Source organism: Opisthocomus hoazin, chromosome 9, assembly GCF_030867145.1.
Source record: "Opisthocomus hoazin isolate bOpiHoa1 chromosome 9, bOpiHoa1.hap1, whole genome shotgun sequence".
NCBI lineage: Eukaryota > Metazoa > Chordata > Aves > Opisthocomiformes > Opisthocomidae > Opisthocomus > Opisthocomus hoazin.
In genome coordinates, this window is record NC_134422.1 from 18704346 (window position 1) to 18818873 (window position 114528).

Sequence of the window (114528 nt, forward strand, 5' to 3'; positions counted from 1 at the left end):
CAACACTGGCAACCGTGCCAAGCCCTTTCCGCTCGGGGCTCACTCATCAACTCGGCAGACTTTGGAGAGCAAAGAGCGGTGGAGACCCTGCGCTCCCCACATTCCCAAGGACAGGGAACCTCCTCTCCCACTGCCTTCCCCAGGCACCAGACCCAATGTTCTCTCCTGTCCCTTGTCACCAGAGAGCCTGGTCCCTCCGGGGCTCACTCGCCAGCACTCAGGATCCACCTCACAGCCCGGCTCAGGGAGCACAGACAGCGGCAGCGACGGGGCCCTGCGCGGGGCGAGACATGCTGCCAGCACGGAGCGGCTCAGCGCGACAAACCAGGTGCACAGCAAGAACTACTTTTATTGGAAGAGATTTGCATCTACAAAAGAGTGAAAAAACAGGTGTAAAACCCACAGTAAAAAGAAGGGGCACAATGAGCCGGGCTGGTCAGCAAGACGAGGCGCCTTCTCCCCGCCCCGAGGAGCAGTCAGGCACTGTCTGCTCACAGCCATGGACAGCTGGGGTTTGGGACGGGGTCACAGAGCACCCCAGTTTCAAAGCACCCCACACAAGCAGGATAAGGAAGCTCAGCCTTAACGACACCTCACCACCTCCAAGCCCAGCAGGGCACAACCTTGCCCTGGGGCACAGCCACATCGAGGTCCCCTCTCGGTGTGACCCTCGCACCTCCCGAGAAGTGGCCTGGCAGTCCCCAAAAGGAATTGCTCCTATGGCCAGCCAGCTTGGGCTGCTCGCTCTCCCTTCCTTCTACCTCCTCTCCCCTCGCTCAGGCACCCCACCCCTGCACCAGGGTCACTGCCCCAGTCCCTCCACCCTGCACACACAGCCCCAGCATCCTACCCACCTCTGCCCACCACCACCACCACGGGCCACCCGCTCGCTGTAGGAAGAGGAACAACACTCCCCCTGCCCTAGCACCCCTGCCCAAGGGCACCCCATTTCTACCCTCCAGCTAGTAGGTTCCCACCCCAGCACCCCAAAGGCAAGCCAACTCTGCCCCAACGTGTCCCAGCAGCCCCCAAAGCGAAGAACACCCTTGCCCTGGGTGGGGGGACACAAATGCTGGTTTGGAAGTAATGCAGGGGCCTCCAGCCCCACGCAGCCCCAGGGATCAGGGGTCCCAGAAGTGCAAGGAAGTGAGCCGTGCCACACCAGGAGAGAAGGGGAAAAGGGGCTGTTGCCCCTTGCTCCTAGCTGGGAAAAATGAAGCTCTTGATTCTACTGAGATCCATGGCAGTGTGCAAGGAGCACTGCCTCAGCCCCAGGGGGTCCAGCCAGTCCTTGCGGTTGGGGGCTGCACCCCATGGGGGGCCCACACCAGCTAAGCAGGCATGGCAGTGGAGTGCCGGAGGAACCGGGAGCACGGCGAGTCCGAAGAGGCCAGGCTGGCTGGGGGGTGCGGCAGGGGCAGTACGGTTAGATCTCTCGCAGGCAGTGGGTATTCTCTGGAAGGGGCCTTGCAGGGGGCTCCTCCGTTGGGCCAGATCAGGCGCCTTCGGGTAGGAGAGAGCCGTCATCACGCTGCCCCACAGGTAGAGCGCGGTTGCGGTGACACCCCCGCAACGCAGCTCCTCGGTTGTCTCGTTCTCCCCCAAGCAACGGGTGCTGCTGGCCGCAGAGACGTCAGGCAGCTCGGGCTGCGGCTGGTCAGGGGCTGGCTGGGCATCCAGCGGGCAGCAACCCTCCTCGTGGAACAGCGCAGGCCGGGGGGCTGCAGGGCTGACGCTCCTCACGCACATGGACCGGTGCACCACAGCGACGGAGGCGAAGACAGCGGCGAAGCCGGTCAGGTACACCACACCCAGCAGGCAGGCCAGCTGCAGGAAGCCGGTGGTCAGCCCGGACCCCCCAGCAGCCTCCCACAGCCAGCTGTGACCCAGCACGGCCACCCATCGACCCAGCTGCCGTGACGGCAAACAGCAGGACCAGCACCGGGGCCAGACGCCAGGGAGCAGGCAGCCACGCTGCTCACAGCGGGTGGCACACAGCATGTTCAAACCACAAGCCAAAATGCCCCAGCTAAAACCTAACAGTCGCTGTTCAAATCCCCAGCCGGCACCGAGTTCCCTCCGCGCCACCACCATGACCTTGCACCATGGCTGGTGGGGCTGCGGTCCAGCACCGGGCATAGACTAACCCAGCACCAGGCTGCAGTGCCTCAGGCAGCACAGCTGCAAATCACCATCTCCCGGCTTCTGACAGCTTCCCTTCTGAAAAGGGAATAAAGCAAGCTGCTGCTCCCAATGGAAAAGAGGGTCCTGCTCCAAACTCGTGGCCTGTTGGGCCCCACGTTCTTGCAAGTAGCTGCTGCCCCGCGCCCTTACCTTCACCACTTGCTGGTAGAACTGGCCCAGCACGTGCTGCCACATGGACTGCTCCATGAGGACACACAGATCCGTGTAGGTGAACCAGCCACGCCACATGCCCTGCTTTTCTGCCACACTGCAGGAAAAAAAAGGGAATGGTGGATGTGAAATGGACCTTCTCCATCAAACAAGCTTCAGCCCAGGTAGGCTTGGAGAGAGAAGACCTTGCTCAAGGTCTGTGGAAGGGAGCTGCAGAGCCTAGTGATGGCTCACGGGTGCCCCAGCCTCTTACTTCAGGGCAGCAGGGCTGGCTCTGCTCAGGAGTGCACAGCAGATGAAAGGCTCACCCCCACCCCACACACCTACCGTCCTTCCAGCCAGCTCAGCACTTCAAACAGCTCTCGGGGGTCTGTGTAGAGACTCCAGTCCTGTGGGGACACAGTGAAAGGTCAGCACAGTCAGGGCAGACCACCCAGCACCTGCACACATCCTTCCCTATTCCTTCATGGGAGTACATGGGGGAAAAAGAAATCCAGATTCCCCTTCATGCCTCCTTTCCCCCGCCCTGTGAAATACTCGGCCACAGCGACTGCCCCACTTACAATGGCGCTCAGGAAGTTCATCTCCAGTGTGTTCATGGTCTGGACGTCCACCTTCCCTGCCGCTCCCCACTCGTCGTTGAACACCTCCTCCTCCTCACCCTCATCATACAGGTACTTACTAGCAACCATCTAGAAGCAGCACAAAGGACAGGACCTCAGTCCCCTCTGCACTCCTCCAGGCCTCCCTCCACCACAGTGACTCCCCAGCGCACACCCACTCACCATGGAGATCAGGAAGAGGTCTGAAGATGAGATCTGCTGGAGGTATTCAGGGTTCCGGTGCCGGAGTCTCTCAATGTATACCAGTGCCAGCATCATGGAGCAGGGCGAGATGCAAGCTTCCCTGTGGGTCACGGCAAGAGCCAACCCAAAGGTTATTTGTGTGCTACAAACATTCCAGTCACCACGGCACAACCTGGCTGCTCCCTCCCCACGCAGGCAGTGGGGAGGTTTAGTAAACAGACAGCTAGAAATGTCGCAGCCTTGCCAGCTCTGTGGCAGCTCTCCCGAGCTGCAGCAAGACAAAGGGCAGGGTATGCAGGACAGAGCAGAAAACCCTGGCTCCTGTCCCCAGGCACAGCCAGCTCCAAACTGGGCAGCCCTGCCCGCAGCCAGGCACACTACAAGGGCTTGGCCACCAACAGCAGGGCCAGGGTTCAGACCCGGCTGCCCAGGGAGCGGTAGATTCTCCCAGTACAGACTCCTGGTAACAAGAGCACCCCCGCACCCCAGAAAGAGCGACCAACCTGAAGCAGGCCCTGGCTGTGTCAGGAAGCCACTGTGCCTGCTGGCCTTGTCACCTGCCCCCAGCTCCTCTTCGGCACTAATCAGGCCTCAGCACAAAGCCAGGGCCAGCCCAGGGGACAGCAGTGAGTCACAGGTGAGACCAGAGCTCCCAGTTCTGACATGGGACATGAAGGAACAGGTTTTGCTTCTTACCGAGATACATGAGACACATATTTCTTCTGGAGTCTGCGGATAGGGCTGGGAGCCACTTTCTGCAACAACTCCACAGCAATATCTAGGACAGAAAAGCAGCAAAAGGGCTTAGCCCCATACGACACAGTCCACCCTCACCCTTCCCCTCCCCACAAGCCCACTGAGTTTCAATGTTTGCTCAGCCTCTCAAGTTTAAATTAAAGTATGAATGTAAGACAGGTCTTATCAGAAGTCAGGGATGAGGGAAGAACAAACAATACACAGGAGAGCCAGACCAAAGCAGGAAGAGGACGTGAGTGTCCAAGGCCCACCGACAGTGCCAGATCCAGATTAGCCCGTCTGTGTCATGGGAAGTTACCAGGAGCCAGCTGCACAGGGAGGCTAACACCCTCCCCTCACCCTGCAGGACCTCAGGCAGCCCTTTCAGAGGCTTTCTAGCACCTGATGTCAACACCAGGTCTTCCCAGTCCTCTGCTTCACTCCAACAAGCACCGTCCTCCTCCAGAGCTGGTGAGCACTGACCCAGCTTCCCCACCACCACAGCCCCAGTGCCCCCGAGGTGATGATGGACAGTGTATTCACGTGAGCAGGGGCCCAAAGGCACTAGCAGGGCACGGAAGCAGCAATTCGGTATAACCGCAGCTCCCCACCTCAGCCTGTCTCCCCCTCACCCGCAGACGTGCCTCAGCATTCAGGCACTGAAAAGGCCAGAGACTGACAGATGCTGGCAGATGGCTTCGGCAGCTCCCGCCTCGCTTCTCAGTGCGACAGGACCAGCTGGGAGCATCCCAAACAGCACTACAGTCTGATGCTTGGCAAGAAGTGTTTGACAGGCAACTCCAGCTCCATTTTGCTGCTGAGCCCTTGGCTGACAGAGTTGGAAGCCGAGCTCATCCCAGCAGCCTCGCATCTCCAGCCCTCAGAGGAATCATCAACACACAACCTCTTCTCTCCACATCCCTCATTTCCATGTCTCTCCAGCAACTAAGAGAATAGCTGCAATCCCACAGGAATTATTTGCCTGACAGCACCCACCAATCTCAGAAACACACTGCTCTACAGGACCTGCCCAGGTCCTTCAAGCCCTACCACTGCTGGGATCCACAGCCAGGCAGGCACAGCTCCAGCCACCACACCAGCAGCTCCCAGCCTCTTGCATGGCTGCTGCTCTCTCTGCCCTGCTTGGCCAGCCTTGTGCCACCACACAGGCAGCAGTGATGCCCCAAGGGATGGAAGGCACATGAAGCCCCCCCATGCTCTGTCCCTACATGATAACCTAGTTCTTCCACCCACAGACCCAACCCATGGCAACGTGTCCTGGCCTAGAGGACACAGAGAGCCTCTGATCACTGTCCCCATGCCACAGTCACGGCATGCTGAGGGTGGTTACGGTTCTTCCTTTCCAGAACGAACAAATTCACTTTTCAACCTCTCTTCTCCGCCAGCCCCACAATGCCCCCCGATACCAAAGACCTTTCCAGCTCCTTCTGCTGGAAGGACCCTGGACCCTCTCCACCCATCTGCCTCTATCTCAGCTGAAGAGCAGTGCCCTAAACTCACCATGTAGCAATGGCACAGCTGTACCAAGGCAGATGTCATAGCCCTAGGTCCTGTTTTTTGACAGCAGCTGATAAAGGAAGGCTGTAAGAGCAGATAAGCCTGCAGAGAGATTCTGTGTGCACCGCTCCCGCAGCAGCTGCTGGAGCCAAGGCATTTCCTGGGTGCAAGGCAGTCGTTATCGTTAATAGCCCTCAACAGAGTCTTCTTCCATGAATGTGCTCTTTGAACTTTTGACACCAACAGCGTCCTGTGGAACAGTCCCACCTCACGCGCGGGTGTGACGCCAGCCCCAACAACGAGCCACGTGGTCCCCTCGCACCGCCTATGTTGGAACACGTGACTCCCAGCAGTGCCCAGGCAGCTGGCCACCCTGCCCGGCCCTGCTCCGTCACCACACGTCCACCACCCCCTCCTCGCCAAGGTATGTCACACACAGCCTCTCAGCTACTTCCAACCGTTTCCCCAAAACTACCACAACAGTTTTGAATTCAAGCACACTTCCCCACTGCTCGATACCCTCTGCAAGCTGTGTAAGCACACAGCTAATGGAACTGCTAATGCAGCCCCGCTGTGAAGGCCCTCCAGCAAACCACTGCTTGCCCTTGACCACTCCTCTCCACCATCACCTGCACCAGCTCCTCAGCCTCCACCCAGCTGTGCCCTTTTGCTCCCCCAAACATCACCGAATCAACAAGAAAAAAGGGATGTGATCCAGACAAACACACAGCACGAACCTGTCCCCTTGGTACTCACACCTAGAAGTTAAACCAACTCCCCAGTACCTTGCAGAGCACAAGAAGTTGTCCGAGACACCTCTCATCAGGGACAGGGACACAGCCTTCACTGCCATAGAACTCGCAAGCAACCTAAAGGAATCTGCACACTTGCGAGGTGCCAAAAAATGCAGCAGAGGGCCAGACAGGGCAATAAAACAGTGAGCAGGAGCCATGAGGCTCTGGCACCCTGCCTGCTGCGTTGCGCAGAGCGAGGAAGGCTGGGCAGGGGTGGGATTTGGCGCTGGGGAGGGAGCGGGTGACTTGTCGGTCTCAGCCCCTGAGCTACTTCCAGCCCCCTTGACTCAGCATTCCCATCCGGGGACAACCAGCAACCCACCTGCCACGGGGCTGGAGAGATTATCCAGGCTGCAATCCTTGTCCAAGCCATAATAGAGCCGCTTCCGCACCCTCTCGCTCAGCTGCTGGTGCCTGGGCAGGAACTGCAGGCAGACAGGCGGAGCGTAAGCAAGACCCTGAGCGGTCCCCGTGCCGGGCTCTCCACCTCAACCCAGCCTAGGGGTGCGATGGGCCCGGCAGGGCCCCAAGAGCCCGGCCAGGGCGTGCGGTCACACGGGGCTCTTCGGGGCCGGGTTCAAGGCGGAAGCGGCCCAGGGGCCTGCGGAGGTACGGGGCTGGCGGGGCCTGGGCACCAGGCACCACCAGGGGTGCCCCGGGTGGGCACTCACCGTGAACTCCTGGAAGCCGCTGAGGGAGAAGGTGCCCTCCTCGTCCAGCAGCAGCCCGTCCAGCTCCATCCCGCCCGCCCCCGGGAAAGGGGCTGCCAGCTCCCCTCCGGCAGTACCCGCTCTGAAGGCGCAGGGTCGGTCCCCTCCGAGGCGCCGGGCCGCGCCGAGGCCGGTGACCGGAGCGCAGGCCGCGCAGCCGCTGCTAGGCCGCGCCCTGCCGCCCGCCTTCCTCTTCCGGCGCAGGGGCGTGGCCCGAGACGCACCCGCGCGCAGCCCCCCGCCTCTCCCGCTCTCCCACTGCGCATGCGCGGCCGCTCCGTCCCTGCCGCGGGGCGGGCTGCGCATGCGCGCGGCGCCAGCGGCCGCCGGTCCCCGTCAGGCGGTGCCGCCCGCCCGGCCCCCCCCCCCCCCCCGCTGGCGGTGACAGCGGCCCCCCCCCGCCCCCCTCCCGCAGCCATGGCGAGCGGCCGGGCCGAGGAGGCAGCGGCGGCGGCGGCGGCCGAGGAGGAGGAGGAGGAGGCGGCGGCGGCGGCGGCGGCGCGGCTGGCGGCGGCTCTGCGGCAGCGGCTGCGGGGCTGGGAGGCGGCGCTGGCGGCGGCGCAGCGGCTGCTGGTGTGGGAGAGGCCACTGCACAGCCTGGTGACCGCCGCCGCGCTCGGCGGGGCCCTCTGGTGAGCTGGGCCGGGGGTAGGCCGCGGCGGGGGGTGAGGCCGGAGCGGGGCCTGCCCCACCGAGGCCGCGCAGGCGGGGGCGGGCGGCCCGTGGCGGCGGCTTCTGGAGCCTGCGGGGTCGGCGGCGATGCCCGGCGCTTCCCCGGCCAAGCTGAGGGCGACTGCGGCCCGTGGCGCCGTAGGATGCGCTCAGCCGGGAGCAGCCGCGCTGTCTCCCTCCGACGAGCGCGACCGGGGCCCTCCCTGAGGGGAGAAGGTGCCGGGAGCTCGGGCAAGCTCTGCCCCGCGGTAAGGAAATGCGGCTGGGCCCGGCTGGAGGCTCGCCCGGGCGCGGCTCCTGTTAATTTTTTGCATCCGTGCTTGATCGGTTCGCCTCGCCCCGTGATCGCGGTCAGCCGGCCCCGTGGCCTCCTGCGGCGGTTTACTGAAGCCCTTCTGCTGGTTAATTTTCTGCTAGCGGGGGCCGATGTCTCACACGGAGGCCGAGGCCGCTCGGTTTGGGCGCGAGCATGTCCCCCGTGCCCAGCCTTCCCTTCCCTCCTCCTCTGCCTCTCGGGCAGCGCGAGGAGCCGGGACCGTGAGTGGCAGAGCCCAGCTGTGGATGGGAATGAAAAACATCCTGTTTGTTCGTATAAACAGTGAGTCAGTTTTGCTGGCAAAAGCACTCTCGGCCAGCAGCTTTGTCAGCAGAAAAGGTCAAAACTGTCTGGGGAAAGAGCTGAACCTCGGTGGCAGATGAAATAGGAAGGGACAGACTCTCAAGTCAGAGAAGGGGAAAGTATGTGACCAAGCAGCCTTTGAAGTCGCTCTGAGGAGGCCGCTTACCTTCTGCTCCCTCATCCATATGATTGTCAGAGGCGTACGTGGTAGCCAGTACTTAAATGGTTTCAGACTGCTCTGCCAGCTCGAAAGGTCTGAATGCAGAGCTTTAAAGTTAGTGGGAGGGGGAGAGGCCTGTCGTGAGATGGCAGGGGTAGTAGACAATGATGGCTAAGGGACTGTCCATAAAAAGGTCAGGAGGAACAAAGGGTGCCCACAATATGATATGGCAGAGAGAGATTTGATTATCACGGAGGGGGAGGAATTATTTACGGTTCCATGGAGGATTCAGCCAGCATTCTTCAACTGCAATCCATAAACGAGGTGGAAATCCTTGCAGAGCTGTCATGTTGAGCTACAGAATTGTTGTCCCGTGAGAACGGATAAAAACGTTTAGGTCGTTACAGGTCCTGTAAGCCCTTGGAAAGCGTGTGGCTTTCATTCTGTGCTGCCCAGTGAGACAGATCTCTCTTCCAAGCCCTCTGCCCCTGACTGTGGCTTGGAGGGGAGCGCAGCCCTTCCCTGCGCTGCAGGGCAAGATGCTCTCCAACTTCGATCAGTTTGGTGCATTTGAGATTAGTTATTGGCAAATACCTGCTGAAGAGAGCAAGGTAAAATAGCGGAGCGGCTCTTCCTTTCTGGAAAGGAGTTTTCATTAAAGGAGACAGGGTGAATGTGTTTTCCTGGCAGTTGTTTCTGGAGTGACTTAAAAGAGCTCCTCTGAGCTGGAGGGAAGGGCTGATGCTCTTGTTTGGAGGAAAGGAGGAATGCACACAGCCACTGCTGGCACAGGCGCTGCCCCGGGACCTTTGCTGTTGAACGTGTGGAGTGGGGAGATAAACTCGTTGATGGTGGGAGTGCACGTCTGTGTGTGAGTAGTGTTGTTTGAGCTGGTGCTTGGCTCAAGCCAATGTGTTGTTGAGGGACATGAAAGGGTTTACGATAGAGTCAAGTGAGCAACTGAACCATGTAAGTGCGAGGCTCTGATGAAACGGGGAGAGGTTCATGATAGAAAAATGGGCATCTAGAAGCAGGTGAAGAATGTGTTTTGGTGCTGCCTGCAGGTAGTGCTGGACCTTGTGATGACAAACAGGACGTGAGTTTTCAGCAAACAGGCCAATTCTCAGCCAGTCTTCTGCTAGAGCAATCTGTATTTATGTTATCTAGAGCCTCCACCTTGAGGATTCGGAGGGACTTGTACGAGGGACCATTAGCCTTGTTTAACAGCCGAAGGAGGAGCTCGGGGGCAGGGGAGCTGAGCGCTGAGAGGTGGCAGGTAGTCAGCTGTCTGGTGGTGGGCAAAGGCGCCTTGTGAGAATGTGCTGTGTGTGGTGGGTGTCTGCGGAGTACGGTGCTTACTGCAGTGGCTGGTAGCAGTCGGAAGTTTCTGCTCTGCCGTATGCTGAGCCGTATCTGTTTGCTCATTAAGAGCAGTAACTTGCTGCCTTTTGCCTGCCTAACAGTTTCTCGTTTGATTTCTAGGTTGTTTTCCTCCACCTCCCTGAGACCCCTGTTTCTCCTCAGCATGTCCCTTCTTGGCATCCTCTTGCTGGAGAGGTGGAAGCCCAGGTTCCTGTTTGATTTCTCAGGTATGTGATGAGTAGCACTGTAGCCAGTGACAGAGTTCTAGCGTTACCAGCTGTTGGGCTGTGGCTACAGCCGGTCCTTTTCTGGCTCTCTCGTAGGTCATATAAGCTCTGTTCCTACTGTAACTGCGGACTTTGATACTGGTGCTGCTCTTGCCTGTTTGTGTCAGAGTATTAGGATGTATCCTCATAGCAGCTTATTTTGAGAGTGACTAAGGGGGCCCAGCTAGCTTGTCAGGGAAGCTGGTGACAGGGAGAATGCAGTGTTTCTGCTGTGTGCCTTCTCTCCTGCAAATGTCATGGCAAAAAGATCATTCCAGAACTGAGCATATATGGCCAGCTGAGCTGGGGGAAGGAAATGGGGGGGTTGAAGTATATTGGTTTTGGTTACGTGTGGTATGGGCCTGTGCCCTGACAGAGGCAGAGCAGATGAGAGCCACTTCTCCTTGCGGCAGGTAGCAGAGTAGATGATGAGGTCTGACAGCGGGGACAGTTAGTGTATTGTACCTGTACTGAACAGCGTCTGGGTTCCAGCTAATCGGGGAGTCTGATCACTTGGCTTATCTTGCCCATTTCTTGAAGGGTCTTTGCCAACATTAGACACAAAAGCGAGAAGAGGAATGCCTCATAACGACGATAGGTGTGGATTGGCTGCTGTCTGCTTTGAGTGCCTCCTTCACTGGAGTTTATTAAAAGACTGGACCCAGACCTGCCTGCTGCATCTACTGCTGCTGTTGAAAGGCAGCTTGGGGCCCTCCATCCCTGCTCCCCTACTCTAGGGAGGGTTTCTGAATGAAAGCCCCTCTATATGTGTGTTTGTAAGGTGCCCTTTATTTGACCTAAAAGGGTACTGACTTAAAGGGTGCTTTCACAGAAGTCCTGATAAGATTAGATATGTTTCAGCTGTAGTCTTGAAACTGTTTACTTTGTGTGGTTCAGGTAACTAGGCAGCCAAACTGGACTGGCCAATTTAATTTCCTGCTTATTTGCATTGGTTTTTTAAGGGAATAGTTTAAAGCCAACCCAAAACATCTCACTTGAAACGTGTCCAGAAATGCAAAAGCCTGGTGTCCAATACAGAATGGTGTCATTGACGCAGGTGGGGGTAGAATTGCTCCAGCAGGTACCAGGCTTGCAAAAGCTGTGTTATCAGAGAAGAAATAGGAAATCCATACTGAAACCAATTTATATGATGCGGAGCAGTGAGGAATAAGAAAAAAAAAACCAAAACAAAACAACACACCAGGTGTTATGCTAATCCTGTGTCATCAGCTCTGCAGGAAGTCAGCACACATCTGACTGAGCCGCTCCTCCGTGGTGTTCTTCCCCATATTTCACTCCTTGCTGCTTTTCCACTGCTGACAGCAAAGAACAGGGACACCTTTCTGATGTGCCTGGCTAGGTCACAGCCCTGATTTCGACATGGTCCACTGGACCGCGTTTCCTCAGCCTCCGCAAGGAAGGAGCAGTGCTCTGCATTCCTGAGGGGCCTCCTGTTGAATTGGCACTGCTGAATACTTAGGGGTTCTTGTGTGGCTCTCGCTTCCCGCTGAAGCAGAGCTGCAGCTTTGTGGCTTTCCTCCTCAGTGCTTCCTGTAAGCCTTTCCTCGAGATTTTGGAAGTAGGTCAGTACCACACCTTCAAGAGTCGGCATGTATATACACAAACCTCAGCTTGTGGCAGTTCTGTATGTCTCGGGTGACTGCTTATAACATCACTTCTGAAGGAACGCTAAAACCTCAGCGTATATTTTGCAGTTACTCACACACTGTGATTGGGGACGCGCTAACAGCAGCGAGATGAACAACCTTTTTAGGTCGTGTCGGAAGGGACTGCTTATTTTCAACTCCCATGCAGGGTATTTTCTCCATATGTAACCTCTGTGTGGGGTTCCACGTAAATATTGTTTAAGGACTTGGGAAGCACCTCCATTTTCTCCTGAGATGGGTATCAAGTAGGGATGTTTTCTATACCATTGTTTGCCAGCTGTTTTTTGGTCAGTGTAGGAGAGTGTGACGTGGAGGAGCTTTCGCAAAGCCTGCATTGCAGTTGGATGCTGGTACTCCTTAAAAAGGGCCCCTGCTTTCTAGCTGAAGTTTACACACAGATGACAAATGCCTCTTGGGGAAGCGCTGAAAACCTGTAAGAGCCAAGGAATCCATCATCAATAATTTGTCAGTACCAAGACGTAACCTAAACTCTTGCGTGGCTGACTGGTCTCCCACATGAGTCTGGTGTGTGTCAAGTGGTTTGTATTAACCCACAGTCTGGTGCGAAATGCCGACAGCAAGATTTCAGCTGGTTATTGATGATCTGAGGCCAGCTGCAGATGTCCTGCTTGCTGGCTTGGTTGTACCAGTGCTGGACAGTATTGCAGCATGGGTTGGGGTTAAGCCTTACCTAAGTGAACATGTCCTGTCAGAAATGCTCTAGGTGTTTTGTGGTTGGGCTGTTCCTCCAACTGGTGTAAGACTCCAGTGCTTTGGGGTGGACAGCAGGCAGACTACTACAGGAAGCAAGATACTGTTGATTTTGAAGACAGCTTGTGTTTTGCCAGATAGTTGAAATCACGTGAACACTCTGCAGCCTGCTGAAATGTTCTGCCTCTCCCCAAAGTGTCTCTGAAACCTTCAGAAGCAATCGAGGAGAATTGTTTCACTCCCTCTGCTGGCATATTTTGGCTGTCTTGGATTACTGCAGCCAGTCGGCGGGGAGTGGGGGTCCTGCTTGCTGTGCTGCTGGCACGTCGGTCCGGGCGAGCGTCCCAGCGCCTCGTCTCATAGCTGGTACAACCAGTATAGCCAGCCATCGCAGACAGGGCAGTGCCAAATGTAGTTTATTTGGTGGTTTAGTGCAGGTAATAGATGAGGCTTTCAGATACAGCTGGATTTCTGTGTGCTGCGATTAAGCAGCTTTAGATTCCTGAGCACAATAACAAAATACAGCAACAGCGGTCGTGCGAGAGAAACAACTGCCCCATGGGGGTGGAGCTGCATCCACAATATTCACTTCGCACCCCGAGCTCCCTTTGTGAGCGGTGCTTACCAGCTGCCCCAGCCGCCGTGCCGAACAGTCGTGGGCCGAGGAGAGCGTGGGCGGCCCAGTCTGAGAGCGGTTGGCTGCTCTTGTCAGGCCCAGTTACTGGAAATCTGGGTCACGGTCTCAAAGAATGCCCGGGGTGGATGGCCTCCCGCTCCGCTGCGCTGGGCGAGCCGAGCCGGCTGGTGCAGTGCCTGCAGCGCGGGGAGGAGTCTGGCACGCTTGGCCCAGCGTCCTGTGCCTTGGGAGAGCGGCGGCGAGGCTGCTGCGAGCGCTCGCTCTCTTCAGTGGCTTGAGCTGGAGTCTCAAGCCTCACTGGGTGTTGGCAGTGACGGACGTTCACCTCTTCTGTGCGCTTCCCTGGGGGAGTCATTGCCGCTCTTGGGCTTTGCATCTGGCTGATGACTCTGGGGAGGATTCAGACCCCTTTTTGCTCATGTTTCACGAGCAAATGTCATGGTTTTTCTCGTGTTTTTAAGCCTGTTTCCAGCAAGTAGCCTGGACTTTGAACATAAACTCCCTACCTTTATTTTAGTCCTGTTTACGTGGTGACGTACAGTGTGGGGGATAGGGTCCAACTGATTTTTAGAACGTCTTGGGCAGCCTGAACCAAGTTTGCTGTCGGGCAGACAGTGTCAAAGATGTATCTGTCCCTACTACCTTTAGGACGTTAGGCTGACAGTTAAAGGAGGGTGGACGTCAAGGGGCCTTTGCAGCATGATCAGGGCATGTTAAACACAGGAGGTTTTTAAAGACCGTGTTGCTGCAGGTTGAGCCCTGTGCGTCCCCAGACACGAGTGGGCTAGCCAGGACACTGTCGTGGTTTAACCGGGCAGCGAAGCACCAGCTAGCCACTTGCCAGCAACTGGGATCACGCAGCTGCTTGCTCACTCTTCCAGCCCCAGTAGGACGGGCAGGAGGATGAACAAAAAGTAAAACTCACAGGTTGTGATAAAGACAGCTTAATAAGACAACAAATGCAGGAATAATAATAATAATAATAAAGAATATGCAAAGCAAGCGATACACACTATGATTTTTGCACTGCCTGATGACTGATTGCACAGCCTGTCCCCAGGCAGCGATCGCGGCACTCACGGATCCTTGCCCCCCTCCCCAGCCCCCATTTATATACTGCGCATGGCGTCTGTGGCATGGAGTATTTCCTTTGTCCAGCTTGGACTAGCTGCCTGGCTGTGCTCCCTCCCAGCTCTTGTGCACCTGCTCATTAGCCAAACATGGGAAACTGAAAAAAATGTCTTTGATTTCGTAGCAACAACTAAAAACATCAGTGTATTACCAACATTCTTTTCGTACTAAATCCAAAACACAGCAGCTACTGGGGAGAAAATTAACTCTGTCCCAGCCAGAACCAGGACAGACCTGAATTCATGGGGAGCCAGGCTCATGGGTTCCAGTTGCCATAGAATTATTTGGGGCTTTTTCCGCAATGTATCTAAAGGCAGAGCATGATCATCTGTGGCCTCTGCTGTTGAACTACTGCTCCTCCCTTCAGTACTGCATGGAGTAAGTCACTGTTTGATCATCACTGGGTTGGGTGAAAAGAGGAATGGGAGAAGCTTACCCCTGCTCTTATCTAGACTGCCAGACCTTAGGAGTGTAGTTGTGTCTGTATCTGGCACAAAGGATTGTCATGGGACATAAAAGAGCCCTAAAATTAGATAATTATACACAAGACTGCTATTTGTCAATGAATTCCATGGGAGAGGGTAGAGGCAGCAGGAGATCTCTGGCATTTGTACGCAGCATCCTGCCAGGGACTGTGGCCTGGGCTGGTCAGCGGGAAATGCCGCTTGGACCTCCTAGTGCCATGCTGGGCTCTGAGGTGGGAGCTGAAGCTTTGCCCAGCTCTGGGGCTGTGCTGGCAGCCCTCTGAATGATAAGGGCTAGGCAGCTGCACTGGGGATGGCACTGCCCGGACACGTGGGATGCTGGAGCAAGCTGTACCATCCTTGCAGTGCAGAGCCCATGTGCTAGCAGCAGGGTGCCCCTTGGGTACGAGTGTCATGGCACGTGTTTGTCAACACAGGTTGCAAGATGTGCTGGGGCACCCCGAGACCAGTGCTCTGGCTGCTCCGAGTCTCCAGGCACGCTTCACTGAAGCCTGCACAGCTCAAACTCCAAGCCAGTGGTTCCTGCTTGCATGAGAGCATGAAGAAGGTCCCCAGGGTGCCTCCCTAGCTAAGGGTGATACATCTCCAGCTCTGCTCTGTTCGAGTGGTAAAAATGTCGGGTCGTATTTTTCACTTGGCCGACTAATCTGCTGTGTTCTCTCTACAGCACAGCCATCGGAGGAGCCGGGAGGAGAAAGGTAAGCTCACTGATGTGTTGCTTGGTGAGAGGGGAGAGTGAGCAAGCCTTAATTTAGTGTGGTGATCTCACCTGCACTTTTTGCTGTTGTCGATAGACTGCATGGCTCCTGCTGTGAAACGTTGGTAGTGGTTTCTCCTACTACTTGTCAGCTCAAGAGCCACAGTTTGAGACTCTGGGGAAAGCTAATGTTCTTTCAGTAGCAATAAAGCTCAAGTGCTTCTGGTGCTAGGAACTGTTGAGTTTCTTCCCTGGATCCATCTCGGACTACTTTAAGAATCCTCCAGAGAGAAGGAAATCCCCAAGACTGACTTTTGCAGGCCATACGCGCTGTCTGTGGTGGTGTAGCTTGCATCCTGTGCTTGGCCATGGTTATAGCTCTGAGCACCACACTCTGGCTGCCTCAGACTTGGTGCCAGAGGAGGCCACGTAACTAGTTGCACCTCCACCGATTCTGTCTGCGTGGCTTTGAATAAACTGCTTTGCATCTTGGGCCTGTGGCATGGGGATGCTGTGGCATGGTGGCTGCTGCTGCTGCTTGGCTCAGGTGTCTGTTGGCTCTCCTCCTGATTAAAGGAAAAAAGTACCTCAAAATCAAGCATCTTCCATAATTCAGTTGAAGATGCAGTCAGTGTTGTCAAGCCTTTAGTAGGGATCTCTGCTTCCCAGTGCAGCTGTTCCCCCCCCCTCCCCAACAAAACAGACCGTGTTCAAAGATTGTCTTCTTGCTCTTGTCTGTCTCTAGTGAGGGGGTGACTTCAGGGGCACAACCTCACCTGCTCAGTGTCCCTGAGCTGTGCCACTGTCTGGCAGAGAGCTGGGTCACCTTCAGGCTGTACCTGCAGGAACTGCTACAGTACAAGAGGCAAAATCCTGCCAAGGTAAGCTGGAGATACCTACTCATCTGTGCAGGGGCTTTTCTTTCCTTTACTAGTGGCCTAGGAGATGGAAGAATATCCAAGCAATATTTTTACATTTGCTATCCCTGTTTAACATTTGCTGTTCGTTGCTTTCAGACTTTGTGCCATGCGAAGCTTAAATAATGAGTAATTTGCTTCCAGTATTTGTTAACTGGAGCTGAACTTAACCCCTTCTGTGAATGGCTAGCTATACTTAGTTTTATTTCTTAGCACGCAAAGGAAGCTCTTAGATGGGGAGTGGGGAGAAAAAAGGGGAGCCTGCAGTCTCTGCCCCTTTCACAGGCTCCATTCAACCCTTTAAGCTGGTCCCACCTGTTTTGCTAGCCAAGATTGTAGCTAGCCGAGTCCAAACGCAGCGGTGTTTCTGAGTGCGTGGAAACTTGTCATAAACCATGTTCTGATGGCTGTGACGTGTGTTGTTTGGAAAGGGCTTGCAGACGGGAGTTGCCTCAGCATCACAAAAAGCAGACCAGGCTAGCCAGTAGGATTGTATTAGGCTTGCTGGGGTCCAGTGTGCTGGAAGGAGTGGGTCTCTGTCACTGCTGATTATTCCTCTTCTGTTAAAAACAGTCCTGACTACAGGGAGTAGGTGACCGGGACCGAGATGCCCATAAAGTGTGAATTCTTTGGAAGCAAAGCCCTCAGAGGGCCCTAGCTTTTGTAGACCCTTTCCATTATGAATGAAACTCTTCATTGCTGGATTTAGTGGATGTCTGAACCATGCCCTGGCTTGCAGGGTGTATATTCTCACTTCTCCCCCTCCCCAGGAGAAATGCAAGACAAGCCCTGAGGGCTGCACCGTTGTACTTCCGCTTTTTCCAGAAGAGGAAGGTCCTGGTCCGGTGGGAGCTTGGGTTCTGCTGATGCTTCTGCCGGCTGCTTTATTGCGCAGCAGTGGCACAGCGTCTGGTGACTCTCTGACAGCTTCCTGTCTCTGCCGGGACAGCACAGGCTGCTCTTAAAGTGCTGAGCTCTGCAGGGCAGATGTACTCCACAATGACGATTTGCAATATCCCATCCTAGCCTCAGGGAACACCATTTACTTCATAAAGAACTGCCCAATAAAGTTTTGATTCATTTTATTGGGGTCTTGGGTTAGCTTGGTCTTCCTGTGCTTGAACTTCTAACGCTTACAGCTTAACCCAACCGAGCTGTCTGAGTTGTGATTGTCAGCGTCTGAACGGACTCAGTGCAAAGCTGGCGTACAGCCTGTGTTAGGAGCATCCCTCAGTTCGCTCTAACTGCGTTTCCTGCGCTGGTTGCATAGATGTATCTCTGCCTTTTGTCACTTCTGTTTGTTCCTCTCTCTTCCTTCAGTTCTGCATGAGTGTCTGTTCAGGCTGCCTGATTCTGGCTGTAGTTGGACACTATGTTCCAGGCATAATGATCTCCTACATCATTTGTGAGTATAAGCAGCTCTCTGACTTAAGCTGAAACATGACCGAACTGTGCTGTCGGTACGCTGTACAAGCATATTAGTGGTTTTCTTGAGGGGATCTATGCTAGATTGTTAATCAGTGCAGGCGATGTGCCCCGCGAAGCCTCTTGCTGCAAGGGTGTGCATGCAGTGCGACTGCAAAGTCAGGAGAGGGAGCCGTCGCTGCAGCATTGCTTTCCCCTGCTACCCACGGCTGGGGCTGTGCTGCTGAGGTCCCAGAGAGGCAGAAACCTGCAGTGTCTCGGTTCCTGGAGTGGGCAAATCCACGTCAAGAGAGTTGTTAAAGAAGCTGCATGTTTAGCAAATGAAGACCTTTTTCACTGCACCGTTGAGTCCCTGCTAACTCTGAAGACTGTTCAGGTGGTCTGCTGCTAGTGCATCTACGTAGGAGCCCTGTGCTGCTACCCTTATAAAAGTTTTGGTGATTTTTAGTTTTAATAACCTCATTTCTGGGACTCTGTTGCATGTTGGGGCTGGGATGCAGTGGCTGAAGAGGAGGGCTTATGCTTCATCTTAACACAAATCCATATCCTAACAGATCTGTTAGGAAAACTTGGTTAATCGAGCAGCTTTGGGATGAGTAAGAATAGCCATGGGTGAGGATTTTAGGCAGACTTGGGTGGGAAAGCAAATGCCATTCAACTGCACTTCCCTTGATGCACAGTTTTTTGCTGGTGCCCTGTAAAGGGCGGGGCTGTGCTTGTCCTGTCTCTCACACTCCCTGCATCCCATGTTCGCAGTGCTCAGCATTCTGCTCTGGCCTCTGGTGGTCTACCACGAGCTGATCCAGAGGATGTACACGCGTTTGGAGCCTGTCCTGATGAAACTGGACTACAGTATGAAGGCAGAGACACTGCACCACAAGCATGAGAAGAAGAGTAAGGATCCAGCTTCGCTCTGACTTTGACTGGTGCCGTACTCCCAGGCTGGAGCCCCAGCAAAGGGACAAGGGAGAGCAGGTCTGCCAGGCTGTGCGGTGAAAGGCTGCAGCAGAGCATGGGAAACCAGACTGAAACTTGAGAGTTATGGGGAGAGCAACTGGGGAGGCGATCCTGAGAGTAGCACAGAGCAACAGACTACAGTTGTCTCTGGGAACCCTGGGCTTCTGGGAAACCTGTGCAGTTTCACGGGGTAGTAGAAGTACTGGTAAAGTGATGTACAAAGGCATAAAATTCCTTCAGTCTCACGTCAAGCCTTTCTTCTCTTTCTCAGAGCGACAAGGGAAGAGTGAGCCTGCAGCAGGTGATGAGCCAACAGCAGAGACGGAGAGTGAGAGTGAGGCAGAGCTGTCAGGCTTCTCCCCGGTGGTAAGAGCACAGAGGGCTGCGCAGGAACCAGTCCCTCCTCTCTGATCTGAAGCAGCTTGAGAGCCAGGGGATGGTCTGAGTACAGCTGCGTTGATAATGAACAGCAGAGCAGCAAGTCACTTCTCTGCAGAATCCCAAGGGGAGAAGGGCGTTAGCTTGATGAAGGCCGTTGTCTCCAATCTGGGTATTGAGAGTTCAGTGCCACAGGGCTGGTGATGCGGTAGCAGGACGGGGCAGCCCTGCTGCAGCCTCCCGCTGACCTGCGGAATTGCTTTGATGCTTGCGCTTCATGCTCAAAGAATGTGAGTGCTGCCTAAAGAGATCAGCTCTCCTGGTGTAATGTGCAGAGGCTCCTCGCCGCTGGAAAAGGGAGATGAGCAGCACTGGTGTCTCTCACACAGTTCCCTGCTGTCACTCAGACTGGGTGGGACCTCTCTTTGTGTGCGCTGCAGAAACGCACCACATGCCTTCCATTACAGGAGCTCTGGCCGTGTAGCTGGGCTGTGAGATGGGAAGCTTCAGCTTCCAAAGGAATGTAGGTACTTGAACTGCTGCTACTTGTAGAAGGCTTCATCGGGCCCAGCGTGAATGCAGGGTAGTTTCGCTCCTTGATGATCCCAGGAGAGGAAGCAGGATCGAAGCCTTCTGAGACTCGTACAGGCTGACCCCATCTCATGCTGGCTCTTTTGGCTTCTTCGCTGGGGGCAGGCAAAGCTTCAGGCAGCGAATTGTTGCAGGAAAGTCAGTGAGCTGCGACTGTCGTTCCCTGGCAGTGCCACAAGCGCTTTGCCCAGCCCCCTCCTGCTTTCATCCTGCCCCTGTGCAGAGCGTCTCCAGCAAAGGCCTTCTGCCTGGACGCTCTGGTTTGTGCGGAGGCGCCTGCAGGCAGCACTGGTAGTCAGACACCCAGGAATTTGTCCCTCTGCCTTCATCCCATGCAGGTGGATGTAAAAAAGACTGCCCTGGCACTGTCAATCACAGATTCTGAGCTCTCTGATGAGGAGGCTTCCATCCTGGAAAGTGGGGGCTTTTCTGTCTCAAGGGCTACCACCCCACAGCTGACGGATGTTTCTGAAGGTACGTGGTGGGACACTTCACTGCCTTCGTGTCCCTGAGTGTTTTGTCCCAGAAAAACAGTCCCTCCAAACACCGGGAGAGAACCTAGCTATTTCAGGGGAAGGAGCATTAAAAGGAGGAAGCGGTAAGAGCAGCGCAGCATGCCCCAGCTGCGCGGCTGATGACGAGCTAGGCCTGAATGGGCTTCTGCCTCCAATTACTGCCCCACGAGACAGTGTTCTCTTGTCGCTCCAGCAAGGGAGCAAGGCCACCCACAGAGCCCCGCAGAAATAATTGCATGGTATAGTCACGTGCCCAATATACAATGCTGGGTGAAAGAGGTCGGGCACCCCAGGCTGTCAGACTTACAAGCTCGGAGAAGGACTGGTTAGCGGTGAGGAACGTGAAGGTGACTCCTCGGATGTGGTCACTGGAGTGTCTGGGGAGGCACAGGCAGGTGGTGTGCTGTAAGCACAATTTTCCTGACCTTGTGGGTTTTAGTTGAGGGCTCTGGATGCGGAGAGCGTGAGCTGGAGAAGGAAGTCCTATGTGAGCACAGAGCATATAGAACAGAATGAGAAAAGGGACATTCCGCGTGAGTCGTGCTGCTGGGAGAAGGGCGTGAGTGCAGACCCCTTCCTGCTATGCTCCCGGAGCTGGGAGGATGCCCAGAAGTGAGCCCTGGGGTGTCAGCTGGGGGGGGGTGGTGGGAGGTGTCGGTGCCCTGCGTCGAGGTGAGGGGGCCTGCGCCTTAATGCTGGTGCCTTTCAGACCTGGATCAGCAGAGCCTGCACAGCGAGCCGGAGGAGTCGTTTTCCAAGGACCTGGCAGAGTTTCCCTCCGTGGAAGAATATCATTCCAGAGACCTGGGACCACAGAGCGATGAAGATACGTTTGGTGTGCCTCTGGGTCCCGAGCTTGCCCACGCTGCCCGTGAGCTGGACTCGGCAGAGAAGGAGGCCGCGGACTCTGAGCTCTCCATCCTTCGCCTGGCGTCTCCTCTCCATTTTGTAAATACGCACTTCAACGGGGGTGGGCAAGCGGCAGGAGGCAACGCAGAGCCAAAGACTGTCCCTGCCCCAAGCCTGGGCGTCTGCATTGACACGCTGAGCGAGGAGATCGTCACCACTGCCATTACCACGGCGGTGCAGAACACCCTCTCCGCCCTGCTGCGCTCCTCCGAGGCCAGCGAGGGGCCCTCCCTCTCCGAGTTCCTGCCCACTGAGCCCGAAGAGAAACTGAGCTTCCAAGCACAGCTGTCAGAGACCGAAGCGGTGGAGGCAGAGGCAGCAGCTTCACCGGAGGATGAGGAGGAAGCAGATGACTTTGAGCTGCTGGATCAGGGGGAGCTGGAGCAAATGGATGTAGAGCTGGGGCTTGGAGAGGAGCAGGAGGAACAAGCGTCTCCTGCCGCTCCGGCTCCCCCCTCTCCCGCGCTTGCTGAGCTGCCAAAGCCAGGAGATGAGGAGGAGGCAGTGATGACAGCAGCATCCATGTCTTAGGTCTTCTTCGTGCACCCCCTTTTCCTCCATCATCGCTGGAAAGAAGGAAGGACTCGGGCGGTGAACGTGCAGTGGGTTTTTAGCTGTCTGTGTCGACTGGGATGGAAACGCGTCAGTGTTAATGTGCTGTGTCTGGAATAACGAATCCTCTCCACCCTTCTAGAGCCCGGCCTTCGCCGAGACGCCCCTGAGCGGGCGGCTGGGGAGGGGCCGGGGCCTAGAAGCCTCACGCCACGATCGAAACGCCAACCCCGGCAAACGCTTCCTAGTGATGGTGCAGTATTTCGGTCTGTCTGCTGTTTGTCTTTCGTTTTGCACGCGGAGTACCGAGCTAGCTGTAGCGGCTGCTAATGCCCCACGTCCCCAGTAGGACATACGCCGTCTTTATTTTATTGGGTTTTTAAATGGCTCAAAGTGTAAATAATTTTAACTTGGATTGGTTTCGTTTTGCGGGGAGGGATGGGGCGCGGAGCCAGACGTGGCTCTGGGGGCAGGGTGGGGTGTGGGGGGGGCGGGCAGCGGTACGGGGACAACGGCAGGCGGGCGAGCAGACCCCCCCTGCCAGCCGCTCCCTGGCCGGGCCGTCGGGCCGGGCCGGGTGTCTCCCCCGCCCCATCCGACTTCTGTGACGCGGTGCCCGCGGAGATCTCTGGCATCAGTAAAACACGGTCCTGAGCCCCGTCCCGCCCGCCGGTTCCTTCCCGCCGCCCCTCCGGGCACCGCTCGCCGTCCGCACCGCTGACCCTGCCCGAGCCCGGGCACCCTGGGCTGGCGGCTCGGAGGGGGCCGGGGAGGGCGCGCAGGGGAGCCCCCGCCCTCGGGCTGCCCCGCTCCCCGGGGTCCCGCCGGGCTGGGCCGTGCCGATGCGGCGGCCCCGGGCAGGCCGCGGGGTTGGGGGGCGGGGCTGAGGGTGGCTCCGCCCCTCGTGACGCCGGGCCGGAAGCGGGCGCGGCGCGCGCCGCCGGTGCGGGGACGCCATGGAGTTCCCGGAGCTGGGCGCGCACTGCTCGTGGGCCGCCTGCCAGCGGCTGGGTGAGGGCTGGCGGCGGCACCGGCGGGCGGGGGGCACGGGCGGCGGGGCCCTGGTCCCGGCCGGGCGCGGCAGGCGGGGGGCCGGGCCTGGGCGGCGCGGACCGGCGCGGCCAGGCCTCCGCCGAGCCGGGGGGGGCGGGAGGCGGGGCCGGGCGTCCTCCCGGTGTGGCGGCGGGGGGGGGGGGTTTCGTGCCGCCCGGCCTGCCCTTGGTGGAGGGGCGCGGCCGCGGTGTCCGTCGCTTCCCTCTGCCCGCCGGGGCGGGGCTGGGCGCCGGTAGCCCGGGGCTGCCGCCGACTGGCTCTGCCCGCCTACGCGGGGCTTCCCCGGGGGCCCGGCGGCCGCTGTCCCGGGGGGGTGACCCCCGCGGCGGGGGTGGCAGCCCCGCTCCCCTCCGGCTTGAGGCCTGCGGGAGCCGGGTGGGAGCTCAGGACGCTGCTCCGGAGCCCGGGGAGGGCAGGTACCGGGAGGGGGGAGCCCCGGGCCGTTCCGAGCCGGGGCCGTGCCGGTGGTGGGCAGTACCGGGCTCTCCCCGAGCTCTGCCCGCGGTTCTCCCGCTGCCAGATTTCCTCCCGCTGAAGTGCGACGCCTGCGAGCAGATCTTCTGCACCGACCACATCGCGTACGCCCAGCACGGCTGCACTTCGGCCTACAAGAAGGTGAGCGCGGAGAGGAGCCTTCTCAGCCAGCGGGCCCGGTCCTTCCTGCCCTCCCTGCTCGCTCGGGAGGTCCCCGTTGGGATGAGGCTGGAGGCGTCCCTCGAAGCCAGGGCCCGCGTCTCGGTGTCACCCCCCCGCCCGCTGGGTGAGGTGGTTTGGGCATCTCCCAGCCCCGCTGTCTTCCCTTCCTGGGGTCCGTGTCCGTGCCTGTCGCAGCCGCTGGGTTGGAAACGGGCTCTTCGGGGGGGGGTTGAGCGGGGTCTCAGACTGCTGGCGACGCTATGAAGCCGCAGCGGGCAGACCCCGAACGGCAGAGAGATGGCCGTACAGCACTCGAGGCTGCCCAGCTGCGTGCTCCCAGCCCCCCTTTTCTTGTCTCTGCAGGACGTGCAGGTCCCTGTGTGTCCCCTCTGCAACACCCCGGTCCCCGTGAGGCGGGGGGAGATGCCCGATGTCGTGGTGGGCGAGCACATCGACCGTGACTGCAAGTCCGACCCCGCGCAGCGCAAGCGCAAGGTGGGAACACAGCGCTCTCCATCTCTACTGCCCAGCTCCGCTGGGTCGCTGCCGGAGCCTGGGGCCGGGGCTGGACACACCATGCAGCTTGGCCCTGCCCGGTGCCGTCTCTACTTGCGCACACTGACGGCAGGAAGGGTCGGTGTGCGCATCCGCAGGGCTTGGTGGGGTGAGCCCGGGGCCAAGGTAGTGGTGGAGCGGGGCTGGGCAGCCACCTGGGACGAGAGGATGGGAAACTGCGTGCTGCCATTAGGAAAATGCAATCAGCAATTAGCTGCCCCTGCTTGCCGGGAGAGGAGGTTGCCGCAGGGAGCTGGCCCTGCGGAAACAAACCCAGCCGCAGCTGGAGGGCTCTGGGCTGTCCCCACGCTGCGGCAGGCCGGGCAGGGGGTCCCCTGGGCAGGGGTCCCTGGGCGAGGACATCTCTTCGGCTGTGCATTCCGTGGTCTTGGGGCCTGAAGCGCTAGTGAATTGCTAAGAAACTATCTACGGAAAACTAGTATTTGGAGACAAACTCCAGAGCCCCACAGAAGTGGCACTGGGAGAGAGAGGTGGTGGGGACCTGGCGTGGAGGGAGGGGACAGCCCTGGCCCTGCCAGGTGTGTTCCTTTTCACCACTTCCACATCGTCTTTCAGATCTTCACCAACAAGTGTCAGAAGCCCGGCTGCAAGCAGAAGGAGATGATGAAGGTGATCTGTGACCAGTGCCACAAGAACTACTGCCTCAAGCACCGGCACCCCCTGGACCACAACTGCAGCGGGGCAGGGCGTCCCCTCTCCAAAGCTGGGTGAGGGCCTGGGGACAAGAGGGCTGGCAGGGACGGCGCCACGCTTGCCACATGGGTGACAGGGAAGAAGCTGAGCTCCTCCCAGACCATTGCCTGGGACTGCTGCATCCTCACGCTCCCTGCCCTGTGTGCCCTCCTTGTAGAACCAGCACAGCTGCAGGCGCAGTCTCTCCCTCCTGCAGCCAAAGTCACCAGTACTGCCCGCTGGTGGTCTCTTGGTTCTCTGCCCAGCTCCTTATTCTGTAGGCAGTGTTTTCTGCCTGTCCTGGCACAGCGTTTCAAGGAGAGAAACGGGACTGGAGACTCTTGGGCATAGCTGAGCCATGACCCGGGTGCTGCTGGGGGGAAGAGAGGGAGCTGGTTGCCAGAGAGGTGGCTTGCTGACCCAGCGTCATCTCCCTGGGTGTTCAGTGCCCAGGGGTGGCCTGTGACGGCACAGCAGCTGCTCACGGGCATCCTGTCTGTCCTAGGCACGCTGCGGTCGCGAGAGCCCAGGCATCCTCCTCCAAACCAGTTGCTGCATCGAGCAGCGGAGCTGCTCGGCCAGCAGACAGCCCCTCTTCTCCAGCCTCTGCCAGGTATGGGGACAGCCTGACTCGTAATTCCGATGTGGGCATGACCAGGTCCAGCTTGGATCCCTGTGGGATGCAGGAGCGACAGCTCCCTACTTCTCATGCATCGGCAGGGCTGCGGACTCATGCCAGGGCTCCTGCCTCAGCAATAACCCGGCCTCTCTCGTGTTCGCAGAGGCAGCAGAGCAGCTGCGCCGCAGACTCGCAGCGCCTCCCCTCCGGCAGCCATGCTGCAGAACGGGCTGGTGAGTGGCCTGGCCTGGGCATCTGGGGTGGGCTTGGGTGGTTCCTGCGCCCTGGGGAGCAGCTGCTCTGTGACCCACACTCTGTCGGTGACCGCGACGCTCCCCAGCTCGGCCTCCCGTGGCAAACAGGGACCCCGGACGCTCGGTGGGACGTCAGAGTTTGCTCTGCTGCCTGTGAATGGTGGCTCTTGGCTGCGCTTAGTGCTCGGCCGTCCCCAAAGGGACAAAGTGCGCCGGCTGTTCTCCCTGGCTGTTGTCTTTCTGTTGTGCAAGCCAAGGGCAGAGGAGGGGGCTGGAAGCTGCTTCCCCCTGGTATTCTGAGCGTACTCCCTGCCCTGGCAGCAGGGCTGCACTCCCTTGGGCCGGGGGAGAGCCAGCTACGGGTCTGTCCTGAGCCCAGGGCTGTGGCCGGCCTTGGAGAGGGGAGATGCACCCACCCTCGTGCCTGCCACTCATCCCTCGGGGCTGCCCCCTGAGCCAAGCTGGTGACGAGACGCTGTGTTTCAGAGCGAGGAAGAGGCCCTGCAGCGAGCTCTGGAGATGTCCCTGGCAGAGTCGGCACGCAGCGCGGTGCAGCCGCCCAGGTACGGCCCGGGGACGCGTGGTGTCACGCCCCAAGCCTGCGTGCGAGCGGTGCCTGGGGCAGCGTCATATGGCACGGGGATGATGTTGACCTCAGCACGTGGCTCCGGATGGCGGCTCTGTGTGGCTGACGGGGGAGGGGGGAAAAAGGAAGAGTCCAGAGCCATCCCGGCGCTCTGTTCAGCGAGCAGGCGCTCCGCGGTGCTGGGAGGGGACAGGGGCTGACAGCACAGAGTAGGGCAAACCATTGTCTGACCGCTCGTCAGCGACTGTGCGTGACTAGAGCGTGATGGAGGGGGAGCAGGGGCGTTCAGAGGACACCTGGGAGCCTGCGTCCTCGGACACGCTGCCTGGTGCTGCTAAAAGCACCGTCTTGCAGACTCGGGTTAACGCGGTTCTCCTCGGCCCGGGGTGCTGGCCGCCAGCCCCAGCTGGATGCTCTGGTCGCCCCCCAACCCCTGGCTTGTTCAGGGCGATCCTCAGTTGCTCCCTGCCCTTAGCTGTGCTGGAGGGCTGCCGCAGGGGAGGATCCTGCCACCCTGGAGGGCTCTGGGTGCTCGGCCGGGGAGGCCGAGGCACACAGCGCGCCGCTGTCCCCAGCAGCACGCAGGAGGAGGAGGATCTGGCACTGGCCCGGGCGCTGTCGGCGAGCGAAGCCGAGTACCAGCAGTCGCAGCGGCAGGTGAGTGAGGCTGGCTGTAGGCTCTGCGCCATGGTGGGGTTGACACCAGCCTGGCTGTGTTGTGGTGGGGTCTTCCCTGGGTTCTGCTTCCGCTGGGCTCTGCCTAGGGTCAGTGTCCTCGCCAGGAGGGCAGCCCGGCCTGGGGCAGAAGCAGCTCGCTGCTGAGCACACAGCCCTGGGGACCTGAGCACTGGATGTGCCCTCCTGGAGGGCAGAGGAAGAAGCCCGTAGGATCATAGGATCGTTAAGGTTGGAAAAGACCTCTAAGATCAATTCCAGCCATCAACCCAACACCACCATGACTGCTAAAGTATCCTTAAGTGCCTTTTTTGAACACCTCCAGGGATGGTGACTCCACCGCTTCCCTGGGCAGCCTGTTCCAATGCCTGACCACTCTTTCAGTAAAGAAATTTTTCCTAATATCCAGTCTGAACCTCCCCTGGCACAACTTGAGGCCATTGCCTCTCATCCTATTGCTAGTTACCTGGGAGAAGAGACCAACACCTGCCTCACTACAACCACTTTTCAGGTAGCCGTAGAGAGTGATTAAGGTCTCCCCTCAGCCTCCTCTTCTCCACACTAAACAGCCCCAGTTCCCTCAGCTACTCCTTGTAAGACTTGTGCTCTAGACCCTTCACCAGCCTCATTGCCCTTCTCTGGACACGCTCCAGCACCTCAATGTCCTTCTTGTAGTGAGGGGCCCAAAACTGCACACAATATTCGAGGTGCGGCCTCACCAGAGTACGGGGGGATGATCACTGCCCTGCTCCTGCTGGGGACACTATTCCTGATACCCGCCAGGATGCCATTGGCCTTCTTGGCTGCCTGGGCACACTGCTGGCTCATGTTCAGCCGGCTGTCGACCAACACCCCCAGGTCCTTTTCCACTGGGCAGCTTTCCAGCTGCTCTTTCCCAAACCTGTAGCGTTGCAGAGGGTTGTGGTGACTGAAGTGTGGGACCCAGCACTTGGCCTTATTGAACCTCATCCAGCTAGCCTCGGCTCATTGATCCATCTTCCCTTGCTCACTGTGCTCTTCTTCCTGTTCCAGGCACATGGTTCAAAGCCATCAAACTGCAGCATGTCGTAAGCAGGCAAGGCATCATCGATCCCGCTTGAGACCAGAGGAGCAGCTCTGCCCTCCCGTGTGGATGCCGTGGACTTCTGGCCTGGACACTGATGACAAGAGCCCCTCACCAGAGACAACTCATCTCCCTGGGGTCTGTAAGCGAGCTACCAAACCCACGGTTACACCTCAGCCCTAGTACCTGTATAAAAGCGGTGCAGCAGACTGCTGATGCTCCTGGAGAGGGGAAGATGGTGTGGGACGAGGCTGAGCACACACTGACCAAAGCAAGCAGCTGCCGTGGCCGTGTCCCAGTGCTGCTGGGACTGTGGGGTGAGGGCAGAGCTGGCCTGGACGAGAAGTGCTGCGTGGGGACATCTCTGCATGCTTGGACATGGAGCCGGGCTGCGGCCGGGCAGCAAGAAGGCAGCCCCTGCCCCGCTCCCCTGCCCTCGGTGCCTCCCCTCCTGTTTGCATGCACAAGAGCGCGTCGGGCCTTACCCAGCTCGGCTGGGGCCCAGGACCCCTCTGAGGCTGAAGGGAGCTGTGTTTCCTTTCCGGTTTAACAAGGGCCATTAACTGAAAAGTGACCTCAGCAGTGACATGACTGTGCCGGCGTCGCTCGTGCGGGAGGGCTGCAGCTGCCTTCCTGCTGCTGGCTGCTCTCGGCTGCCCTAAACCATCCCAGGGCCCTGGTTTAATGCTGCTGGGGCAGGAATGCCTTCCTCCTTCCAGGAGGATTCCCCTCCTGGGTAGCAGGAGCACACAACCCCTTCTTGCTCACACAGCCCTGAGCCTGGAGCCAGCCCATGCTGGTGTTTGGAGGCAGGAGCTGATGCCTGGGTGGGGGAGACTGGTCCTGCTGGGCTCTTGCAGTGCAGAGCGGTGCTGCTCTGGAGCTTCCCTCCTGGATTCTGCCCCGCAGGGCTGTGCCTGGTTCTGCACAGGGCTGAGCTGCCCCACTCCGAGCAGCGTACAGCTGAGGGGGGGTTCTCTGCTGGCACTGCCTCCCTGGGGTGGGAGTGGGGTCAGGCTGGGCTGAGGGAATGCTGACACTTGTCGAAGAAGTGCTGACTGGGAGAAAATAAAAGGGCAGCACAAGGTGCAGAGGCGCTTTGAGGGAGCGTGTCCAGCCCAGAGCGGTGCATCTCTGCAGATGGGGTCACAGGGAGATGCAAGGGGGAGCACATGGGGGTGAAGCGGGCACCAGCTGCGCTGCTTCGCCCTTCCTTTGCCCTTGGAGTGCAGCCCCCTGCCTTGCTCAGCCCTGTGTGGGGATGGGACAGACACTGACAGCCTGCTCTGGCCCTCGCCCACCTGAGCCCAAGGAGCTTGACCCCGCGGCAGAGCTGCTGTCACCCCAAGGGCGCGGGCAGTGACCCTGCCTGCCCCTGCCCAGAGCATGGCCCCCGGCGGGGGGTCTGCAGGCATGTACCCTGCCCAGAGCACACAGGGACAGAGCTGGGAAGGACCTGGTTTAAGAAACTACACAACAGCAAAACAAACAGGTACAAACGTAGTGGAGTGTCCAACCCAGCCCCTGCAGCTCCCGGGGTGTGCGGGGCCCCAGCCCGCAGCCGGCAAAGGGCTTCATGGCAGCACGGGGGCCTGGGCCCCGGGTCAGCAGCACAGCAGAGCCCCCGGCCGTGCTCATGGCCCCTTCTTGCTGCCCGGGGGCTTCTCGGTGCGGCGCTCCTTGCTCTCGCCCTCGTCCCCGGCCTGCTGCTGCAGCCACATGCCGGCATACACGCCACCCTTCTGCAGCAGCTCCTCGTGCCTGCGGGAGAGCAGAGGGGTGCAGGGTCCCAGGCTGGCCCTGGAGCCAGGGAGGGGGTCCCCAGGGGCAGGCAGCACCCAGCCCTCCCCCCGTGCTCACCTCCCTCGCTCCACAATGCGCCCGTCCTTGAGCACCAGGATCTGGTCTGCGCCCACCACGGTGGAGAGCCTGCAGGGAACGGCAGGGTGTTAGCCTGGCGCAGAGGGGCGAGGGCCCACAGGGTCTGCACAGTGCAAGGAGCCGTGGTCGCAGGGGCTGTCACCTCCCGGGCAGGAGGACAGGTCTGTGAGTCCCTCTGCGGGGGGCTGGCCAGCCTGGACAGCTCAGCACCTCCTGGATCAGCCCTTTCCCGCTCCCCCCCCATCCCTACCTATGTGCAACAACGATGGTGGTGCGGTGGGCGCAGACCTTGGCCAGGGAGGCCTGGATGTTCCTCTCGGTCTCCGTGTCGAGTGCGGACGTGGCCTGTGGGAGAGGCAGGGCGTGGGGAAGGGACGCAGGCTGGGGCAGGGGCTGCTGCAGAGCTGGGCTGGGGGCCGCTGCCGTTACCTCATCCAGCAGGATGATGCGGGGACCCTTCAGGATGGTGCGTGCGATGGCGACGCGCTGCTTCTCCCCCCCGCTCAGCTTCAGCCCCCTCTCCCCCACCTGGGTGTTGTACCCTGCAGGCAGAAGGGCAGGAACGTGCTGTGCTGATGCCCTGTGAGACGGGGACCGGGGCTCTGCTGCACTGGGGGTCCTGCCGGGACCACACAGCCACCTGGCACAGCCTCAGCCCATCCCTGCCGAGGGTCGATTTAGCCCTGGAGAGATGGCAGGGAGAGGCAAAGCAAGGCACAGGGTTGTGCAGGTGTCCCCATGGGGGATGTCACCCAAGGACAGCCCCGAGGGCAGCTACGAGGTGATGGGGGACCCCGGGGACAGCAGGGGAAGGCAAGGCGGGGACCGTGGGGGATCTCACCGTCGGGGAAGGAAAGGATGCGGCTGTGGATGTCAGCAGCCTGGGCTGCCTCCTGCACCTCCTGGTCAGTGGCCAGGATCCGTCCGTAGCGGATGTTGTTGGCGATGGTGTCGTTGAAGAGCACCGTGTCCTGGGGCACCACGCCGATGTGGGCACGCAGCGATGCCTGCTTCACCTGGGGAGGCGGGGGATGAGGGCTCAGCCAGACCCCTCCCCACCCCCCCAAAACCCAGTCCTACCCCTCAGCCGTGACCCCAACGTGCCGCTCGTCCGTAGGGTGCCCGCCCCAGCATTCCCCCCGGATGCTCAGCTGCATCCCTGCCCTGCGGTGGGGGGACCCCAGCCCTGCCCGGGTAGCCCTGGCCAGTCACCAGCATTTCATCCCGGGGTCCCACAGTTGCCCCGCTCGCTCCACCCCCAGCACAGACGTCAGCCATCAAAGGGCCTGTGGGGGCTGCTGCTCACCCCTGCCCCGGGGAGACGCCAGTGCCTGCAGCGAGTGATGCTGCGAGGCCCACAGGAGCCTGCATGTGGTCCCGGTCCCCAGAGGCCTCCCACCCTCACCTGGGTGATGTCCTGCCCGTCGATGCGGATGCAGCCGCCCCGCACGTCGTAGAAGCGGAAGAGCAGGCGGATGATGGTGCTCTTCCCCGAGCCCGAAGGTCCCACCTGCACGCAGAGGTAGAATCATAGAATGGTTTGGGTTGGAAGGGACCTTGAAGATCATCTGGTTCCAACCCCCCTGCCATGAGCAGGGACATCTTCCACTAGACCAGGCTGCTCAGAGCTCCATCCAACCTGGCCTTGAACACTTCCAGGGAGGGGGCAGCCACAGCTTCTCTGGGCAACCTGTTCCAGTGCCTCACCACCCTCACGGTGAAAAATTTCTTGCTAAAATCTAATCTAAATCTGCCCTCTTTTAGTTTAGAGCCATTCTCCCTTGTCCTATCAAGGACAGGTAAAGGGACTTGGAGATGCCCGAGACCCCACAGCTGCTGGAGGCCAGGGGCTGGGCAGGGAAGGTCCAGTCCCGTTGGGGGTCTGTCCTTCCCACCCCTGTACTTCCCAGCCCCTCTTCCCCCAGCCCACCCTCCAGCAGTGAACCCACCCCCAAGGTCCCGCTCTCACCAGGGCCAGGGTCTGCCCAGGCATCACAGAGAAGGAGACGTCCTGCAGGATTTCCTTCCTGGGAAGGGGAGATGGAGAGGGGCTCAGGGGGAGATGGACAGGGGCTCAGGGCCACCTCCGCTGCCCCACGTCCCTGTGCCTGGCCTCATAGCTCGACTCGTCCCACCCTGCTGCCCCATGTCCGCCGCCCCATACCCATCCACGTAGCTGAAGTGCACGTTCTCAAACTCGATCCGCCCGGCCTCCAAGCGCAGGTCACCAGCGTTCACTGCGTCCTTCACCTATGGAGGGTGAGACGTGTCCTCACAGCCAGCCCATCCCCAGAGCAGGACCACAGGGCCAGGGAAGATGGCACCTACCTCCTGCTCCTCGTTGAAGAGCTCAAACATGTTCTCCATGTCCACAAAGCAGTTCTGGATCATCCTGGTAGGGAGCGAAGACCAGAGGGAAGGGTTTGGGGAGCACATCCTGACCCAGGCGCCCATGGGGAGGGGTACCCCCGGCACCCCCACAGCTCCCAGCGTTACCTGTAGTAAGTCCCGAACCAGTTGAGCGGCGTGTAGAGCTGGATGATGTAGGTGCCAAAGAGGACAAAGTCCCCCACCTGGAAGGGACGGGGGAGAGGTGCCCACCACTGCCAGCCCCGGGGCCCCACCTCAGGCAGGGGCTGCCCAGGCTGACACCAGCCTTACCTGCAGCTTGTCTTCGGTGACAAAGTAGGCGCAGAGCAGGGACCCCGCCAGCAGCCCCAGGCCGATGACCAGGTTCTGGGTCTGGTTGAGGAGGCCCAGTGAGGCATTGGCCTTCCACTCCGAGACCTGGAAGAGGCAAAGTCCTCTGGGATGCTGCCACCTTCGAACCAGACCCATGGTGAGCTCCATCCTCCCTGCAGGTGGTCAGGAGGCTCGGCTCCTTTTTCCCCAACCACCCCACTGGTGCCGAACAACCTGTACCTGGTACTTGACGATGGCATCGTTAAAGCGGTTCACCTCGTAGCTCTCCGCGTTGTAGTACTTCACCTGCAGGACACGGAGCTGGGGTCAGTGCCCAGACTGGCTCCCCAGTGCCGAGCAGTGCCCAGCTCCCCCCACCACCCACGGTACCGTCTCGAAGTTGAGGAGCGAGTCCACAGCCCGGGACTTGGCCTCGTTGTCCCGTGTGTTCATGTCCCGCCGGAACCTGGACCTCCACTCGGTGATGAAGATGGTCAGAGCTGCGGGCAGGAGGGGGCTGCGTCGGCAGGCGCCCGCTGCCCCACAGCCCAGCAGGGCCCCCCTGCACCCCAACTCACTCAGGTAGAGGCTCATACACACAAAGATGATGAGGCCGAACCAGGCGCTGAAGACCGAGGTGAAGTAAACGATGCCGATGATGATGTCTGCGATGGTGGGGATGATGCTGAAGACGATGTAGCTGGGGGGGGCGGGAAGGGGGATGGCGCATCAGCCCGGCCCGGTGGGGCTGCCCAGCCGCCCCTCGCCCGCTGCGGGCACGCTCTGACCTGAGCAGGCTGTTGATGCTGCTGGTGCCCCGGTCCACGCTGCGCAGGACCTCGCCGGTGCGACGCCCCAGGTGCCAGCGCAGGGACAGCCCGTGCAGGTGGGCGAAGAGCTGCACCTGGACCTGCCGGTTGGTGAACTGCTGCACCCACACCCACAGGAAGGTGCGCAGGTTGCTGACGAAGCCGGTGGAGCCTGCAGGGTGCCACGGGAACGGTCAGCGGGGACCCGGCGCCATCGGGGCACGCAGCCAGCTCAGAACGCCCAGCTGGGAAAGGGGGATTTGGGATGGGGCCCCCACGCTGTCCCCAGCCCAGAGACCAGCCCTGGTTGCTGCTCCCAAGAGAGAGCAGCAGCGATGGGGACATAAGGATGTCCCTGGCCACCCCAGCCCCAGGACAGTGTGCCTCGCACTGTCTCTCCCCAGTGCCCTGTCCTTCCCGGCGTTCCTTACCAGCACCTCCGCCCTGCAGGAACTTCAGCCCCACGTAGACGCAAACAGTCCAGGCCAGGGTGTGCCAGGGAGCGCCCTCCGTCAGCTCGTTCACTGCGGGGATGGTGGCAAGGGGCAGGGAGCATCGCCAGGTGCCCCGTGGGAACCAGCCCCAGCACCCAGCGCTGGTCCCTGACCCCCTGGACCCTGCTCCTGCCAGGTCCCTGCAGCCCCCCAGGCCATTCACGACACCCCCCAGCACTTGGTGAAGCCGTGGGCAGCCTCACGCGCCGAGCTCCAGGCGCCTCACCTATGTTCTTGTAGTAGATGGGGACGAAGACGTTGATGGCCCGCTCCAGCCCCATGAGCGCTGTGCAGAAGAGCACCAGCCCCTGCAGCAGGTGGTTGCCCCTCGGCCACACGTACGGCACCAGCAGCCGCAGCTTCCTCCGGAAATCCTTCCAGGTGGAGGTGGTCCTGCCGGCGTCGGGCAGGAGCGGCTGGGGGAGAGCAGAGCGAGGGGTCACTGCCCCGGCACCCCAGCCCAGCCAGCGACGGCCCCGGGGAGCACCCCAACACAAAAATCAGCCGAGTCCTCCCAGGGTCCCCACTCCATCCTCCCGGCAGGGCCGCGTCCTGCTGACAGCGGCAGGGAGCGTGGGCAGCCCTAAACCTCGCTCCTCCCTGGTCTCCTGAAGACGCTGATCCCAGGGCAGCTGTATTTCCATTTTGTCCCCAGCCCCTCCCTAGCCACGTCCCCAGACTGCTCCGGCCCCAGGACTCGCCTGGCTGTTCTCCACGTCCCGCTCCTCCTCGTTGATCAGCAGCATGTAGGGCTTGTGGGGCAGCCCCGGGGCCTTCATGCCCAGGATGAAGAGCATGAATGTGCAGACATAACGCAGCAGCCAGAAGCCAAACTGCACCTGGGTGGAGAGCAGGGGTTCAGCGCCGCAGCCAGCCCGTGGCACAGCCCGGCCGGGTGTGGGATAGGTATGAGCTGCGAGACCCAAGGAGCGGGCCACGGGGATGGGGTGCAGTGCAGCCAGGGAAGAGGGGACCTTATAAATGCTTATAAATATCTCAAGGGTGGGTGTCAGGAGGATGAGGCCAGACTCTTTTCAGTGGTGCCCAGCGACAGGACAAGGGACAATGGGCACAAACTGAAGCAGAGGAAGTTCTGTCTGAACATGAGGAAGAATTTCTTCCCTCTGAGGGTGACGGAGCCCTGGAACAGGCTGCCCAGGGAGGCTGTGGAATCTCCTTCTCTGGAGATATTCAGGACCCGCCTGGACAAGGTCCTGTGCAGCCTGCTGTAGGTGACCCTCCTTTGGTGGGGGCGTTGGACTAGATGACCCATAGAGGTCCCTTCCAACCCCGATCATTCTGATTCTGTGAAGAGGGGACACCCCACGCAGCTAAGTGGGCCCCCCCGGCTGAGCACAGCACCTCAGGCAGCACCCAGACCCCTTCCCTCCTCCCTGCCGCATATGGCTCTGCGCCCTCCGGCTTGGGGTGCCCCTGCCCCGGGGGGAGCAGCAGGGTACAGGGATGTGGGGAGCAGGCGGACACTCCCCACCTCTGCGCCTGGGGCTGGGCTAGGCAGCAGCAGGAGCTGAGCCGGACGGGGGCATGGAGAGACACGCAGCAGATGTGTGGGTGCAACCTGGGAGCGTGCACACCCTGGGCATGGCGGGGCACAGCGGGCACACCCCCCCCCCGCCGCCCAGCACCGTGATGCAGCAGACCCCCCTGCAAAGCGCCCTGACCCCCTCCCCTGCCCGCCAGCCCCCCAAGCCCACCTTCTGGTTGGTGTCTTCCAGCGCCCACCACCACAGCGGGCTCCTCCAGCACACCAGGGTCAGGTTCTCGGCGGCGAAGGCCAGCGCCCAGAAGAGCAGGAGGACGGTGCCGTGGCCCCGCGTCCGGTCGTGTGCCAGCACCCGCGTGTGCTCCAGCTGCAGCAGGGCGACGGAGCAGCCCCAGCCGAGGGCCCAGAGGCAGGCGTGCAGCACCATGTAGCCGTAGAGCCGCCCCGGCCCCGCCGCCTGCCACAGCAGCCCGCCGCAGGGCTGCAGGGCCAGCAGCAGGGACAGCAGGACCTGGCCGCGGTAGAGGCGGGAGCGGGGGACGTACTTGGGTTCCATGGCGCGACCGAAGCGGGCGTAGCAGGCGTACTGCAGGGCGCCCAGCAGCAGGCAGACGCTCAGCAGCACGGCCGGCACCAGCGTGAAGAAGAAGCAGGGCTGGAAGCCCTGACGGACCCAGGCCTGGGCGACGGAGCCGTTGCCCTCGCAGTAGCCCCCCAGCACGGCCATGGTGGCTGCGGAGAGGAGAGGGGCCGGAGGGAGGCCTGGGGTGGGCTGTTGGGGTACGGCTGCGAGGAGGGGACCGCGGCGGGGGACGGGGGACACGGGCAGCGGGGACGACGGACGTGAGCCCCCCACGCCGGGACCTGCCTGCGGGCCTGACGCTGCCCCGGCCGGGTGGGACGGGGAGTGACACCGCAGGGGTCCCCAGAGCCACCCGCGCCCTTGGGGACGGACTCGGACTCGGGGGGCGGTGGGGGGCGGTGGGGTGCTGGGACCGGTCGGGGGTGGGGGGGGAGCAGAGGCTGCAGGGGAGACGCAAGGGCAAAGGCAGGGGACGCGCGGGGACACGCACGCGCATGGGGCGGGACACGCGGGGCCGCGCGGGGGCAATGCCCGCCCGGTGCCCCGCCCCCCGCAGCCCCCCCCCCCCGCAATCCCCCCCCCGCTCACCTGCCCCAGGCCCGCCGGCCCGCTCCGGGCCCCCCCCCAGCGCCGCCGCCGCCGCCAGCCGGGCCGGGCCCCGCCGCTCCGCCCCGCTCCCCGCCCCCTCCACGGCGCCGGGACCGCGCCTCCCGCTGCCCCCCCGCAGGCCGCACCGCCCTGTGCCTGGGGGGGGGGGTGTCCCCCGCTTATCGCCGCCGCCGGCTCGGCCCTGCGGTGCCCAGATAGCCCCCCCGCCGCAGAGGTCAGGCGGGACGGGCCGCTGCCCGCCCTCCCCGGGGATAAATATAGCCCGGGCCTCCCCCCCCACCCCCGGGGCCCCGGCACCGAGCTGCGGCTCCCGCTGCCCCAGGGAGACTCGGACGCGGGCAGGATGATGCAGCCCCATCTTTATTGGGTGGCCGTGCAGCCGTACAGCGAGGGCGCGGGGTGCGCGCCCCGGGGGGAGGTGGGGGGGAGCGGCCGGCCATGCACATGGGACACCGGCGACAGAAGCACAACATGCGGCAGGGACCGGGGGCCTGCTCCTGCCAGCCCAGGGACTCTGCCCGCTGCCCCCGGCCGCCCGGCTCCGAGACCGGCAGCAGCTCCGGGGGCCCGGGAAGCCGCGGGAAAGCTTGGCTTCCCGGGAAATCGGCTTTTGGGTTTCCTTTCACCATGCCGCGGCAGCCCCAAGCCGGAGCGGCTGCGGGGCGACCGCGGGGCGACCGCAGCCGCCCCTCGGTGGAAGGACCCCCGCAGCACCGAGGTCCGCGGACCCCCCCCGCCCAGCTCAGCCCCGACCCCATACCGAGCTCCGCTTCGGCGTGCTCCGTTTGGCCTCTCGCGGAGCCCAGTGCAGTCACAGCTCGGGCCCGACCCTCGCCCACCACCCCCAAAGAGCTGGCCCCTGCGCACGGACCCCGGCCCTGCTCGCACCCCGGCTACCCCAGTGCGTGCACCCCTGGGGCGCGGGGAGCAGCCGGCTCCTCGGCACGGCCCAGCCCCGGCTCAAAGGGCAGAGGGCAACAACCGGGGCAGGGACGATCACGGGGACGGGGGACAGCAGAGGAGGGCCCGCGGTGCTGGCACAGGGCACGGCCAAAACAAGCAGCACCTGCCAGGGGCAAGGGGAGGGAGGGAGCAGGAAAGCAAAGCCTGGCAGGGGTGAGTCGGGATGCGGCTCCTCACAAGCCGCCACTGCAAGAGAAGAGAGTGACGCCAGAGCAATGGTGGGAAGGCCCTGTCCGAGGCCACGCAGCACAGCTGGGGTCCTGCTGGGGTCTGCCTCTCCCTTCTGGGCTCAGGGCACCCTTCCCTGCCCGCCCAGGCACGAGCCAGCTGCTTGGCACATGGTGTCCACAGCAGCCGAAGCCACGTTGCAAGCACAGGGATTGGTTTCAGGAGGGAAGCAGGAGCTGGGAGCCCCCAGGTGAGACGTCAGATGTGCCAAAGCCTTTGCCTGGGGAAGGGGAAAGGCCCGACACCACAGAAATGGCCCCATCAGGACAGACCTGACACACCACAGCCTGGGCACTGGGAAAAGGCGTTTATCATGCCTGGGGGAAGGGAACCGATACACAGAGCACAAGACCTTCAGGGTGGGCTCCGAGGCGGCTGCGAGCGCTCCCGGGAGACGCCGGGCTGCCCCATGCCGGGGTCTCTTTGGCACTGCAGGAGGGCCCGCTGGCATCCCACGGGTGCTGCGCAGGGCAGAGGACGCTGCCCTAGCCCAGAAGCATGGCACAGAGGCCGCCAGCTGGGAAGGGACATCAAGGACCCCAGCGACCCTTCCTTGCGTGCAGGGGATGGGGCAGCTGCCATGGGAGTCAGGGAAGAGCTGCAGCATCCCCAGACCCCGGCCAGCTCTAGATCCCACCCCTACCCACGCCAGCAGCAGCTGGGGCCTGTCCCCCTTGCAGGGTGCTGGGGCAGAGTGGTGGGCGACTGCCCCACTGCTGTCCTGCTCTGGGCTGAAGGCCACAACGCTGGTCCTCTCCACGAGGACAAACGCGGTCCTGGGCACCTCCCCAGGGCTGCAGGCAGGGCAGGCATGGAGCTACAGGCTGAGCTACAACCCCCCCAAACAGCTCCTGCCTTCGTGCTGGAGGCAGGTTCCAGCTCCGGGCGGACGTCTGGAGCTGGTGCCATCTCACATCCCTTCCGAGAGCAGCTGCTGCTGCCGCCTCCAAGCCAGTCCACAGCTCTGCACTGCCAGTCCCGTCACGTCAGCTTCCGCAGGCTCTGCAGCGATCCTCCGACACGGACGACACAGACGTGAACACAGACACATGTATGTACTCACACACGCATTCACCCCACAAGAGTCAGAGTGGCGTTGACTTGACACGCGGCTGGACACAAAGTGCCACCGCAAAGCCGCCGGCCTGGCAGTCCTGTCTCTTCGGCGATTGATGGCAACAAAACAGAGCCCGGGACTATCCTGCCCACTTGGGACAGAAGAAGAAACAGGCTGACGCCACATCCTGCTGCCCAGGCGGCTCCCAGTCTGCAACCCCCACGAGATCCCCCGTCTACAAGGCTATACCTGCAAGACAGAGAGGGGATGTGGCACCCATTGGGACCACCCTAAGTACACGCTTCCCCTCTCAGCCACAGCCCTCGCCCCTACCTTGTGGATCTGCGGTGGAAGCTCATCCTCTGAGCTCTCCTCCGGCACGGGCTCCGGGTGTCTCGCCGACTGCCCGTCCTCAGCCCAGCCTCCCAGCGGGAGGCGGGAGAAGTGCGATGGGGCTCTGTGCACCGTGCCCGGGTCTGCAGGAGGGGCAAGGAGGCAGATCAGCTACGTGGGGGGCTGTCAGTCCTCAGGGGCAGGCAGGCTGCTCCTGCCGCTCTGTACAGGGCATCGTCTGTGGGGTTCTGCCCCAGAGCTCGGATCACCGCCCTGGCTCACGTACCTGTGATGCCACCGTAGCGCCGTTGGAAGCCGGTCTGCAGCGTGGCCGTCTCCTCGGCAGGCTGCCGCGGCGAGGAGAAGGGATAGCTGGCAGAGCGAGGGATGGGGACGGGGGCATCCCGCTGAGCATCCAGCTCCTCATGGGCGCTCTCCCCGCTCTCGTCGCTCTCTCGCCGGTGCCAAGTGTGCCGCTCGGGCTCCAGCTGGGCGTGCTGCTTGTGCAACTGCAGGCCAAAGCACGAGTGAGTCAGCTGCGTGGGAAGAGCCTGGATGCCTGAACACACCCTCTCCCCAACACTGCACACGCACCACTGGCATCCCAGTCACTCCAGACAGGGCACCGCAGCCCTGCCCCACGCCCCTCCGGCTGGCCCAGCTCCAGGCTGCTCACCTCGTGCATGTAGAGCGCATGGAGACTCATCTCGGTGGAGGCGTACTCCGACAGGATCATGCTCTGTAGCTGGCCCTCCCAGGCGCTGCTCCCCGAGCTCACGGTCCTCGCATCGGCGCTGCCACGGGACACACAGGTGGTGTTTGCTGCCCAGCTGCCCCCGATGCCGCCCAGCCCCTCTCCACTGTAACGTCAGGATCCACCCCCGAGCTGGGCAGGAACAGGGCCTCCGCAGCATCTCCTCAGATGCACAGTGACCAGCCCTGCGACAGAGCTGCCTCTTCCCTGCAAGGGATTTCTCACCACTGTGGCAGCTACAAGACACCAGAACCCCAACGCTGCCCTTTGGGGCCAATCTAAGCCCTTGGGCCTAATTCTGCTTATGAACATGCCCCTTGCTGTCCCAGGCTGCAGAAGCAAATGCCACGGTGCACCTAGGACAACAGGACGGCAATTGGACTAGGGTTTAAGGAATCGGCAAGGTGTCCGGCCGCCCCTCTCCAGCCTGCAGCTTACCCAGAGGTTGTCATGGCACTGGTGCCGCGAGGCTGGGCTCCCTCTCCATCCCTTCCCGCCATCTGGAAGCCGCTGGAAGGCTGCTGGGCAGACTGGAGCGGGGAGAAGGAACGCAGGGCTGAGGCCACTTCGGAGAGATGGCGGGAGGCCTGTCCGTCCCGGCCCACGTGGAAGCCCAGTGCCGAGGAGCCCGCTATCACATTGGCAATCAGGCTGTGAGGCTGCAGAGTTGCAAGGCAGAGAATTACTGCCCTGTATAGACTTGGGAGGCCTGATCCCCGCCAGCGACAAAGAACTGAGGCACCCCAGCTCTCTCAGCCCCTCTCCCACCTCACAGGGCCCCAGGACAGCCTGCTGCCTTCTCCAGAAACCCAGCAGCAGTCCCAGCTAGCGCTGATCTATTGCATTTGGATCCCCAGATACAGCCCAGGCAAGGAAAAAATTGCCCAGGGGGCCTGCTAATCAGTTTGCCAGCACCCAGCAAGTACCCCGTGTTCCCCCCAGCCTGGGTACCTCCGACTCTGACTGCAGGGACTGGATGGAGCTGAAGAGCGCGTTTTCGGGGAGCACAGCCTGCTGAGCCAGCGCCACGCTGCTGTCCCGGTGCACCCGCTCCTTCAGGAAGCCGATGAAGGCCGTGCTCTCGCGGGGCGGCTGCCACTTGGGGTTGGTGATAGCAAAGTGCATGAGGGACAGCTCCGTCTTGCCGTCCTCGGCCTGCTGGTAAATGGAGGCCTCCGTCTTTCCTGCTGACATCCACTGTGGAGCACAGACAGGCAATGAGGGACAGGATCAGCTTTACACACCCACCAGGCCTGGGAATCCTGCAGTCAGTCTGGGCAAAGCACACAACACCCAGCACAAGCTGGGCCACGGCTCCACGCTGAAGCAGGCGCTACCCCAAAAGCCCCGAAATAGTTCAGCCCTCACAGCTTGGGGAAGAAGCAGCAAGCACAGCGTCTTCCACCTCCACCCCAGAACATGCGTCACTCCAAGGGAACCGGAGAGACGGCGACTACTCACAAAATACAGAGCTGAAAGCCTCCTCCTGCGCCCTCCAACCCGCAGCAGGAGCGACTACAGCCAGCAAACGACTGCTCTTAAAAGCCTCCTGCCACAGTGAGTCCACCCCCTCCCTACTTCATGGCCCTGTCACTAGGGAGTCTTTGTGACAAGCAGCCTAAATTCCAAGGCACAGGAATTAGATGGATCCCTTTTCCCTCCGCACTAGACTTTACATAATGGAAAATGCTCCCCATCTCCCCGAGGCTGCCTCTCTCCTGGGCACAAGCAGCCCAGCTTCTTTAAGTCAGTTCTCAGTGGTCATGCTCTCTCAGCGTCCAGGTATCTCCATTCCTTTCTCCTGATGACAGAGGACTCTCGGTTGTGAAGACAGGCAAGGAAATCAAATAAGAAATGACAAAGCCTGGTTCACAAAATATCAGGTTAATGATCACAGCCGGGCCACGAGAGCCTTCTAGGGCTGGTGACCTGTGTCGGCAGCCCCAGACAGCCAGCAGAGAGGCAGGTGGCTGGGCTGGGCTGCGGGCGGCCAGGAGCGGTAAGTTACAGCCTCTCTTGGGTCTAAAGGACCAGACATGCCGGTGGAAAGCCTGGGCTGCTCTCCTGCCACCCACGGGACCTACCGCCGGGTGGCCATGCTGGCGCACGTCCATCTGGGCAAAGGAGCAGGTGTCGCCCACACCCACCACCTCCACTGTGAAGTTGCGGAAGAAGTCAACGATGTCCAAGGACTTGGGCCGCAGGCAGACGATGAGAATCAGGGGGGTAATGATGGGACTCAGGAGCTCCTCAAGGATGAAGACCTGAGCACAGAGATGACAGGCTCAGCACAAGCTTGAGGATGTCAAAAAACCCACAGTCCTAAAGTCAGGCCCCCAGCTCCAGCCCTCCACCTTCTGGGGCAGGGCATCTCTGATAAAGCTGCCTCACTCCTCTGCCAGCCCAGGAGCTGCTGGGGTCTCTGGCAGCTTCCCTCTCCTGCAGGGATGGGGGCAAGTCCCCATCCCAGCACCACAGAAGCCAAGCTCACCGCTTTGTACTGGAAGAGCTGGGCAAACTCGTCCCTGGTCTCGTAGCGGTGAGCATTTCCCTGCCAGTGGTCAGGCATGTAGTGGATGTGTGCCAGGATGACTCGCAGCAGCTGCTCCGGGCAAAACACCAGGTGCTGGTCAGGGATGAAAGACCTGTAGGACAGGAAAGGGAACCATCACAGCATCTCACCTCACTTCCTGGGAGCTCCCATCCTGCAAAGGCAGGGTGACCGGCCCGTATCGCAGCTCCACCAACACCCCTTCTATCATTCAACCACTGCACCTAAGATCACCAGCACCCCCTTCCCCCGCCTGCCCCCAACTCTCCCCAGCTGTGCCCTCCACTGAGGCAGATTCACGTCCGCGTGCAGCCAAAGGGCACATCTGCACAGCTGGTTGTCAGCCCCACCGCTCCCCACAGCCCCACCTCACCTGCACACCGTGATGCCCACCCCGAGCAGGGTGACCGTGGTCAGGACGTGCTCGACCGCCAGCACATCCTCATCGTAGATGGTGAGAGCGATGAGCACAGCCAGGATGGAGCCAGCAAAGAAGGCCACGTTCTTGGCCACGATGGTGAGCAGCGGGGAGATAAAGCAGTTCATGTACTTGGAAGCTGGCTTGTACCCCTTGCTGAGGCGTGAGTGCAGTTCGTGGTCCAGCTCGTTGAAGTGACGCAGGTAACAGCGGCCGTAGAGGGACCAGCAGCGGGCACCCAGGCTGCCCGGCTCCCGCTTCAGGATCTCCGTGTAGCTGAAGAAGGCATAAAGGATCTGCCAGATGAGGATGAGGGGGCAGAGGAGGAAGTTAGCAATGCCAATCCAGAGGATGCGAGTGCTGAGCTTCTCAGCCAGCTCCAGGCGGTTCCCAGCCCGCTTGTACTCGGCCTTCAGGCTCCACTCGTTCTCAAAGAGGGAGCCGGGCCCCCAGAAGAAGATGAGCTCAAAGTTGTACTTGAGCCCACGTGTGTAGAAGACGGTGTCTCCCAGCAGGGGCAGGCGGAAGCGGATGGGCAGCAGCGACTTGTTCACCATGGCCACCATGTAGTTCTTGAAGCGGAGGATGCGGTGGTAGATGTCCAGCTCCGTTAGCTCCTTCTTGTGGATGCAGATCTGGTGCTCCTTCTGGATCTGCACGATGCGGGCCTGCACCTCCTGCCAGGTGTAGTACGGCAGGGTGGACTGGAAGTGGGCAAGGAGCAAGGTCAGGGGCAGGACGCGTCCAGGGATGGAGGCTGGGCTCAGCCCATGCAAAGAGCAGGACCCAGCCCAGGCCCCGGGGTGCTGACGAGGCACAGGCAACTCTGGGACACGAGGCACCTCCCCGCACCGCTTCAGCCTGCGGTGAGCAGACCCCACACCTTGCCCGGGCACCCTTCCCCCCTGGATTAGCGCAGGTGACTGTTTCCCAGGCCCTCGCACGCCAGCTGCCTCGGAGGCACGAGCACAGCTCCAGGCTCCCACGGGTCCTCCCAGAGCTGCTGCCACTTGGGAGTCAGCAGGGAGACACAAACAGCAGAAAGGACTTCAGCGCTGTCCCAGAGGGAGCCCGTGGAAAAGCCAGGGACACACCAAGCCTCTTGGCTCACCCCGCCTTTCTCCAGACAGTCTCTCCTCAAAGGATGCGCACGCATCTTTTGATGTCGTCCATCAGAGCAAGAACTCTGGACCAGGATATATGCGCAAGCCTCAAACCCAGTCTTTGACACACTGATCTCCAGTGTGGTCTTCACCAACGAGGTAGCTCCGTGCCTCAGTTCCCCCCCCCGCAGTAAACAAGGAAGATGACGTTTGTCCACAACCCAGGGAGCTACGAGGATATCCTCGCTTACGCCTTCTCCGTGGATAGGCGTTACAGCAGAAGACACATATTGGGTGGCAGATGGCAGAGGCATGTGCCAGCAGGCAGAGAGGCAGGCTGGGCAGAGAGGGGTTAACGCGAAATAAGTTGGCTGCCGGAGAAGAGGCTGAAAGGAGACCTGTGCAGTTACGGAGCAGAGGAAAGAGCGCTCGGTACAAGCCTCTCGGAGAAGCTGGCTCCGGAGCGGAGTGAAGGTGAGCTGCTTCTCACCACCCAGCAAACGCCTCCCGCAACCCTCAGCAGCTCCGCATGCGGCCCTGGGCCCAGCTACTTACCATGGGGATTTTGAGGGCATTGATGTAGAAAGAGTGAATCTCCCAATAGCAGCAAATGTTGTAGATAAATTTGACAAGTCGGTGGATCCAGAAAACCCCAGCTATCACCAGTATGCAGATGAGGAAGCTGTTTGCCTGGATTCTGCAAGCAAGAAGAGGCAAGTAGTGGGAGACAGGCCTGGGCAGGCGCCCTGAGTATCTGGCAAAGCAAGAGCAGTGGCTAACGTGCCCTCCGCCGCCCCTACCTTGCACTGCAGACGTTTGGAGGCAGGAAAGCATCTGGCAGAGTCACCTTAATGGGCTCACTGGGATGCTGGCTGTGATTTACCACTTTGTTGGCAAAAAGGATGTCGTAATCAACACAGCTGATCAGAAAGGTGGTGAACGCCACCACAAAGATGAACTGCCTGTGAAAAGAGGGAGCCGGCGTGAGGGAATCACCCTTCTTCCCCCCAGAATCCAAAGCAGGCAGGGTCACGGGTCATGGGGATGCATTCCCACAGCCATGGCGGCAGGAAAGCTCAAGGGCACTGGTTCCTCGAAGTGGAATGCAGGCTCGGGGCACGGAAAACCCTAATGAGGGGGGGACAGAACCATTGTAAAGGGAACCCTCCGGCCCACCCAGCTGCAGGAGCTCGGTAGATTCCTGTGGCTGTTTCCCAGCAGCTGTCACAGCCACAACAGAAGGGCAACCTGCACTTACATGAGCTCAAAAATCTCTCCAATGAGCATGCAGGTGAAGCCATTCTTCTGATGCAGGTTATAGATGTGGAAGCTACAGTCAAGGACAACAGTCTGGAGACTCCTGCCCTCTGACGAAGGATGGAGAGGCTTCAGGCCCACTGGCATCCGCAGCTCCTCAGCCAACTCTACCTTCACCACCAAAGGAAGCCCCCTCCCATCCCTGCTCATCAGCAAGCTGGTTCTCCACTGCAGGGAAACACACTCAGGCCAGGTAAAGCACAGCTGGGATAAGAGGACTTGGCTCCATCCAACCTCCTTTCCTCCCCCACCCAACACCCAGAGCGGGGGGTTTGTCCCAGCACAGGGCAAACTCAGCATGCCTTCAGGCCACACAAGTGTGGGCAGGGCAGGACAAGACAGAGACAGGCAAAAATGCATTTAATACCCCCAATACCTGTGACCGGTGCCCCCTGCTCCCAGCACCTGGTAATGTGGTTAGCATAACCAATGTCATTTTATATGGCAAACAGCCATTCCCTGTGACCAAGTGGGTCGTGTTAGTTCCCTTTCCCCTCACTGTGAGGGTCCTGTGAACCAAGCAGACAAGCCAAACAAATTTCTTCCTCCCCTCCCTGCTGGCCTCAAGATTCCAAGCTGTCAGGCTGATTACTCCCTTCCTTGCCGGCCTTGAAGGTCCCAGGCACCTGGCCAACCCAGCAGTGGTGATGACCCCACCACAGAACAGGGAAGTGTAACAGCACACAGAGCACTGTCCAAAAAATCAAGGAGCTACAAGTCCTAAGTGGGAACTTGGACCGGAACTGCTGCTGGACAGTGAGACCCGGGACTCCTCGGTGGCCAGTGACACCCCTGCCATCGTCTGCTTCCTCCGAGGACTGAGCGAGCGACTTGTATTCTTCTATATGATTTTAGAGTCTAGATTATGATTGTTACACTGATGCAGCAATCCACATATTAACATCTGACTGATCTGCAGAGAGTGCAGGTGATTAGAAACCACCAGCTAAGCGGTGCGATAAAATTCTATACTATGCCACTTATAAAATCGTACTACGCTGATTCTGCTCACAGAAATCCTGTGCTATTCTGACCATAAATTCTAGGCCATACTAATCATCAACTCCTGCCACGGAAATAAAGCTTTAATTGTAGCTACGACTCGGTGATGTCACTGAGGATCCCTAAAAGCACCTCTCTGTCCCCTCAGGGCCGGGTGACGGCACCCTGCAGGCATGGGGGCTCTGCCCCCCGCCCGGAGCCGTGCGGTGCCCCCCGGGAAGGGGCAGAGGCTGCCCCAGCTCCCAGCCACACCACACCCAGCGCTCCCACCAGTACCCAGAGCCCGGGGAGCGGCCCCCCCCGCCCCATGAAAGGATATGCGGGAGAAGAAGAGGTCCAGGTTCTCGATGTGGTGCCACGGGGCTGCGGGAAGAGAAGCACGGGGTGAGGGCCCCTCCGGCACACCGGGCCCGGCCGCTGCCACCGGCCCACCACCCCACCCCCCCCGGCCCGGCCCCCCCGAGGCCCCGAGCCCGGCCCCGCGGCCCCCCCCGTCCCCAGCCACTCGCACCAGGCTGGCTCTGCCCCCCGCAGCCCGGACACCGCCGCTCCTCGAGTCCTCCGCCGCCCGACGCTTCCCCGCCCCGCTCCGCAGCTCCCCTCGGGCTCGGGCCGCTGGCGGCCAGGCCCCAGCCCCCCGGTGCCGGTGCCGCCGCTCACACTTGGCGCCCTCGGGGACGTGGACGAGCAGGTCGCCGCCGCCGGGGGGGGACTCGGTGGAGGAGCTCTCCAGGCGCTGGTACTGCGTCTCGAAGTGGGCCATGGCGGGACCCACCACCGCCGCCACCACCACCACCGGCCGCCGTCACCGGCCCCGGGCCCGGGCCCGGCCCGCTCGGCCCCCGCCCCTCGACTGGCGGCCGCTCCGCCCAATGGCACCCGCGGGGCGGGACGGAGGGGCGACCAATGGGAAGAAGGGAGGGGCCGGAGGTCGGGCTGAACCTAGCGGCGGCCCGTAGGCGCGGAGGATGTGACGTCAGGCAGCTGAGCCGGTGCTTCCGGGCCGGTGTGGCCGCGGTCGCGCGCGAGTGACGAGCCGCGCGCCCCCGGTACTGGCAAGGTGGGGGGAGGGGATCGCGAGGACCCCGGGGGGAACCGGGGAGGGCCGTGGGCCCGCCCGCTCACCCGCGGGTGTTTCCCGCCGCCCCCGGGGCCAGGCCTCGTCGCTCAGGCGCCGTCCCCTCGGCTGGGAGCGATGGCGGCCCCCGAGAGCCGGTGGGTTTTCGAGGCCGCCCGGGACCCCGTCCTCCTGCGCGGGCTGACCCTCGTCACCGGAGCCGCTGCGGATGCGTGGGCCGCCGAGCCGGCGCCAGCGAGCCACGGTGCGTGGGGCAGCGGGGGGAGGCGACGCGGGGGAGCCGGTGGCCGAGCCTTTGGTCTCCGCCAGCCCCAAGCCCCGGAGGAAGGAGCTCTGTCCCTGGGGCTTGGCCGTGGGAGCTGCCTGGCCGGGGGGTAAACGGGCCCCCAAAGCTCCTTCCACAGCCGCAGGGCTCCGGGTGGCTGAGAAGAGGCCCTGGAGGCCCCGCTCCTGGGGAGCCGCCTGTGCATGGCACTTCCTTCTCCCTGCAGAGAACCCCGCGGGTGCCAGCAGTGAAGAGAAGGCTCGGGGGTGCCCCGAGGTGCCCGAGCGGGTGGGCTGCTCGACCTGCGGGCAGGCGTTCAGCAGCCGGGAGGAGCAGGTAAGCGGGGCCGAGCAGCCAGCGTCGGGCGGGAGCGGGGCTGGCGGGGTTCTGCTGTGGAGGCTTAGCCGCAGCACAATGCAGCCCAGTGCTGGCTGCTTCCTGGAGCTCCGCTGCCCACGTCCTGTTGGGACCTGGCACTCAAATCCTGTATTATATCGCTTTAAATGCCACTTACTGGAGGTAAACAGTACACGCAGTACAGGCCTGCGCCTGTTCAGGTTAACTGTCATGTGGCTCGCTCCATAAAGTACAATTGCCGAGGTCAATCGTATGAGGTTCAATGAGGCCAGGGGCCGGGTCCTGCACCTGGGTCACCACAACCCCATGCAATGCTGCAGGCTCGGGGAAGAGCAGCTGGAAAGCTGCCCAGCGGAAAAGGACCTCGGGGCGTTGGTCGACAGCCGGCTGAAGATGAGCCAGCAGTGTGCCCAGGTGGCCAAGAAGGCCAACGGCATCCTGGCTGGTATCAGGAATAGTGTGGCCAGCAGGAGCAGGGCAGTGATCATGTCCCTGTACTCAGCACTGGTGAGGCCACATCTCGAGTACTGTGCTCGGTTTTGGGCCCCTCACTACAAGAAGGACATTGAGGTGCTGGAGCGTGTCCAGAGAAGGGCAGCGAGGCTGGTGAGGGGTCTAGAGAACAAGTCTCGTGAGGAGCAGCTGAGGGAACTGGGGTTGTTTAGTGTGGAGAAGAGAAGTCTGAGGGGAGACCTTAATCGCTCTCTACAGCTCCCTGAAAGGAGGTTGTAGTGAGGCAGGTGTTGGTCTCTTCTCCCAGGTAACTAGCAATAGGATGAGAGGCAATGGCCTCAAGTTGTGCCAGGGGAGGTTCAGACTGGATATTAGGAAAAATTTCTTTACTGTTCTCGGGCATCAGAACAGGCTGCCCAGGGCAGTGGTGTAGTCACTGGAGATGTTCAAAAAAACTTGTAGATGTGGCACTTCAGGACACGATTTAGCAGGCATGGTGGTGTTTGGGTTGACGGTTGGACTTGATGATCTTGGAGGTCTTTTCCAACCTTAACGATTCTATGGTTCTGTGATCTTCCAGTCAGGATCAGCGCAGGGTCCTGGCATTGGTTTAGCCCTCGGAGTCTGTCACCTCAGGCCCTTGGTGGTGGGGGGTTTCTGTGGACGACCAAGACCCTGCTGGCCAATACCTCTTTCCTCCACAGACTGAACACTATCGCCTTGACTGGCACCGCTTCAACCTGAAGCAGCGACTCCTGGGGTGCCAGACGCTGCCGGTAGAAGTGTTTGAGGAGAAGACCCGCGTAGGTGAGGAATGGGGGTGTCCCCAGCGCAGCCCAGAGGCTGTCAGCAGCCTCGCTGGGGCTGTTCTGTGCAGAGATGAAGCCCCTGGCTACCCCTGCCACCTCAGGGTCTCTTTATTTTGTCCCTGTGGGGTCTCCTGGGTGGCCAGCGCTGCTCCTGAGCCCTGCTGACTTGTTATCGGGAGAAGGGTGTGTTCTGCCTTAGCCCGACCTACGCACGCCTGGGGGTGCAGAGCCCCAGATGCCTGTCTCCCCAGCCCACAGCCCTCGTGTGATACATGGAGTATTGGACAGGACAATTCTGGGGCCGTGGGCTGGCCCTTGGAGCCACCTGCAAAGTTTTGAGGTGGTTGTTGGTTAATCTTTGCGCTGCTCCATTTTCTTTCCCGTGCAGGTGATGTGTCCAGTATCTCAGGGTCTGATTCGGAGAGCTCCGATGCAAGCAGTGAGTCGGAGGTGCCGCCCTCTGCCAGCGACAGCACTGGGACCCCCCAGGTCCCACGCTCCCACAAGGTTCTGCTCCGCAATGCGACAGGCCAGCTCATCTCTGCCTACCGCTGCGTGCTGGGCACTGGCAAGGCAAGTTGCAGCCCAGTTCATTGGGAGAGGCACCCCAGAGAAGGCGGGTGGCACTCTGTGTGATGTCCCGTGGTGGGAAGGGTGGTCTCTGGTGCCAGGTCAGAGCCCCAGGCTTGCTGGTGGCCTGGTTTTTGGGTCTGGAGCACTCCCGGAAACCTGCTTCTGGTGGCAGCAGAGGGGCTGGTCCTGGAGGACAGCAAGAGGTGGCAAGGTGATCCCGTGGGTGCTAGCAGGGGTGTTTGTGTCTCAGGGGGCCAGCGAGGAGCCAGCAGAGCTGACGGCGTCACTGCAGAGCCTCTGCGCGAGCACGTGCTGGGTTGTGCTGATGATGGGCGGCGGGCATTTCGCAGGAGCTGTGTTCCGGGGGTGAGTGCAGGGGGACAGAGCTGGGGTGGTTGTCCCAAAATCCCATGTGTTGTCATCAGGGTTCCCCCTCTGGGCAGGGTCAGCTGGGGCTAGATGTTGGATAGCCGTCCCCTCCCTACTGCTCCATCGCAGTGCTTGCCACACCCTGGGCACCCGCAGTTCCTGGTCTTTGCTGGAGAGTTGGCCAAGCCCAGCTGTGCTGCAAGCGAAGTGTTAGTCTTTAGGGCCCCAGGGCAAGCCACAGGCCCTCTGGAGCCCCAGGAGGAGCAGCTCACCTGCTCCCCACGCGTGGGGCCCTGTGGCTCATGCCTGCCACTCTCTGCAGCCCCCAGGTGCAGGAGCACAAGACCTTCCACCGCTACACGGTGCGAGCCCGGCGGGGCACAGCCCAGGGCCTACGGGATGCCCAGACCCCTGGGTCGGCCCCCAGGTCGGCCGGAGCCTCCCTGCGGCGTTACAACGAAGCCGCGCTGCTCAAGGTGGGGCTGGACCTGGCTCTATGGGGTGGTACCGTGCTGCTGGAGGGCATGGGTGGGGTGTGAGCTCCGGGAGGGGGTCAGGGCTGCTCTGTCCTGGGTCTGTCCCTGCTCCAAAGCTGCCTGTGCCCACGCAGCGTTCTCGGGACCCCATAGTGTCTCCCCTTCCTCCCCAGGATATTCAGGACCTGCTGGCAGCCTGGGCACAGCACCTGAAGGAAGCTCAGCGCATCTTCCTCCGGGCCCCCCGCCACAACCGGGCGCTGCTCTTCGGTGGCAGGAACCCACCCCTCGCCCAAGGCGACCCTCGCGTCTGCCACATCCCCCTCAGCACCCGCAGGGCCACCCTGCGAGAGGTGCTGCGAGTCCACGCCACGCTGGCCAGCCTGCAGGTGTATGGTGAGTCAGCCCGGCCCTGGTGCCCCAGTGCCTGTGGGTCGGAGCGGGTGGGGTTGACATCGTCCCTCGTGCAATCCCATGTGTGTTAGGGGATGTTGCTCTGTGGGGTTGAGGTGCTAGCTCTCCAACCCTTAATCCCTGGAGACAGAGGGTGCTCTCTCTGCCCAGGGAATGACAGGAGCACCCTTGCTGCCCAGGGAAGGACACGCCGCTGGAGGACATCACTGGATCCCCCCAGAAGGCCTGGCAGAAGCAGCGGCGGAAAGCAGAGATGGATCCTGCGCAGGAGGACACAAGTGGTGAGTTGAGCCATGGAGGCAGACGTGGCCCTGAGCAAGAAGGGGGGGTCTGGTGTTATGGCATAGGACCAGATCTGAAGCCCTGTGACAGGGCCTGGCACTGCAGTGGGGATCTGCAGAGTGTGGCCTAGTGCTGGCCAAGAGAAGGGCAGGGTGTGCTTGGCTGAGAGCCCCCAGTGATTCGTCCTGTGTGTGGGGCCTCAGCCCCTGTCTTACCACCCCCCTCAGCCCCAGTGGAGGAGGAGGAAGAAGAGGAGGAGGAGGAAAGCCCTGCGGGAGAACTGGAGACTCTGGAAGTGACGCTGGGGACCTTGGACCTCCGGGAGTTTGAAGTTATGCCCAAGCGAAACCGCAAAAGGCGGAAGAAGAGGGACAAGAAGGTGGAGAGAGGTGAGGGGGAAGAATTGGCCGGGGGCAGTGTGGGAAGGCATTGGGGAAGGGACTGCCACGCCTGGGGTGCAGGCTGGCCCTGGCCCTCTTCCTCACCATGTGCTCCCTGCGCAGGGCGCTGTGCCGAAGATTCGGGGTGCTGTGGTACCCGCTGTGGGCAGCCCGGCCTGGAGCTGGCGATGGAGCTGCAGGGGGAGGCTGGGGCTGAGCCCCTTCCCTGGGGCAATGGAGGTGAGTGGGGTCAGGAGGTGGGCTGGGTGGATGCCTGCCCTGTTTGCTGGGGGCTTTGGAGTGGGGTGAAGAGCACGCTGTCACGCAGGTGCCGGGAGCAGCTGGGTACAGGGTGGCTGTAGTGCAGCCATGTGCCTTCGAAAGAGCCGTGTGTGCAGAGCAGTAGCTCTGAACCGGGGGGCAGGCAGCACTGGGCTAAGCCAGGCGTGTTATGGGGACCGGAGTGGGTCTCATCTCGGGAGAGGACTCGGCTGCTGCCAGCATTGCCCAGCAGTGCCATGGTACGTTGTCACAGACTCTGAAGGTGCTGGAGATCCTGCAGTGCCCAAATCCAGCTAGCAGGATGGTGCTTTAACTGTACCCTGTGGGTTTCCTGGTGAGACCAGAGCACCACTCTGCCCAGGGAGCCGTCAGACTCCCCTCCTGTTCTTCCCTCACAGGAGACCCTCAGACCCAGCTCCGCGATGCCCTGTTCACCGCCTGCAAAACGGGGGATGTGGGGATGCTGCGGCACCTCCTGAGCATGCCAGAGAGTGAGGGCCTGCCAGGGGACTGCCAGCATGGGGAGAGCGCCCAGCCCCAGGATATGCCCCGCTCCCTGCTCAACCAGCCTGTGGATGAGCGTGGCTGCACCCTGCTTCATGTGGCAGCACGTGCAGGGAAGGCTGAGGCTGTGTGCCTGCTGCTGGAGGCAGGGGCTGACCCTGCCCTCAGGTATGGCCACAGGGTGCCCAGCAGTCGACAAGCATAGCTTGTGCTGTGGGAGCCCAGCAACTCACTCCTGTCTCAGCCACAGGAGACCGGTGCCAGCTTTATCCTGGGACAGCCAGGGTTGGTCTCTCCCAGCTGGATCGTCTGGGTTTGTTTCGGGAAGCCTAGGAGCTGAACCGCTGTTCTCTGTGCCTGCCTGGATCTGGCACAGCAGCAGGCGGGCACTGCCCCGCAGCGCTCCCGGGTCTATTGGTGGGCAGGGATGAGACTGCCCTTGGCAGGGTGTTTGAGATGCAGGAAGGGGAGGATTTGGGGGATTCTGGTGTAGGGATGTGCAACTTTCCCCTTTTTGGCTGCGATACCCTGGCCTGCAGTAGCCATCGGACTTCCCTGGGAAGTCGCTGGGCTCACAGCCCCGTGGGACACGGGCAGTATGACGGCAGGGTGAGCTGGTCTTCCTTGTCTCACAGAGATGGGCAGGAGAGGACCCCATACTGCGTCTCCGCTGACAAACTGACCCGCAACGCCTTCCGCAAGTTCATGGTGGACCATCCGGACAAGTACGACTACAGCCGTGCCAAGGTGGGCACCTGCCCTCTGCCCTCACCTTCTGGGGGCTGGGGGACCCCAGAGCAAAGCGCCCCTTGCCTCCTCGTGCCGTTGCCCTCGGCTCAGTGGGAGATGCTGACTGCCCTCTGCCCCAGGTGCCAGGGCCCCTGACGCAGGAGATGGAGGCCAAGAAGCTGGAGAAGAAGCGGGCTCAGAAAGCCCAGCGGAAGCAGCGGGAGCAGGCGCAGCGGGAGGAGCGGCAGCGCTGGGAGCAGGAGCAGGGAGAGAAGCGGCGCTTTGCAGCCCTGTCCGACGGGGAGAAGGTGAGGCTGCGGTGGGGAAGGGGTCCCAGCCCGGCTGGGGCAGTGCCGGCACGGCAGGCTCTGGGCACAGCAGCTCCCAGGGGCTGCGGGCGCTGAGCTGTCTCTGCTCCGCAGAGGGCCCTGGCTGCCGAGCGGAGGCTGGCTGCGCAGCTGCAGGACGCCGGCGCGGCGCTTTCCAACCTCAGGTAACGGCCCCGGCAGCACGGCTCCGCAGACACTGTCCCCCGTCAGCGCAGCTCTGCCCCACCCTTCTCGCTCCAGTTCTCATTTCCAGTCCAAAGCTATTCCTGTCCACTCGATTCCCAGTAGTGCCTCTGTAAAAGCTTTCTCTTGCCCTGCCCCCCAAAATATTTTTGGAAGGACAACTTGGGCTGCTTGCAGCCAGATCTGTGGCAAGCCGATTCCCCAGCTGCTCCTGTGCCCCTGACCCTGTGTCCCGTGTCCCTTTCCCGTGCCACCCCACAGGCTTGCGGGCAGCCAGCCCTGCCCGTGCTGATCTGGGCAGGGCTTTACAACCCTGTATGGAGCCAGTTCCCCCACCTTCAGCTTGCCTCGAAGCGCCTCACATCACACAGCACGGCCTCCGGGGCCTGTGTCCTGGCGGGGCTGCTTGGTGAGCACGCCTCAGCCCCCTCGTGCCGTTGGTGTCTCATGTCACAGCCCTGGCAGCGAGCTGCCTTCTCTAACCCTCTTGCAAGTGTCCCCTTCACTCAAGGCCACCTCTGCTCTTCCATGCAGCCGCTGCTGGCAGTGTGGAGAGTCCCTGCTGGGCCGGATCCCCTTCCATTACCTCGACTTCTCCTTCTGCTCCACGGCCTGCCTCCAAACCCACCGCCAGGCCCGGGCCAGCCACACGTAAGGCTGGGGGCTGCCACCATCTGCCAAGGACCCCTGTGCTGGGGACACAGCAGCAAGGGAGAGCCTGTGGAGCAGTACTGGTCGGAGCGACTGAGCTGGCCGTGCCACTCTCCGGGGCAACTCTGTCAAGGTTCTGGGCACGAATGTCACTCTGGGTGGTGACTCTGGGTGCTCGTGTGAGGAGCCAGGACTGTTTTGTGGGGTCCTGCTTCCAGCTTTTCTCAGGGCTCCCTCATAGGCTGCTGCCTGTGGCGGTGGGACAGATCCTGACACATGGGGACCCCGCAGCCCTGAGCTACCTCCAGCCACGCCTGTGGGTACCCTCTGGGCTGGGCTCTGCCCTCTCCTGGATGCCCTCGGCATCTCAGCCGTATCGTGTCAGCAGCTGCCTCCTCTGCCTGCGTTGTCAATAAAGAGGTGCCTTTGGTGGGGGTGAGGTCACCATGAGCACTGGAACTGTTTGGGATTAACATGCAAAGCAAGCTCAATCCCGAGCCCCCTTCTCCTTAGCACGGGCGCTGCCTGGTCCCAGGGGAGGGCAGGAATGCAGGTCCATGCCAGGACCTGTGTCCCTTTCCTGGGGCCCTGCAGCTGCTCTGCTCGCCCCTGTGCCTCACTGGCCCGCTGCCATCTCTGCAGCCCAGCGAGAGGCGAGGCCGGTGCCCAGCTCCCCTCTGTTTATTCTGTGGCCGCGGAGCTGCGGCTGAGGGTCCTGTTGAAAAGGGGTCGGTCGAGGAAGAGCAAGAGGGGGGGGGCGGGTGCCCCCTCGAGCTCCAGCACCGTGATGTTGTTGGGGCGGCCAACACGCAGCACCGAGCCGGGCACGAAGAGGGTCTGCTGGGGCCCGCGGCGGGGCCAGTACCGGCCCAGGTTGAAGCCGTTTATCCACAGCTGGCCCTGGAAGATGACGAGGGAGCTGAGCGGTGCCCCTCCCCTCCCTCCCCCCCTCTCCTGGCTACGCCCTGCCTTACCTTGCTCCAACCTGGGAACGTCACGAAGGTGTCCCAGGCGATGCCGGGGGTCTCAAAGGTCCCGGTGTAGAAAGCTGGCCCTGCTCTGCCCCCGCCGCTTGGTTTCGGCGGGGCGGCGTGGGGCCAGCCGTGCTGCATGGCGGTGTCTATGGCCAGGGGGTAGATGAGCCAGTTGCTGAGACGGCTGGAGTCCAAGGAGAGGTTCCCCAGCAAGCCCTGAGATGGAGCGGGAGGGAAAATGAGGCAGCGGGGTCTGCCACGGGCAGGAGGACACTTGGCTTCCCCGGGACATGTCCCCCTCGCAGGTGTGGAGATGGTGTGGGATCCCCTCAGAGGGGCTGCATGGCCCCGGCTGCCGTGGCAGCGCAACTGGGAGACAGGGCTGCCAGTGTCACGGCCTTATGCTGGTCCTGGTGGGTTTGCCAGGACCGGGGGAGCAGACGGTGTGAGACTAACCAGGGAGCAGGTCTGGGGGTGGCCCTGCCGTGGCTGGGGTCTGTGGCAGGAGAGGGGGTGCTGGGCCATCCCGACCCACCCACGCAGGTGCTCAGGCCATCCCCTCCGGAGCCCCAGGGCCCTCTCCCCTCACCTTGAAGTCACTGAAGTTGGCCCCGAAGCTGATCCTGCCCATGTTCTCCAGGAGCACGTCCAGGGTGTCCCCTGCCCTGCCCGTCACACGCAGCGCCGCCTGCCCGTCCCGCTCCAGCGTCCCCTGGTACTCCTGCAGCCACAGGGCCCAGATCCCACCGCCCCGGTCGCTGCCTGCTGCCCGCTCCCCCGCAGCCAGCCCGGGGCTGCCCTCTGCCCCCAGAAGGGACAAGTCCGGGCCAGAGGGCTACCCCACAAGGGCTCGGTGTGGCTCTCAGCACCCCATCTGTCCCCAGGACCCTGGCGCAGCACGGCTGCTGGCAGGTCCCACCGCCCTCCTGAGCGCTGGGTCGGGGCCGGGGGGCTCCCGCAGCCTCACCTGCCGCAGCATCACGTAGCCGAGGTCGCAGACGCTGTGGGGAGGAGCGCCCAGCGTGGCCGGGTCCAGCACGTCCCGGGGCAGCCGTGTGCGGTACAGCACGAAGCCGTGGGCCTGCAGGACACAGCGGAGCGGCACAGAAAGGCGATGGGGCTGGACACGAGCCCTGCTCCTCCGCCCCGGAGCCAGGGCAGGGCAGACAAGCCTTGGAGCATCGCCCACCACACCCTCACCTGCTTTACGGCCTCAAAGGTGAGTGGGAACTGGCTCTGGATGGGCCCGGAGGGGCACAGCACATCCAAGACGTCCAGGAGGTCGGCATACTGCAAGGAGAGGGGTGGGCAGCCGGGCAGTGGCAGGCAGGGCAGCGCAGCCCTCGGGGCAGGCACCCACCTTCCGCAGGGTCACCCAGCCGTAGGCGTATTTGGGGGTGGCGGGTGGCATCGGACCGACTGGCAGGGGCTGGAACTGAAAAGCAAACTGTCAGCTGCCCCCCAAGGCAAGCAGGGAGATATCCCCCGCCCTGCCCGGTCCCCCTCTGTCCCCCTCTTCCCTGGCAGGGGCAGCGGTGCCCAGCGCTGTCCCCCTCCTCCTGCTGGGCTCAGCACCTTGCTGATGACCGTGCGGATGGCAAACAGCTTCTCAGTGGGGTCTCCCGCCTCCGAAAGGGGGGCATCATAGTCGTAGCTGGTGGTCACTGGTTTGTACTGGTCCTTGAAGTCAGCACCTGACCAGGGAAGCGATGGGAGCTGGAGGAAGGGGCTCTGGCAGAGTCCAGGGCACGGACCCCAGCCCCAGGCTGGCTGCAAGACAATGAGGGGGCATGACCCAGAACCGGGGGCCCCTGCCTGGGGACAAAAGGACTTCTCGGGGCGGGGAGACAAGCTTGGCTTCAGGGGCCCTTGGGTATGTGTCAGCCTGCCCCGCGGGACAGAATGGGAGCCTGAAGGAGGCTTCTCGGGGATGGCCAAGGAAAACCACCCCGGCCCCGCAGTGTGCCCCCTCCCCAGGGCAGGGCCCTACTCACCACTCCAGTAGGCGAAGTTGGTCCCCCCATGGAACATGTACCTGCGGGACACCCCAGAGAGCCTGTCAGCACCCCACCGGGCGCTGCCCCCTCCCTGCTGCACCAGACGAAGGCGAGCAGCGATGTCCGTTCTGATGCCAGCAGAGGGGAGGGACACCCCCCCCCCCCCCCCCCCCCCCCGGCTCTGTTGTCCCCCCCAGTTGGCTACTGACATGTTGATGCTGGCTCCCAGCCGCAGCATGTCCTCCAGCCCCCGGGCCACCCGCGCGGAGCTGGTGCTGGCATGTGCCTCCCCCCAGTAGTCCAGCCAGCCCGTGTAGTACTCGGAGTTCACCTAGGGAACAAGGGGCCGTCACCCACCTGGAGCTGGGGCTCCTGGCACCCCCCTATGACCCACAGCACCCCTCTTTGCCTCGCTCCCCCAGCCCCTCTGCCTCCCCAGAGCCACAGCGGGTCACTGTCCCCACACCAAGCTCACCAGGGGCCCCTTCGGCTCCACCCGGCGCTGGGCACCAAATGCCTCCGTCACGTTGGAGCCTGCGGAGGTGGAGGGAGGGCGGTTGGAGCGGGATGGAGCTGGGACCCCCATCCCCTCTCCTCCCCTCCCCGTAGGGGTACCTGGCCCAAAGTCAACGGTGGCGTAGAGCCCCTGCAGGGTCCCGCAGCGGAGCTCCTCTGCCCGCGTGCCGTCGGTGGTGAAGAGCAGCACCTCGCTCCCCAGCAGCGCCCGAAAAGAGCCCAGCAGGTGCCGCAGGTACCCGTAGTCGCAGGCGTAGTAGCTCCCGTATTCGTTCTCCACCTGCAAGCAGGGCAGGGGCCGGCACCCAGCGTGCACATGGCGGGGCTGCAGCCAGGTCCCACCGCCCACTGGGACAAGCACCCAGCTCCCCCCTTCCCTCCCGACACTGTCAGATGTTGTGACAGACCCCAGGTGGGTCCTGAGAATGACCTTCCAGCCCCAGCGTGACCCCCCAGCTCACCAGTGTCCCTCAAAACACAACCGGGGTGGTGGTGGGTACCCCAGAGTCCCAGCCCTTGAATTTAAACCCAGGCCCAGAGGTGGGGAGGGATTTATCGAGGAGCTGTGCTGGATGAGGTCGTGGTGTAGGGGGTGCAGGTGGCTCTCTGGGGCACACCCAAAGATGACCCAGAGCAGGACAGGGGCCCGGCTCCCACAGCAAGCTACCTGCACGCTGATGATGTTCCCCCCATGCTGGTACAGGCGTGGCTTGATCTTGGGTAGCAGGACATGGAGCCAGGAGTCCACGGCTGCCAGGTAGGCTGGGGGGACAGTGGGCAGCTCAGCCTGGCCGCAGCGTCCACCCCAGCCCACCCGCAGGCAGCTCTGCCAGGAGGAGGATGAAGCGCATCCGGCAGGGCTGAGCACCATGGGGAAGCGGAGGTCGAGGACGAGCTACAGGGCTCCCAAAAGATGGAGAAGAGGATGGGAGAGACCACACATGCAGGAACAGCAGGTGCATGGAGAGAGGCTGGCACGCCGGGGCTGGCACCAGGCCATAAGGACACGGTGGCCAGAGCCCCGTGCTGAGGCTCACCAGGGTCGGAGGAGCGCAGGACGATGTCTGGTTTCCACAGCAGCCAGGCGGGCAGGCCACCCTGGAGAGACACAGCAGAGAGCGAGGCAGAGAAACCGCTCAGCAGCCCGGGCTGGCACACAGCCGAAACCCAGCCAGCGCGATGCCAACGCTTGGCACCGCAGCAGCATGTGCCCCACGGGGCGGCAGCCTGGCTGTGGCCGGCATGGCACCGCGGTCGGTGCGCCAGCCAGAAGTACCAACCCTGCCATGCCCTTCTCAGATCCCCCGTCACCCCTCTGTGCCAGGCTGGGGGGCTGGGGCTCACCATCTCCCACTCTGCACAGATGTAGGGCCCCGGCCGCAGGATCACCAGAAGCCCCAGCTCGGCTGTCAGGTCCAGGAAGGCTTCCACGTCCCGGTCCCCAGCAAAGTCATACACCCCCGGCAGCGGCTCGTGGTAGTTCCAGGGGACATAGCTGGGGCGAGAGGGGAGATCAGCGCGCGGGGGACAAAGGCACCCCGGCACGATGGGAAACCATCCCATGGGCTGGTCCCTCTGCTCCTAGGAACTGGCCTCCAGCCGGGGCTGGGGATGGCAACTGGGCTGGACTGGGACTGGCAGGGAGGTCCCGGGGGTCCGGTCGGCCCAGTGCAAGGGCTGGTCCCAGCAACCAGACAACACCCTCGTCCCTGTCCCTACCCCAGGGACCCCGGAGCCCCCGCAGCACCGTGAGGGCTGCCCCGCCGCTTACACCTGCACGGCGCTGAGCCCGCTCAGGTACAGCTCGAGGAGCCGGTCCCTCCAGGCGGGACGCGGGACGCGGGCGTAGTGGACGCTGCCCGAGATGTAGCGGAAAGGGGCACCGTCCTTGCGGAAGCAGTCCTGCTCGTAGTCCACCTGGAAGGAGCGCGCCGGCGGGGAGGCCTGCGGGAGAGCGGCAGTGCTGGGGGCTGCAGACCCTCCCCGAGCCCAGCCGCCCCCTCCCACGCTCCCTGGGAGAGGGACTGACAGGGGCTGGCTCCTGGAGGGGACCCTCCACTCCCCGTCCTCGGTGCAGGGACGAGGCGGGTAACCACGCTGTCCCGGGAGAGCAGGAGGGACAAGCAGGGCGGCCATTTGCACCGCCTGACGGCCCCCCCCTGCTAACCAAACACCCTGCGGCTGAGCCGGTGGCGCTTTGGGGTCGGGTGCTGCTGGGGACGGGTGCTGAGAGGGCAGGCAGGGAGTCGGGAGCGCAGGCGGGACACCGGGGCAGGACCCGGGCTGCAGCAGAAGGCAGCCATAGCAGGAAGAGCAGGGACGGGGGGAGCAAAGCAAGGCAGATGCCGGACCCCTCGCAGCTGAGCCCCGCGCGCTGCTCCCAAACCTTCCGCCGGCGCCTGCTGACCTGCGCGGGCAGGAGCCCCGTCGCCAGCAGCAGGGCGAGAGCCGGCAGCCCCATCCTCGCCAGGCACTCACTGGGCCCAGGCTGGGGGACGCAGGGGGACGCGGACACCACCATCACATGATTCCTCTTCCTCCAGGTCCTGGCAGCGGGAACAGCAGCGTCGCTGGGAAGGAGCGTGGGAGGGGGGGTGAGCGGCTCCGGGCCGGGGCCAGCCGCGCATCGGCCCCCTCAAAGCCCACCCAGCACGACGTGCGGGCAGGCACAACCCAGCCCGAGCCAGCTCCAGCCGTCCCCGGTGCCCCTGGGGCAGTGGGTGACACGCACGGAGGGACAAGGAGCCTCGCAAAATGTCACCACCAGACAAAACGCCTTCGGGGGAGCCGAGCACGCTTCTTTCATCGGAGGTGGTGATGGGACACCCCGGGGGGGGTTGGGTGGGGGCGGGTGGAGGTGCTGCTGCCGTCGGAAGAAAAGCAAAACGTTCCCGGACCGAGGGCCAGGCCCGGTGACTGAGCCGGTGACGGGGGTCCCGGGGGGTGCCGCGGGGCAGGGCGAGGGGGTGATGCCCTCGGGGACCAGCCCTGCCGGGGGGGCCTGGCCGCCCCTCTCCGGGCGGGGGGCTCGGCTCACCGGGGCCAGCTCCGGGGGGCGGCGGGAGGAGGACACCGCGTTCCGCCCCGGTCACGATGCGGGGAGAACCCCCGGCCCCGCTCCGCTCCCCTCCACCTGCGGCGAGCGTCAGACCCCCGCCCCCCCCTCCCCCGGGAAGCGGGGAGGCGGCAGCGCCCCGCCCGGCGGGTGACGCCATCGGTGACGCCATGGGTGATGCGCGGCGGCGGGCGATGACGCGGGCGGGCGATGGGGCAGGCGCTGTGCGTCTGCTCCCGCGGCACCGTCAGCCTGGGGGGAGCGCGGTACCTCCTGCTGCACCGCCTGGCAGAGGGGTCCGCGGGGGGCCGGGCCGCGGGGGGCTCGGCCGGGGGGGCCGCGGGTGCGGGGGGGGCCGCGGGCGCGGGGGATGCTCGGGCGTGGGGGGATGCTCGGGCGTGGGGAGGATGCTGGGGCGTGGGGGGTGCTTGTGCCGGGAGGGGATGCTCGGGCGTGGAGGTGATGCTCGGGCACGGGGGGATGCTGGGGTATAGGGGTGCTTGGGGGTGGGAAGTGCTTGTGGCTGGAGGGGATGCTCAGGCATGGGGGGGGATTCCCTGGTCGGGGGAGGATGCTTGGGCACGGGGTGGTGCTGGGGCATGGGGGTGCTTGTGCACGCGGGGGATGCTGAGATGTGGGGGGAATGCTCAGGCATGGAGGTGATGCTCAGGTGCGGGGGGGATGCTGGGGCATGGGGGGGTGCTTGTGCCTGAAGGGGATGCGCAGGCATGGGGGGGGATGCTCGGGTGTGTGGGGATGATCCGGCATAGGGGTGCTTGGGTGTAGGGGTTGCTTGTGCCTGGAGGGATGCTCGCCCATGGAGGGGGGATGCTCAGGCACTGGGGTGCTCTGGCATGGGGTGATGCTGGGGCATGGGGGTGCTTGTGCGTGCGGGGGATGCTTGGGCATGGGGCTGATGCTCAGGCATAGGGAATGTTTGGGCATGGGGGTGGCTGCTCGGGTGGGGGGGATATACTTGTGGGTGTGTGGGATGCTCAGTCGTGGTGGAGAGATGCTTGAGCACAGGGGGTGTTTGGGCGTGGGGGAGGTGTTTGGGCACAGTAGGGGAAGGTGCTTGAGCATAGAGGGTGCTTGTGCGTGGCAGAGGATTCTCGTGCTGGGTGGCAGGAGTTGGTCATGCTCAGGAGTGGGTGCGCGGCCCCGTGGGAGTGGGGGTGATGGGGGCGGAGGGGAGACGCTTTCGGTGCCTGGCAGGTGCCCCCAAGGTTGGGGAACATGCATACCTGGGGGATTGCCATGGAGGGGTGTGCAGGCACCCACTGCCCTCTGCCCCCCTCCCCTGGATGCTCACAGCTGAGGCTGGGCACAAGGCCCTGATGCGGGCGCTGCAGCGATGCAACACCCAGCCCACACCGCGCTCGGCTCCTCACAGGGGCTTCAGCTACGTGGACCTGGTGGAGGGGCTGCGGGACGGGCGCTTCTATGCCCTGAAGCGCATCCTGTGCCACGACAAGGAGGACCGCCAGGCCGCCCTCCACGAGGTGGAGATGCACGGCCTCTTCGACCACCCCAACATCCTGCACCTGGTGGCCCACTGCATGGTGGAGAAGGGCACCAAGCATGAAGCCTGGCTCCTCCTGCCCTACGTGAAGGTGTGCGGGGACTCCCTTGGCCACCCCTAGCCCCTTGCCGCTGGGAGCAGCAGTGGCGACCAGCTGCTGGTGTTTGCCAGGGAGGAACGCTGTGGAGCGAGGTGGAAGCACTGCGAAAGAAAGGGACCTTCATGCCAGAGCAGCGGATCCTCCTCATCCTCCATGGCATCTGCTGTGGGCTGCAAGCCATCCACAGCAAGGGCTACGCACACAGGTGGGGAGTTGGCAGCCCCAGTTGGGGGTTGGTGGGGGGTGGCAGGGAGCCCAGCGGGTGTTCGGTGATGTCCATCCCCGCAGGGACCTCAAGCCCACCAACGTGCTGCTGGATGAGGATGACCGGCCCGTGCTGATGGACCTGGGCTCCATGAACCGAGCTCGCATTGAAGTCAGCAACTCTCGGGAGGCCATGGCCGTGCAGGTGGGTGTCCTGGCACATCACCCCACCACCCCATCTGTGCCCTGAGCCCTTCATCCCCACCCTCCCCCTCCTCTCCGCAGGACTGGGCTGCCCAGCGCTGCACCATCTCCTACCGTGCCCCCGAGCTCTTCACGGTGCCGAGCCAGTGCATCATAGACGAGCGCACAGATATCTGGGTAAGGACCTGGCCCCCGGCCCCCATCCCCCGCCGCGGGGCTGCCCTGACCCCGCCGCGCTCCAGTCCCTAGGCTGCGTGCTGTACTGCATGATGTTTGGGGAGGGTCCCTACGACGCCATCTTCCAGAAGGGCGACAGCGTGGCTCTGGCAGTGCAGAACCCCATCACCGTTCCCCCCACGACCAGGTGAGGGACTGGGGAGGGTGACCCGGCTCAGACACAGCCCCCAGCACCATGCACCCCGCAGAATCCCCTCACCACCTTCCCTCCATCCAGGTACTCGGCCGCCTTGCAGTGCCTGCTCTCCTCCATGATGACACTGAACCCCCAGGAGCGACCCAGCATAGATGAGGTCCTCCACCAGCTGGAGGGGCTGCAGCCAGCGCCGGCGGGCCAGGACACCACACAGATCTGAGCCCATCCCAGCCCGCAGCGGTGACGCACCCCGAGGCTGAGCCGGGGGAAGCACAGGTGCCCTCGTCCCTGCTCCCCCACGGAGCCGTTCAGAGGGGGTTGCTGCACAGGGGAGAGCTGCTGCTCTGTGCTGGCCGTGTGGTGGATTTGGAGTGGTCTGTGCCGTGCGTGCTGCTGCCTGGGACTTGGTCTGTGCCCCAGGACTGTGGACGCGTGACCTGCTGCTGAACACGGGGCCCTCGCCGGCCGCTGCCTCCCCCGGGGGTTGCAGAGGAAGGTGCTGGGGACCCCCTCCCCCGGGTGACAGCAGCCACAGCCCTGCAGCTCTGTGCCCTGGGAGGGTCGCTCCTGTCCCGGGGCAGAGCTGCGGTCTGGGTCCTGGTGCTGTGCTGGAGAGAGGCGGGGGGGACCCGGCACCCGCTCTGCCGCTGCTCTCGGCCACCGGTGTTGCCTTGTGTTTGGAGTAAAAGATGTTCTTGCGGAGGCGTGGGCATGTTGCTGTCTGCGGGGGTCCCACCGGGGCATGGGGGTGACGGGCGTGCTGTCTGGGTTGGGCAGCCAAGCATTGCTGGAGGGGAAGGGCAGCAGAGGACAGCCCCGGCGGGGCGGCACGGCCGGAGCATCAGCAGTAAGCAGGGAAAGTTAATCCCTGGCCCCAGCACACTGCTGAGGGCAGTGAACACGGCTCTGCAGCCGGACCGGGCGCCGCTGCTCAGAGCCTCCGGGGCTGGGCACTGCAGGAGGGGGCTCAGCACAGCGCAGGCGGGCAGTGGCAGGGGTACACGCAGAGCTGCTTGGCTGCCCAGGGAGGGAGAGGTGGGTGCCCAGGCAGAGGAGCTGGCAGAACGTGGGAGGCAGGGGCAGCAGCTCTGCTCGTGTGGGGATGAGCAGAGCCTGGGGACAGCACAGCCACCCTTGGCTGGAGAGGCTCACTGGGATGCGCAGCAGTTGGGCTGCCTGTGGGGAGAGGGTGAAAAAAGAGATGCAGACAAGCAGTTTCACAGGGAGCGTTCCCCTCCTTTAATCCTCTCACAACACAGCGGTAAAGCGGCCGCGGGGGTTCATGCCACGCTGGATGCCCTTGCGGGGTGCACCCGCTGCACCACAGACCTGGGCATGCCCCTTGCCCCGTGCTGCGGCCGCAGAAACGGGTGCCAGGCTGCTCCTGCTGCTTCAACCACTCCTTCCAGACGAGCCCACCTACCCTCAGGCTCCACGTAGGGAGAAGTCCCAGCAGCCGCAGATCTTTTCCTGCTTGGGCTAAATCTGCTCCCCTGGGCTCCAAGACGTAACATGGGACCACATACCACATGAGGAAGCGGTACCCACCCCTGGATGGAGCAGTGAGCGGGGTGGGATGTGCGCCACAGACCCAGGGAGCGGACCTGGGGGCCCTTACCTATGTGGGGAGCAAGCCGGAGCTGGAGCGGAGCGCTGGGAGGAAGCATAGCAGCACCAGCAGCAGAGCTGAAGCACTCACCACACACCTGACCTGGCAAGAAACCGAGAAGGCTGGGGGTGCAGTGGGAGACACGGAAGCTCTGAAATGGTTTATTGCAAAGGGTTTCTGCAGGTAATACGGAGAAGGAGCACGGTCCTTTCTGGCAGGGGCTTCTCTACTCCTCGCCCTCCTCTTCGTCCTCGTAGGAGTCCAGGCCCACCTCCTCGTAGTCCTTCTCCAGAGCGGCCATGTCTTCCCGCGCCTCGGAAAACTCCCCTTCCTCCATGCCCTCGCCCACATACCAGTGCACGAAGGCTCGCTTGGCGTACATCAGGTCGAACTTGTGGTCCAGGCGAGCCCAGGCCTCGGCGATGGCCGTGGTGTTGCTCAGCATGCAGACGGCGCGCTGCACCTTGGCCAGGTCCCCCCCCGGCACCACCGTGGGCGGCTGGTAGTTGATGCCCACCTTGAAGCCCGTGGGGCACCAGTCCACAAACTGGATGCTGCGCTTGGTCTTGATGGTGGCGATGGCGGCATTGACGTCCTTGGGCACCACGTCCCCACGGTACAGCAGGCAGCAGGCCATGTACTTGCCGTGCCGAGGGTCGCACTTCACCATCTGGTTGGTCGGCTCAAAGCAGGAGTTAGTGATCTCGGCCACTGACAGCTGCTCATGGTAGGCCTTCTCTGCGGAGATGACAGGGGCGTAGGTGGCCAGGGGGAAGTGGATGCGAGGGTAGGGCACCAGGTTGGTCTGGAACTCGGTCAGGTCAACGTTCAGGGCCCCGTCGAAACGCAGCGATGCTGTGATGGATGAGACAATCTGGCTGATGAGGCGGTTGAGGTTGGTGTAGGTCGGGCGCTCGATGTCCAGGTTCCTGCGGCAGATGTCATAGATGGCCTCGTTGTCCACCATGAAAGCACAGTCCGAGTGCTCCAGGGTAGTGTGGGTGGTGAGGATGGAGTTGTAGGGCTCCACCACAGCGGTGGAGACCTGTGGTGCGGGGTAGATGGAGAACTCCAACTTGGACTTCTTGCCATAGTCCACTGAGAGTCGCTCCATCAACAGGGAGGTGAATCCGGAGCCAGTTCCTCCTCCAAAGCTGTGAAACACGAGGAATCCCTGGAGTCCCGTGCACTGGTCAGCCTGCGGAGAGAGATGCATGAGATTGCTCTGAGATGGATTTCCTTGTGAACATGTGACTGTTCAGAGGGCCTTTGGGATCTGGTCCATCCCTGCCATTGGCAGCTGCAGAGCCCTCCCAGGGCGCAGCAGGGCTTGCGGCATGCTCTGAGCTCCTGCAGGATGCTGGAGCTCAGCCCAGGTGGGCACGTCCCCCCTCTGCGGTCACCTACCAGCTTCCGGATCCTGTCCAGTACTTGGTCGATGATCTCTTTGCCGATGGTGTAGTGCCCGCGGGCGTAGTTGTTGGCAGCATCTTCCTTGCCGGTGATCAGCTGCTCGGGGTGGAAGAGCTGGCGGTACATTCCAGCCCGAACCTCATCTAGGAGAGAGCAGGGGAGGGTTGGGCCTAACACGGGCTGTGTATTTGAGTGAGCACCCAACCCTCACCCTCCTCCCTGCTCCGCCTGCCGTGGGCACTGGCCAAGGACCCACATGTCAGCAGGGCCACCACAGGCATCAGGTTTCTCTGGCGGATGGAGGTGGCTGCCTCCTCCCTGCGCAGAAGCTCAGCTTCTCCCATCAGTCAGAGCTGCCTGTCCCCAGCTGCCGTGCCGGTTGGGCTGGTTTCTCTCCGTGCACACCTGGTAGCAGAGATTACCAGCACCGCTGCCTCTAGGACACTTCAGGGACAAAAGCTGGTGCTCAGGTTTGTGGCTTCTCCTGGGGAAAGGAGGGCCCTCAGGTTGAACACGGTGCGGGATACTGCCAGCAGACCACAAGCACCAGCCGCTTGCTCCAGTGCTGCGCCCCGGGCCATGCACACTCCAGCACTCACCGATCACGGTGGGCTCCAGGTCCACGAAGATGGCCCGTGGGACATGCTTCCCAGCCCCGGTCTCACAGAAGAAGGTGGTGAAGGAGTCGTCCCCTCCGCCGATGGTTTTGTCGCTGGGCATCTGCCCGTCGGGCTGGATGCCGTGCTCCAGGCAGTACAGCTCCCAGCAGGTGTTGCCCATCTGGACGCCGGCCTGGCCGACGTGGACTGAGATGCACTCGCGCTGGGGAGGGGGAGGCAGGGTCAGACCCTGGCACAGCTCTGTCTGGCCCATCCCAGGGAGGGCTCTGCCTGGTGCCAGCGCCCCATGGCCACCCGCACCCTACCTGCCCCAGCCAGCAGCCCCAGGGAGCACATTTTCCTTTGGGTGACCTCCCGTATGCCCCTGAGGGTCCCCACATGGCTGGCATTGCCTTCAGCCACGCACTGGCACCGTGCAGGGTCGGGAGCCGGCCCTGGCATCCCTCCCGCTCAGCCCGTGCTGGGACCCACCAGCCCCGTGGACTCTGGCCGGGGCTGTCCTCCAGCCATCCTGCCAGGCTCCCCGGCCGCCTCAGCACCTTCCCCGCACCACGGCAGCCCGGTGAGGTCCTGAGGCGACCCGGGCAGATACTTAACCCATGAGGTGCAGCCAGCACCGGGGACCCCCCTGCCTCCTGCTCCAGAGCCGGGCAAGCACTCAGCCTCCCGGGGCAAGAGGCCGTTGGGATGCCGGCACGGCGGGGGGCAGCCGGGGGAGGGCTGGTGGGGAACCCCAGCAACCTGCAGGGCAGCACAGAGACTCCCCGGGCTGCGCAGTTCCAACCCCGCGCTGCCAAACCCGTGCGGGCAGGAGTGCTGGGGAGCGGGTGGCGAGCCGGAGGTGGGCTTCTTGCGCTCGCATCCCACAGGTGCAGACCTGCCCTGCTCCCCCCAGCATCCCCGCTCCCCCCGGCAGGACCCCAAAACTCAGCCTGGGTGGGGAGAGGGGGTCCCCGGGGGTCTTTGCTCCCGCGTTCCCCAAACACGCAGGGGTCTGAGCCGCAGTGGGGACCGAGGACAAGGACTCCCGGCTGCTCCGGGAGGGCCGGGGCAGGGTCCCCGGCAGAGCCCGGTCAGTGCTGCGGCGAGGGGCGGGGGGGGAGCCGCGCTGCGCCTCCTGGCACGGCCCCGTCCCCCTCCCGAGCCGCTAAATATAGCCCCGGCTCCAGGCGAGGGCAGCGGCGGGCGCCCGGTTTGGACGGCGGCCCCGGCCCCCTCCCCCGCTGCCAGAGCCCCTCCGACGGGACGGACGGGACCCCCACACCCACCCCCCGCCCCGACGGGGGGACCCCCGCCGAGCGCCCAGCCCCGGCCCCCGGTCGGCGCCTACCCCCGCCGGCAGCTGTCCCCGTCCGTCCGCGCCGCCGTTCCCTACCGGAGGGGTCCCCGCCCCTCCCCGCTGCGGCGGCGGGGGGACCCAGGCGCCCCGGGACGGGTGGCAAGGGGGGAGGAGGGGGGGGGGCACGGCTGCCCCCGTGCAGGGGCCGGTGGGGCTGCCCAAGGTCACGGCGGGGAAGGAGAGGGCGCGTCGCGGCGGCTCCGCCGTGCCCGGTGCCCCAGAGCGGCACCCGCACCCCCCCGCACTTACCATGCTGCGGCGGGGGGGCTCTCCCGGCGGCTCGGTGCGGGGGGGCTCGGTGCGGCGGGGCTCGGCGCGGAGCTGCGACGGCTGCTGCTGCAATCCCCGCCGCAGCGCCCTCTTATATGTGGGCGGGGTCTGCTGCCGCCACGCCCCTTCATTTGGGTACATTTGCATGCGGGGTGGGAGTACCCGTTTCGGGGGGAGCGGGAGCGTGTGCGGGTCCTTCCCGGCTGCGGAAGGACCCCGAGGCGCAGGGGGCCGGGGCTGCTCGCCCTCCTCTGCTGGGGGAGAAGCGGGGGGCACCCAGCCAGGCTGCGGGCAGGGGGTCTGGACTCCAGCCCTCAGGGGTTGCAGCGGTGCTCAGCCACCAGGACGGGGGGGCCGGGGAGGGTACAGCAGCCCTGACGCTGCTCTGCCACCAGCTACCTCGCACTGCAGCCACCCTGGGACCTACGGACGCCCCGAGACCACCTTGGGCCTCTAGAGCAAGAGAAAGGAGGAGAAACAGGTCAGGCTCTGGAGACCAGGGTGCCTCCAAAGCCCCCTTTGTCATCAGCACTTGGGGAACCCGTGGCCAAGGGCTGCCCTTTGCTCCCGGTGGGACAGGCCGGCAGGGCCGCACCTCCACCAGACTGCAGACGGGCATGACCAGCCTGGGCTGGGGGGCTAGCCCAGCTGCCAAGAAAAGGGTCATTGGAGCCCCTTTGCCATTAAGGGCTAGTGACCACACTCAGAGGAGCAGCTCCATTTGACCCCCAGCTAGCACAGCCTTCCCTGCTGGGGCCAGGCTGGTCCTGCCGTCGAGGACACGTGGACCACCAGCCTGGCTGTTGGCGGGGAGAAAAGCAGAGCCCAGCGCCCCAGCCCCACATGCTGTGTGCGGCAGGGAGAGGGCCCCGTCCTCGCTGCCAGGGCAGGGGCTCACACAGCTATCCCTGCCCGTGGGGACGGGGGTCTGCCGCCCAGGAGCATGCCAGGAGGCACTGCTGTGTCCCCCCTGCAGTGGGATCACAGAATCACAGAATGGTAGGGGTTGGAAGGGACCTCTGTGGGTCATCTAGTCCAACCCCCCTGCCGAAGAAGGGCCACCTACGGTAGGCTGTAGAGGACCTTGTCCAGGCGGGTCTTGAATATCTCCAGAGAAGGAGATTCCACCACCTCCCTGGGCAGCCTGTTCCAGGGCTCTATCACCCTCAGAGGGAAGAAGTTCCTCCTCATGTTCAGACGGAACTTCCACTGCTTCAGTTTGTGCCCATTGCCCCTTGTCCTGTCGCTGCGCACCACTGAAAAGAGCTTGGCCCCATCCTCCTGACACCCACCCTTCAGATATTTGTAAGTATATGTTAGGGTCCAGATCAGAGATGCAGGATGATCTTTAAGAAAAAAGGAACAGGACACAATTCCAATTCCTACGTGCTTCTGGCAGCAGCCTCAGGTCTTTCTGAAGACACAGGGTGCAGGTAACACTCCGGTGGGATCAGAGCAGTGCCCAGCACGAGGGGCAGCGACTCCTGCCCTGGTGCAGCAGCGGGCACTGCTCAGTCTGAGCCCGGTGCTCTGGTCATGGGCGCAGGAATCGGCGCCAGGAGCCCTGCGCAGTGGGACGAGCGCCTGGCCACGCTCCAGGAATCGGTACAGCCCGGTGCTGGCTCACACTTTCCCCTCCAGCTGACACGGGTGCATGCTGGGAGGAGGAGGACAGGAGAGGACAGCCCCTGTGGGTCAATATAGCTGTAGCATTAGTGGTAAGTAGGGAAAATTAATCTCTGGAACCAGCATGCTGGATAATGGGTAACTGAAATCCCCCATTTGCAGATGGAGCCAGGAGCTCACGTTCAGACTCCTGACCACCAGGCAGGGCAGGGAGAGGGCTCAGCATGGGGCCAATGCAGCAGATGAACTGGGGAAAGCAGCATGGGGCCACGTGCCCCAGGGCGATGGCAGAGCACTGGCAGGGCCAGGCAGTGAGCGGGCAGAGGCGCTCCCAGACAGAGGACCCATGCCTGAGCTAGGTGCTTCTCCCACCACGTCATCAGGATTCTCCTGGATCCTTTTAATGGACATCTTTGGGCATGTCCCCAGAGCATGCTACGCCTTCTGGCCATATCCTGCTGCAACAGGGCCCTTACCTATGTGGGGAGCAAGCCGGAGCCAGAGCGGAGCGCTGGGAGGAAGCATAGCAGCACCAGCAGCAGAGCTGAAGCACTCACCACACACCTGACCTGGCAAGAAACCGAGAAGGCTGGGGGTGCAGTGGGAGACACGGAAGCTCTGAAATGGTTTATTGCAAAGGGTTTCTGCAGGTAACATGGAGAAGGAGCACGGTCCTTTCTGGCAGGGGCTTCTCTACTCCTCACCCTCCTCTTCGTCCTCGTAGGAGTCCAGGCCCACCTCCTCGTAGTCCTTCTCCAGAGCGGCCATGTCTTCCCGCGCCTCGGAAAACTCCCCTTCCTCCATGCCCTCGCCCACATACCAGTGTACGAAGGCTCGCTTGGCGTACATCAGGTCGAACTTGTGGTCCAGGCGAGCCCAGGCCTCGGCGATGGCCGTGGTGTTGCTCAGCATGCAGACGGCGCGCTGCACCTTGGCCAGGTCCCCCCCCGGCACCACCGTGGGCGGCTGGTAGTTGATGCCCACCTTGAAGCCCGTGGGGCACCAGTCCACAAACTGGATGCTGCGCTTGGTCTTGATGGTGGCGATGGCGGCGTTGACGTCCTTGGGCACCACGTCCCCACGGTACAGCAGGCAGCAGGCCATGTACTTGCCGTGCCGAGGGTCGCACTTCACCATCTGGTTGGCCGGCTCAAAGCAGGAGTTAGTGATCTCGGCCACCGACAGCTGCTCGTGATAAGCTCTCTCGGCTGAAACCACAGGAGCGTAGGTGGCCAGGGGGAAGTGGATGCGAGGGTAGGGCACCAGGTTGGTCTGGAACTCGGTCAGGTCAACGTTCAGGGCCCCGTCGAAACGCAGCGATGCTGTGATGGATGAGACAACCTGGCTGATGAGTCTGTTCAAGTTGGTGTAGGTCGGGCGCTCGATGTCCAGGTTCCTGCGGCAGATGTCATAGATGGCCTCGTTGTCCACCATGAAAGCACAGTCCGAATGCTCCAAGGTGCTGTGGGTGGTGAGGATGGAGTTGTAGGGCTCCACCACAGCGGTGGAGACCTGTGGTGCGGGGTAGATGGAGAACTCCAACTTGGACTTCTTGCCATAGTCCACTGAGAGTCGCTCCATCAACAGGGAGGTGAATCCGGAGCCAGTTCCTCCTCCGAAACTGCGAAACACGAGGAATCCCTGGAGTCCCGTGCACTGGTCAGCCTGTGGAGAGAGCCAAGTGAGATTTCTCCCAGCGCTAACTTTGCTGGAGGGAAGTTTCAAATTTTTGCATGGTCAGCTGCAGAGCCCTCCCAGGGCACAGCAGGGCTCACCCCATGCTCCCATCCCCAGCAGGATGCTGGAGCCCAGCCCAGGTGGGCAAGTCCTCCCTCTGCGGTCACCTACCAGCTTCCGGATCCTGTCCAGTACTTGGTCGATGATCTCTTTGCCGATGGTGTAGTGCCCGCGGGCGTAGTTGTTGGCAGCATCCTCCTTGCCGGTGATCATCTGTTCAGGGTGGAAGAGCTGGCGGTAGACTCCTCCCCGAACCTCATCTAGGAGAGGTTGGCACAATGTCAGAGATATTCTAACTGGCTCTGGGGAACGGTGGCAGGAGCAACCCTAGGGAGCATCCCACGGTTGGTTGTTCCCAGAGATAGTGACCACTGTCACTGCCCAACTGAGGTGCACTCACCGATCACGGTGGGCTCCAGGTCCACGAAGATGGCCCGTGGGACATGCTTCCCAGCCCCGGTCTCACAGAAGAAGGTGGTGAAGGAGTCGTCCCCTCCACCGATGGTTTTGTCGCTGGGCATCTGCCCGTCGGGCTGGATGCCGTGCTCCAGGCAGTACAGCTCCCAGCAGGTGTTGCCCATCTGGACGCCGGCCTGGCCGACGTGGACTGAGATGCACTCGCGCTGGGGAGGGGGAGGCAGGGTCAGATCCCAGCCGGGACCACAAACGCAATTGCCGCCCTATGGCCGGGGTGCCTTCTGTTCATCCCAACCTGCTGCCCTCTCCCAGATGTGGTGCTCTGCCTCCCATCACTGCACTGCCCATCTCAGGGGCCCAGGGAGATGGAGACACATCTGCTGGAGCCTGGGACACCAGGCCAACATGTTCCCTGGACTGCCCCCACCCACACCCCTCGGAAGCACGCAGTGAGCACCTTCTCCATCGCCCACACACCCACTTGGCGTAAGGGCTGGGGCCCTGCAGCAGCTACCATGGCCCCTGTTGCTGCTCCAACAACACGGCTGAGGTGACAGAGCAGATGCTGGGAGCTGAGGAGGTGACGGCACTGAGGATGGGTGCCCAGCAAAGGGGGGGGATTTGCAGCAGTGAGCGGTTGCCATGCTCTGAGTCTCGGCTTCCCTAAATTAGCTCTGGAGATGGAGTAAGCATTGGCTGCGCTTCTGAGCTGAACCAAAGGGCTGAGGTGGGAGGGTCCTGGAGCTCAGGGCTTCAAGGGCAGCCTCGGGTCCCTCAGCGGACACCAGGCTGAGGTGGGCTCTGCAGCCTCGCTCTCTCCAGGTAAGGCATCACAGAGGCTGCAGCCCTTTCGACGAGAACCAAAATATTCCCTGCCTCAGCCCCGCTGTTGCCAAGGACCTGGATGCGTCATCAGGCACAACCAAGGCAGAGGAGCATCCAAACCAAACCGGATTTCCAGAGCCATGGGTGCCCCGCTGTGAGTCAGCTGGCGGGAAGCCGGTGGAGCCAGCCATTTTGCGCTCAGGAGCACGGCAGCGATCGCCGTCTGAGGAAGTTGCACGGGTCGCAGCAAGTCCAGGCTCTGTGCAGCTAGGGTGCTTCTGGTGCTGCATTTCAGAGGCAGCAGCAACAGTGAGGGATGACAGAAAAATAAGCCCTTGATACCTGTGGTGAGAGCCAGAGGTCCATCTCCCCACCTTTCCCAAAGCTGAGGTTCAAGGAGCGGCAAGGTGACCCCCCCCTTATCCCTCCCAGCAGGTCCATAAAGGTTTTGTAACACAAGGAGCTGATGGCAAGTCCTGAGGAATCTCCAGGATCCTCAGCAGAAGTGTGCAGCAAACACTGACACAGCTTGCAAGCACCTCTGGGTGGCCACGAGAAAGAAGAAAGGTCTCCTCCCTGGTCAAGGACCTTGCAAATCGGGGCGGGGGGCAGAGGGTGATGCTGATCAGCGCACTTCATCCCGCCAACACGCAGCAGCCGGGACAGGCTCTGCGGGACCCGGCGCTGACAGCAGGCTGGGCAGAAACCAGCAGCGCCCGGGACGCAGCAGCGCTGGTCACCAGCCAGCAGACTCTGCCTTCTTCACGGCAAGGTCTGGCTCGGGAAGGGCAGGGAGCACGGCCCTGGCACCCTGGGGTTGGGGTGTTCTCCAGGGCAGCCGGACACCTCAGGAGCCAGAGCTGGCAGGAGGGTCACCCACAGCGATGCCCACCCACAGGCCAGCCCCTGGCACCCGAGGGGCAGCGGGTGAAGCCACGGCTTGCTCCCGGGGCTCAGCTGGGGATCTGCAGCTCGGGGGGTGCTCGCAGACCCGGCGCTCCCCCCACCCAGCGGGGGACGTGACCACGGGAGATGGGCAGGATCCGTGGCTGTTATGAGATGGAGAAGGGGAAGCGGTGAGGGGGTCAGCCCTGACGCTGACGGCGGGGTCTGGCTTGGTGGCCTCCTCGCCTCGGACGTGCCAGACGCCAGCAGCTCACACGGGTGCGGGGAGATGCTCGGAGGAGGAGGCTGCTGGGTGCCGGGGTGGGAGCGGCTCGGAGGAGGCTGCAGGCAGCTCCCCGCACCTCCGGGCTCCCAGTAGAGCCCCTCTGCGAAGCCGCCGGGGTCGCAGCCTGCCCCGGGGAGGGCCCCGCCGGGGTTTCCCCCCGCTCCCGGGAGCACCCGTGGGTCCGAGGGAGGGGGCAGCCCGGGGCCGGCACTCACCATGCTGCCGCGCCGCACGACCCCGCCTGTCCCCGGGCTGCCGCAGCTCCGCACGGCCAGGCGGGCGCGCCGCCCCCCCTTATACCGGGGGCGGCTCCGGGACGGGCCGCCCCGCCCGACAGGCCTCCGCCTCTGTGCCTAAATTTGCGTGCATCGCCCGTGTTTGCATACATTTGCATAGACGCGGCTGCACTGCCCGGCAGCCGGCAGGGTGCATTGACGGAGCCCCCCAGCTCCCTGCTTCGAGGGGACACGGGTGACCCGGGGGTCCCCTCGAGGGAAGAGCGGGTGGCCACAGAGGTTGGCTTTGCTACGCTTGCTGGTCTTGGCAGGGGGGCTTCTTGCTAGCTGTCCCGCCGGTGCGAGGCACCATCCAGGGATGAACTAGGATGGACTTCGGGAGCTGAGCAAGGAACAGCAGCAGAGAACCTGGCTCAGGTCTTCCCTCCTGGTGGGTGGAGGTGCTGATGTGATCCCCGGGTGAGCTCAGAGCTGGGTCTCTGCCAGACATCCAAGACCCCCAAGGAACACCCGGGAGAATTTCTGGAGAAAACACAGGCAGAGGAAACACTTCAGAGACAAGCACAAGCTTTCCCAGCCTCTTTTGAGATCAGCGAGGAAAAAGCAGGAAAACTCTGTCCTGTCCTTTGCTGCAAGCCCTTCAAGGACAGGAGTGCTCTGGAGCTGTGTCTGAACGCCCGGTCTGCTGACGGACTCCTCCTTCTCCAGCCTGGCTCTGATTTACCTCCGTGGTTTTGACCTGATTTCACAAAGCTTTATGAAATGAGCGGTGAGGGGAACGGGAGAGCTCGGAGCACCTCGAAAGGGGTCTCTCTTTGCGGTGACTTCACTGATGTCTGGCTTCACCGCAGTGAATAACGTGTCCGTCCTTCCCTCCCCCCTCCAAAATGCTCACAGTATCCGTTGCCATGCAGAACCAGCCCTGCCTCTGCCCGAGCCCTCCAACTTAATGAGTTTTCACTGAAAGGCTCTGTCATCTCTCGGCTTGCTCCAAAAGTTGAAAGCTGGGCCGAAATTATCCACCCACAATGGCTTTTCTTTGTGCCTGAGTCACCTGGAAAGTGTCACCTTCACTGACGAAGACGTGTAAAGTGACTGAAAGCAGCGGCACTGCTGTGAAGCCTGCGCCGGTGTCTAAGCAACACATTTTTGAGACCTGCAGAAACAGCTGAGCCAAACGATCTGAGTGGGTTTAATCAAGCTGGTGGGAAAAGGGTTTTTTTTTCCACAGAGATGCCCCAGGCTGTGAGTGCTGCTGAACCTGGACAGGATGCTGTGGCGGCTAGATGACTCTGGAAATGCCTAAACTCCTCCTCGTAGTATAAATGTCCTTTGAGTAACCTCAGAGATCACTAGATAACGCAGACCATGCTGATGCAGAGAGTCCATGAGAGTGAAAGAGTAATTGGTAGCACCGAGGCATCAAAATTTGAGCCCCAAAAGTTAACTGCTATGAAAAGGAGTGATGGGACCATCTTTCCACATGAAAATCTTTGCCAAGGCGCTCACTGAAACGTATGCTGGATGCCAAGGTGTCACTTCTGACTGAGTGTCTCCTAGCACCCTCCTTAATTCCACAGCACCACTTCATTCTGGGGTGTTTATAGCCTGAACACTTTGCAGCGGTGGCTGGAAGCACAAGCGTCAGAGCTAGGTGGTGAGCAGACTTTCGGGCGGCCACACGAGCCTTGTGTGGTTCACTCAACTTTGGAAGATTTATATGACAACCTGGTGGCACCTCGAGGTTTAAAATGGTGTGATACTTCCTCAAGAGATGCCTAGGTCTGTTTATATACCGTTCTGGTAGAGATTTGAGGGTGAAATGTCCCTGATTCACCATTGCTGCAAATGCACTCGCACAGGGAATGCAGCCATTCAGGTGCTGTTGTGTCGAACGAGCAGGGCAGCAACGACTGACAAGAGAGCCGTGAGTCATTCAGAGCTGTGCATCTCTGTGTACCTCTGATCTGAAAAGCCCGAACAGATGTCTAAGCTTTTCTGAAATGCTTAAGAACAGCTGGCTAAATCCAGGGACCACCAATGGGGTGTGTCTTGTCAGTGCCTAACTGCTCAGCAGCCTGCCAGATGCTGGCAGCAGCAGCCTGCGAGCACATGGTGGGGGCTGAGCTCACCCTGGCTGGAAGCAGATTCGTCCCGAGGCGACCCCTCTCTCAGAGATGTTACCCACATGTCTAAGAAGACCCTGCTAATGTTTTCAGACCAGATCAGAAATCACAAGGTTGCAAGAATTGCTCGGGAAACATTTTCATCATTGCTCAGAGTAAAGTTGGACCCTGCACCAGCACCCAGAGAGGTACAAAAAGTAAGCAAGGCAAATTTTTGGCTAGTGAGTTAGAATTCAACTATCTCTTGGTAGAAAAAATGGGAAAAAACAAACTGAAGATACCCCAGGGGCAGAGCCCTGCATGCTGCAGGGGAGACCCCCGCTTGCCGCTACCCACGGAGCCCAGGAGATCTGCCAGCTCTCGGACAGGTACCTGCTGGTCCAGGAACTGCGTCAGCAGAGCTTGCAGTTACCCAGACAAAGCCTCTCAGACAGCTTTCTTTCAGAAACACAGTCTGCCACACCTAAAAGCACCCAGAACTGAAACTGGGGAGGAGATGACCCGTTCAGAGTCCAGCCTGGTACGCCCCATCCACACCCCAGTCCCCTCATCTCTTCACAGCGGAAGGCCCAAACTGTTGTTCCCACTTTTCAGACCTCAGCTCCACCCAGACTGCTCCAGGCAGAGCACACGTGTCACAGGGCACTTGGGGGAAGGTAGAGAAGACCACAGCTGTGTGGTGGGCTCGGGCAGGAAGCCCAGTGCCCTCCACTTCAAGCCTAGCTTGGAGGGGCACAAGGCAAGCACCAGATGATGAGGGGTGCTTCAGGAACAGGGGTTCTGTCCACATCTTTAACCTCAGCCAGGAGCCTTCCAAAGAGATGGCCTCCATGCCTTCCCCGCTTAACCCTCCCTCCATCCTTGCACAGTTGCTCTGCCCATAACCCTCTCAGCAGCGTGGAGGAGCTGGGATATGCCTCCAGCCCGTCAGTGCCCTGTGTGGTTTGCTCTCCAGCAGCGGCTGCACTGGGTGACGTGGCAGCACCCCGAGCCCAGGAGCAACCAGGCAGGAGGGAGCTCCTGCAGCTCGCACGGCTCCCAGAGCCCCATATGGCCAAGTACTGCCTCCTGCTTGGCTGAGGGCTCAGCCAGCAAACCCAGCTGCTGGGCTGGTAAGCCCAGAGATCCAGTGACACTCTGCTGCGGGGTGAGTCGCGATGACAACCTTCTCAACGCAGAAAGGCAGCTCTGCGTTAACATAAGGCAGACAGCATTGACTGGTGAAACTAATGACTCTGTTGAAAGCATAGGGCTTGACAGCATCTTGCAGATGTTGGGAGTACAAGCAAGTCCTGTGAGATGCTAACTGCTCCAGCAATACCCCAGCAAGCCATTGTGCAGAGTCTCTCAAACACAGCTTGCTCCTGATGATGGCCCAGCATCGTATGTCTGATTGCTGCTGCAGTTCTAGCATGGCAGCCTTTGGGACATACTTTGCCACCCTGAAAAGTTCTAGCAAGCATGGGGGTGGGCAGAAAATGCTCCCTTTCGCATTGCTTAAGATATGCATGCCTCGTTAAGGCCGGAAAGGGGCCTCTGAGCACTTCATCCTTCATCTGGAGTAGATGGAGATGATCCAGAGATGAGAAAGAAGGGTGACTGGAAGGCTAGACGCCATGGGCTGCAGTGAAAGGCTGAAAGAATGGGGACTATCTAGAAGACCAAGCAGAGATTCAATAAAGGCCTTAAAATACTTTTAAGGCAGATGCAGATAGGACGGGGATTAACTCTGCTGCATTCTCAGGGCGAGAAGATGCAAGTTTAAGGCTTGCTAGCAGTAAGGGTGGTGAAGCACGATCGTCTCAGGGTGAAGTGATCTTCATCAGCGGACGTCTTCAATAACCCAAGTGTGGCATTTACTCCTGAAGACCTGCTGGGATGTAGAGCATGGTAGTGATCTGACAGAAGTTCTCTCTGCTGAACCTGAGCAACAGCAGCGTAATTGCTGTTTCAGATAAAATGAAGTCAGTTGTGCAATGCCTGCTGCATTGCCCGGAGCGTGCGCCGCGTTACAGGAACAATAAAGCTAATTCTAGATCTCACTACAGTCCTAAGCCCTGAATCACCGGGCAGGGGCAAGGGTAGGGAGGTACTCCCAGGGACGCAGGCAGCCCCACGCACACGCCGAGCCCCAACGTGCAAGGCTGAAAGGGCCCGGCAGACGAGTCGGGACTAGCTCGATTTCAGGCGCAGCAGCCCTGGGTGAGCAGCCCGCCTGGCTCAGAGTCAGCCACCCCGGCTGCCGGTGTCACCCGCCTTTCTTCGCGTCCTGGGAAAGGCAGCTACACACCCATGGGAGCAAAATAAAACCGCAGCTGCCTAATTGCAGCGACTTCACGTCAGGGCTCCGAGCGCGCCTGGCATGAACCAGCTGCCTCCAGGCAGGTGCTGGAGGGGCTGAGCCTGCTGAGGGGTCCCCACGCTCGCAGGGGATGCCGCTGCGCAGTGCTGGCAGCTGGTGCGGAGGGGCCAGCGCTGCTTTTCCTCTTCTCCAGCAGCTCTCGGAGCTGGCGGTGGCACAGGCGGTGTGGGAATAGCGGGAAGCAGCAGTGCAATGATTTCTGCAAGGCTGGGAGCTCCTGGAGGGGCGGGGGTCACCCTGCCAGACTGGAGGGGCTCTGCCCCCCCAGACAGGACTGGAGGCATGCTGACGAGTCAGTCTCCATCCGCGGCCGTTTAGGCCTCCCTGTCTTACAAGTTCTCAGGAACTGCAACAAAGCTGCGGTCAGCTCTGTTGCAATGCCGCTGAGCCTGCTTGTGTGAGCTGGCAGCGATGGGGCAAGAGGCAGCGATGGCTTCCCCCGCTCCCAGGGGTGCACGCCTCGTCCGCGGGGCTGTGGCTGAGCCCCCAGCCTCTGGGCAGCGGAGGGGACACGGCAGGTTCACGCCGGGTGGCTCCGCAGATGCACCCGCTCCTTCAAGGCACATAAACCACTGCCAGCTGGGCAAGTCCAGCATCCCCTGGGAAAGCGAACAATTCCTGGCGCAGGAGCATCTTGCCAACAGCTTTTCTCTGCCCTGGTCTTTGAGGAGCAGTTGGGCTTCCGATGGCTGGACATGGGGGTTTTTTTGCACGTGGAAGTGTGTTGTACATAATACAAACAACTTGCCAGCCTGAGGGCACGCTGAGAGCAGAGCTGGGCCTGGAGAAACTGGCCCAGAGTCTTGGGGATAGCTGTAGAGTTGTTAGAAGCGGAAAGGAGGTGCTGGCGGCTGGCCAAGCGCTGGTGGATGTCGGAGGGAAATGGTTTACGAGATAAAAGATGCATTTAATAACCCAGCCGTGCAACGGCTCCCAGAGTGCTCCCGCCTGGAGCGGTTTGTATACGGAGAGAGTGCGGTATGCGAAACCAGGGCTGTCCTCCCTGCTCCTCCCAGAGCCGCGGGTGCTGCAATCCGGTGGCCCCAGGTCACTGGGCTGAAAACTTGCGTTCCATGGCCGCCCAGAGGATGCCTGGCTCGAACACGTACATGAGAGCCTCCTAGCATAGTTAAGTCAGGTGATGACGGACTATGTAGGTAAAACAACAGCTATTCAGAAGGATTTCCCTGCTGTAAGGACTCAGGAGCCCTGCTTTGCTGAGCTCCCGTGCCTAACGCGGCCCTCCTCATTAGGACAAGCCATCCCTGGGTGCCCTGTGCACACCGGGGCTGTTGTAGCTGTCCCTAGGATGGCGTGGCGCTTACACTGCCATTTCACAGCCCTGCATCAGACACAGCCAGGAGGGCTTCACCACCTCCCAGGCAGCAGGACACAGAGCTTGGCAAGACCCAGGTACCAGCGGTTCCTGCACGTGTTGGGGACCCTCAGCACCCTTGCCAGGCATCGACTGACCATGGGAAACCCACCTCGCCAAAGAAGCCTGGTTTCAGTTCTTGAGACAGCGGGTTTGCTCAGGGGAACGCGGAGATGTAACTGGCTTGTAGCAGGGAGGGTGCCCTGGGGAGCGAGCAGCAGTGTCGGCGCGGTGCCTGGCGAGGCAGCCCGTGGCTGGTGATGGTGAACCATCAGCAAAGGGCTGCTGGGCTTCTGCAGGGATCTCTGCCAGGCACCACCGGCTTCAGCGCTTTGGTCAGCGGCCTTGAAATGAATCCCAGATTACTGCTGATACAGTTTGAGGGTGGCAAGCGGATGTGCGGAGCAGGGAGTGATAGGACTGCCCCTTCCTCCAAATTCCCAAATGAATTACTTTGCATTTCACTATATCACAGCAAATTTTGCTGCATTAAAGCAAATGTTGCTGCAACGTGGCCTTTTAACTGGGCAATTATAAACCATGCCTAATAGTTAATTGTCCCCTTCACTAGCTACTACCCCACCGAGCTTAGCGTTATCCCAGATTTTTCTTGGTAAACATTTATCATCACTGTGAGCTTTGCACCTACCCCCAGGGATCCCCACTACAAAGGCCCTCAGCGTATAGCTGCTGGCTAACAAGCACACTTTTGCTACTGATCTATCTGCTGTGTCCTTAGCAATGCAGGAGTATAAACTGGCTACGTTGGCATGCTGAGACAAATATCGTGGGACAACACAAATGTAGATCTGGAAAGACCTTTGGCAGCAGCTCTGAGCCTCCTTCTTCTGTGGACACGGAAAACACACTATTCCATCCCTCTCTGCGGCAACATCGTGACTTATGCAAATGCTGTTATCATTATCTCTTGCCAGTTTCCAAGTAAGGGTGTCATGCCAGCAGTGTTGATCTGAATCAGCCAGACATGTAATTGCGCTGAAAGGTGACAGCAAGTTTGCATAGCAATACCTGCCTTCCCTGAGACAAGGCTGATCAGTACTGAATGCACTTTCCAGTCTTTAATTCTATGCTGGCAGAATCAAAATGAACTCTTCTGGTTGTTTGTTTTTTTTTTTTCCTCTGGCATTACCAGTAATCAAGAGTTTTCTGGGTCAACCAGTTTGTTTTCTTAATGACTGGAGTGATTTCTGTCCTTTAGCCCTTTGGAATTACCCCAGTTTTCCTAGCTCTGTTTAAAATTACCACCAGCAGCTCAGCAAGACCCTCAATTAGACCAATTAATACTCTCAGTGTGGGCCTGATGAATTGAAAATATCAATTTTAGCAGGAGATGCTTTACACGGGGGTTTGTTACAGATTGCACCCAAATTACAGCCTTCTTTGCATCCACAGCATTGCACTGGTATTTAGGCACCAGCGGCTGTGGACCACAGCAGAAGGCTGCTTACCGGCATCCTTTTGTGCTTTTTCTTGGTTTTTTTTTTTCTAATGTAAGTGCATTTGCCCCATCTCCTTTTTCACTTCACCCTGCTTGGCTTGTTTTTGCCCCCTTGAGCCATGCCTAGCACAAAGGCAATGGGCCAAAGCTGGGCGTGTAGCTGGAGGGCATGGTGAGGATCAGACAGCCCGTGACCCCAGTCGTGCCAGGCACCGCAGAAAATCCTGGCCCAGCCAGATGGACACGAGGGTCTTGGTGCCTGGGAGTGTGCGGGGATCAGATGTGTGGTCAGATCCAGACCATGCAGCCCCCAGCCTCACCCGCGGCTGGGTGTGGGGTGCCCTGCTCCTGTGCATCGCGGGGTTATCCAGGCTCTGCAGCCCACTCTGTTCCCAACCACGTGCCAGGGACAGGGGTGAAACCCCTTGCTGCTGTGAAGATCAGCTGCTGCCTGGGCCTGTCCTTGTGCTCACGTGGATAAGCTATTCAGTCGGAGGCTTCTGCCACTTCTGCCAGCCTCTGACTCTGTTGATTTAAAATCTGCAAGCACCTCAGTTTTGCCTGGGTTTTGGCTGGGGCAGCAGCCCCGGCGTCAGCGCAGGCGAGCGCTCCTCTGGGGTGGTGCCCGGGATGCACTGCCTGCATCTATCGCATCGCTGAATCCGGCCCAAAGTCACTGCCCTGCTTGAATGAAAGTCACGCTGACTTTGCTGTTTCTCACTTCTCTTTCCTGCTACGCCAACCGAAAGCACCCAGATGACTTTGCCTCCCTGGATACTCTCCAGCTCCTAGAAGGCAGAGTTCTGGAAAAGCCAGCTGGGATGAGAACGGAGCGGATTAGGAAAGAGATGGCCAGGGGACTGAGACCGTGGCCATCAAGGCAAACATGAGAAGCATCAAAAACGCGAGGGTGTGGAGAAATTTGCTGTCCAGGGAAGTCAGGAAAGCCGGGCAGGGCCGTTCAGATGAGACAGCCGGACCGGGGGTAAAAGAGCAAATGTGGATTTTAAAAATGGGTGTCCTGCTCAGGTGATGTCCTCAGCTTCCACCAGCCCCCACCACTCCGGGGTCCCCACCCTGGTGCAGCCCTCCCAGGGGTGAGCAAACCCACTGGTCCCACTGGTCCCCTTTTTTGGGGGGCTGCACCAACCCTGTCGTCATGCCCAGAAATGGGGAGCTTGGCCACGGCCGTGGCTGTTGTGTCTCCTGGGAGTGGGCAGGCAGAGGAAGGTGGCATGGAAATGGCGCCCACGAGCCTGCCTGGCTGTGCTCAGGTGCTTCTCACCCCATCCCACCGGCTCGAGCTCCTGCTCCCTCCCTGCTGCATCTCCACAAGGCTGCCCTGGATCGGGGACCTTCCCTCTGGGCGCAGGGAGAAGGGGAGTGGAGGTGGCTGGCTGTGTCGAGGGGAGCAGAGGGCATGTGGCTCGCCGAGCACAGCACTCCACAGCTCAAATATAGCCAAGAACACGATTTTGCAGTATGTAATTGCCAGTTTTGAGGAGGCCGTTAAAGGGTTTGCATCCTCCTGAGGAAATCAAAAGCTGAAATGTTGCGCAGCCCTGAAAAAAAGACCTCTCTTAATATGAGGTTTGCATAATAATATAGCACGAGTTTATGATGCAATTCTATTGTCTTCCTAAGAGATCGGGTAACCAGGATAAAAAAACCTGGTCCATTGGGCTCCTTCGCTCACCCGAAAGCTCTTTTCTCAGAAAGCCTCGAGAGTATTTCAAGAACACGTTTGTGATGCTGGAAAGCTAAAAACAGCATCACAACACAGCGATCTCTGGAATTTATAAAGAAATAAGGGTCTTCTTGAGACACGCTCCAGGTGCCCGTGCTGGGTTTGAAGGTGGTGTGAGCCAGGCCGGCAGATGGGTGCACCAGGACTTGGGGCAGACCCAGGAGAGACGGGCAGGGAGAAGAGGGCAGGGTGCTGTGGCTGAAGGTGTGCGCCCTGTGAGGCAGCAGTGGGTGACAGGCTGCCCCTCTTCAGCTGCTGCCAGGCGGCCGGCTTCGCTGCTTTGAGTAGGGGAGTGATGGTGGCAGCGCTGGGACGAGGTGCGTCAGCACAGCATCCTCTCTGCTGCCAGCGCTGTGGTGGGCTGCTGCCCAGCTCTGCATGGCCTCCTGTAAGGGCGTTAGGGAGGTGTAAGTCCTTCTCACCGTGTATCCTGGTGTCACAGGTGAGGGACATACGTGCTGTGAAGACAGGAGCTGTGTTCCCCTGGCTCCAGAGTCCCGGCCAGCGTGCGGGTTCCTCTCCTTTCCCAGCACAGCGGCATCCCCATCCAGCGGTGGGCACAGAGCGGGCTGCGAGCTGGCAGCTCTGGGTGCTCCTTGTCCCCACGTCAGCTGCAAGAACCGGGGAAAGGAAACCAAGGCGCTGAGGCGCGGCTCGGTCCTGGTGGCATCTCCCCGGCTTCCCGGCCGGCGGGCTGCCGTCCCTGTGAGGCAGCCTGTGGCTCCATCTAGTGCCCACGCCAGCCGGGCTGGGCCAGCCCCGCACCCATCGCTGGGCAGAGGGGCCAAATGGGAGCCCCCCCGGCAGCTGCCCCCGGCATCCAGGGAGAAAAAAACCAACCCCAACAACGGGGAATACCCCAGGGATTCGCCCGAGGACATCACCAAGGGCTGCCCGACCGCAGCGGACGCTTCTCCCACCCCTTGGCAGGGAGATGCCCCTTGGCACAGGAGCTGCCCTTGGCGTTTCACCCGTCCTAGAGCTCACCCAGACCCGGCCCGGGAGGGAATGACCCGCTCTGGGGGGGGGAATGACCCGCTCTGGGGGGGGGGTCTTCTCGGGAAGGACCCACAGAGGTCCCTTCCAACCCCTTACGTTCTGTGAGGCTGGGAACGGCCCGTCTCCGCGCCCAGCCTCCCCAGCCTGCGGGGTAAGGAGCCACTGGGGAGGTCTGCCAGGCTTCCCGGCTGGGGGGTGCGGGAGGCGAGGAGGATCTCCCACGGCAGGGGGGGTCCGAAAGGCCCCGCGGAGGTTCCCCCTCCTCCTCCCGCACACACAGCGAGCGGGAACCGGACGGTGTCCGCGGCCAGGACGGGGACGTGGGTGCCCACCGCCCCGGGGGTGGGGGAGAGCACCCCCTCTTCCCCTCCTCGGGCAGAGCGCTGAGTCACCCCCGCTGTCCCCTCCCGCTGCCCCCCCGCCGGGCAGCTGTCTCGGCAGGGGGCCAGGGGCTGCCCCGGGCCGGGGCCGTGCTGGCGGCACCGAGAGGTCGCTGCCCCCCCCGCGGGCCGCGGGGACGTGGATGAGGGAGGGGGCTGGGCAGCGGCGAGGCCCCGCCTCCCCATGACCTCACCCGCCTGGGCAGTGAGCGCGTGACGTCAGGAGGCGGCGGCGCCGTGGATTGGCTGCAGCGGCCGCTCGTCGGGCAGCGGATCCCGCCCTCAGGCCCCGCGGCGGCCCGGGTCCGGGGGGGGGGTGGGGAGGAGGCGCGACTCCGGCCGCGGGCGGCCCGGGGCGGGCGGGGAGGGCTCGGCTGCGGCACTCAGGTGGGCACCGGGGCGAGGGGGGGCGGGGGGTGGGTGTGTGTGCGGGGGGAGCGGGGCCGGCGCGGTGCGGAGCGGTGCGGTCCCTTCCCGCGCTGCCGCCCCCGCCCCTCCCGGTGGTCCGGACCGGCTGGCCACAGCCCAGAGCCGCGCACCGTGGGGCGGCGGGGGGGGGGAACGGATGCGGAAACTTCCAGCAGCAGCGCCGGGGAGTGCCGTGTTTACGGCCCGGGGCTGCGCGGGGCGGTCCCCGGCGCCGCCCCGCCGCCGCGCTCCCAGTGCCGTACTGGTGCCAGCGCCGCCCTCCCCGTCAGCTGGTGCGACCGGGAAGCGCGGGGGGGGCGGGTGACAGGGGAGGGGGGTTCGGCACCCCGGGGTGGGGGGGGGCTGGATCGGCCGGTTGAAGTGCCCCGAGGTGCCCGGGGGCGGGGGAGGGGTCCCCACTGAGCCCGTAATCCGCTCCAGCCGCTAAGCACCTTAGCGGGCTGCTCTGTCTGCCCCCCACCCCGACCCCCGCCCAGGGGCAGAGCCCCCTCGGGGGAACGGAGGGAGAGCTGGGGGGCAGCGGGGATCCCCGTCCCCTTCGTGGGCAAGCCGGCGCAATGCAGGTGGGACAGCGGCGAGGGGTCCCGGGCTGGGGCTGTGCGTGCACCCGGGTGGCTGGGGAGCCAAGCGTGGGGGTTGCTGCTGAGCCCCCCTCGGGGGGGACCCGTGAGGTGCTCAGGGTGCTCGGGGAGGGGAGAGCAGCCCACCCAGTGCTGCCAGGCCGCGCCTGCGGACCCCCGACGTGGCCTTTCCCCCTCCGCAGTGACCCCGCGGGACAGCTGCGCGTCATGGTGGACTACTACGAAGCGCTGGGGGTGAGCCGCAATGCCACCGCCGACGACATCAAGAAGGCGTAAGTGCGTTGGCGGGCGTGCCCCCTGCCCACCAGGCAGGGGGAGCAGCCCCAGCCCCCCCAGCCCTGCCCTGGTGCCAGTGAGCCGCAGGCTGGGGCTCCCCGCGGGGCCGGTGGGGACAGGGCCCAGCTCCAGAGGTGACAATCCAGGCTTTGTTCCCTTTGTGCGGAGGCCAGCGCGGGGCCGGGCTTCGCTGCTGCGCAAAGGCATCTCTTGGTGGGGTTTGGTCCCTTTGTCCCCGGGCTGGGGACAGAGGTGGGCGGTGGGTCCCGCTGGTGTTTGGAGGTGTCCCCCCTGTCTGGCAGAGGGTGTGGGGGACGGCAGGGAGCTGGGGCGCGGGGGCTGGGACGGGGTCAGGGTCAGGAGGCTGGAGCTGGCTGGGCAAGGGGCAGCCTGTCCCCCAGCGCGGGGACCGGGCCCCGTTGGCAGGTCCCGTGCTGCACCCCAGGTGTTGTCGGGGAGCCCCGGGGGCGGAAGGGGCCTCCCGAAGCTCCTTCCCGGCACCCTGCCGAGGTCTCGCTGCGCTCATCGCCCAGGGAAGAGGTGCAGGCTGGTAGCTTGCCTGGAGGGGACGGAGGCGGGGGACAGAGGTCCCTGCTGGAGGGCTTCCTAAGAATGGGTGAGAGAAGCCGAGTGGCCTGGGCTAACCCCAGCTAGCTGCAGTGGGAGGAGAGGGCTGCTTCCTCTCGCCTGGCCCCAGTAGCTCCCCAGCAACCCCTGGTGCTTGCACAGGCACAGTGGAGCCCGGGGAGGCTCCGGAGCAAACCTGTGAGCATCGTCCGGAGATGCTGGTGATGGCAGCTGGGGCGGGCGCAGGCTGCACTGCTGGGGTCATGCTGCAGATGTTTTCTTGGGAGGCAGAACCAGTTGGGGAAGCTCCTGTTTCATGCCTGGGGCTGTAGGGTGCTGGGTGAAGGGGGTTTGGGGTGCCCCTGCCCACAGGGTGGGAGATGTGCGCTCGGAGGAGGGTCCCTGGGCGCAGGAGTCCCCGCCGGCCGAGGGCTGCTGCGTCCCCATCGCTGCCCGTCCGTGTAGGTACAGGAAGGCTGCGCTGAAATGGCACCCGGATAAAAACCCGGACAACAAGGAGTACGCCGAGCAGAGATTCAAGGAGATCGCCGAGGCGTATGAAGTGCTGTCAGACAGTAAGAGGCCACGGTGCTGTCTTGCGTGTCCCCCGTGCCCTTGGGGCTGCTGGGCCTATGCGGGTGGCATCCCTGGATGTCCTCGGGAGGCAGCAGGTCCCTCCAGGTTTACTGCCCAGCTTGTGGGGCTTGCTTACCTCCCCACGCATCCCCCAGAACGGCTCGTGGGAGAGATGCTGGGGAGCTGGCTTCTGGACTGAGGTCTCCCCAGCGAGGCTGAGGGTTGCGCATCCTTTCCTGGTGCCCTGACCTGGGTTTGGGAGCAGTGCCGGGGGGGGGGGGGGTGTGCTCTCGCCACCCCCCTTCTCCTGCTTCCTGCTGTTCTGCACCTCCCTTGGCCGGGGGAAGCATCGGTGCTCCTGCCCCTGCCTGGCAGCCAGCTTCACCGCAGCTCCCTCCCTTCTCCTTCCAGAGCAGAAGCGTGATGTCTATGACCGTTACGGCAAGGACGGACTCATGGGGGCAGGTGAGTGGGCAAGCGGGGCCATGGGGGGCTAGAGCGGCTCTGGATATGGCCTCATCCGAAGACCTGCTGTGGGTCTGTGCCCCCTGGGGCTCCACGCCTTTGGGGGGTTCCCACCCAGGGATCCACTTAACTCTGAGCCTCTTCCTTCCGGTAGGACCGGCGGGCTCCAGGGCTGATGCCGGGGCCCCCGAATTCACCTTCACCTTCCGCAGCGCTCACGATGTCTTCCGGGAGTTCTTCGGTGGGCGAGATCCCTTCGCCGACTTCTTTGGTGCGTGTGGGACAGGGGAGGTCGGCAGCCAGCTCTGGGGCACCTCTCTGGCCCTGGGGCAGCCGGTGGGCTCGGGGACGGGGTGTGCAGCCGGCCCCGGTGCAGGGTCTCCATGGCAGTGCCGTGCTCCTGGCTTGCCAAGCCGCAGGAGCAATGCTGAGGGGGGAACCCTGCCTTCCAGATGAGATGCTGCCCTTCTCTGAGCTGCGAGGACCTGGCCCCCGGCACCACAGGGGAGGCCACTTCTTTTCCCCCTTCCCAGGATCCTCAGGTAGGAGATGTTGGCAGTCCCTACCCGACAGGAGTCCCGGACACCGTGTCCCCCTGCGCAGGGTCCGTCCCCTGCCTTCCTCGCGCCCCTGGCACTGACCTTCTCGCTCCCTTCTCCAGATTTCTTCGCCTCATCGTTCAGCTCCGGCGCCGATGCAGGGCTGGGCTTCCGCTCCGTCTCCACCTCCACCACATTCGTTAATGGCAGGCGCATCACCACCAAGCGGTGAGGGCAATGCCGGCCCACCTCATCCCCTCGGACCCTGCAGCTTGTCTGGCTGCCCAGCCCTTGACCGTCCATCCGTCCGTCTGTCTGCAGGATTATCGAGAACGGCAGGGAGCGGGTGGAAGTGGAGGAGGACGGGGAGCTGAAGTCGATCCACATCGATGGTGAGAAGTGGCAACCGCAGACTGACTTGTTGGGGTCTGGCAGTGCCGCCTCCCAGCGCCCTTCCCGTCTGGGGACTCCTCTCCTCCTTTGGGGTGGCCCGGGGGGTGCTGCATCCAGGCCCGTGCCAGCTCCAGGGAGCTCGAGCAGATGTGACCGCCCTGTCCCTTGCCCCTGTCTCCGCAGGCGTCCCCGACGACATGGCGCTGGGGCTGGAGCTGAGCCGGCGTGAGCAGCAGGCCATCCCCAGCCAGCGGCCCCCCTCGCCCCCGCCGCCCGCCCCGCACCAGCCCCCGAGCTCCTCGCCCGTCTGCCTCTACACGGACAGCGAGGACGAGGACGAGGACTTGCAGCTGGCCATGGCCTACAGCCTCTCCGAGATGGAGGCAGCAGGGCACCACCGAGCAGGTGGGCATGGCCCCGGCGCCCCGGGGAGCAGCCCCGGCACCCCGTCATCCGCCCGCAGAGCCCGCGGTCCCCGGGGGCGGCCGGAGTGGGAGCCGCCGGGGGCCGGCAGCCCTGCGGCAGCGCGGCACGAGCCTGCCCCCAAAGCAAAGCAGTGGCACTGCCCCCTGCTCTGAGCGTGGGGCTGGGGTTGTGCCCCCCAAAGCGGGGCTGGGGGGGCTCGCTGCCTGTGGCTGGGCTCCTGCCTCCCCCAGCAAGGGAGGGGGTCTCTCCTGCCCTGCCTCCTGGCTGCTGCTCAGGGCGATGGGCGACTGGGGGGACACCGGTGCGGGGGGGTGGTGCCAGGGTTGGGGGTCGTGGCTGGAAGAGGGGCAGCTCCCTGCCCTGGCTCCGGGGAGCGCGGGGTGCCCACGGGCTCGGCCTGCTCCGCTCTCCCTGCCTACCCTGGAGCCTGGCGGGGCTCTGGCCACTGCCTGCGCCTGCCCAGGCTGGGGGTCCTGGGTCGGGCTCTCCCTCCTCACACAGAGGGGTGCGTGCATGGGATCTGCTTGGTGCCTCGTCTGTCTCTTCCCCTCTGGATGCTGTCGCTCCTGCCTGTGTACCCTCCTCCTCCTCCTCTGTGCCCCCCATCGCAGACCCTGCCTGGTCCCCCCTTCCCTGCGCCTTGGCGGGGGGGCACGGTCCCTCCCTGCCTCCGGCAGCAGCAGTGACCCTCAGTGATGCTCACAGGCGTTCCCACCCTTGCCATCACCCGTGGTCCTGCCTTGGCTCTGTTCCTCCTCCTGGGACCTCCCTCCCTGCCCCTCCCTAGCCCTGGGCCGAGGAGGGTTTCACGGGTGCCGTTGTGTCCCCCCCCACCCTCCGCTTGTCTCCCCAGGTGTGTTCTGAGGCTGCTGTGCCCGGGGACCGCGCACGCCCGCTCGCCCACGGAGGCTCTCCCAGCCAGGACTCCGCTTTGTCCCTGCACGGCCACCCCCTGCCACCCCCTTCCCCCAGCACCCTCTGGCTCCGTGGGACGTGTTGGGGGGGGCACGACAGGGCTTGTGGCCGAGCAGCACCTGGGGCTTGGGGGGTGCCCGGTGGGAGATGCCCTGGGCAGCACAAGGTGGTGGGGAGGGTGGTGGTGGGGCTGGAGGGAGGGGGCTGTAGATTAGGCTGCTGGGGGGTGCTGGCAGCGGGCAGTGAGGGGCAGCACAGCTGGGCTCGGCCAGTAGGGCTGAGCTCTGCCCCCCCCCCGCTCTCGCTTCCCCCCCAATTCCCTTTTGCTGACAGCTGTCAATAAATCAGTTTGCAGTAGCTGCAGGCTGCGGGGTGTCTCTGGGCTGGGGACAGGAGGGTAGAGGGGGCTCAGTCCCAGCTGTGCCTGTCTGGTGGTTGTAGGGTGCAGGCTGTGCAGCTGCAGGGACTGGGGGGGGATGCGCTGTGCCCCCCCCCCCATACACACAGTCAGAGGCCAGGCCTGGCTGCAGCTGCACGAACGCGACACGAGAACTTTATTCACATCAAGATACAAAATTATATTTCTCTAGAAATTTCTCTTCTGCTTGAGTGACGAGGCAGGGAGCACACGGAGGGGACCTGGGGCTCGGCCAGGCCCCCCTGCACCCAGCGCTCCCCCCCCTGTGGGGGACCCCTGCCTGGTCCTGTCCCCTACTCTGGTGCAGGGTGGGGTCTGACGCAGGACTGACAGGTTGGGGTGCGGGAGGGCAGCTGAGGGTCTCCCCAAAGCCAGCTCCCAGTAGCATCACCTGGTCCCCTTCTGCACAGGGGACAGGGCACACGAGCCCCCTACCCTCTGCAGTGGCAGGGGGTGCGACAGGGCTCCGTGTCCTGGATGCAGAGGGGCTGAGCCGTGTGTCCCTGGGGAGAGGGGCTTGGGGGGGGGGGGAACAGAGCCAGCAGCACAGACAGCATTTTACAGGGAGAGCAGCCCCACGGGCAGGGCGAGGAGAGCGCGCGAAGCTGGGTGGGGGGCATGGGGGAGACGAGAGGGGAGGGCTCCTCGCCATCACTGCGGCAGGGCCTTCAGGATGGCGTTCACTTCCTCGGCCACGGCGGTCAGCGCGAACTCAAACTGGTCCTGGGGGAGCAAAGGAGGGGGCGTGAGGGCCCCCCCAGCCCAGCCCCCGGGGCTGTGTGTGCTCAGGGAGGGAGAGGAGCCCCGGTATAGGGGGTACCTTGGTCTGCACCATGCCGGGTCGCTGGTCTCGGATGTGCTCCAGCGTAGCAGCTATGTCTATCTCCTTCACCCCTGGGGCGGAGCGGGAGAAGGGCACAGGGAGGGGTCCGTGGGCTGAGCCCACTGCCCCGCGCCCCCCGGGCAGGGCAGAAGTGGTGCCGACCCATGCCTACCTTTGGCCATTCGGTTCAGGACCATGTCGACGAGGATGTACGTCCCGGTCCTGCCGGCACCGTCACTGCAAGACCCAGATGCTTGGACCAAGGGGACGGGCTCCGGGCACTGGTCCTTGCCAGCAGGTCCCAGCCTTGAAGCCGCCCACCCAGCCCGCCCCCCACCTCCATCCCCAGTGGTACCTGCAGTGCACAATAATAGGGCAGGAGCGACCCCGGTAGCACTTGTTCACCTTCCTGCAAGGACAAGGAGTAGGTCAGGGTGGTGCCATGCTGGGGACAAGGCTGCACTGGGTGGCCCTCGCTGTGCCCAGCTGAGAGGGGCAGTGGGCACCCCATGATGTGGCCCTGGGGGTCCGGTGCATGGCTCCTCCTGCCTCCCCCGTGGTGCTGGGCACAGGACGGGGACCACAGACAGAAAGTGGCTGGGGCAGGGAGAGGAGCCCAGCTCCTGGGGTGCCCAGCCCAGGGAGAGGAGCAGTGGCAGGAGGCCGAGGGGAGCAGCTCTGGTCCGGTGGGGCGCGAAGCTGGGGGCCAGGCGCCGGCGGGGCTCCCGGCATGCTCCATGCAGCAGGCACAGCTGCCAACGATCACTTTTGTGACTATGCAACTGGAGCCAGATTACTAGCTGCAAATCACAAAAATGACGCCGGCAGCTGCGAGAGAGAGACAGAGACAGACAGAGAGACAGAGAGAGCGTGAGCGAGGTGGAGGGGAGGGTGACGTGCTCGGGGACCTCCCCGCTGCCCTAAGCAGTGTCCCTGGCCCCACACGGCCTGGGGACAGAGACGAGCCAGCCCCCAGCAGGCATCCACCACCACCCTGGGAGCCTGAGACCCCAGCAGACACAGCCTGCTAACCTCCTGGGTGCAGTCCCAGCCCCGTAACCCCTCACCCCGGGCTAGGTGGGGACCCACTGCTGGCTGTAGGGCATGGGGAGCAATGGGCCACAGCTGTTCAAGGCTGGCTCTGGGGGTTTCGTCTTCCACCCACAGCTGGGGAGGGTGCCGGGAGGTGCTGTGCCCCATGCCAGCTCCAGGGAAGAGCACCTTCCCACCCTGAAGGCTGGAGAGCCCTGGCAGCTTCAGCTGGAGGCCTCTCGCCTGCCAGGCTCTGCTGAGCCTCATCCCAAGCTGGCCAGAACCCGGTTCTTCTGCTCCTCCTCATGCACGGCAGCCCCCTGCCCCCCTCAAGCTGGTCCATGCCCCAGCCCTGACCCTCATCACACCGGCAGCGATGTCCTCACCCATCAGTCCCCCGCGGTCGGGACCACCGCCGGCTCCCCGGGGCTGGCACACGCCAGGTGGGCACTCACCTGCGGAAGTCGAGGAGGGGCCGGGTGGTGGCCGGGATGCCCTCGGCCGGCCAGCTGAGGAAGTGGAACTGCGTCAGGGTGCGGGTCTCCTGTGACTGCACGTTCTTCAGGTAGAAGCTGCGCACCAGGAAGTCCTCGCACCAGATGTGCTCCGACACCAGGTTCACCTGCCCAAGGGAGGCGGCCGGCAGGCGTCAGCGATGGGCAGAGGGGCTGGAGGATGCTCCTTGCCCTGGGCTACCGGCCACACTTGCCTCATAGATGTGGTAGAGAGAGGAGCCTTCATCTGGCCAGTAGCGGTCACACTGCTTGACGCTGTCCTCAGCCAGCGGGCTCAGCATGACGATGACAGTGCAGCCGTGCTCCCACACCATCTGCGGGCAAGGCATGGGTGGGTGTCACCGCTGGGTGACAGCCTGGGCAGGGGGGCGGCCGAGCCGCTGTGACCCATCAGGTCAGGCATCGGAACAGGCTGCCCAGGGCAGTGGAGGAGTCCCCATCCCTGGAGGGGTTCAAAAAAACGTGCAGAAGTGGCACTTCGGGACACGGTTTAGCAGGCATGGTGGTGTTGGTTGACGGTTGGACTTGATGATCTTAGAGGTCTTTTCCCAGCCCTAATGATTCTATGATCCGGTGGGCAGCACCCCGAAGGACGCCGAGGGGCTGGCACAGCCGGGTGACGCTCACCTGCCAGAAGTCAGCGATGGTGTGGGACAGCGGCCCCTGCGTGGCGATGTACGCTGGCATCCGCGGGTCGTGCTCGATCTGGAGAAGGAAAGGGGGTGTCAGACTGCGCGTCAGGGATACTGGCAGGAGCAGGGGACACTCCAGGGGTGATGAGAGGGCTGGGGAGGGCGTTTCGGGTGCCGCAGCCAGGAGGGAAACAGACTTTAACCACATCTGAGCAATGGGGCAGGCACATTGCTCACATCCGTAGCCCACAGCGATGCGAGCTTGGTCCAGCTCTGTCCCAGAGCAGGAGCCTCGCCTGGGCTGAGCACATCGTGGAGCGGGCTGGCAGGGAAGGAGCCCCTGGTGAGCACTCACGATCGGACTGGCGTTGATGAAGTCGCTGCGGGATGGGTTGCTCTCGGCTTTCAGCTTGATCCGCACGTGGTCATCTGGGGAAACAGAGGCCAGGGCGGGTGGTGAGCGCCTGGGGGAGCTGGGGACAAAGCTGCGCCTCGGCCCCAGGCATCCCCCTGCCCCACACCACCCTCCTGCCATGGCCCTGGGAGCTGGTCCCCAGGGCAGGGACTGGGATGCTCACAGGGCACATAGTCAGGGTTGCGGTTCTTCTTCAGGTTGGCTTCGCTCTGGGCAATGGAGCAGACGCTGGGCTCAGCCTGGTAGGCACAGAGAGCCTGCCACTCCTTGGCCAGCCGGTCCCGGTTGCGGAGGTGGTCCTCCATGTAGGCCTGGGGCAGAGCGGCAGGGGTCAGCCCGGCAGTGGAGGGGTGCACGGGGGGCCGGGGAGGGGGGCTGCCACGCCACCGGGCCGGCTCACCAGGATCATGTGTCCGGTGGAGATGTCCATGTTGGACTGGACGGGCTCCTCGCACCAGGAGGGCGTGCTGCTGTGGGAGCTGGGGCTGGGCTGCGGGGCGTCGCTGAACTGGGACGAGACGCTGCTGACCCGAGAGGTCTCTGCCGGCGCCGATGGTGCCTCGGTGCGGCCAAAGAGCGACTTGGCAGCCATGTGCTGGCGGCACAGCTCCTGGGGGACCCCATCAACAGCCCTGTCCCTCGGCCCCAGCGCTACCATAGGGCAGCCCCATGCACCCCGAGCCACGTGCCACATCCCATGGGGTCTCACATCCCACGGGGTCCTACCTGGTACTCGAAGGTGGTGTCAGCAGCACCCTCGGGCCCCAGGGCAGCCAGGCGCTCCTTCTCCCGCTGCTTGGCATGGCGCCTGAGGCAGAAGGCTGCAGCGGCCGCGATGGCGATGCCCGCCACGCAGGCCAGCGCGATGAAGGTCAGCAGCACCGAGTGGAAGCCATCCCTGAATCGGGCCGGGCGCGAATAGGCAGCAGCCTCATTTCGCTGGGGGCAAAGCGAAACCCCCCCCCCGACCAAGGGTTAGTGGGGGGCACCTGCATGGGGCTGGGGGAGGGCAGAGACCCCTTTCTGCACCACATTTGGGGTTGCTGGGGGGCTAAACCAGAGCACAGGCACTCGGTGCTGCGCAGATCCGTCCCAGCACCCTCAGCTGGGGCAGAGCTGGTGTCACTGGGGTGCTGGGTGTCGCGGGGACAGGGGTCAGTGCACCCATGTGCCTGTCACGTGGGACGTTGGTCACACTCACGTCCCTGGGGCTGCAGGAAGAGTCAGAACCTGGCCAAGCGCAGGCAGCAGTGACGTGCTGCTGCTCCCCTGCTCCCAGCACCCAGGGCTGCTCCCCTGCTCCAGGGCAGGCAGTAGCCCCACGGAGCTTGGGTTCAACGCCCAGCTGGAGGTCAGCAAGAGCCAGATTCAGCCCAAGGGGTTAATGATGAGGGATGGGCCACTGCAGCGCTGGATCCACAGCAGCAATCGCTGCTCCCAAGGGACCTCCCCATAATCCCCAAACGGGGCTTGCGTCTCCCCTGCGGCCACTGGCAGGACACAAGGGGATGTGCCGGGACTGCCAGAGGCTGGTCCCATCCCAGCTGCGCTGGCTGCGGGACAAGTCCTCCCTCCCCATCTCTGTCCCCTTCCACCTCGCAGCCCCTGCCACCAGGGCTCCTTCGCCGCAGCTAGGAGGGCCGGCCAAACCCGTGCTGGGACAGGAAGGTGCTGAGCTCTCGCTGGATGAGCTCCTCCCCGAGGCTGACTCCCCCCACAGCCTTATCCCAGGGCTGCTGGTGACCGGGATGGTGCCCCCTGCTTCCCCCCCAGCCAGGTCCTGGGGCAGCCCAGGGATGCTGGGGCATCACCGCCACCAAACACCCTGTGCCCAATGAGGTGCCAGAGCCCAGCATTACCTCACTGCCACAGCCTCCCATTGGCTACGAGCCCGATGAGGTTACCGAGGGAACACTGCGTCATCATCACCTACGTCATCACCACCATCATCGCTCGGGGATGCCCATGCCCCAGGTGTCCCCACTGCCGCCTGCCCCGCCAGCCTCGCGGGCCCCAGCGCCCGGGGGCCAGTCGGGCCGTGACCAGGGCCCAGCCAGCCCCGCAGCCGGGGGTACCCAACAGGGCCGGCACCTCCCAGCTCCCCGCGGCAGCCCTGCAGCCCCTGGAGGTGTCAGAAGGTCTGGAGATGTCAGCAGGGCTGGGGTGGGGCACAGAAAGGACCTCCTTCCCAAGGCCTGCCCCAGCCCCGCTGTCCCCCTGCCTCTCTACATCCACCCTTCCCCAAAGCTTGCACCAGTCTCCCCAAGTTCAGAGCCCGGGGGGGATGAACAAAAAGCACAAGCTGGTCTGGACCGGGGAGGTCCGCGTGCACATGGGCTCAAAAAGCTGCCTCAGCCTCTCCAGCTCCTTCGTCTCTGCCATTTCTCCCAGCTCCTGCCACTTGCCACATCAAAAGGCATTGCCATAGCGACGCTCCGCACGTTGCTGATGGAGACAGGTTGCCTCGGTGGCCAGGCCACCCGTTCTCCATGGCCTCCTCCTCCTCCAAGGTCCCCGCTTCCTTCCTCCCTGCCCATGGCTGCCGCCATAGGGCAGGAGACTGGGAAACGGGGACCTTGGGTTGGGGATGTGCTGCACCGCTTCCCCTCCCCAGGCTGCAAACACGGAAGCCAGGCTTGGTTCCCCATTTCCAGCCCCTGCTCACCCCCGCCAGGAGACTGTTCCTGGGGTCCCCAGAGCAGCACGGGGAGGGGGTGCCTCTCTCCAAGCAGATGGCTCCTGCTCCCTCCCTGCCTTCAGCTGCTTTGCCATTCTCTGGGGGCACGATGGCATTTTGCCTGCCTAGCCGTGGTCTCTGGAGTGCTCTGGGCACAGCCTGGCACTGGGGTGCCCAGGCCACAGCTAAGATGGCATGTGCAGGCTGGAGGGAGGCGAGGATGAGCCCTGCAGGGTGCAGCCTGCAGCCCCCATGTCTTGGATGGAGGTGGGAAAGCCTCCGTGAGACCCTCGCAAACTGCCTTCAAACCCTGCAGAGCTTTTGTTTTAGGAAGAGCCGAGTGCCCTGGGAGCGCAGGTGGCTGGGCAGCATCACACTGCCGGGTGGAAGGGGGTCACCGGATCAGTCCTGCTCCAGCCCATCCCAGATAACCCGAGTACTGTCTCCAACAAGCAGCCCGCACGCTGCCCAGAGCCCTCTGCTCCTCAGCTGCCCCCCAGCCCCACAGGGACGGCTCACAGAGAGCCCCGAGCTCAGGGCTGGGGCACAGGGTGCTTCCCGGTTCGCACCCCGCGGCAGCACCCCCACTGCCCTCTCCCCGGCCGCCCCAGCCCCGAGGGACGGCCATGCCTTGCTCCTACCTCTCCCACTCCCGTCTGCACGATCTTCAGGCCCAGCTCTGCCTCCAGCTCTGCCTTCACGTGCTCTGTGGATGGAGAGGAGATGGTCAGAGGGGTGCTTCCCCACCACCAAAGAGACCTCCCCCAGAGACAGAACCAAGGGATACCCCCAACAGCTGCTCACCCCACGCCAGCTCCCCAGTTCAGCCAAGGGCACTGGGATGCATGGTGGAGCCGCCTCCTCCTGGTCCCTGGGACAGGGCACCCCAAAGCTTGGGGGGGCAGGGGGTAAGAGAGGAGCAGGACCAGGGGGACCCCTGCCCAACTCACCAGCCTGGCTGGCCACGTCCACCAGTGAGAGGTTCTGGGGGTTCTGCCGGATGCGGAAGGTGAGCGCAGGGCCCACGACGCTGCCGGGGAGGGGGGGACACAGTGTGAGACTGGGGAGTGCAGACCCCCTCTCCATCCCCACCACAGCCCAGTCCCTCCTGGCCCCCCACTCCGGGTGGCTGTGCACGGCCGGGGCTGCGGCAGCAGCACCCCATGGCCCCGCTCGCCTCACCTGATGTTGATGAAGCTGGCCGTGGAGAGCTGGAGGTGCCTGGCGAGGAGCTCCAGCAGCCGCACGCCGGCGGCCAGCCCCAGGGGCCTGCGGGGATGGCAATAGGGTGAGGAGCGGGCAGCGGGGCGAGGGGAGACCCCACACTCCCCATGGCTGGGGAAGGGGGACGGGCGGGCTTAGGGAGCCCCACGCATGCAGCGAGGGCTGTGCAGGCTGCAGGGGCATCCGGGTGGGCAGGAGGTAAGAGCAGAGGGATGCATGGTGGGGGATGTGAGCTGACCCCCCTCCTCGCACGCAAGCGTGCCCAGAGGCAGCAGCGCACACACACTTGGCTGAGCCCGTCCCAGCCTCCCGTCCTGCAGCAGTGAGCCCTGGCCTTGGCGTGGGCTGAGAGAGGAACGCTGTGGGGTGGGACAAGGACTGCGGGTGGAAAGGGGACGGGGGAGATGACCCCACCAGAGACCCGACCCTACCAGAAACCCGAAAAGGCTCAGCCGAGCACGTGGAGCCATGACAGCCGGTGGAGCGGGGGATACAGCCCCTCCACACCCCTCCCCCCCCTTTGCCGACCCCACGGCACCATGACAGCCAGTGGAGGGGGGAATACAGCCCCTCCACACCCCTCCCCCCACTTCATCCGACCCCCGGCTCTCACTTCTGGTTGGTGATGATATAGCCATACTCGTCTGGTGGCCGTGTGCCCCGCTGCGCCCCACCGCCCTTCGCCTCCGTGTAGCTCTTCTTCACCACCATCGGCTTCCCGGGGCTGAGCATGTCCCCACTGTGTCCCCGCTGGGGCTCGGCCGGGGGGGCTGGTGAGGATGCTGCCCTGCCCCTCAGCCCATCCCCTGGGGAGCTGCTGGCTGGGATTTTGGGAGGTGGCACCGTGGAGGAAGGGGGCACCAGCTCCTCCCCGTGCTGCATGTCCCCCTCCGTCACCTGAAGGAAGGGAAAGGGGGGAGCTGGGACCTCCGAGGAGAGCCCTGGGGGGCTGCGCCTCTTCCCCCCCCCCCATGCGTCCCACCTGCGGCGTTGCACCTCCTCCAGCACCACCCTGCTGCAAACCCACCCGTTTCGCTGCAGGCACTTCGGGGCCAGCAGCACCTGGCAAGGAGAGAGACAGAGGTCCTTCTGCACCCACCCCAAGAGGCAACACCCCCTACCCCAAAACAGGGCATGCTGGCACCCGCCGCTGCCAGACCCTGCCTGCCCCATCGCTGCGCCCCACTCACCAGAGCTCTGGAGCAGCTGGAGGAGGGCGGAGAGGCTGCTCAGCTGCTGGGGGCTCAGCTCCGGCAGCCCCAGGCCATAGCTGGCCAGGAGGGAGGCCAGTCTCTTCAGGGCAGTGTCTGCAAGAGGACCAGCAGCAGGTCAGATGCTCGGCATCCGCACGGGAACCAGGGCCCAGGGACACAGCCACCGGGGCAGGTGGGGTCAGGGCCCGTGGGCATGAGGCCAAAGAGGAGGAAGAGTCTGAGCCACGAGGAACGTGGCTGTGGGGACAGGATGGGGGTGAGGGTTGGACGACATGGTACCCATCTGTGCAGGGGGTGGCTGGACGGCCAGAGGCACTGGCTGCTCCCTCTCCTCCACATCCCTGTAGCCACCGGGGAGCCGCAAGCTGTGCTGGAGCCTGGTGTCAGTGGTGTCTGGGCGGCCGGCTTTCTCCCTGGGCAGGGAAAGCATGCCCAAGTCCTGGAAGAGATGCCCCCCGTCCGTTCCTGGCTGCCCGCCGTAGGAGGGCACGGGCCCGGCCCCAAAAAGGGCCTGGGCAGGGACCCTGCCCAGCAGCGAGGAGGTCTCGGGGCTCTGCCTGGCCGAGCCACCCGGGAGATGGTGAACACCGTCCTGGTAGCTGAACTGCAACCAAAACACAAACCTGCCACGGTCAAACCCCACATGGCCCCTGCCACCCCACAGCAGGGCACCCCAGAGCTGGGGGGCACCCCAGCACCGGCAGAAGGAGGGTGCTGGGAGTGGAGCAGCCCCCTGCCCACCTCTACCTTTGCGCCCGGGAGAAGGGGGCTCGTCCCCACGGCTTACCTTGTGGTAGGAGTAGGGGTTGAGCAGAGCCTCCTGGTAGCCCACCTGCGGCGGGGGGGGCAGCAGGAGGTGCTCCAGGTACCGCTGCACCAGGGGGGAGGGCAGCAGCGGCGGGGGCTGCCCCAGGTGCTGAGCCGCTGGCAGGCCGGGGTCTGCGGGGAGCGGGGCTCGACGGGGGGAGCTGCGGAGGGGCAGGAACCTCGGAGGAGAACGGCACTTCGGGTCACTCGCCTGGCTAAGGGGGAGGTCCCCCCCAAACCTCACTAGGGGGGTGGGGGGCAAAGCCCTGGCTGCCCTGCCGGGGTCTGCTACCTGTCCCTGGGCGCCGGCTCCAGCGAGGGCGGCGGGCGGAGGCGAGGGATGCGCTCCATCTCCTGGGAGATCACATACTGGGTGATGCCGTCCTGCCACGAGAGCCCTGCCGCGGGAGGGGGCTGTGAGGCACGGAGGAGGCCTGGGCACCGTGGGGCGAGCACACGGGAGTCCACCCTGGTGTCCTGACCCTGTGACCCACAGCCTGCATCTGGCCTCATTCCTCCCCTCCTCAGCCCACACCAGCCCCTGGGCCAGCAGCACCCCAGACAGCCCCAGTGCCACTGGGCAATGCTGCCTGGCCCCCCCCCCCCCCTTCCCCCCCCATGCTGCGGGGACTCCCCCCACGCTCCCCCCTTCACCTTGTGCCATGAGATGCCGCAGGACATCCTGCAGGCGCTGGAGCACGGGAGAGGTGACCTGGAAGTAGGGTCTGTCCCGCCCGGAGCCCACCTGGCACTGCCCAAACAGCCCATCTGCAAGAGAGGGGGGGCCGGGGGGGTGAACACCCCGGGGTGAGGGTCCCTGCCTTCCTCCCGCCGTGCCCCACCGTATTGTGCCCCGAGTTCCCCTGCAAGGCAGCCCCACACCCTCCGCACCCCCTTGGGAAGGAAGAAGGGACCCCTGCCCCCCCGCTAGCCGCTTACCCTGCACGCACACCTCCTGGGGGGAGCACAGCCTCCGGTCAAACAGGCAGCCTGGGACGGACAGACAGACAGACAGACAGGCCGGTCAGCACAGCGTCCAAGGGGGGGTTTGCTCATCACCAGCTGCTTGGGGACTCCCACTCTCCAGGAAGGTGCCACGGGGGTGCAATGTGGTGATGGGGGGGGCACAGCCTGGTAGCCTAGAGCCTCGGTGCCAGACCTCTCCCCCCACCAAAGCCAAGATGGGGACTGTGTACAGAGCCTGCCCTCGGCTCTGGGGAGCGGGGGGAGGCCTGGAGTTTTTTGGGGTGTCGGCAGTTAGGCAGGGAAGGCTGAGGGGGACAAAGACCTGCAAGACCCCGTCTGTTACCCTCCCACATGTGGCACTACAAGGCAGGGACCCAGCCCCGCACCCTGTGATGCCAGGGACCCACTCTCCCTGCGAGGAGGACCCCACAGCAGGCACACAGCGGGGGGGGGGGTGTCTCTCCACCCCCTTCGTGGGGCAGCACTTGGGCAGGGGGCGACTTCCCCCTCCCCCCCCCCCCCCCCCTACCATCTCGGTCCAAGACCGTCAGCAGCGAGACGGCAGCAGGCGATGACTCAGCCCCGGATGGCGAGGAAGGAACGAGAAAACAACCGGGGGGAGGGGAGGGAGGGGCCCGCCGAGCCCGCCGCGGGGGAAGGGGGCAAGTGGCGATGGGGGTCCCCGAAACTCGGGCAGCCCCCGGGCGAGGCACAGGACCCCGCCGCCGAGGGCCGAACCCCGGGGGGCGGCGGGAGCGGGGGCCGGGCCGGCGGGGGCCGGGCGGGCGCTGTCCGCGGTGCTGAAGGAGGGACGCTCCGCTCCGCTCCGCCGGGAGGGGCGGCCCCGGCCCCGGGAGGCTGCCCCGGGCAGGACGGGGCTCGGCCGCAGCCGCTCCGGCACCGTCCCCGCCTGCTCCCGGAGGCGGCGGGGTCCCCGCGATGCGGCCGGAGCTGTCCCGGCGCTCCCGGGTCCGCCGGAGGACGAAGGACGCAGCAGCCCCGGGGGCCCGGTAGTGAGTCAGCGGCCGCCGGGGCCGCGCCGTGCCGGGCGGGGAGGGGGGGCTGCAGCCCTGCCGCCGGCAGCGGCTGTCCCCGAGAGCCGCGGGCAGAGGCCGGGCTGGAGGAGAACAGGCGCACCGGCCGGGCCGCGCTCACCGGCGGAGGGATCCCGGAGGGAGTGGTCGCCGGGCTCCCCATCCCTACGGCCCTCGGCACCGGCTCTGCCTCGGGCAGGGTGTCTGAGCGAGCACCGTCCCGCCCCGCTCCCGTCCCGCCCAACCGGCCCCGGGGGCGGCAGCAACTCTGCAAACCGGCGGGGTGCCCCGGGGCCGGCCCCACCGCCAGCCCGGCGGCCCCAGGGGAGAGGCGCCCCTCGGGGCCGGTACCCGGCTGCCCTCTCAGCCGGGGGCCAGGCCTGCCGCTGCGCGCCCTGACAGCACCGGCCGCCGAGCCCCCCCCGCCCCGCCGCTCCCCGGGAAGCGCCCCACCGGCCCCGGGGCGCCGGGTCTCACCGTGCGCGGCGGTGGCGGAGGAGGCGCCGCCGTCCCGCGGCAGCCGGCGGCCGGCCAGGAGGAGGAGGCAGAGGAGCGCCCGGAGCAGCCGCCGCCCCATGCTCCGCTCACGGCCGCACCATGGCGCACCCGCCGGCCGCGCCCCCGCCGCCGCCGCCAACCCGCGCCCCGCCGCCCCGCCCCGCCCCGCCCGCCACCGCCTCCCCGCCAATGGCGCGCCGACCCCTGCTGCCGCGCCACGCCCCCCCGCGCAGCAGCCATTCAGAAGACCTGGGCTTCTTCCCCCCCTTCCCGGGCCCACGCCCCCCTGTTATCAAGTCAGGCCAATTACGCCGCGCCCCAGGGGGAGACTGCCGAGCACCGCGCCAATCGCAGCCTCCCTGGAGGCTAGCCACGCCCCCCGGGAGGCGTGCCACCGCGCCCGCACCACCTCGGCCAACCACCGCCTGCCCCTGCCCAGCCCTGCGGCCCCACTGGCCCCCGCGGGGGCCACGCCCCTGAGAAGAGCCCAATGAGCGGCGAGCGCCGAGCCACACCCTCACAGCCCTGCCCCGCGCAGGGAACACGCAGACCCCGGGACCCCCCGCACCCGACCGGGCACCGAGGGGGCAGCAGGTCCCGCTCCCGGCCCCGGCGCAGAGCACCCCCCGCGCTCATGGACCACTCGCTGATGAGACAGAGGTGCTTTAATGGCCCCGGCCCGGCTGGACCCCCCTCCACGCTCAGTCGACCACCAGGCTGCTGCTGACCGCCGGCAGGAGCTCGAAGAAGCCCTGGAAGGAGACATGGCCGTCAGCGGCTCCCTGCGAGCTTACGCGCAGCATCTCGGCAGGCGGCGACCGGCGGAGAGCAGGACCGCGTCGCCATGGCAACCCAGCCCTGACTCACGGGCGAGCACCGGTTGCCATAGGAACCGTTTGGGGATGGCAGTCGCTGGGGAAGGCTGGGATGCAAGCGGGCACCTCCGGAAGCAGGCGGTACCGGCGCTGCTCCGGAGGGCCGGGAAGCCCGGCAGAACAGCTGGGCTCAGCCCCAAGGCGGGGGCTGGATGGAGAGCAGGGGATGCGGAGCGGCGGGGAGGGGGCCGCGGGGCTCACCTTGAAGAGGGTGATGCTCTGGAGCACCCCCGAGGTGCAGCACATCTCCCGGATGGAGTGCATGGCCAGCTGCGGGCAGCCGACATCCACCACGCGCAGCCCCAGGCGGGAGGCCAGGATGGGGCCGATGGTGGTGCCACAGGGCGTGTCGTTGCGCACCATGAACTCCTGCACGGGGACGCGGCCTCAGCAGCTCCCCACGCTGCCCTGTGGCCTCCCACACGCTCCCCCGGGGCCTGGAGGGAGGCAACCTGGGACGGGGAAGCTGCACCGTCCCCGAGCCAGGGTGCAAAACCCCCCAAGATGGCACATGCTCAGGCCAGGCCCCCCTATCCTGTTCCCGAGGCTGCTCCCCGCGGCAGCCCCGGAGCAGCCAGCAGCGCAGACCCCGGCGGGGACAGCCACAGCAACGGAGGGATGCCAGGCCTGTGCCAGACCCCCTCCCCTGAAGACAGGCACATGGCCGCATCCGCCGAAAGCTGGCCCAGCGCCGCTCACCTGCAGAGGGACACCCACGCGGGCGGCAATGTCCCGGATGACGGCTTCGGTGACAGCCGTGGAGGCGTAGCGCTGGTTGCTGTTCACTTTGATGACGGGGCCCTGTGACAAGGGAAGGCACCGCAGGCCCGCCGTTGGCACCGGGGACAGTCGGTGGCTCGGGAAACACTCCCGCCATCCTGCCCCAAGCCAGCAGTCCATCCTCCCCTCCCTGGGTGATCCGTGGGGATGGGGACAGCCCCAGCTCAGAGCAGGGAAGGGCTCCAGGGCCAAGGCTGTGGTCCCCAGTGATCACGAGCAGACGTGTGGCACAGTCAAATCGCGCTGTGGGACGATCGTCCCCCATCTTGAGTGCCGCTGAGTTGCACCCTGGGACTGCGCTCCAGGGAGCAGCCAGGCGCTTCACAGCGCTGCAGGACAGACGGACAGCGCCCGTCCCAGCCCAAAGCTGAGGGCTGCCCTCACCTTGTGGAAGGCCGGACGGTGATTCTCCTCATGCTTGTCCCTGCAAAAGAGAAGCAGGAGTTTCACGCTAAAGCCCTCCCTCCACGCTGCAACAAGGACTGTCCTGTCTGCACTCCCTGGGAGACAACGGGGATGTGTCCCCGCAGCGGGCAGGGCGGGCTGCCCTGCCCCACGGCACTGCTCGGACTACTCACACGTAGTTCGGGTGCACAGCGTGGGCCATGTCGGCGCTGATCATGTAGGACTTGGCCACAGCCTCCTCGAAGGCTGTCAGGTTTTGTGGCGATGCTGAGATCCGGCGCAGCACCAGCTCCGTCAGCAATGACTCCGCACCCTGTGCGCTCTCCGACCCTACCTGCCAAGGACCACTGTCAGCATGGACCCCCGGCACCCCAGGGGCTGGCTGAGTGACAGGGGGCTCCCTGGAGCCAGCAGAGCAGCTTCCAACCACACCACTGCTTCCCACCCCCTGCTTGGGCCATGCTCTATGGTGGGGGTGTGTAAGGCCCCACTGGGGCCTGGGATCCATCTCCTGCTAGGCACAGCCTAGGGAGAGAGAAGAACACAGAGCTCCTCCCTGTGCCAGCCACCCCACGGCCCCTCGCTCACCTCCTCGTTGTCGTAGAGCGCAATGAGACGCACGTTGGGCTCCTCAGAGAGGGAGGAGGGCGTCGTGCACGAGTCAATCAAGGCCTGCAGGGTTAGAGGAGGAAGGACACCAGCTCGAGTGCCACCCCAGCCCAGGAAGCTCAGCCCTAAGCCAGTAGGAACTTCACCAGGAGAGCTCAAAGCACCAAGGAAGGCAGCTGTGGGCACACACGTGGCCCAGCAAGAGCAGGAGTCACTTCTGGGAGCTGCTGGGAACCCCACACACCCCCACCCAACCCCAGAACCTCCAAGCCAGACCCGCCCCACAGGAACATGCCTCCCTGCAGAGCCTCGGGCCAGCCCTTGGCCCCGCAAAGCCGAGCCAGGTGCGCGGGGGTCCATGCTGCGGCCTCCAGGCTCCTCTCCTCCTCTTGCTCACCTGCAAGGCGCAGTAGCAGCTGTGCAAGTTGTCCAGGCGTGGGGAGAAGATGAACTCGTTGAAGGCACCACCCAGTGTCTAAAGGCAGAGAGCCAGGAGGGGCAGGGTACAGGCTCCAGGTCACTAAAAAGTACCTGCCACTGGGTCCCTGTTCCAGTCCCCTCGTCTCTGCCCCTCAGGAGCTGCCTCCTCTCATTCCGCTCAGCTCCCAGCCCCGGCACGCCTCAGGCAGAGGAAGCGTGCCAGGTAAAACCTGTGCAGTGCCAGCCCGCAGGCTACGTTCAGGCAGAGGGAGGCTCCTGCCCTTACTCACCGCTGGCTGCGTATCTGCCAGGCATAGTTCCAGCTCCACAATCTGCTCTGGTTTCACCCCCAGCTGGGGGCAGAGCAGGGAAAGCAGGACAGGGCTGTGCCGCTCTGCCTGGGAAGAAAGCAGAGCTGCGGGCAGGGCAGGCAGAGGAAGGCAGGGAAAACTCCCTGTTCCCCCTGACAGAGCCATCCCACACCCTGCTCACGCTGTTGCAGCCCTCCCTCCCACTAACACGTGCTGTGTTCAAGCCTCCACCTCACACAGGGCAGCAGGGCCATTCACAGGGTGCAGCGAGGGGCTCTCTGCCCCCCGTGCAATCCCCCCTCCTTGCCCTACCTCCCCACGGAGACTGATGGCTTTACGGCGCTGCACCCCCTTCTATCAGAAGGCTGCAGACCAGGGTGGGAACAGAGAGGTGGCTGAGCAGATGTGTCATGTACACATCTCTGAGGCAGAGTGGAAGGTTACCAGCAGCCCATGGGGAGCATGGGAAGGGGAACGTGCTGGCAGGTCCCTGAGGACTGGAAATCAAAGGTGACACGTGTGAGGTCCTAGCAAGCACTAGTCCTTGGCACCCGGCTCACCTGGGCCGCAGCATTGCATGGTGTGGACTCCATGAGCACCTCTTTTTCCAGCTCCTCCTGCACAGCAGTGGCCAGAATGGGAACCCTGCGGGGAGATGGTGCCATTAACTCCCAGGGCTTTGCTCACCTCCCCTGCTTGGGTCACACACAGCCTGCCCTTCCTGGGGTGCCTGCCTCGCTCCTCCAGGGAGCAACTGCCACGCCGAACGGAGCAAGGACGCACAGCATTTCAAGCACAGATCTATTGTGCCACCTTAGAACACCCCAGTGTCCTTTCCCAAGCCCCAAGCTTGGAAGCATCTCCTGGGAGGACTCTATGGGGCTAAGAAAAGCTACCACAGACCCCGCCACTGCGATGAGTGACTGCCAAAGGGAAAGAGCTGAAGCTGGGCACCGCTCCAGCTGGGTCCCAGCCCTCCCGAGGGCAGGCCAGGGGTCGGGGCTGAGCCAGGCCTTACAGGTGGTGCTCGGTGTTGGGCCCGAAGTTCTCATTGATGCTACGCTGCAGATGGATGGCCAGGTGGGGAATGCGGAGGACGGGTCGCTCCACACGTACCAGGCGCTGCTCCAGGCGCCCCGTGGCCGGGTCCTGAAACACAAGGAGGACTGCTGGGGCCAGACTTGGAGGGCTGAGAGGCTGCAGTAGGTCCCACTCTGGGTGGGAGTCACGGACCCAGAGCCCACCACGCCTGTCCCAAATCCGCCTCACCTTTATGATCACCCTCCCGGCCACGGTGAGGTCACGGTCAAACCAGGTGTTCCAGATGCCCCCTCCGTAGGTCTCCACGCCGACCTGCACCGTGCCCACCTGACCCCGCTTCGAGCGGCGCTTCACCTGGGCGAGAGCAGAGACGTCACTGCCGACACCGCAAAGACCCAGGAACTGGGTAACTGGTGGGGACTGGGCAGAGCACGCCCACAATCTGATCGCGAACCCTGTCACCGCAGGGCGCTGTGAGGTGCTTTGAGGGACAGGGGACGCAGAGGCGATGACGGTGCGTGGAGCAACGCAGGGGGTCAGCGCGGGCCGCCCTGGGCGGCAGATCTGGGGGGTGTAGGTGCTCGGGGCACGGCGGGAGTCAGGGCCGGGTCTGCTGGCGGAGTGGAAGCCGGGGGCACCAGGGCAGGCCCGGCCGCGGGGGAAGGCAGGCGCCGGGCTGGCCGGCCTTACCCTGAGGCAGGGGCTGTCGGTGTGGGCTCCCAGCAGGCTGAACCCATTCCCGGGCTGGAACCGGCCGCCGACGGCGAAGGCGATGAGGGTGGAGTAGTTCCTGGTGACGAAGTACTGGGGGGCACAGAGGCAGCGGTGAGGGCCGGGCCGCCCCCCCCCGCCCGCCGCCCCCCCGCCCCCGGCCGGGCCCACCTTCTGCGCCGGCCGCACCTCCCAGTGCTCCGTCTCCTTCAGCTCCTGGAAGCCGGCCTGCAGCAGCCGGCTGCGGCACTCGGCCACCACTGCGGGGGGAACGGGGGGAGCCGTCAGCGGGGCCGCACCGAGGGGAACGGGGAGGGGAAGGAGGAAGGGGCCGGGCGGCTCCTCACCGTGGTAGGGCGAAGGGCTCCGGTTCACGAACTTCACCAGCTCCTGCGCCGCCGCCTGCGCGGCCTGCTTCGCCTGCGGGCACCGCCGTCACCGGGCAGCGCCGGGACCCCCCCTCCCCGGGCCGGATCCCCCCCCCCCCCCCCGGGCCCGGAGACCCCCCCAGCCCCGGGCAGGGCCCGACCCCTGCGCCCGCCCGCCCGCCCGCGCGGTACCTGCATGGCCGCCGCCGCCGCCCGCCCCGCACCGCCCCGCGCGCCCCCTGCTGGCGCGGAGGAACGCGCCCAGGCGGCCCGGCAGTGCGCACCCGGCACCCCGCACCCTGCAACCCGCACCCTGCACCCCGCAACCCGCACTCCACACCCCGCAACCCGCACCCCGCCATCCACACCCTGCAATCCGCAACCCCCACCCCGCAATCCACACTCTGCACCCTGCACCCCGCAATCCACACTCTGCACCCTGGAAATCCGCACCCCGCACCCTACAATCCACACCGTGCACCCTGCACCCTGTACGCTTCACCCTGCACCCCACACCCTGCAAATCCACACCCTGCACCCCACACCCTGTACCCTTCACCCTGCAACCCGCACCCTGAACTCTGCAAATCCACACCCTGCACCCTGCTCCCTGCACTCTGCACCCCGAAATCCACACCCCGCAATCCACACCGTTCACCCTGCACCCTGCAAATTCCCACCCTGTACCCTGCAATCCACACCCCATACCCTGCACCCCTCACCCTGCACCCCCGAATCCACACCCTGCACCCCGCAATCCTGCACCCCACACCCTGAAAATCCACACCCTGCACCCTGCACCCCGCAAACCACAGCCCGCACCCTGCAATCCACATCCTGCACCCTGCACCTCGCAATCCACACCCTGCACCCTCCAAATCCACACCCCACACCCCGCTATCCTGCACCCTGCACCCTGGTCCGGGGCCAGGCAGACCCGGCACCGGCCAAAGCCAGGGCAGAGCTGGGGGCTGGGTGGGAGGAGGGTGGGCACAGCCAGGAGGGGCCGGGGTGGGAGCCGAGGGGCAGCGATGGGCTCCCCAGGGGTGGTCAGCCAGTGCTGCCCCGGCGTGCCCCAACTGAGCACTGGAGGAGTACGGGCTGCCCCGAAACAGGGGTGCCTACGGGTGCTCGGGGGAGCAGACAGCTCCCGCAGGCTGGGTGTCTTTGGGGTGACTCACGGGTGTAAGCCAGGCTGCAGCCCCCCTCACTGCCGCTCCCCCACCTTGGCACTGCCCAGCCTCCACCGAAAACAAGGCACAAGCCCTGGGTGCCACGCTGGGGACCAGCGTCCCTGAGGGACAGGGATGCTCGGCGGGGTGCTGGGAGATGGCATGGCGGCAGGGCAGCACCCCAGCCGCCTGCCAGCCCCGGGAGGGCCACGGCCTGAGCACGTGCAGGGGGTTGGACCCCCGGGCCTGGCACGGGTCGGGGTGGCCCTTGCCCTTGGCTGTGTCCCCTGTGTGGGCTGGGTGTGGTGGCGGGGTTTTGGGTTTCCATCGGTGCTCGTGCATCGTTTCCCAGCAGGATCCTGTGTCTTCCCGGCAATAGGTGTGCAGCCTTAGGAGGGACGTGGCAGCCTGTGAGCGTTTCATGGGGCCCAGGCGCTCGGTGCCAGCCGGATTCCCAGCTCCTGAGTCACCCCTGTGGGCACCCTGTTAGTCGGAGACGCCATCCGTGTCCCGGGGACTGGAAACTGGTGGTTCTGCTGCCCCTGACCCCGGGACCCGCCGTGCCGGGAGCTCACAACAGCTCTGGATTTATGCTCCCAGCCCCCAGCACCTGCCTCTCCCCCTCCCCAGAGGGAAGGAGCACCCCCACCACCTGGCACCCCGCGAGCAGACAGCTGGAGGGTCTCCATGTCAACCGCAGCCACCACAGCAAAACACAGGGCCAGCGCCCCGCCGAGACGGGACTGGGCTGGGAGCAGGCACCCAGCACCCCAGCTCAGAGCTGGGCTGCTCGCACCAGCCACCCAGCACCCTCCTGCCAAAGGGACACGGGTGCCAGGCAGTCATCCCCCCTCTCCTCCCACCAGCATCACCCCCCCACTGCTGCCGGGTGGTCCCCCACACCTGGGGACGTCCACAGCGTGGGTGCCTGGAGCCCACGGACCCCCCAGCCAGTGGCTGCCCGGAGGATGCGGGCGTCGGGGTGGATGGGTCCCAGGGGGGATGTGTGAGGGAGTGGGGGGTCCCCAATCTGGGGATCTGGAGTGGGGGGGTGAGTGGCAGGGCCGGGTGTGGCCTTTGCCCAGCCCCGCAGGCGTGAGCAAAGGGCAGTGCCCTGGCATGCCGCAGCTATTCCCGGAGCAGCGGGGCTTCCAGAAAAAGCTCCCGATGGCTATTTCCGAGTGAGCTCTGAATCACCCCTGGCTGGATGCCAGGGGCTGCACAGCACCTGCCGCGGCCGCCCCCCACCCCGTCACCAACTCCTGGGAAGGCACTGCTCCTGTCCCCATCCCTCTCTGCCCCACGGACCCCCCAGTGCAGCAGGGAGCCCCAGGCAGGCCCCCAAAGCTGGCACCAGCTCCTCCTTGGGGTGCTTGCGCCCCGCTGCTGGGCTCACACGTGTGAGCTTGTGCGAGCTCACGCTTCCCGCATCCCCTGGCACGGGTGCCAAGCAGGCTTCGCCCTGGCGAGCGTTCCCTGGGGCGGCGGGTGGCTCTGGGGACGGGCAGCCGGAGCTGAGCCCCGCTGTAAGGGGTTAAGTGAGAGGTGGCCCAGGGCAGAGCCTGTAAGCACAGTCGAGCTCCGAGGAAGTGGTTTCTGGATGGATACCAGCGGATCCTTCTGATTTATTAATATTCACCTTATCTGTTGACACGAACTACTCAGTTGTCCCCTTCTCCTGCTGCCTGCCAGGCTGTCTGGACCCCCTCCCTGCCCGCCCTGCCAGGATGAGCGCGGGGATGGCACCCATCGAGGCAGTGCCCCCGCCATCCCAGCCCACGTGCCTGAGCATGGGAAAGTGAAATCACCGCCCGGGCATTGCTGGAGGCTGAGCGAATGGCCGCCGTGCCTTACGTGAGCCGCCAGTGATGCAGCGGGTAGCTGCTACCTCATCTCACTGGCATGGGTGATGCTATCGCGGCCTGCGGGAGGGAAGACAGACACCCCAGCGACCTCATGGACCACGAGGGTGGCCAGTCATCCCTGCATCCATGTGGGCCTCGAGGGCAGCTGGGCAACCCCAGCAACCCTGTGGGCCACAGTGGTGGGTGAAAGTCCCTGTGGACCACAGGGCAAGAGGATATCCCCAACCTGTCCCTGGGCTGCAGGGACAGGTGAACAGCCCCAGCATCCCCACAGATAGCAGGGCTAGCTGGAGATGACTGATGGGGGCAGGTAAATGCCTCAAATATCTGCGTGGGCACGGAGGTAGCTGGCCTCCTCCAGCTTCTGCACAGCCCTGGGGGCAACAGGTCACTCCCAGCACCCTCATGGACCACAGTGGCAGCAACTCATCCCGAGGACCTAGACAGACCCAGAGGGGCAAGCAAACACCCCCCAGCATTCAGGTGTGGTGGGGGGTGATAGCTGGACACCCCCAGCATCCACGTGTGCTGTTGGGTAGCTGGACACCCCCAGCATCCCTATGCCACTTGGAGACAGGCCATCATCCCCAGCATCCCCACCACTGGTGACACAGGGGTAGGGACCGTGGGCAGCCAGATGGGCTTCGTGCCCACACTGCCAGACCCAAACCCTGGGGTGGGCAAAGGCATGGGGGCAGCTGGGGTGAGCAGCGGGTGGGGGCTGCAGCCTGCAGGGCACCCACCAGCTCCTGGGACCCCGGTGGGATGGGGTGGGCCACGATCCAGGTGGGGAAGGAGAACCATCTCCTATTTAGACAATAGCACGTGCCCTGGGTCCGTCAGCGCCGGGGAATGGGCCGCACGGTCCTTCCATCTTAGGGTAAAGGCGCCTGGGAGGCTCATGGCTGTAAAAGGAGCGGGACGGAGGGAGACGGCCAGGGGCCAGCAGGGAGGGGGATGGATGCCCTTACTGCTTCATTCCCATCCCTCTGCTCACCCCTGAGCCAGGGCCAGGCGTGAGGGGGGCACGGGGCCCCCCGCGGTAGTGTATGGGGCTGAGGAGGGGCCGGCACCCCGACCCCGCATCCTGCCCGTCTCCAAACCCCAAGATGCCCGCAGCCCGGGGAGGCTGTGCCCGGCTCCCCGAGCGGCTTAAATCCTGGGGGAGCAGCGGGGAGGGAGGGCTGGGGAGGAGGGGCGGCCGCGGGATGCAGCTGGCTTCGCTCACAGGGATGTCATGACCAGAGGGAGTTGTTTGACATTCCAGCTCCCGACGCCTTCCCGGCAGCAGCCTCATCCGAGGGCCTGGCGGGAGCTGGGACTGGGCCAGTGCGGGGGCTTGGGGGCCGCTTCCCAGGCTCTGCCGGTCTGGGTCAGCCCGGCCTGGGATGGAGCCGCGGGGAGGCTGAACGGGGCTGGGCAGGACAGGAGGCACCCCTGCTCCGCTGCTCTGCAGCCTCCTTGCTGCTTGCAGCCCCTGGGGCTTCGGCTGGCACGGAGTGCTTGGGGCTGTGTCCCTGGGATGGGACCCTCGCAGGGTCCCTGGGTCCTGCTCCTCGCCCCCTGCTTCCCACACTGCCGGGTCCCGCATGCAGATGGGGCTTTCCTAAGAGGAAAGGGGCCCCTGCCTGCACTGAGCCATCCCGGATGGCTGTCTGGCAGCCGAGGAAAGGCCACTTCAGATAACTTGTCCTAGAGCGGGGTCAGGAGGATGCTCCTGGTTAACTGCTCTGAGCCGCTTCCCCTCCTAGCAGCAGTGCCCAGCAGTGCGTTTCCCCTCCCTGGGGCACCCCTACCGCACAGCTCGGTGGGATGGGTACAGGCACAAGAGCCCTCCAGGTCTCGGGGTGGGGGTTGCCTGGCTGCAGCCCCACCTGAAGCACCAGGGCAGGGTGCTGAGCACCGCCGGACAGGCCACCCCAGGGGAGGCCATCCTCCCCACACCCCAGCTGGCGTGGCGGTGGGACGGGGACACGGGGAGGGGTGGCAGACCAGTGTGGCTGGCACTGTCCCAGCCCAGAGCCCTGGGGTCACCCGCGCTGCCTGGGCACCCAGCTGTCCCTCTGCACCCCAGCCGAGGGCAGGCGTGCCACCCTGCCCGCGCTCACGGGGCAGGCAGGGCACGCCTGCAGGGCTCAGGGATGCGCGGGGTGCTCTTGGACCAGGGACAGCAGGAGGAAGGATGCTGTCTGTTTTTCCATCTTCTCCCCCCCACGCCCCACGAGCCCCCCTTCCTTCCATCCTCCTCCCTGCGCTGGGATGAAACAACCCCATCTGGAAATACCTTCCCTTTTAAAGGCAGGCTCCGCCGGGCAGCGCGCACCCTCCGGGAAGCCGCAGCGTTACGCTGGGACTGGGCGGCCAGGAGGGGCTCCAGGGATGGGGGGCTTGGGGAGGGCAGCCTGGATGCACGGCATCAACCCTTTGCCCACCTGCATGGCCACCGGGCCCTGACCTTTGCCGGCCTGCCGGGTGGCCGGGGGCTGGCAGGGAGCAGGCAGGAGTGCCTCGCAGAGCTGGGGGCAGTCAAGGATGTCACAATGACCAAGCCCAAGCCTTCGCCGTGCTGCTGCTGCCCTGGGCGAGCCCTGGCACCGCTCGGCATCTGCATCTGGCTGGGGACCGGGAGGTGCAGGGCCCGGCGGGGCTGAGCGCTGCTCCTGCTGCTGAGTCACCCGGTGCCCGGTGACACGGCGGTCCCCTCTGCCAGGGCCTCCAGGGACAGAGGCGCTGGGGCTGCGCCAACCGATGTCAGCCAAAACAGCCCGGCTTGGCCAGGGCTGGGGTTCGCCAGCTGTGCCGGGGGTTCTGGGGAGGAGGGGGTGCTGCCCTGGCAGGGGCGACCCCACCGAGGGGGTCCCCCCAGCACAGGCCCTCTGGGTCAGAATGTCCTCTCCAGCTGGCATGGGTTTGTGCGTGGCCCCAGGGCTCCCTGCCCTGGCCCACCGCCTGCCCGGGAGGCGAGGAGCTGCGGTGGAGGTCTTGGGGTGAACTGGGGTGTTCCTCATTCTGGGAAGGCTTGGGGAGCTGGGCTGGGCTTTCTGCTCCCTAAAGTACTGCCAGGCCAAGGGGGATGCCAAGGAGACAGGGCAGAGCCTGCAGCACCCCAGGGTGTCCTGGGGACCTTGTCCTGCTTTTGGGGTAATAGGGACCAAGGAGGGACTGGGGCTGCCCCAGGCAGGGTCCCCGTCCAGCCTTGCTCTGTACGCCTGGCACAAGAAGGGTTAACAGGGTGCCTCCCCGGCTATAAATAACACCCATGTCCCATGCATATGAGCTCGGGAGGCTATTTTGGTTGGGTGCCTGCTGCTTCGGGAATGTGCCGGAGCGAGGACCTGGGGGGTGACGTCGCTGAGACCGCTCCGGACCCAGCACCTGCTCGGGGTCACTCAGCAGCACCCTGAAAGCACCCAGCCCTGGGCCAGCGCTTAGCCCCCCGTACCAGCAAGGGGGGTTTGGGTGGTGGGTCAGCACAAACTCACTCAGGGCAGGGATCCCCCCACATCACCCCCTCCCCAGGGCCCTCCCTTGCCCCCCCTCTGGAGGGGGGGATGGAGTCTGGTCCCACATGGAGAGCTGAGCCTGGTGCTCTTGCTGTGGGGCGGGTCAAGATGCCATCTGGGGTGTTTTGGGGTGCTTAAGATCAATTTGGGGACCGTGGCCACTGGGCATGGGGTCTGGCTCGAGCAGGGGCGAGTGATGGTGTGAAGGGCTGAGTCCCCTGCTTTCCCCCCGGTGTCAGCCCAGGCTGTCTATCTGTCCAGCCCC

General features: G+C 63.5%; 13 protein-coding genes across 27 annotated transcripts; 5 read left to right on the forward strand and 8 right to left on the reverse strand.

The window, feature by feature from the left end:
* Positions 1-329: 329 nt before the first annotated feature.
* CNPPD1 (cyclin Pas1/PHO80 domain containing 1) lies at positions 330-7107 on the reverse strand. The gene is made up of 8 exons (XM_075430082.1): positions 6880-7107; positions 6531-6633; positions 3858-3939; positions 3141-3261; positions 2919-3047; positions 2683-2744; positions 2335-2452; positions 330-1827 (listed from the first exon to the last, which is right to left on the reverse strand). The coding sequence occupies exons 1-8, from the start codon at positions 6946-6948 to the stop codon at positions 1201-1203; spliced, it is 1311 nt and encodes a 436-aa protein (XP_075286197.1). The 5' UTR covers positions 6949-7107; the 3' UTR covers positions 330-1200.
* Positions 7108-7334: 227 nt separating this feature from the next.
* RETREG2 (reticulophagy regulator family member 2) lies at positions 7335-21978 on the forward strand. The gene is made up of 9 exons (XM_075430439.1): positions 7335-7550; positions 9852-9958; positions 15296-15326; positions 16071-16206; positions 17563-17647; positions 18424-18561; positions 18896-18990; positions 19932-20067; positions 20818-21978. The coding sequence occupies exons 1-9, from the start codon at positions 7336-7338 to the stop codon at positions 21546-21548; spliced, it is 1674 nt and encodes a 557-aa protein (XP_075286554.1). The 5' UTR covers position 7335; the 3' UTR covers positions 21549-21978.
* Positions 21979-22467: 489 nt separating this feature from the next.
* Positions 22468-28273, forward strand: ZFAND2B (zinc finger AN1-type containing 2B). 2 transcript variants are annotated; one of them, XM_075430891.1, is made up of 9 exons: positions 22468-22580; positions 23143-23237; positions 23622-23753; positions 24390-24541; positions 25012-25119; positions 25289-25358; positions 25866-25942; positions 26541-26622; positions 27673-28273. In XM_075430891.1, exons 1-9 carry the CDS (start codon positions 22526-22528, stop codon positions 27709-27711), a joined length of 810 nt encoding a protein of 269 aa, XP_075287006.1. In that variant the 5' UTR covers positions 22468-22525; the 3' UTR covers positions 27712-28273. The 2 variants fall into 2 exon arrangements, with proteins under 2 accessions (XP_075287006.1, XP_075287007.1); XM_075430892.1 differs by having other exon boundaries at positions 26544-26622.
* Positions 28274-29149: 876 nt separating this feature from the next.
* ABCB6 (ATP binding cassette subfamily B member 6 (LAN blood group)) lies at positions 29150-36308 on the reverse strand. 2 transcript variants are annotated; one of them, XM_075430870.1, is made up of 20 exons: positions 36245-36308; positions 35285-35835; positions 34271-34408; positions 33796-33985; positions 33507-33599; positions 33055-33247; positions 32845-32966; positions 32657-32766; positions 32507-32572; positions 32246-32371; positions 32081-32157; positions 31913-31976; positions 31749-31834; positions 31554-31611; positions 30990-31094; positions 30426-30600; positions 30014-30126; positions 29835-29929; positions 29564-29632; positions 29150-29464 (listed from the first exon to the last, which is right to left on the reverse strand). In XM_075430870.1, the coding sequence occupies exons 2-20, from the start codon at positions 35798-35800 to the stop codon at positions 29338-29340; spliced, it is 2523 nt and encodes an 840-aa protein (XP_075286985.1). In that variant the 5' UTR covers positions 35801-35835; positions 36245-36308; the 3' UTR covers positions 29150-29337. The 2 variants fall into 2 exon arrangements, with proteins under 2 accessions (XP_075286985.1, XP_075286986.1); XM_075430871.1 differs by having other exon boundaries at positions 35285-35805; positions 36245-36304.
* A 299-nt stretch (positions 36309-36607) lies between these two features.
* On the reverse strand, positions 36608-46839 carry ATG9A (autophagy related 9A). 2 transcript variants are annotated; one of them, XM_075430461.1, is made up of 14 exons: positions 46652-46839; positions 46309-46354; positions 44931-44993; positions 44473-44634; positions 44228-44369; positions 42525-43273; positions 42092-42245; positions 41685-41864; positions 40552-40797; positions 40039-40259; positions 39523-39640; positions 39133-39355; positions 38847-38989; positions 36608-38664 (listed from the first exon to the last, which is right to left on the reverse strand). In XM_075430461.1, exons 1-14 carry the CDS (start codon positions 46752-46754, stop codon positions 38653-38655), a joined length of 2562 nt encoding a protein of 853 aa, XP_075286576.1. In that variant the 5' UTR covers positions 46755-46839; the 3' UTR covers positions 36608-38652. The 2 variants fall into 2 exon arrangements, with proteins under 2 accessions (XP_075286576.1, XP_075286577.1); XM_075430462.1 differs by having other exon boundaries at positions 36608-38762.
* Positions 46840-47005: 166 nt separating this feature from the next.
* Positions 47006-54231, forward strand: ANKZF1 (ankyrin repeat and zinc finger peptidyl tRNA hydrolase 1). 3 transcript variants are annotated; one of them, XM_075430899.1, is made up of 16 exons: positions 47006-47051; positions 47149-47313; positions 47561-47670; positions 48849-48951; positions 49342-49526; positions 49777-49892; positions 50218-50371; positions 50545-50767; positions 50965-51066; positions 51271-51456; positions 51571-51687; positions 52128-52401; positions 52869-52980; positions 53103-53270; positions 53385-53455; positions 54009-54231. In XM_075430899.1, the coding sequence occupies exons 2-16, from the start codon at positions 47187-47189 to the stop codon at positions 54127-54129; spliced, it is 2169 nt and encodes a 722-aa protein (XP_075287014.1). In that variant the 5' UTR covers positions 47006-47051; positions 47149-47186; the 3' UTR covers positions 54130-54231. The 3 variants fall into 3 exon arrangements, with proteins under 3 accessions (XP_075287014.1, XP_075287013.1, XP_075287015.1); XM_075430898.1 differs by lacking the exon at positions 47006-47051 and having other exon boundaries at positions 47095-47313; XM_075430900.1 differs by lacking the exon at positions 47006-47051 and having other exon boundaries at positions 47095-47313; positions 51295-51456.
* Positions 54232-54805: 574 nt separating this feature from the next.
* GLB1L (galactosidase beta 1 like) lies at positions 54806-60735 on the reverse strand. Of its 4 annotated transcripts, XM_075430716.1 has the most exons (17): positions 60650-60735; positions 60020-60182; positions 59384-59556; positions 58957-59107; positions 58650-58710; positions 58280-58374; positions 57712-57892; positions 57572-57630; positions 57306-57427; positions 57094-57134; positions 56675-56793; positions 56460-56534; positions 56300-56389; positions 56067-56180; positions 55689-55820; positions 55100-55315; positions 54806-55025 (listed from the first exon to the last, which is right to left on the reverse strand). In XM_075430716.1, the coding sequence occupies exons 2-17, from the start codon at positions 60131-60133 to the stop codon at positions 54807-54809; spliced, it is 1962 nt and encodes a 653-aa protein (XP_075286831.1). In that variant the 5' UTR covers positions 60134-60182; positions 60650-60735; the 3' UTR covers position 54806. The 4 variants fall into 4 exon arrangements, with proteins under 4 accessions (XP_075286831.1, XP_075286828.1, XP_075286829.1 ...); XM_075430713.1 differs by having other exon boundaries at positions 57094-57427; XM_075430714.1 differs by lacking the exon at positions 60650-60735 and adding an exon at positions 60344-60395 and having other exon boundaries at positions 57094-57427.
* A 102-nt stretch (positions 60736-60837) lies between these two features.
* On the forward strand, positions 60838-63772 carry STK16 (serine/threonine kinase 16). 3 transcript variants are annotated; one of them, XM_075430719.1, is made up of 7 exons: positions 60838-60933; positions 62061-62280; positions 62361-62494; positions 62578-62698; positions 62779-62874; positions 62940-63061; positions 63152-63772. In XM_075430719.1, the coding sequence occupies exons 1-7, from the start codon at positions 60878-60880 to the stop codon at positions 63288-63290; spliced, it is 888 nt and encodes a 295-aa protein (XP_075286834.1). In that variant the 5' UTR covers positions 60838-60877; the 3' UTR covers positions 63291-63772. The 3 variants fall into 3 exon arrangements, with proteins under 3 accessions (XP_075286834.1, XP_075286833.1, XP_009943604.2); XM_075430718.1 differs by having other exon boundaries at positions 60839-60963; XM_009945302.2 differs by lacking the exon at positions 60838-60933 and having other exon boundaries at positions 61660-62280.
* A 513-nt stretch (positions 63773-64285) lies between these two features.
* On the reverse strand, positions 64286-68412 carry LOC104339161 (tubulin alpha-5 chain). Its single transcript, XM_075430696.1, has 4 exons — positions 68301-68412; positions 66692-66914; positions 66087-66235; positions 64286-65877 (listed from the first exon to the last, which is right to left on the reverse strand). Exons 1-4 carry the CDS (start codon positions 68301-68303, stop codon positions 64906-64908), a joined length of 1347 nt encoding a protein of 448 aa, XP_075286811.1. The 5' UTR covers positions 68304-68412; the 3' UTR covers positions 64286-64905.
* A 2006-nt stretch (positions 68413-70418) lies between these two features.
* LOC104339160 (tubulin alpha-5 chain) lies at positions 70419-74396 on the reverse strand. The gene is made up of 4 exons (XM_075430872.1): positions 74313-74396; positions 72085-72307; positions 71796-71944; positions 70419-71612 (listed from the first exon to the last, which is right to left on the reverse strand). Exons 1-4 carry the CDS (start codon positions 74313-74315, stop codon positions 70641-70643), a joined length of 1347 nt encoding a protein of 448 aa, XP_075286987.1. The 5' UTR covers positions 74316-74396; the 3' UTR covers positions 70419-70640.
* Positions 74397-85055: 10659 nt separating this feature from the next.
* On the forward strand, positions 85056-90127 carry DNAJB2 (DnaJ heat shock protein family (Hsp40) member B2). Of its 4 annotated transcripts, XM_075429620.1 has the most exons (10): positions 85083-85168; positions 85974-86063; positions 87100-87209; positions 87622-87675; positions 87830-87946; positions 88128-88217; positions 88337-88442; positions 88536-88606; positions 88791-89012; positions 89887-90127. In XM_075429620.1, exons 2-10 carry the CDS (start codon positions 85999-86001, stop codon positions 89895-89897), a joined length of 846 nt encoding a protein of 281 aa, XP_075285735.1. In that variant the 5' UTR covers positions 85083-85168; positions 85974-85998; the 3' UTR covers positions 89898-90127. The 4 variants fall into 4 exon arrangements, with proteins under 4 accessions (XP_075285738.1, XP_075285735.1, XP_075285736.1 ...); XM_075429623.1 differs by lacking the exon at positions 89887-90127 and having other exon boundaries at positions 85056-85168; positions 88791-89299; XM_075429621.1 differs by lacking the exons at positions 85083-85168; positions 89887-90127 and adding an exon at positions 85398-85482 and having other exon boundaries at positions 88791-89299.
* A 346-nt stretch (positions 90128-90473) lies between these two features.
* Positions 90474-102322, reverse strand: PTPRN (protein tyrosine phosphatase receptor type N). 2 transcript variants are annotated; one of them, XM_075429618.1, is made up of 23 exons: positions 102183-102322; positions 100645-100695; positions 100360-100473; positions 99998-100103; positions 99686-99884; positions 99178-99337; positions 98875-98991; positions 98667-98746; positions 98298-98581; positions 97643-97729; positions 97411-97490; positions 97102-97166; positions 94510-94722; positions 94184-94393; positions 93947-94094; positions 93724-93797; positions 93364-93441; positions 92931-93050; positions 92677-92843; positions 91545-91598; positions 91362-91426; positions 91187-91260; positions 90474-91089 (listed from the first exon to the last, which is right to left on the reverse strand). In XM_075429618.1, the coding sequence occupies exons 1-23, from the start codon at positions 102280-102282 to the stop codon at positions 91018-91020; spliced, it is 2718 nt and encodes a 905-aa protein (XP_075285733.1). In that variant the 5' UTR covers positions 102283-102322; the 3' UTR covers positions 90474-91017. The 2 variants fall into 2 exon arrangements, with proteins under 2 accessions (XP_075285733.1, XP_075285732.1); XM_075429617.1 differs by having other exon boundaries at positions 99178-99502.
* Positions 102323-102853: 531 nt separating this feature from the next.
* On the reverse strand, positions 102854-107941 carry DNPEP (aspartyl aminopeptidase). Its single transcript, XM_075429619.1, has 15 exons — positions 107916-107941; positions 107703-107775; positions 107527-107615; positions 107335-107448; positions 106873-106998; positions 106622-106752; positions 106164-106248; positions 105583-105690; positions 105270-105347; positions 104852-104935; positions 104437-104597; positions 104243-104282; positions 103778-103879; positions 103280-103447; positions 102854-102955 (listed from the first exon to the last, which is right to left on the reverse strand). Exons 1-15 carry the CDS (start codon positions 107919-107921, stop codon positions 102905-102907), a joined length of 1416 nt encoding a protein of 471 aa, XP_075285734.1. The 5' UTR covers positions 107922-107941; the 3' UTR covers positions 102854-102904.
* Positions 107942-114528: the final 6587 nt, after the last annotated feature.

Bases quoted from the DNA above. Each gene is read 5' to 3' on its own strand.
- CNPPD1 (XM_075430082.1), bottom strand. From the start codon at position 6,948: ATGGAGCTGGACGGGCTGCTGCTGGACGAGGAGGGCACCTTCTCCCTC. The intron at 3,262-3,857 runs GTAAGAAGCAAA...CGTGACCCACAG, and splicing joins TATGTGTCTCATGTATCTCG to GGAAGCTTGCATCTCGCCCT. The intron at 1,828-2,334 runs GTAAGGGCGCGG...GGCTTCCTGCAG, and splicing joins TCTACCAGCAAGTGGTGAAG to CTGGCCTGCCTGCTGGGTGT.
- ABCB6 (XM_075430870.1), bottom strand. From the start codon at position 35,800: ATGGCCGTGCTGGGGGGCTACTGCGAGGGCAACGGCTCCGTCGCCCAG. The intron at 33,600-33,795 runs GTGAGGCGCCTG...CCATCCCCGCAG, and splicing joins CATCTACTACAAGAACATAG to TGAACGAGCTGACGGAGGGC. The intron at 29,930-30,013 runs GTAACGGCAGCG...CCTCTCCCACAG, and splicing joins GCATCATCCTGCTGGATGAG to GCCACGTCCGCACTCGACAC.
- DNAJB2 (XM_075429623.1), top strand. From the start codon at position 85,999: ATGGTGGACTACTACGAAGCGCTGGGGGTGAGCCGCAATGCCACCGCC. The intron at 87,210-87,621 runs GTAAGAGGCCAC...TTCTCCTTCCAG, and splicing joins GTATGAAGTGCTGTCAGACA to AGCAGAAGCGTGATGTCTAT. The intron at 88,218-88,336 runs GTAGGAGATGTT...TCCCTTCTCCAG, and splicing joins CCCCTTCCCAGGATCCTCAG to ATTTCTTCGCCTCATCGTTC.
- LOC104339160 (XM_075430872.1), bottom strand. The intron at 71,945-72,084 runs GTGAGTGCACCT...AACCTCTCCTAG, and splicing joins CCTGGAGCCCACCGTGATCG to ATGAGGTTCGGGGAGGAGTC. The intron at 71,613-71,795 runs GTAGGTGACCGC...CTCTCTCCACAG, and splicing joins TGGACAGGATCCGGAAGCTG to GCTGACCAGTGCACGGGACT.
- DNPEP (XM_075429619.1), bottom strand. The intron at 104,283-104,436 runs GTGAGTAGTCCG...TCTCTTTTGCAG, and splicing joins GCTGTGCACCCGAACTACGT to GGACAAGCATGAGGAGAATC. The intron at 102,956-103,279 runs GTGAGCCCCGCG...GTCTCCTTCCAG, and splicing joins AGAGCATCACCCTCTTCAAG to GGCTTCTTCGAGCTCCTGCC.
- RETREG2 (XM_075430439.1), top strand. From the start codon at position 7,336: ATGGCGAGCGGCCGGGCCGAGGAGGCAGCGGCGGCGGCGGCGGCCGAG. The intron at 15,327-16,070 runs GTAAGCTCACTG...GTCTGTCTCTAG, and splicing joins GAGGAGCCGGGAGGAGAAAG to TGAGGGGGTGACTTCAGGGG. The intron at 16,207-17,562 runs GTAAGCTGGAGA...CTCTTCCTTCAG, and splicing joins AGAGGCAAAATCCTGCCAAG to TTCTGCATGAGTGTCTGTTC.
- PTPRN (XM_075429617.1), bottom strand. From the start codon at position 102,282: ATGGGGCGGCGGCTGCTCCGGGCGCTCCTCTGCCTCCTCCTCCTGGCC. The intron at 94,394-94,509 runs GTAGGACCCCGT...GGGGTCCCCCAG, and splicing joins ACACCACCTTCGAGTACCAG to GAGCTGTGCCGCCAGCACAT. The intron at 93,442-93,723 runs GTGAGTGCTCAC...TTCCTTCTCCAG, and splicing joins TCATCAACGCCAGTCCGATC to ATCGAGCACGACCCGCGGAT.
- ATG9A (XM_075430461.1), bottom strand. From the start codon at position 46,754: ATGGCCCACTTCGAGACGCAGTACCAGCGCCTGGAGAGCTCCTCCACC. The intron at 44,635-44,930 runs GTAAGTGCAGGT...CTCTTTTCACAG, and splicing joins GGAGAGATTTTTGAGCTCAT to GCAGTTCATCTTTGTGGTGG. The intron at 42,246-42,524 runs GTGAGGTGGGGC...CCTGTCCTACAG, and splicing joins GTGGGCATCACGGTGTGCAG to GTCTTTCATCCCTGACCAGC.
- ZFAND2B (XM_075430891.1), top strand. From the start codon at position 22,526: ATGGAGTTCCCGGAGCTGGGCGCGCACTGCTCGTGGGCCGCCTGCCAG. The intron at 22,581-23,142 runs GTGAGGGCTGGC...TCCCGCTGCCAG, and splicing joins GGCCGCCTGCCAGCGGCTGG to ATTTCCTCCCGCTGAAGTGC. The intron at 23,238-23,621 runs GTGAGCGCGGAG...TTGTCTCTGCAG, and splicing joins GCACTTCGGCCTACAAGAAG to GACGTGCAGGTCCCTGTGTG.
- ANKZF1 (XM_075430899.1), top strand. From the start codon at position 47,187: ATGGCGGCCCCCGAGAGCCGGTGGGTTTTCGAGGCCGCCCGGGACCCC. The intron at 49,893-50,217 runs GTGAGTGCAGGG...CACTCTCTGCAG, and splicing joins GCAGGAGCTGTGTTCCGGGG to CCCCCAGGTGCAGGAGCACA. The intron at 53,456-54,008 runs GTAACGGCCCCG...TCTTCCATGCAG, and splicing joins GCGGCGCTTTCCAACCTCAG to CCGCTGCTGGCAGTGTGGAG.
- STK16 (XM_009945302.2), top strand. From the start codon at position 61,846: ATGGGGGCGGAGGGGAGACGCTTTCGGTGCCTGGCAGGTGCCCCCAAG. The intron at 62,281-62,360 runs GTGTGCGGGGAC...GGTGTTTGCCAG, and splicing joins TCCTCCTGCCCTACGTGAAG to GGAGGAACGCTGTGGAGCGA. The intron at 63,062-63,151 runs GTGAGGGACTGG...CCCTCCATCCAG, and splicing joins ACCGTTCCCCCCACGACCAG to GTACTCGGCCGCCTTGCAGT.
- GLB1L (XM_075430713.1), bottom strand. From the start codon at position 60,133: ATGGTGGTGTCCGCGTCCCCCTGCGTCCCCCAGCCTGGGCCCAGTGAG. The intron at 58,375-58,649 runs GTGAGCCTCAGC...CTGTCCCCCCAG, and splicing joins CCTGCGCTCCTCCGACCCTG to CCTACCTGGCAGCCGTGGAC. The intron at 57,631-57,711 runs GTACCCCTACGG...CCACCTCCGCAG, and splicing joins CACCGTTGACTTTGGGCCAG to GCTCCAACGTGACGGAGGCA.
- LOC104339161 (XM_075430696.1), bottom strand. The intron at 66,236-66,691 runs GTGAGTGCTGGA...GCTCTCTCCTAG, and splicing joins CCTGGAGCCCACCGTGATCG to ATGAGGTTCGGGCTGGAATG. The intron at 65,878-66,086 runs GTAGGTGACCGC...CTCTCTCCGCAG, and splicing joins TGGACAGGATCCGGAAGCTG to GCTGACCAGTGCACGGGACT.